Consider the following 144,179-nt stretch of genomic DNA (forward strand, 5'->3'; position numbering starts at 1 on the left):
AAACCAGTGATAAAAATATGCTAATTTTCATCATATATCTCCATCTTAATTAGTTTTTCAATATTATTTGGAATTCAAATTGGTTTAAATTTTGTTTGCACATATTTCATCAAATCTCATAGGTGAAAAAAGAGAAAAATCATTTTTAATACATCTTTTATGTTTCAGCTCTTATTTTATACGATAATCAATTCTTTAGTTAACATAGATATAATTAAATATATTTTTATGTCTGTGGCCACTTATAACACATTTATGAATCATATATGTATGTACTTTTTCACTTAGTCTTATCATGCTTACTTTTCCAATTGATTTAAATGAGTCTTTCACAAAATATGCTAAGTATATTTTGAATAAATAATTGATGAGAAACTAAGACTTAATTACAAGTTAATTTTAAGTTAATAATCCTAGAGTCTTTGTTTTTCTCTAGCTTTAAGCTTTAGAACCAGACAACATAAAAAAGAGGAAACTTGGAAAATAAAATATAATTATAATAAATATGGCACATTGGTTGCATATTAATTATAATGCTGCTAATGTAATAATACTAGTAATATTAATTCAGTAGTAATTTTGTTATAATTAAAGTCACTTTTCATGGGATACAGATAAAAATAATGTTTCTAAGAAACAAGATTTACATATAAATGTGATGAATAGAAAAATATAAAGGAAGATAATGTCCACTAAATTAGGAATTTAAAAGAGAAAATGTGGTAGGCCAACAAATAACTGGACCAACTTGAGCTATATCACTTATACAAGAAATAAATTCCTAACATTATTTATGATACTATGTTATGCTTATAGAGAGGAGCATAGCAAAATTTTACTCTCAGTCTCTCCCAGCAGCTGACAGAATCAAATGCAGAGACCTACAACCAAAGATTTAGGTGGAACTCCCAAAATCTTGTGGAAGATTTGGGAAAAAAACTGAGGAAGCCAGAGGGGATGAAGACTCCAGAAAATTGAACAACGGAGTTAATTAATCTGGAATATTCAGTGCTCTAAGAGACTGAAGGACCAACCAAAGAGTATACAATGGCTGAACTTAGCCCCCCCCACACACACACACACAAAGACACAGACACATGAAGCAGACATGCAGATTGGTCTTCATGTGGGTCACCCAACAACTAGATTGGGTGGGATTGCCCTGATTCTATTTCAACTTCATGTCCAGGGGGAGGGAGGAGTGAGAAGCAAAACCAGGTGGGGGACCTCCCCTTCTATGAGGACAAGGGGCAGGGTAATGTGCAAAGAGATTTGTAGCAGTGGGTTGTGGGGAGAAATACAAATTTGGGGTGAAAAGAAAAAAAAAAGAAAGAAAGAAAGACCGACAGGCAGAGAGGAAGGAAGGAAGGAAGGGAGAGAGGGAGGGAGGGAGGGAGGCAGGAAGAATCAAAACAAATCCCTACAAAACTAATTCCCTGTCAGAGGAGCCCATTTCACTAAAATCATAAAGGAGATAAAAAACTAGTTAATGGATTTTTATAGTTAAATAATAATTCATTTATGTTTACTAAAATCCTATACTGTTTCATCATGTAAAACTTTACTTCTACTATCTGCTAAGCCAACTACTCAAACACAGAAATTATTACATTTTACCTTTAGTATTTCACAAAAACCACATAAACATGGACTAAATTCTAAACATTCATGGTCATCCTATACTACTGAAATTCATCGCTCAAAGGATAAAAAGACAATCACATGAAGGAACAAGATATGAAAATCGTATCATGGCATTTTGCAATAACAAACTACCTATGAAAATCTAAAATTGGAGGAAAATGTTATGATGAACAATTATTCATATGTTCTCAGACTTTCAATCAATATTAACAAAGTTCTAAAAATAGCAAATAACTTTAAAATGATGTAGAAAATTTAAACATAATCTTATGTTTCAATAGTGAATTGAAAAGAGGAGTATTAGGATAAAAGAGAAATGATTGGTAGTCCATGCTTGCAAGCCCAGTATTTGGAAGCAAAGGCAGGCACATTTCTATGAGTTTGATGTCAACTTGGTCTGTAGAGAGACTCACATACTAGCTAAGTCTACACAGTGTGCCCTAGCTAACCTTACAGAAAAAAAATATTAAATATTACTAAACAGGGGTTGGGGATTTAGCTCAGTGGTAGAGCGCTTGCCTAGGAAGCGCAAGGCCCTGGGTTCGGTCCCCAGCTCCAAAAAAAAAAAAAAAAAAAAAAAATTATAACAAAAAAACTTAGAAGCAAGCATGCTGGCACACATTTGCAATCCCAGCACTTGAGATAGAAGACAACGATCTTTTTTTTTTTTTTTTTTTTTTAATTTATTTACTAACTTGAGTATTTCTTATATACATTTCGAGTGTTATTCCCTTTCCCGGTATCCGGGCAAACATCACCCTCCCCCCTCCCCTTCCTTATGGGTGTTCCCCTCCCGACCCTCCCCCCATTGCCGCCCTCCCCCCACCAGTCTAGTTCACTGGGGGTTCAGTCTTAGCAGGACCCAGGGCTTCTCCTTCCACTGGTGCCCTTACTAGGATATTCATTGCTACCTATGAGGTCAGAGTCCAGGGTCAGTCCATGTATAGTCTTTAGGTAGTGGCTTAGTCCCTGGAAGCTCTGGTTGCTTAGCATTGTTGTACATATGAGGTCTCGAGCCCCTTCAAGATCTTCCAGTAGAAGACAACGATCTTAATGTTGGCTACATAGTTACAATGCCAATGGGTATTACATAAGGGAAAGGTAGAGTGGGTATGAGAGAATAAGGATGAATTATATCACCTAAAATATGATAATACAAGATGCCGTTCAATAAATAATAAGTTATTTTAAAGTACATTTACAAACTGGGAAATATCAGAAACATTACATTTTTACTAAGATCTAAGTTCTAAAACTAGGCATTCAGATTTCTCACAATTGTTTTAAAAGTGTCAATGGAAACAACAAGAATACCCCTTTACTTTCGTTGTTTCACAAAATTCCCCGAAACATTTTGCTGACAACCTCAATGAATCTGAAGAAAAACCCAAAGTGTCTTCTGTGATAACTCTCAAAATTCTCTACTAAGGCTTAAAAGGGTTGGAAAAGATGGGAGTTGCAAACAAAAAAGAATTAGACACCAAATCACTGAACAACTATAGAGATAAGACTCCAGAGAAAAAAACACTATGATTTACATGTTCTTTGAAATCTTATCAAATATAAATACTACTAAATAACTATAATTACACTATTTTTTCATAATTGCATTTCTATCAAAATATAAGTCTGTCTTTTATAAATGTATTATAGTATAATTCACAAAGTTTTTTTCTCATCCCTCTGTTCATCAATTAATTTAGTAAACAATAACCAAAATCTTTCTTTTGGAAATTATAGTGTTTGATAATAGAAAGAAGATAATCCCTGTCAAGTAGGAGCTCATTATATTTCTATTGAGTAAGAGAGACAAAATGCTATAAATACAAATGTTTAAAAACTTGAAGAGGGCTGGAGAGAGAGATGGCTCAGCGGTTAAGAGCACCGACTGCTCTTCCAGAGGTCCTGAGTTCAATTCTCAGCAACCACATGGTTGCTCACAACCATCTGTAAAGAGATATGATGCCCTCTTCTGGTGTATCTGAAAACAGCTACAGTGTACTTATATAAAATAAATGAATAAATCTTAAAAAAAAAAAACTTGAAGAAGTAAAATACAAAAATGTTTAAATACCTATAATTATTTATGTTAAGGCACCTTGATCTTACCTATATTTTACATCTCACTGTTGTTCAACAAATCTCACCAAATTATACCAACCTAGCAAAATATCCCCCAACCAGAATTTTGACACTAGGTATATGAAGGACATTTATGGCCTCACTCACAATAATATCAAGGAGGAAACTTTTTTTTTAACTGTCCTGGGAATATTTTATTTCTTAAACTGGTAGCAAGATAACAAGCAAGCTATTTTATACAGTTTTGGTTTTAATTTCACATATTTTTAAAACACACAAGGTCCTGTTATATCTCCAACACTATAATCTCTAAAAAGCAAACATGTAAGAACTGACATAAGATATTTGGGCTCGGGGTTGGGGATTTAGCTCAGTGGTAGAGCGCTTGCCTAGCAAGCGCAAGGCACTGGGTTCGGTCCCCAGCTCCAAAAAAAAAAAAAAAAAAAAAAAAAAAAAAAAAAAATGAGAGAGAGAGAGAAAAAGAAAAAAAAAGATATTTGGGCTCAGAAATGATTGGGGTGTAGATGCGAACTCCGACACTAGCCCTTCTCCCAGGGATGCTAAAGGAGGAAACTTACAAATGAATGAGAAATGTTTTTTTTTTAATCTAGTACTATTCAAAAGTGAACTAAAGGAATCAAGTTTTACAAAGTTAGTATCAGAAAAATGTTAATTTTACTTAGAATAGTTCATGACATACTAATAGATTCAATGCAAGAAAATACATATAACAGTACCAAATTGGCTATATACTGCTTGTATGGCATCTTGTTATTTCTTGCCTCTTAAAATTTTTCAAATTCCTTCTCTTTTGAACAAACAACTCCTTTTCCTTTTTCATATAATTCCTAATTTAGTGGGCTTTATCTTATTTTATATTTTACTGTTCATCACATTTATATGTAAGTTTTGTTTCTTAGTAACATATTTTTACCTGAATCCCTTGAACAATGACTAACACACTTTGTTTATATCAAAGACTCATGTTTGAATGATTGGGCCATAGGGAGTCGCCAATGAGGTGTAGTCTTGTTTAAGTGGGTGTGGCATTGTTTGAAAGTGTGTCACTATGGGAACAGGCTGTAAGTTTCCTATGATCAATCTATACCCAGTGTAGTACACAATCTCCTTCTGCTGCCTTCAGATCAAATGGAGAATTCTTGACTCCTCCAGCATGATGTTTAGATGCATACTGCTATGCTTCAAACCATGACGAAAATGGACTAAACCTCTAAAATTGTAAACCAGTTCCAATGAAATGTTTTCTTTTTATGAGTTTCCTTGTTCATGGTGTCTCTTCATGTCAATTAAATACAAACTAAGATAAATGTTATCTAATTCATAACACACGATTTTCTGTTTTTTGTTTTGTTTTGTTTTTTTCATTTTTTGTTTGTTTTTTGTTTGGTTTGCTTTTGTTTTGTTTTGTTTTTGTTTTCCTTTTTTTGAGACAAGCTTTCTTCCAAACAGCCCCAGCTACTCCGGAACTCGTTATGTTGAATAGGCTGGCATCAAACTCACAGAGATCTGCCTGCCTCTGGAGTGCTTGCATTAAATGCATATGCCTTTCTTTCAGTCTCTGTTGGACACTCTGTCTCCATATTTCTTCCTGTGAGTGTTTTTGTCCCCTCTTCTAAGAAGGACTGAAGCATCCACAATTTGGTCTTCCAAAGCCAGCCACCAAAGCCAGACAATATTGTGAATGAAAAGAAGTATATGCTGACAGGATGCTGATATAGCTGTCTCCTGAGAGGCTCTACCAGAGTCTGACAAATACAGGGTGGATGCTGGCAGCCAACGATTTAATTGAGAACAGGGTTCCCAATGGAGGAGATAGAGAAAGGACTGAAAGAGCTGAAGGAGTTTGCAACCCCATAGGAAGAACAATATCAACCAACCAGACCCACCCACCCAACCCCAGAGCTTCCAGGGACTAAACCCACCATGCCAAGAATACACAAGGATAGATCTACGGTTCCAGCTGCATATGTAGCAAAGGATGACCTTGCTGGGCATCAGTGCCAGGAGAGGACCTTGGTCCTGTGAAGGCTCAATGCCCCAGTGTAGAGGAATATCAGAGCAGGGAGGTGGGAGGAAGTGGGTGGGTAGATGGGTAGGGGGTAAGCATCATTAAAGAAGCAGGGGGAAGATAGATGGGACAACATATTTCTGGAGGGGAAACCAGGAGACTGAATAACATTTGAAGTATAAATAAAAACATATCCAATAAAAGAAAAACATGTACACAATTTTTTTTAAAAAGGCCCAAACATAAAAAAAAAAAAATCATGTGCCAAAAGAACCTGCTAAGTATATTCTCATCTGTCATAAATCAGTAGATGTGTCTTTAGTACTACTTGAATTCCAATACTAAATACATGAACTGGCTCACAAAATCAAAAAAGTACTTTTAGGAAATGTCTATCATGGAATGTGAGATACCTAGACAAATAAGTTTAAAAACCTAGGTCAGGTTTGGAGATAAGGGCATTCCTCTTATAGAGGACATGACATCCATTCCTATCCCTCTTGCTTGTCTACTCATGGCTGGCTACCTGTACTATCTGACTCCAGATTCAAGGGTCTGGTACTCGCTTCTGGTCTCCACAGGCATCTTTACTTGCACACCCTTACCCACACATCGACGTAAATACATAATAATTAAATTCAAATAAATTTTAAAAATGCTTAGGTCAAAGATAGCAATAAACACAAACCATTAAGTGATGAATGATTTATCTGACATTAGCCATAGAACTACAGTGTTTTCTCTAAAGATTTAAAAAGCAGCATTCTTGATTACTTTCTGTCCTGCCTTGTCTTACCAAAGACACATTTCCAGCTTCTCTAAAATAATTAATTCTAGAAAGAAAATACTTAAAATAGAAGAGTATAAATAGGGATAGAATGACTCCTTTGGTAGGGACCAAACAGCAAATATAAAAAAGGATAATAAACAGAATATGTGATTTATTTTTCCAGAGTTAAATGACTTTTAAACCAGTAATTAGGAGCTCAATATCTTTGGTCTTCTAAAAGTAAAGTAAATGAATGAAAGATGAAATGAATAAAAAAGAAAATTCAGAGACACAAATCATATATGACATGGTATAAATTTTGATAAATTGAAAAATAGGTACTCATTTATAAGCCACTATGTAGAAAAAAAATTATAGTGCATCTCTGGAAATGTAGTATACAATTCTCCTTACTCATTTGACAAGAATATCTTCCAAACACATATTTTCTCCTAATTCTACTTATGGTATTGTCATTTACTGTCTTTCAGCAAAATTTATCTTGTCCTACAAGAATTTCTATCAAATTTTTCCTTATGTACATTCTATCTTGCTCTACTTCCTTGATTTCTAGCATCATATGTTCTTGACTCCTTTATTAACTTATCATTAAATTTGGTAATTTTCCTTTTGCTTGGTCTCTCCTTCACTCTATTACTCAATAAACATTCTTAAACTTTCCAAAAAAAAAACATTTTTAAAGAGTGCAAAAATCACACCTCAAAAATATTATTCAATGGATGCAAGAAGTAAAAGAAAGAATACAAATGGGAACCAAAATGATATTAGATTAGTTTTTGCAAAAGTAAAAGATTACAATGGAATTTTGTGATGTCAAATATACTGGGTGATATATTTATGTAACCAACATGGAATGCTGAAGGGAATGTCAAATAATACACTTGCAATAGTCTAATATGTTCATACTCACTCAGAGATGAGCATCATAATATTTGGTGGATAAGAGTACGAATTATCTGGGAGAAGTAATCAGAGGGAAAACATGATCAAGGTTGTTTTATTTTTGTTTCTTTGTTTTGTTGGTTCTTTTGTTTTTTTGAGACAGAGTTTCTCTATGTAATCTCAGATGGTCTATGTAATCATTCTGCAGATTAGATTGGCCTTGAACTAAAAAAATCTGACCACCCTTTGTCTACTGAGTGCTCAGATTAAAGACATATGCTGCCAGCACCCAGTTCCTAATGGTTCTATATGGAAAATATAAGTCTCTTTTATAAGAACCTCATAAGGTCTGTGCACATTTCTGGGCTAAGGTGACATAGATGACATCCTCAAAAGGATACTCTGATTTAAACTTGACAGCTTCCTCCCTTCTCTGCACAACACTTTTACCTAAATCAGTGATGTATACTATATTTGTAAACTATGTCTTTCATTGTCATATAAAACCCAATTACTATCTCATTACATTTTGAATTTAATTCTTAATATACCTCTCCATATATCAGATTTTCCTGTTTTCAGTGAGTAAATTTGAAGAATCAAGGAGTGAGCCTTCACATACTACAATGCAGACAAAAAAAAAAAGAAACAATAAAAAAAATAAAAGCAGGAATTGACGTATGGAAGATACATAAAGGAATGACTGATGAATCTCAACACCTTCATACTAATGAATCCATAGCGTTTTTGCAGCTTTCCACTTCTTAAATTAACTGTCTCTAGATCTCCTGTTTTACCCATGATCATAAGGAAATCATACACTGATTAATACCAACTATTATTTCTCCCTCTAAACTATCAGGAACTCTAATTTCTTATTTCAAATGGTTTTCAAGTGTTTCTTTGTTAAAGATTTATTTATTTCATGTTTATGTGCATACTGTCGCTCTCTGTGATGACTTGCATGTTTGGTTCAGGGAGTGGCATGATTAGAAGGTGTGGCCTTGGAGGAAGTGTGTCACTGTGGGGGTGGGCTCAGAGACCCTCTTCCTAGCTGCCTGAAGATGCAGTCTCTTCCTGGCTTCCTTCAGGTGAAGATGTAGAACTCAACTTCTTGTGCACCATGAATGCCTGGATGCTGCCATGCTTTCGCCTTGATGATAATGGACTGAACCTATGAACCTGTAAGCCAGCCCCAATTAAATGTTGTCCTTTATAAACTTGCATTGATCATAGTGTCTGTTCACAGCAATAAAACTCCAAGACAGAAGTTGGTACCAGGGAGTGGCGAATTGCTGCGCTAGCCTGATCATGCTTTTGTTTAGAAGAATGTGGATTTTAAGACTTTGGATTTGGACTTCCAGGAATGCTTTAAATGAGGCTTAATGGGCTATCTTTGTTGGAATGCAGAAGATTGTTACTTCAAGGTTAGTGTGATTTGAATAGAAATTAGTATAATTTGCATAGAATAATTTGAACTATTTGGACCTTGCCCGAGATGGTTCAGTGAAGGAGAATTTCAGTATGCGGCTGTTTTTGTGATATTTTGGGGAAAAATGTGGCTGCTTTCTGCCATTGTCCAAAGAGTGTGCCTGAGGTTAAGGGATTTAGATAAATTGCTTTGAAAAAGGAAGTCTCTGAGTTTAGGAAAGGTTCTTGCTTTAGCTAAATTTTCAGTGGCTCAGAATCCTCTGAAAAATTGAGACAATCAATGATTTCAAAGCTGAAGACTTTCAGATTGAAGGGTGCAATCCACATCATTGAAATGGTTGTTTAGTGCTTTCAGTGATGCTGTGAATATTACCAGTCTTTAGGGTTTGAGCCTGATGACCAGGGTAAAGTTGGGTTTTTTTTTTGTTGTTTTGGTTTTTTTTGTTTTTGTTTTTGTTTTTGTTTTTCTAAAGGAAAATGAACTTGGTCCAAAATTTACAGTGATCTATTTGTAATGATCATCAACGTCTAAAGTGTCACTGACATTGAGAAACTGCATTTCCTTTAGTATTTACTGAAGGTACATATAAAGCTGAGATTATACACTCAACAAAAACCCCGAGTAGCTGGTGAAATCCAGAGTATATTATTTCTCTAAACTTGAAGTATGTTAGTGTTCATTTCTAAACATTTTATGCTATACAGTAATAGTTGTTTTGCATTTGTCTGTTTCTTAAAGATTTTTAGTTTTTTCGTGGGCATATAGGACAGAGAGCTCAATTTGAGGTTAGTAACAGGATCACTTTCTGCCTAAAAAATTGACTGACCTAAAAACCCTAAGCCTTCATTAGCTCATTGGTGACATTCTTGTGTATCTGAGGCTGGCCTCAAACACTCTGAAGCTGAGTGTGAATTGGGCTTGTACAAACAAAGCCCCATTCACATTAGGTAACTTGCTATATAGTATGATCTTCTGTAGTCTGCTACCTCTGAGGTGATCAGTTTTAGGTGGTGTAGTACCTTTTGATTAATTAAAATATTTAATTTTTATCTTCCTTGGATACCTTTGGTTTGATCTTGTCTTATGTAGAAAAAACAGTAAGATGTTTGTCATGTGTCCAAAAAAAGGAAAAAAAAAAAAGCAAAAGGAAGTCTCAAAAAAGTCTGGTGTAAATTATGTTGTGTGGTTACTAAAATTCACTCTAAGAAGAGCATTTTAATGAAAAAAGGGAGATAGAGAAAGGAAAAGTACAAAATATATGGTTCCAGTTTTAAAGGGATACCTGTAAGTGAAATTGAGCTGAATCCTGTTCTCAAGAGTATTGAATTGAATTAAGAGAGTAATGGCCTTGGGGCAAGGTCCCACCCAGCTAAGTTAGCTCTAGGCAACTTGGTACAAATGTTTAAACTCAAGACATGCATATAGTTCTCTAAATTCAAGGTCAACCTACAGAGCAAGATTCAAAACAACTAAGCTTAAGCAGTGAGAGAGTTAAAAATATAATAAAACAAGGGGGGCATGTTCCAGCTCCTACAAGCCCAGAACTTAGCAGCTTTGTCTATATGTTTCTGGCTTTATATTTAAGAAGAGAAGGAGACAATTGATGATGGATAGCTGGAGCTAAGAGATGAAATCTTCAGGGAAATGTTTTCTGAGAGCACAAAGAAGCTGTGTTCCAGAGATAGCCAAGGTTGTACTCATGCTGCAGCTATACTTGGTAATGTGTTAAGAGTCACCCAGGTGGTACTGATTTTTAAGGCATGAAGGGGTCATGGACAACAGCTGAGCCTGGGCACTGTGAGAGGTCATGGAAGGACATTGGTGAAGGTGCACCATCAGTTGCATTTAATGGCCCAGGACTGAAGGGGTCATGCAAAAGAATTGAGGCTTGACATAATGAAAAGAGCCTGTAAGAGGATACTGTTGAAGCTTATTTGCAACAGAAGACTCCATTGTATTGGAGATGCCAGTACCAAGGGATGAACTCTAAGAACGGCTGAGGCAGTGGAGTAGATCAATCTGAATGCTACAGAGGGCAGAGCTGGATAAGTGAAACCAACACTTTGGAGGATCATGTGTGGATCCAAGACTTTAAAACAAGTTGCATGAAAATCCAAAGATGTTAAAGTTGACAGAGCCATGGGTTATCTGTTGAGGAAAGCTGCTAACAGGAAGTGGAACAAGCTCAGGAGAAAGAAGTTTGTTGTAATCAACAAAGATGAGAAAGGAGTTGAAGATCCAAAGGCTGTTTGACCTCAGACATGGACATGGCAGAGTTTGGAGTCTGCTCAGCTGGTTGCCTGTCTTAATTCAGGGATTACAGTTAAGTGATTGGATGGATTTCACAAGAGACCTTGAACTTTGGTCTTTTAACATTTTTGATACTGCTATACACTATGAGAACTTTGAAATTTGGAATAAATGTACCTTTTTATTATGATATATTTAGGTATGGATGGCCTCCATAGACTCATGTGTTTGAAGAAGCCTAGGGAGGCCAGGGAGTGGAATGTGATGTTTTGCATATGTTTAGCCCAGAGAGTGCAGTGTCATTGTGAGGGTGGGCTTGGAGACCATCCTCCTAGCTGCCTGAGGATGCAATCTCTTCCTGGCTTCCTTCTGGGGAAGATGTAGAACTCAGCTCTTTTTGCACCATGCCTGCCTGGATGCTGCCATGATCCCGCCTTCATGATAATGAACTGAATCCCTGAACCTGTAAACCAGCACTAATTAAATGTTGTCCTTTATAAAACTTGCATTAATCATGGTGACTGTTCATACCAATAAAACCCTAACTAAGACACTGTCTTCGCACACACTAGGAGTGGGTATCAGATGCCCATTACAGATGATTGTGAGCCACCTTGTGGTTGATGGAAATTGAACTCAGGACTTCTGTAAGAGCAGTCAGTTCTCTGAACCACTGAGAAATCTCACCAGCCCCTCAAGTGTTTTTGTTAAGGGATTAATATGATAGCAAATCTCAAAATCTCTCTCTCTCTCTTTCTCTCTCTCTTTCTCTCTCTCTCTGTCTCTCTCTGTCTCTCTGTCTCTCTGTCTCTGTCTGTCTCTCTCTGTCTCTCTGTCTCTCTCTTTCTCTCTCTCTCTCTCTCTCTCTCTCTCACACACACACACACACATACACACACACACACACACACACACACACACACACACACACACACACACCATATGCTGAATAAACTAACCTTACTCAATATAGTAATAAGAATAAATGGTGTCAAATTTTCCAGGTTTTGTTTTTTGTTATTTCATAACACATAGTATAGCTATATAACCCAGATATGTACGAAACTCATGATATTCTTATTTCTGCCTCCACACAGTAGGATGATACGTATGTGCTAAACTGTATGGCCATTTACTCAGTTTTTCAAACTTTGTAAGACCTAGCAACATAGTAAGGCCATACCTCAAAAAAATTACTAAAAGTAGCACAGTAGGCAAATGACTAAGTGATATAGTTCAAGAATCTGAAGAAACAAGAATAAGCCACAATGCATTGTAAGAGAAATAAGAGCAGAAATAATATTTTTAAATATAAATATTTAATTTCACAGTATAAAAAGAAAACAAATTAATGAAATGGAAAAAATATAACAGGTCTGCAAATCATTAAACTAAATCTTTGAAATGATGGACAAATTTAATGCCTCCGATTATGAAAAAGAATAAAGAAATGGCCCAAATAACTAGAATCAGAAAGGATCAAGGAAACATAACAAACATCAAAAAAGTCAAGAATAATATAAAGGAACACTTTAAAATTATATGCTCCATCATTTCAGAACCTGAAATCTAGATCTAAAAGAACTGGGTGAATCTAAATTTTTCCAAATCACCAAAGTTAAACCAAGAGATTATCTTCTTAATAAACTGGAAATAAACAAGGGGCAGAAACAGTAGAATAAAGCCTTCTGATTTAAGGGAAAAAAAAAAAAAAAAAAAAAAAAAACGAGCCTAGCCAGTTACATTGATATTTCCTCTAAATCCAGCACAGCAGATACAGAGGAAGTCCTATTGAGCTCTGTAAGTTCAAGGCCAGCATATCATAAATAGGGAGCAGTAAGACAACTAAAGTTACATAGTGATTCCTTGCCTCAAACAACTAAAAGGCAAAAAAAAAATGGTATTTGTTTCAATTTGTTTTGTTTAGTCATGACTTCATCTATCTAATTTTTTGTTATGATTTTTGGTTTGTGTTTGTGCTTTTTTTAAGAGAGAGAAACAACTTCAATTTGATATCTAAAAATCTGGGAGAGGGAAAACTATTGTAAAAATATATTACATAAAAATAGATAAACAAAAATTTAAAAAGGCCATGGCTCAGATTTATTCATAGAAGAGTCCTACCAGATTTCCATTGAAAATTTGACATCCAGTTTTTATAGCATCCAAAAATAGAAAAATTAGGAGCATTTAAATTAAGAGCATTAAAGTATGATTATAATGAGATTTATATAATTTCAAATGGTCATTGTATGAAATGTTTATTTAGAAAGAACATTAACATTGGAGAAATTTGTCACTTTGAATTAAATTAATGATATCCATTTTTGAAAAATAAATATTTAAAGTTGACATAATTTATTGAAGACAACACACATTTATTCTGAAGTTTTCCTATGATGAATATATGTCCTCAATTCTTTTACAAGGAAAATAATCAGAATATGAAGACACTTGAAACCTGAAACGTGATATTTTTCAAGAAAATCAACGCTATGAAGGAACAAAGTAGTCTAAAGAATTAATTCTGATTAAATAATGTGAAAGAGACATGGCTTTTGCAAATACTGTTTGAATCAAAGAATAAAACGAAACTAAACCAACTAATGAAATGTAAATATGAACAATGAATAGGGCATACATTTAAACTGGTGATAATGCATTTGATATTCTTAAATTTTATTTTGCTTTCCTTTATACATATTTTCTCCTATAATATATTATTGTTTTCCCTCCCTCTACACTTCCCAGTTGATCTCCATATGCCTTCCCAAATCGAACCACCCCTTTCTGTATCGCATTAGAAAAGAAAAAGGAATCTGTATGATATTGCTACAGAGACAGTCAGGTAGATCAATGGAATAGAATTGAAGACCCAGAAATGAACCCACAGGCCTATGGTCACATGACGAAAGAGCTAAAACCATCCAGTGGGAAAAAGGACATTTTCAACAAATGGTGCTGGTTCAACTGTAGGTCAGCATGTAGAATTCAAATCGATCCATTCTTATCTGCCTGTATAAAGCTCAAGTCCAAGTGAATCAAGGACCTCCAAATAAAACCAGACACACTCAAGCTAATAGAAGAGAAACTGGGGAAGAGCCTCAAACACATGGGCACAGGGGAAATTTTCCTGAACAGAACCCCAATGGCTTATGCCATTTGTTGATCAATAATCAGCAAATGGGACCTCACACAATTACAAAGCTTATGTAGGGACAAAAATACTGTCAATAGGACAAAATGGCAACCAACAGATTGGGAAATATCTTTGTCAGTCCTACATTCAATTGAGGGCTGCTATTCGAAATATACAAAGAACTCAAGAAGTCAGACTCCAGAGAGCCAAATAATCCTATTAAAAATGGGGTACAGAAAATAAACAAGGAATTCTCAACTGTGGAATATCCAATGGCTGAGAAGTACCTAAGGAAATGCTCAATGTCCTTAGTCATTAGGGAAAAGCAAATCAAAACAACCCTGAGATTCCACCTCACACCACTCAGAATGCCTAAGATCAAAAATTCAGGTGATAGCAGATGCTGACCAGGATGTGGAGAAAGAGGAACACTCCTCCACTATTGGTGGGATTGCAAGCTGGTACAACCATTTGCAATTCTACAAGGGGACACCCTCATAGAAGAAGGGGGAGGGAGGTCAGAATAGGGGGTTTATGTAGGGGAATCTGGGAAGGGGATAACTTTTGAAATGTAAATTTTAAAAATCCAATAAAAAAAGAGAAAAGCAAACATCTCCTTTCTGTTGACCTTGGAAATGGAAAGCTAATGAGATGGAGAGTGGTGAGGTGATCCGAATTACAGAAGAAATATTCTGATTTCTGGTACTGAAATATTTTGTAGAAGTTTTGGATTGAGTGAGAGAAAATTACAGATTATCAATTTAATGTTGAAAATTCTAAGATATCTATTGTAGACTAAAACTCAAGGATACAAATGTTTGTACCAAATCATTTACTGGAGAGACAGTAAAACATATCATTTAATAATTTTCTGGTTCTCTGTTCTGTAACAGTATAGGAAGTTTGGGGTATGGATATGACAGTTCCTGAAGCTCTGTTCTATAGATTTTTGTTGGTTACACGTAGTAACATGCAAAATATGAACCTGTTTTAGAAATGAACTGGTACTTATATTAAGGGGCACTGAATGTGTGGATATGTAGTTGCATGGAGATGCTACTGTGTCATAGTAGTACAAACAGACAGTTTTGCAGAAGGGGCATTAATGTGATTTTAATGTGTTTGTGCCATGGTGCCCAAAGCATCAAGGCTGCCTGAAAGAAGATCAGAGGGGAAGTATGAGACAGAAACTTAGAGAACAGTACCAAGGTGGCCATCAACCGCTGAAGAGGAAATCAAGTTTATTAATTAGAGGAATTAATTGTTAACCTTTGACTTTTGCCTTTTGTGGTCAAAATAGATGAAAAACCAGATGGTTTTTATGGTCTATATGGTTTATTAACTGAGCTTAACATATAATTTTATTCAAACTAAAAAAAAAATTAGTAGAATCAGAAAAAACAAAAAGAAAATTTCAACATCCTTAATCGTCAAGGAGATGCAAATCAAAATAACCCTGAAATTCCACTTCACACAAGTCAGAACAGCTAGGATCAAAAACTCAGGTGACAGTAGATGACAGCAAGGATGTGGAGAAAGAAGAACATTCCTACATTGTTGGTGTGTTTACACCCTGTAACACCACTCTGGAAATCAGTCTGTCAGTTCTTCAGAAAATTGGGTGGTTGGGGATTTAGCTCAGTGGTAGAGCCCTTGCCTAAGAAGCACAAGGCGCTGGGTTCGGTCCCCAGCTCTGGAAAAAAAAAGAACCAAAAAAAAAAAAAAAAAAAAAAAAAAAGGCAAGTGCCACCAAGCCTGGATGGTTGCTTTTTAAGGGGTTGGGGATTTAGCTCAGTGATAGAGTGCTTGCCTAGCAAGCGCAAGGCCCTGGGTTCAGTCCCCAGCTTCAAAAAAAAAAAAAAAAAAAAAAAAAGGTAAAGACCTAGAAAATTGGCCATTGTACTACCTGAGGACACAGCTATATCACTCTTTGCATATACCCAAAAGATGCTCCAACATATAACAAGGAGACATGTTCCATTATATTCATAGTAGCCTTATTTATTTAACCTGGAAAAAAACCAAATATCCTTCAATAGAGGAATGGGTACAGAAAATGGGGTACATTTAAACAAGGGAGTAGTGTTCAAATATTAAAAACAATGGTTTCATGAAATTCATAGGTAAATGGATAGAATTAGAAAATATCATCCTGAGTGATTTAACCCAATCACAAAGAGCACACATGGTATGTACTCACTGATAAGTTATTAGCCCAAAAGCTCCCAATACCCAAGATATAATTCACAGACTGCATGAAGCTCAAGAAGAAGGAAGACCAAAATGTGGATGTTTCAGTACTTCTTACAAAATGCTCAAGGAAGGAAATACTGAGAAAAAGTGTAGATCAGAGACTGAAGGAAGGCCATCTAGAGAATGCTCCACTTGGGGATCACTCCCATATACAGACACCAAACCCAGCCACTATTGAAGATGCCAGTAAGTGCTTGCTTACAGTAGCCTGATACAGATGTTTCCTCAGAGGCTCTGCCAGAGCCTGAAGTGTAGAGGATGCTCATAGCTAACCACTGGACTGAGAACAGGGTCCCCAATGGAAAAGTTAGAGAAAGGACTGAAGGGTCTGAAGTGGTTTGCAATCCACAGCAAGAACAACCAGAACCCAAGAACTCCTAGAAATTAAACCACCAACCAATGCGTACACATGTATGGACCCGTGGCTATGGTTGTATAAGAAGCAGAGTATAGTCTTGTCAGACATCTATGGTACAAGGGACCCTTAGTCCGGGGAAGACTCAATTTCATAGTGTAGGTAAGTGCTAGGATAGGTAGACAGGTATGCGTGAGTAGGGAAGCACTTTCTTAGAAGCAAGGGAATGGAGGATGGGATAGGGAATGTCCAGAGGGGAAACCAGGAAAGGGGATAACATTTGAAATGTCAATAAATAAATATCCAATTAAAAAAAGAAAAGAAACAGGAATCTAGAGGATAATTAAATAATATTGTATAGCATAATAAATATAATATAATACAATATAATATAATATACCATAATAGTTTAGCATATTATATTGTAATATATTATTGCATAATTAATACTAGATTCAAACAGGACAATCAACACTTCTTAACCTTTAGTCCAAGTTTAAAGGAATCTAAGCACACATTTAAAAAAAATACCTGCATTTTGAACATCATACCTTAAATTAATATATAGTTTAGAAAACCAATTGACATGCGCAAACAGAAATAAGATGATAATATGGAGGGAAAAGTATGGGAAATGATAAGTGAAAGGAATGCAGAGAGTAAATCAGACTATAAAGAGCATATGGCTCTACAATCACATCAAAATAAAAGAAAAAAGAAAAAAAAAACATGTTACCATAGTGTATACTCAATCAACTTATGAAGAAATGCAAACACTGAGACAAGGTATCACTATGTAACCTTATCTGTATCACTATGTAAACTAAGCAAAATTTGGAAATTTTAGTTTTTTCTACAACTAAAAGCAATTTAGTTTTTTTTTTTTTAAGTCAGGTCCATTAAGCATTTAAGTGAGGCTTAATTTAGGCTTTAAAAATATTGTTTCACCTATTAGATTGGCTATTATTTACTAAGTCATTGAAACTTAGTAAAGACAAGTCTATGAAAATTAGCACTATCCTTACACCACTCTACTGGCTTAACCCAGAAAATATTTGCAGGCAACTTCAAAATATTGACAGAAACCAAAGGCATATAAAGATGATGATCTAATATTATTATACCTAGAAAACTATAAGCAGAAACTCAAAAATATTATCATACTTACATAATAATACACATCATCAACATCATCACATTTAGAAGCAAAACACATTTTTGTAAACTCCATAAACCACTATGATATTTAAATAGAAAAAATCATTGCTACAAAGATCTTACATCTAAAATCTCCATGTACATAGATAAAAACCTAAGAAAGTTACTGACTACTATATATACCATGAAAATGTATGTCTTATTATATGCTGCTGTGGAACTCGGATAGCAGATTAGCAATGAGTGATCACAGAGTTCTTTAATCACAGTAGATATTGATAATATAATGAAATAAAACATCTCATTTTAAAATACTTCATACTACAATCCTTTAATACATCTGTTCGCATAATGGGGACCTCCAACTATCAAATTGTTTTCAATGCTACTTCATAACTATATTTATGCTACTGTTATGAGTTGTAATGTAAGATAGCTGTGCTTGCCAATGTTCTTGGGTGACCCCTGTGATAGGTTTGTTCAACCCACAAAGGGGTTGGGACCCATAGGTTGAGGACCATTTATGTAACTAGTACAAGAAAAGATATTCTTTTTGTGCCTTCTATATTTAAATTCACCAAAGGTTTTCTAGATGAATCTAGACCTGTACAGTAGGCTATGTGGTAGAAAACCATCTGCTAAAATCCAAATGACCCAAGATTTATGCAACTATTTATGGGGGCATAGTTTAATAATTAGCCTTAATTGTTCTTAAACATAAGAACAGATTACTTGTTTCAAAACTATGGTCTGTAAATCTACAGTTTTACAAATTTTTGTGGTCCTTAACACAAACTGACAAATTGTACTGGTGTCTGACTAGAGTCATGACCACTCTAACCTCAGAAAATGTTAACATTAGAGACTAATTAAAAAACACTAATTTAACTCTGCAGTTAAAACAAGAAGAACACAGCATGTAAAATAAATGAGCACTATAAAATAACCCAGACCACACCTCAGGATTAGCTAAAATGTAATAATAATGTAATGAGTAAGGAGATATGGGTTATACTACAAATTTATGAGTTTAAAAACAATCCATGTGATGTTCTGTAATAAGCTATATTCTGTCTTACATTATAACCTTGATTTCAGTGATCCAGCTGGAGTTACCAGTTGCATTTTTCCATTGAGAATTCTTACTAGCACCTATTAAATAATGTATTAGTAAACAGTGCAAACATTCAAAGAAATATTATATAACTCTGATCTCTACAGACACCTGACATGCACATATACACATGAAGACATACCCATACAGTTAAAAAAATCTTAACACTTATTTTCATTCTTACAACTATTAAAACAGGTTGAAAAATGCAGACAATTTTCAAATGAACTGGCAGCTTATTGTCTAGAAACACACAACTAATGTTTAAAATTAGCACTGCTTCACATTACTTTATTTAGTTTAAGGAGAAAAACAAAACAAAAAAAAACAAATTTAGAATAAACTAGAATCACTTTGAAACCATGAGATTTTACTCTATTCTGGAATGTGATATTAATAAAAACATGATGCCACATACTCTACAAGACAACATCACTATGGCTCTCCTTATCAATGCAAAGGCATTTCTTAATCCACTCCATTACAAAGGCACCAAAGTCTCCTGTAGGAGTATTGGAGAAAAAGTAAACCACAGAAACTCATATTTCTGCCCTAGACAGAGACCAGTAATATTAGCAAAATTAGCACTCAGAGTTTCTCTTCTAGAAAACACCACTGTGTCAAATAATCTTCCCCATTACCTGCCTAAATCTGAGTTTCTTATTCAAAGAAGGAGGAAGCCATCTAACAAATGATAAATCTGGTGTAAAGAGATTAAATCAGTCAACAATTTTTGGTATAATCCAAAGTATCATAAGCAAGTTTATATACATTAGCTATACAACCCACTTAGAAAAGTTTCTTCTATTTGCAAATTAAAATATGAATAAAAGATAATATGCAACAAACAATATGGGAGTCCAAGATATAATGTAAAGAGAAGAATTGAACGTTTCAGGCAATTACTTGCCAAGAGCAGGTCATTTCTATTCCTTGGAAGTCTTCTATGCAAGTTGTACGATAAGAAAGGTAAAATAATACTCCAGAGACAATAAATATATAATGGTATTTGGGAGATTCTGTAGATGAAACCTCTTCATAAAAGCATATTTGATGTGTATGTCAATATGTTTACCACCTAGAAGAGTACATAAAACAGGACTGTAAGTGAAAAAAGTAACAAGTTACAAGCTTTCCAATAAATAGAAATCATCCTCAAGATTTTACAAGAATTCCATTGAAGCATCTTCTAGTTCTGAAGGCAATGAAAAATAATATATAAAATGATTGTTATAATTTTCCTTACTTATTACTTACTATACATATACTTTAATTTTTGAACCTATTTCAAATACAGGATCATAGCTAGCAAATAATAGATTAAAATATGCACTATATTCAATAATATTTTATGGAAATATGTTATAAAAATCCAAAATCCCAACATCAGGTACGATGCATGGTATCATTTATTGCTTGCAACCTAATATGCATAGTGAACTCCCTCTATCTGAAAAAAAAGAAAAAGAAAATAGACATCTATTTTATCAGAAGTCCTAAAAGTTTCTTACACAACTTCTGCTGTGATCCTGCCTATTGTCATGCTTCTTAAGATGTTAATTTTAGACTTACCCTCTGAAAGAATAAGACACTAATGAATGGTTTCTTTTAAAGTGGCCTTACTCATGGTGTTTTGTCATAGGAATGAAAATGTAACTAAGAGAGAATTCGGTACCAAAAGTGAAGTATTGCTCTGAGAGGCTTACCGCACTGTGTTTTAAAATAATTTTGTAAAGATTTAAAAATTGGAACTTGGAAAATAGTTGGATGCTATAAGCAGGATTTAATAAGCCATCCAGGTAGAAATTTGGAAGATAATAGTTCAGAAGGCAATGGGAGCTATGGAACTCTATCAAAAGTTTTCACAGGAGAAACAATATAAGTAACTAGGCTAGAGACCTTATCATGTTATTTTAGCAAACAATCTGGTTATTTTCCCTTTCTCCTAAGAATCTGCCTGTGACAAAATTGACACAAAATTAGATTAATTTTCTTCGCTGAAGAGGTTTGAGGACAGCCTGACACAGGGTCTGTCACTTGGTTATTATTGATAACTCTAATATAGGCTTGTAATAAGAAATAACAAGCAAGACGAAAATTAAAATGAAAACATACAATTTGGAGAGAGAATGGACACCACAAAATTTAATATTGGAGCTAAGGCTTATACTTAAAAGATTAGAAGAGTTATGGAGGGAATGGAGTAAAGGGTATAATACCCTCAGTACAAGAATCTACCAAGTTAATCCTGCCACTTGTGAAAAAAAGGCCAAGGAATATTCTATTTTTAATAAGCAAAAACAAATCTAAATTTATGAAATATAATTCAAAGAAGGGGCCAAATTTTACATTAAGCCAGCAGCTGAACTAGGGAGTGTCAGACATATGGATGTGGCTTTAGAATCATGAGAATGCAAGAGTGAATTGGTCATAGAATTTTCCTCCTTTGTTATGGAAAGCAGCACTGGAGTCCCTACAGTTCTGGGAGGCCTTGGCATGAAGCTGTGAAAGTGAGACCCCTTGGTCTGTCTGCTAAGCAGAGCTACAGGCAGGGAGAGAAATTAGACCAAGAGAAAGAGGTATGCTTCATTCAACAAGAATGGCAAGAGAAAGGCATGTACACACTTTGATGTAAGACATGAAATTATAGAGTTTGGACTTTGCTGGGATTCACTCTTTGACACAGTATTTCCTTACTATGCCTTCATTCCTCTACTTCTGGAAAGGTCATATATATTTTTGTAGAACTGTGTATTAGAAATGTATAAGATATGTTTATGCATTTATAAGCCTTAAAAGAATGCCTTGAGTTTCATATGAAGCTTAGACTTTTAACCTGTGAACACTGTCAAAGTCTATGAGGCGATTTGAAGTAGAAGTAATTTTGAATTTTCTTATTCCCAGAAGCTTTTGCAGGCTACGGATGGGAATTCAAAGTTTGAGTAAGAATGGTCCCTGCAGGCTGATATATTTGAATTCTTTGTTTCTGTTAATCCCACCAGGCAACAATAAAACCATTACCACAATATTTCAGCTAAATCTTTATTAAATACTCACCAGGAAGAGGAGCCCTGGCCAGGGTATCACAGCAAATTACATTATTGAGGAATTTTAAAGGGAAAACCCACAAAAAAACTGTGTACTTCCTGCCTTTGTCCAATTAGGGGAGAGGATACATTTGATATATTTTCTGTCTCAGTACCTCCTGCCTACATGTGACCCAGCATATACTGTGCAGTTGTTTAGTTGGAAAAATCAATACTGTTTACAGGAGCAGAAAAAAAAAGAAAAAACTTCTGACTTGTTATCATGTATAAACAGCCCTCAGCATTTCAGGAACTTATCTGCCCTTGGACAAGTTTGGCTTACATGTTAGAAGCATTTTATAGATTTCTTAAACAGAGTAACTTAAATTGAAAATATAACTTTAGCCATTACATGCTCAGTTGGTAGAACTGTTTAGAAACTATTGGGATGTATGTTGTTTTGGGGAGTTGTATCACTGGCAGTAAGCTTCTATGATTCAAAACTCTAAGCCATTCTGAGATACCTCTGCATTTTCCAAGTACATCTAGATATGAGATCTCAGCTACTACCCCAGTACCATGCCTGCCTGCATTCTGCCAAGCTACATTCCACAATGATCCTGTACTAACCATCTGAACTGTAAATCCTCAGTAAACTATGGCCATTGTAAGTTCCCATGGTCATGATGGTTTATTCATGGCAATGGAAAAGTAACTAAATCCCTATGGACAAGAAAAAACATTTTCAAGTATAAAATTTATGACATGCTATCTTATAATATCAAAATTATTTTATTAAAATATAGTTGATAAATATATTGACCACTGTCCGTTTTTATAAAGAAAAAATTTAAATATTTTGTTTGTTTTATTTTATACATACAGGTTTGCTCTGGCTGTCCTGGAACTCTATAGCCCAGGTTGGACTTGAACTCAGTGATCCTATTGTCTATGCTGCATGAGTGCTGGGATTAAAACAAGTGCCAACACTCCCTGTTAAGTAATTACTAATAATTAATGTGGACAAATAAATATCATGTGCCTTCATGACCTATAGCACATGATTTTTGGTCTTTGTTTTTAAAAGAGATAAGTGAAAAGAAATTTAAGCATGTTTGAAAACACTTAAAGAATTATATTCTTTCACCATATAAAAGGCTATTAGCAATTTCTTTTCACCTCAAGAACTGTGTACTATGCAATATGACTAGCAATATATAGAAACATGCACATGAAATTATAACCAATTTCAACTGCCTTGTGTTACATGTAATAAATGTAATGCCTTATTACCTTTTTTTGACATATATCTATACCCTTTCAGTTCTTCACTTCAGTTCTGCCTCCTAAATTTCCTCTATTAATTTACAATAGGTTTATTCTTAAACATTAATTGATAATTAGAAAATTTAAATTTATTGAATATACAAATAAAAGATTGTGCGCTATGTAGATACTATCACCTTTTTATTGTTGAGATGGAGAGAAGCGGTTTCACTGTTGTCAAGGTGACCTCAAACATGCAGTCCTCCTGTGTTTTCTCTTAAGTAGAACAGACTACAGTTGGACAACGCTATTCCTGAATTAGAGAAAAATAACATTCTATAGAAGTAATAATAAATATAATAAATCAAATGTTATGAAATGCTTGGGTAGAAACTGAAACAAAATTGTGAAGCAATTCTTTCTTCTATAAAATTGACAATCATTTTGTAATCTAGTATACACTATGTTTAATGAAATTGAAATAGGATATATTTATCCTCAAGTATTATAATCATATTATAGTTAATATACTACTAGGTACATATTTACAAGTAGTACAACCAAAGTATTGATGCATGACAGCTTTTTTAAATAACAAGGTCTGCACATAGTAAATACTCTGATATGGAAGTGACAGGCTATAATCATCTAAAAATATGACTTATTTTTTGAGAGAAGCTTTCTAGATGCAGCCTAGACTATTCTTGAATTAAAAATCTAACTGCATTATCTTCTGTGAATCTAAATTTCCATGCAATCACAAACAGACTGAACTTACTTCTTATATTGAAAACCATTTGGGAAATTTAAAAAAGTGAAAGAAAATTGGTATATATTATGCCAGAATATATCCAGAAAGTTGTTGACTGACATGCACAACATCATAAGAAGTACTGAGATTGTTACATTTTTAAGTATTTATTATTTATCTGCTATTGCTACTTTTATACATAGTATTTCTCTGTATCCAAGCCTAATCTATAATGCAATATATACCCCCAGACTATCCTAAAATTGTAAGTGTTCCTTCAAGCTCAGCATTCTGAACACTGGGATTAAAGATGGAAGCCACTATGTCATGTGGTTACATAGTTTAAAATGGCCTTAAAATCTTGTGATCATTCCAAATCAACTTCCTGAGTACTGGGAATATGGGGATCAGCTCTGATCTCAAGCTCTAAAATATAAAATTTTACCTTGAGCTAGAAATACAATAGTTGAGTTGTTAGAGCAGTTTTCCAGCCTGAGGGAAACTGTGAATTTGAATGCCAGAACCACATAAATGTGTGGCTGTAATACATGACTGTAATCCCAGAATCCTCCTAAAATAGGATTGGGGGATCAAAAGTAAAATGGTGATTCCCTGCTACATAATTCATTAAAGGACAGCTTAGGACATATAAGAATATCCTCTAAAATAAGTAAGTATAATTTTGATCAGTAAAAAAAGACTTACTTGATGAACTAGCTAGTAAATTTTCAATTTTTAATTTTTTACAATAAAAATACTTCATTTAATTAACACTACTAGGATTTCAATATTTAATATTTATTTTATATATTTGAGCACACTATTGCTATCTTCAGACACGTGAGAAGAAGGCATCTACTAATGGTTGTGAGCTATCCTGTGGTTGCTGAGAACTGAAATCAAAACTTCTGGAAAAGTAGTCAGTACTTTTAACCTCTGAGCCTTCCTGCCATTCCATGATTTCACTGTAAAACTGGTTTATTTTTTCCTTCAGCTTTACATGGTTTGAATATCAATTTGTTCGTATATGGGTCAACTTTCTGTAGCATTGCTGTTTTTATATCAAACCATAAATATCATACATCTCTCAAGGCACACAAAACCTGAACATGTAGCAGATTTGTCTATACACACATCACAACATTTATTTAAAAGTTTTGCATTTGGTCACCAGTTTGTCTGCTCCTCTAAAGAGCCCAGAGTTTGAAGGCCTCCCTGGAGTTCTACTGCATTTGGGCAATAGGGAAGGGGACTTCCCAAAGAACTGCAGGAGCTGGTAACCCCCAAAACTCCAGCAGACTCAGGATCTATCCCTACCCCCACCAAACTCCATCTCTCCCTTACAGCCTTCACCTTCCTCTGGACCAAATCACCAGCCTCTGTGTTGCTATAAAGATGCCACAGTCTATGGTTTAGTCCCTGGAAGCTCTGGTTGTTTGACATTTTTAATAAAAATGGAATAAAAAATATCCCACACTCTGAAGGCCTCCCAGGATTTCTGCTGCATGCAGGACAATAGGTATAGAACCCTCCCCCCTCCCCCAAAAAAAAACAAAAACAAAAAACAAAAACAAAACAAAAAAAAAACAAAACAAAAAACAAAAAAAAAAAAAAAAAAAACCAAATGCAGCAGCTAGAATACCCAAGGAGCCCAGGAAGATTAGGGAAACATCACGCTTTCCAAACCTCCACACAAACCCCAAACCCTTTCCAGCTTTGGCTTTCAGATGGGACAAATCACCAGCTTGTCTGTTCCTCTGAAGATCCAACAGCCTAATGTCCTTCTTCATGTCTTGCTGCGTGCAGAAAAACTGACCCAACAGTCTGAAGTCCTCATAAGAGAATAGCTACACCCAGGAAAACATCTTGACTGCTCATCTAAAGACCCAACAGTCGGAAGGACTCCCAGGAGATCTACTGTACACAGAGTAATAGATTATCAGCTTATCTGTTTTGAAGAGCTCCCAGAAGATCAGCAGCATGCATGGCAGCTTGCCTGTCCCCCTGAAGCCCACACAGTCTGAAGACTTCACATGGTATTAGAGCCAGGGTCACAGGCCTCTCAGCAACTCAGCAATAGAGGAGGCAAGCTTCAGAAGAGACACCCAGGCCACCTAACATCACAGATAACTAAATGTCAAGAGGCAAATTCAAGACCATAATCACCAGAGGCCAAAATACTTTGGCACCATAATAACCTAATTATCCCATCACAGCAAGACCTGCATACACACCTGAAAACAAGGATTCTAGCCTAAAACCCTATTCATAAAGATAATAGATTCCTATAAGGAGGATATAAATAACTGACTGAAAGAACTACAGGAAAACACACGTAAAAATGTAGAAGCCCTTAAAGTGGAAACAAATAAATCCCTGAAAGTAATATAGAAAAAAAAAAAAACACAATCAAACAGGTGGAGGAATTCAACAAACATGTGTTAGAACTAAAAGTGGAAGTAGAAAAAATGAAGAAAGCACATATGGAGACAACTCTGGAATTGGAAAATCTAGAAAAAAGTCAGGATATATATCACCAATAGAATGCAAGAGATAGAAGAAAGAATCTCAGATGTAGAAGATACCCTAGAAGATATTGGCACCATGCTTAAAGACAATTCAAAACAGAAAAAATCTCCTAACTCAAAATATCCAGGAAATCAAGGACACAAAGTAAAGACCAACTCTAAAAATAATAGGAATAGAGGAGAAGAAAAAATTGCAGCTTAAAGGACTCAAGAACATCTTCAACAAAATCAGAGAAGAAAAGTTCCCCAACCTATAAAAAAAAAAAAAAAAGAAGAGAGAGATGGCCATAAATGTACAAGAGGCATATAGAACAACATGTAAATTGGAGCTGAAAAGGAAGTCCCTTTGTCACATAATAATCAAAACGTTAAATGAATAGAGCAAAGAAAGAATATTAAATTCGGTAAGGGGAAAAAGCCAAGTAATGTGCCAACCCAGGCTACTATACCCAGCAAAACTCCCAATCAGTCTAGATGGAGAAACCAAAATATTCCAAGACAAACAAAATTCAAATGTTATCTATTTAACATTCCAGCCCTACAAATTTCCCTCAGTTGCTGTCTCCAAGAAAGACATCTTGTCCTGGAAGACTGAAAATGTCTCAGTGTGTAATGATGAATATCTTTATCCAAAACAAATGGAACTAGTAAATTAGCTGGCACCATGATCATACAATGTGAAAAAACAGTGTTAAGTCACTTTTAATCAGAAGAGATAAAAATGGACCCTTCAAACTAATTAATAAACCATTCATCATTAATGTACTATAAGCCAAAACAAAAATTTAATCATCTCCCAGCAAAAGCAAAAGGAAAGATTCATATATGAATAATGTCACCTACTATAACAAACATAACAGAAACTAACAATCATTTGTCTTTAATATTTCTCAACATCAACAGACTCAATTCTCCAATAAAAAGAAATAACCTAACAGACTAGATACACAAACAGGACCCAGTATGTTGCTGCATACAATAAAGACACCTCAATAATAAAGACAGAAACTACTTCAGAGTAAAAGGCTGGACAAAAAGTCTCCAAAGAAAATGGTCCTAGAAAAAAGCGGGAGTTACCATCCTAATATTGGCTAAGCTAGACTCTCAACCAAATGTTATCAAACATGATGGGGAAGGGAACTTTATAATCATCAAAGGAAAAATATTCCAAAAGAAATTCTCGACTTTGAACATCTATTCCTCAAATATAAGGGCACATACATTCATAACAGAAACTTTACTGGAACCCAAAACAAACATTAAACTTCAAACCATAAAAGTGGGAGACTTTAACCCCCAATTGTGCAGGTCATTGAAACAGAAAATAACAAGCAAAAGAGTGAATTAATAGAGGTTATGAAACGAATAGGCTGAACAGATATTATAGAACATTTCACACTAAAATAAAAGGATATACCATCTTCTCTTCACCTCATGGTAACTTCTCCACAACTGACAATATAACTGGTCACAAAAAAGCCTAAAGTGCATTATATCAGATTACCACACACTAAGGCTAGATTTCAATAACAACAAAAACAACAGAAAACACACATACCTATGAAAACTGAACATCTCTCTACTCAATGATAACTAGGTCAGGGGAAAAATGGAGAAATAAAATATTGCATGAAACAATGAAAATGATGATACAGCATAAACAAAATTATGGTACACAATGAAAACAGTGGTAAGAGGAAAATTAATAGCACTAAGTGCTCTGGTAAAGAAATCAAAGATATCATAAACAAGCAACTTAACAGCACAACTGAAAGCCCTAGAACAAAAAGAGGCAAACACACCGAAGCGGAGTAGAGGGTAGGAAAAAGTCAAATTCAGGGCCAAAAAAAAAAAAAAATCAAAAGGATAGATAAACTCCCAAGTAAAGCTAACTAAAGAGCACTGAGATAGTACCCAAGTTAACAAGATGAGAAATGAAAAGGAAGACAAAACAAGAGAAAGTGTAGACATTAAAAAACACCCACCAGGTTCAACTGTAAAACCCTATACTCCACCAGACTGAAAAAAGCTAGATAAAATGGATGATTTTTCTAGGCAGGAAACATGTACCAAAGTTAAGTTGAGAGCATATAACTATCTAAATAGGAACATATCTCCTAAGGAAATAACAGAAGTCATTAAAACTTCTGAGCCTTAGTGCAGAATTCTACCATCCCTTCAGAGAAAAGCTAATACGAACACTCCTCAAACTATTCCATAAAAGAAAAACAAAAGAAACATTATGTAATTCATTCTATGATGACACAATTATTCTGCTACATAAACTTCAAACAAATGTTGTTTATCAACACTGATTTAAACAATATAAACCTCACAAACCTAAACCAAAACACATCAAAACCATCATTGAGGATGATCAAGTAGGCTTCATCCAGGAATTCAAGGTTTGTTCAATATACCAAAATCCATTAACATAACACACTATATAAATAAGCTGAAAGGAAAAAAATTGCATGATCATCCTATTAGATGCTAAAAAAGGGTTTGACAAAATATAACACCCGTTCAAGTTAAAAGTATTGGACAGATCAGTAATTCCAGGCCCATACCTAAACACACACATGCACCACTGTGTTCATAGCAGCCTTATTTATAATAGCCAGAAGCTGGAAAGAACCCAGATGCCCTTCAACAGAGGAATGGATACAGAAAATGTGATATATCTACAGAATGGAATACTACTTAGCTATCAAAAACAATGACTTTATTAAATTCACAGGCAAATGGATGGAACTGGAAAGTATCATCCTGAGTGAGGTAACCCAATCACAGAAAAACACACATGGTATGCAATCATTGATAAGTGGATATTAGCCCAAATGCTCAAATTACCCTAGATGCACAGAACACATGATCTCAAGAAGGAAGACCAAAATGTGAATGCTTCACTCCTTCTTTAAAAAGGGGAACAAGAATACCCTAGGTAGGGAACAGGGTGGCAAAGTTTAGAACAGAGGCTGAAGGAACACGCATTCAGAGCCTGCTCCACGTGTGGCCCATACATATACAGCCACAAAGCTAGATAAGATGGATAAAGCAAAGAAGTGCAGGCTGGCAGGAACTGGATGTAGATCTCGAGAGAGAGAGACACAGCCAGAATATGGCAAATACATAGGCGAATGCCAGCAGCAAACCACTGAACTGAGAACAGGACCCCTCTTGAAGGAATCAGAGAAAGGACTGAAGGAGCTTGAAGGGGCCTGAGACCCCATATGAACAACAATGCCAACCAACCAGAGCTTCCAGGGACTAAGCCACTCGCCAAAGATTATACATGGACTGACCCTGGGTTCCAAATGCATAGGTAGCAATGAATAGCCTAGCAAGAGCACCAGTGGAAGGGGAAGCCCTTGGTCCTGCCAAGACTGAACCCCCAGTGAACGTGATTGTTGGGGGGAGGGCGGTAATGGGTGGAGGATTGAGAGGGGAACACCCATAGAGATGGGAAGGGGGAGGGGTTAGGGGGATGTTGGCCTGGAAACTGTGAAAGAGAATAACAACAATTGAAATTCAAATAAGAAATACCAAAGTTAATAAAGGTGGAGGGGAAAAAAAAAGAAAAACAAAACAACAAAAAAGAGAAATATACAGCAAACCAACAATCAATATCAAATTACATGAAACAATCCTGGTAAATCAAAGACAAGACAAGGATACCCATTATTGCCATATCTATTCAGCATAATACTCGAAATTGTAACTACAGCAATAAGACAACAAAATAAGATCAAGGGAATAGAAACTGATAAAGAAGAAGTCAAGGTATCACTATTTACAGATGATATGATCGTATACATAATCAATTCCCAAAATTCTACCAGAGAACATATACAGCTGATACACAACTTCAGCAAAGTAACTGGATATAAAATTAACTCAAACAAGTCAGTAGCCTTCCTTTATACAAATGACAAATGGGTTGAAAAAGATACTAAAGAAACAACACCCTCATAATAGTCATAAATAATATAAAATGTTTCGTGTTAACTCTCTCCAAACAAGTTAAAGATCTGTATGACAGGAATTTTAAGTCTTTCAGGAAAAAAAAGCCTACCAAAAGAAATCTACAGATTCAATGGAATTCTCATCAAAATTCCAACAAAATTCTTCAAAGACATGGAAAGAGCAATTCTCAATTTCATATGAAAAAAAAAAAACAGGATAGGGAAAAAAATTCTTAACAAGTAAGGACCTTCAGGGGCAATAATCATTTTTTTACCTCAAGCTATTCTACAGAGAAATCATGATAAAAACTACAGGGTATTCGTACAAAGGCAGACAGATTGATCAATGGAATAGAATTAATTCCCAGAAATAAAACCACACATTTTAGGACACTTGATCTTTGACAAAGAATCCAAATTTATATAATGGGAAAAAAAGAAAGCATCTGCAGTAAATGGTGCTAGCCTAACTGGCAATCAGCATGAAGAAAAATGAAAATAGGTTCATATTTGTCACTTTGCATAAAGCTCAAGTTCAAGTGGATCAAGGACCTCAAGATAAAACAAGATACACTGAATCTAATAGGAGAGAAAGTGGGAAGAGCCGCAGTGTTTTTGGCATGGGGGAAAATTTCCTAAACAGAACTCCAATGACATAGGTTCTAAGATCAAGAAATGATAAATGGGACCATATAAAACAGAAAAGCTTTTATAAGACAAAGGACCCTGTCAATAGGACAAAATGACAACCTACTGATTGGGAAAAGATCTTTAAAAACACTAAATCTAGTATCCAATATAAATAAAGAACTCAAGAAGTTAGACTCCAAAGAAACAAATATTCCTTTGTAAAAATGAGTATAGAACAGAATTCAAACAGAGGAATCTGGAATAGCTGAGGAACACTTAAGAAAATGTTCAAAATTCTTAGTGATCACTAAGATTTCCACTTAGTGGAAACCTTACAGCAATCAGAATGGCTAAGTTCAAAAACTCAGGTGACAGCACAGGTTGGAGAGCATGTGGAGAAAAAGGAACAGTCCTGCATGGATGGTGGGATTGCAAACTGGTACAACCATTCTGGAAATTAATCTGGAAGTTCCTCTGAAAACTGGAAATATATCTACCTGAAGACCCAGATATATATATGCCCACTTGGGCATATACCCAGAAGAGGCCCCACCATATGTTCCACTATGTAAACAACCCAGATTTCTTACAACAGTAGAATGGATACAGAAAATGTGGTTCACTTACACAATGCAATACTATGCAGCTATTAAGAATGTAAACATCATGAATTTTGCAGAAAAATGAATGGAACTAAAAATTGTCATCATGAGAGAGGTAGCTCAGACACAAAAGTACTTGCATGGTATGTACTCAGTAATATATGGATATTAGCAAAAATTACAGACTACCCAGAATACAATCTACAAAACACAAGTTTCACAATGTGGAGTGCCAAGTGAGGATGGTTAAATCCCACTTGGGAGGAAGAATGCAATCATTGGGGGCAAAGTGAGGTACGTGGGTGGGAGCGGGAACAGACAGAGGTAAAGCAGAACGTGATCATATATTGTGGGTGGATCAGGAGTGAAGCAAGAGTGCCAGCAGAAAGAATGGAACCAGGAAAGTGCAGGAGGTCAAAAGTGGGGGGAACTTCTAGAATGTACCAGAGACTGGAGAGATGAGAGACTCGCTGGACTCAAAGGAAAGGACCTTAGATGCAATGCTCAGCAGTGGGGAGAGAGAATTTGTAGGTTTCTCCTCAAGTAGAAAGACTGGGCATCAATGGAGTGATGGAGTTACCATCAAAAACTCTTGACCCAAAATTGTCCATGTCTAAAAGAACTGCAGGGACAAAATTTCAGAAGAGACAGAGGAAAAGGATGTCCAGTGAGAGGCCCAAATTGGGAAACAGCTCACGGGGAGGCTTATAAGCCTGAGAATATAACTGATGCTATGGTGTGCTTACAGACAGGAGCCTACCATGGCTCCCCTCTGAATGACCCAACAAGCACCTGAGTCAGATGCAAATACTTACACCCAATTGATGGACAAAAGCTAGGTTCCCTTGTGTTTGAATAGGAAAAATGTTGGAAGACACTATGAAGGAGAGAAAACTCAGGAAGACCAGCTCTGTCAATTAACATAGATCCCCCATGATCTCTCAGACACTGAGCCACCAACCAGATAGCATACAGTAGCTGATACAATGCCCCCAACACATACACAGCACTGGACTGTCTGGGCTGACCTCAGTAAGAGAAGACACAGCTAACTTCAGGAGATTTGAGGCTGCAGGGATTTGGGAGTTCTGGTGGGATAATCATAGGGGGTACATCTTTTAACAGGGGTGAGGATAAATGTGATGAGGAACTGTCAGAGGTGGACCACTAGGTGAGGGATAACAACTGGATTGTAAAATGATTAAAGGATAACAATAAAAGTTAATTTATGTCCATATGTCCTATATACAAGTGTAGTGCCCATGGAAACTACAAAATAGCACAGACTCTTAACTACTACACCATCTCTCCAGCCCGCTTGATGTGTTATTTATAATTTGTTACTTCTATTTTATGTACACGAGTACTTTTCTTGCAAGGATGTGCATGCCTTTATCAGAAGACAAGAGAGCATAAAGTTATCATGGAATTGGTGTTACAAGTTATTGTGAACTTTCATATATGCTGGGAACCAAAGCCTATATTGTGTGCAAGAGCAACATATGCTCTTAACAGGTATTTCATACCTCTAGTCGCAGCTTATCAATTATCCTTAAAACATCAATAGAAACATAATTTTTGTTTGCTTCTTTGTGTCAGAGACATACTAAGTAGCCATGTTGTACTTATTCTCACCTTGCCGATTTAGCCTTAGTGTTGCGATTACAAATACAAAATATAATACTCTACTGATCTTCAATTCCTATAGCATTCAATTAGAATTCTATAAAGCATCCAATCTAGTCAGGTTGAAGTCAAAGAACATTTTGCCTTCATATGATAAAGTTTGATTATATTTCTAATATCCATACTAATTCATTATTCCACATCAATACCATTTCATCAGCTATCAATTATTCAATTAAAATGTTTTACCTTTGATACCACCTATGATAGTCACTAGAATGACATAATATTAACATAAAATAAGGAACACTCACAAGTCAGTGGTAACAAAGAGCTGTCCGGTTGAATTTAAGGCCCATTGAAGAGTGGAGAATTTACAGGTACTAACATGTGCACATACGTGTGTATCTTACTTACATATAGGTATATTACAATATACATCTATGTAAATATGCATGTGTATACATATGTATATATGCACATATATTATAATAAAACATATATTGATGAGAACAGATAGATCTGCAGAGTGAGTTTCAGGACAGTGTGAAGTACACAGAGATAAACTATCTTGAAAAATAAAAAAATAGAAAAAGAAATAATAATTGCCATATAATTCAGTTATATCACTCCTAGTCTTATAGTCATATATTCACGTACATACTCACACACCACACACATATATATTATGTGTATAATGTGGGGAGGGGCTATGCTTTGTGTGTATGTATAGTTAGAAAGATTATATTTAACAATGCATTAAAGGACACCAATCTTGTATCAATCCCATACACACTGTTCTTGTTAAATATGAACTATCCCAGACAATTTTGAAAGCAGTATGGGTAGTGGTGGTGAATACCTTAATCACAGCACTCAGGAGTCCAACTATCAGCAGATTAGTGGTGGTTAACACCTTAATCACTGCACTCAGGTCAGGGGCAAGTAGATACCTGAGTAAAAGTCCATCCATTTCTAAAGAGAGAGTTCCAGAATATCCAATGATACACCGAGTAAATGTACAACTGCTATATGACTCAGTTATATTAGTCCTGGACATATACCCAAAGGACTTTATGTACTACTATAAAGAATATATACACATCTCTGTTCATCGCTGCTCTATCCCTAATAACTAGGAAGTGGAACTTAGACATTCATAAACAGTTGAATGACAAGAGATAATTATTATACAAATACTATGGAAGATTAGTGCTAAATAAAATCTTAATCTTGTAACTGATAAATGGAAAGGATATGAAGAAGACCAAGTAAGGTAAACATAGTTTTCCCCTACATGAATCCTAGCTTCAGATCTCATTTCTTGCATTGAATATTTAGCATGGAACACAATTAAAAAGTCTCAGAAAGGAAAGGTCATTTAAAAAGTGATATGTTAAGAGCTAGGGCAAAGTGTGCAGTATTAATAATAAATTCTGAAGTGTAATTCTGGTGAGGGAATCGCTTAATCAGAGAAAAATGTTCGAGTATAAAAACATCAGGTTTAAGACGGTACATAAAGCCATGTAGAAGCCAATTTATCTTGTAGCACTTTATACAAACATATCAAGGGATAGTAGCGTACAAGATGGGGCCAGGATACTAAGACATAAACAGTTAAGTGGGACTTAAGGGTAAAAGAAGAGTTGGGGATAGTCAACAGACTAATGATTCATGAAAAAAATATATTTAAAAAACAGTAATCTGTAAGAGTTAAAATTTAACTACTTTGTGTGAAAGAACAATGCTCCCATTAGATGGGGATTGCTAAATGTTAAGATCAGGACAAGATATATGATATATCCTGAACAGTTAAGACTCAGGAAGATCTCAGAGGTATCTAATCCAACACAGACTATTACATTGTCCTTAGTAAACCACCATAATCACATGGAAGGACCTTACGTCAAAAAGTAACATGTACTTCGGTTGATGGACATAGATATCAGTATCAAAAGAACCATGAAATTTCTCTTTTCTTGCTAGTATTATTGAGCTAAAATGATAAAAGTCATGAAATAACTCAAAGTTTATTATTAGTCAGAATGTCTCCAGAACTCTAAAACAACAGAAAGTCATTGTCATTTCCCCCAGTTACACACAACTACTTTTTAACACTCTATCACATATAAGGCCTAATAGAAATCCATCTAAAAACAAGGAAACTTTCTACATGCTAGCTACCTTCCTTGGTGTTCTGCTCTAAGCTGCTAGGGGAAAAAAGACATCAACTATCCCAACTAATAGAAGACCCTGTATGTTACAGTACTGATCTTCAAAAGCAGCACGAAAAGAAGTCTGTTATACAAGAGGCAACTTGATGCCAGGCAATGGAATCCTCCTCAAAAGCCAACAAAAGTGGAAGTCCTAAGTCCTAGGATACAAATGTCACTGGGAAGAGAACTGTGTGATTATTGTTCAGAGGTAGGGGGAAAGTAAAGGAAAAACATTAACTTAATTCAAAGCAGCGGGGTTGGGGATTTAGCTCAGTGGTAGAGCGCTTGCCTAGCAAGCGCAAGGCCCTGGGTTTGGTCCCCAGCTCCGAAAAAAAAAAAAAAAAAAAGAAAAAAAACTTAATTCAAAGCAGCTTTGATTATCTAAAAAGATAAAGCCAGTCAAAATCTCACAATAGATTGACTATATAGATTATCTTCTAACCCCAATGCTTCCAAAGGTTACTGGCAGAGGATAATTGTTGGAAGAAGGGGAATAAAGACTTTTGGAGTAAACACTAGTAGATTTCCCATGCTCTCGTGGAAGATAGCACACCCATTCACTTTAAAGTCTTTGGACCCTATATATCCATCTATCTCTCGTGTCTATCCCACCTATATTTAATTACCACAGTAATTGATCCTGTCCTGAACTTAAACTGTACTGTTTTATTGTTTGCTTTTGTTCCTCCTTTATTCTCTTTCCCTTTCCACCTCTGTCCTGTTTTCCTCTAGCGCTGGTAATCAGAGTCCTTGTGCCTCACCCTCTCAAGACAGGAGAGTTTTTCATAATATGATTGCAAAGCTGTACCTCTAAACTTCAGCAACTCCCTGCAGTTATCACTGCTATTTTCATTGCTCCTCTACGTTCTTCATTTCCAAAACTGTTATTTTTGTTTTAATCTTATATTCATTGTGTTAATATACCTTTACACTTTGAAGTAGTAAATAAGAGATGACCTTTGTATATTCAATTATTATTCTGTTTTCCTATTTAGGAGAGGCCTATGGCAGTCTTCTAAGCGATTACTGTATAGGAGGTCTGAGGAGATGGTTTCCCTTTATAATTAAAAGTGATTAAATACCTTAATTCCAAAAAGGAAACAACAAAAATGCTATGATAGAATAAGTTAAGAATACATACTGCTATAGGGCCTCTGGGAACCGGAAGATAGGGTCACTCAAGCCGCAGGTCCCCTGGGGTCCAGACAGCGCCCAGATCTGAAGGGACCTGATCAAAACCTCCCTGCACCCAAATCCAGTGGGAGGGAGAGCTAAACCTTCAGAGGAGCAGACACGCCTGGGAAAACAGAAGAGACTACACTCTGCCCACATTTCTGACTCTAGAGGAAAACACCTACGCCATCTGGGACCCTGGTATACCAGAGCCCCTGGAAAAGGTAATGCAGGCCCTCCTGGTTGCCACCCTCATTGAGAGCTCAAAAGCAGCCCCCAAGGAGCAAATTCAGCTGTAGGACCAATTTTTCTTCTCCAAGCAACCTGCCTGGTGGACCCAGGACACAGGTCCCCAGGAACAGCTGAAGACCAGTAGACAGGTTAGACTACATGCCCAAAAGCAAAACTCTGTTCCAATAACTGGATGAAAGAAAACAGGGAAACAGGGCTACAGCACTCCTGACACACAGGCCTATAAGGACAGTCTAGCCACTGTGAGAAATGTTAGAACAAGGTAACACCAGAGACAACCTGATGGAGAGAGGCAAGCACAGGAACCCAAGCCACATAAACCAAGACCACATGGCAACATCAGAGCCAAATTCTCCCACCAAAGCAAACACTGAATATCCAAACACACCAGAAAAGCAAGATCTAGATTTATAATCACATTTGATCAAGATGTTGGAGGACTTCAAGAAAGACATAAAGAATTCCCTTAGAGAAACGCAGGAAAACATAAATAAACAAGTAGAGGCCTATAGAGAGGAATCACAAAAATCCCTGAAAGAATTATAGAAAAACACAATCAAACAGGTCAAGGAATTAAAAATGGAAATAGAAGCAATAAAGAAACACCAAAGGGAGACAACCCTGGATATAGAAAAACAAAGGAAGAGACAAGGAGCTGTAGATACAAGCATCACCAACAGAATGCAAGAGATAGAAGAGAGAATCACAGGAGCAGAAGATTCTAAAGAAATCGATACAACTGTCAATGATAATGTAAAGCAGAAAAAGCTGCTGGTCCAAAACATACAGGAGATCCAGGACTCAATGAGAAGATCAAACCTAAGGATAATAGGTATAGAAGAGAGTGAAGACTCCCAGCTCAAAGGACCAGTAAATATCTTCAACAAAATCATAGAAGAAAACTTCCCTAACCTAAAGAAAGTGATGCCTCGGGGTTGGGGATTTAGCTCAGCGGTAGAGCGCTTGCCTAGCACGCCCAAGGCCCTGGGTTCGGCCCCAGCTCTGAAAAAATAAAATAAAAAAGAGATGCCCATAAACATACAAGAAGCCTACAGAACTACAAATAGATTGGACCAGAAAAGAAACACCTCCCGACACATAATAGTCAAAACACCAAATGCACAAAACAAAGAATACTAAAAGCAGTAAGGGAAAAAGGTCAAGTAACATATAAAGGCAGACCTATCAGGATCACACTGGACTTCTCACCAGAGACTATGAAAGTCAGAAGATCCTAGACAAATGTCTTACAGACCCTAGGAGAACATAAATGCCAGCCCAGGTTACTGTATCCTGCAAAACTCTCAATTAACATAGATGGAGAAACCAAGATATTCCATGACAAAACCAAATTTACACAATATCTTTCTACAAATCCAGCACTACAAAGGATAATAAATGGTAAAGCCCAACATAAGGAGGCAAGCTACACCCTAGAAAACAGCAAGGTACTTATTATCTTGGCAACAAAACAAAGAGAAGAAAAGCACACAAACAACCTCACATCCAAATATGAATATAACAGGTAGCAATAATCACTATTCCTTAATATCTCTCAAAAATCAATGGTATCAACTCCCCAGTAAAAAGAAATAGATTAACAAACTGGATACGCAATGAGGACCCTGCATTCTGCTGCCTACAGGAAATGCACCTCAGGGACAAAGACAGACACTACCTCAGAGTGAAAGGCTGGAAAACAACTTTCTAAGCAAATGGTCGGAAGAAGCAAGCTGGAGTAGCCATTCTAATATCAAATAAAATCAATTTTATTTAAAAGTAATCAAAAAAGATAAGGAAGGACACTTCATATTCATCAATGGAAAAATCCACCAAGATGAACTCTCAATCCTAAATATCTATGCCCCAAATACAAGGGCACCTACATACGTAAAAGAAACCTTACTAAAGCTCAAAGCACACATTGCACCTCACACAATAATAGTGGGAGATTTCAACACCCCACTCTCATCAATGTACAGATCATGGAAACAGAAATTAAATAGAGACATGGACAGACTAAGAATAGTCATGAACGAAATGGACAGATATTTAAAGAACATCCTATCTTAAAACAAAAGAATATACCTTCTTCTCACCACCTCATGGTATTTTCTCCAAAATTGATCATACAATAGGTCATAAAACAGGCCTCAATAGATACAGAAAGATAGAAGTAATCCCATGCGTCCTATCAGACCACCATGAGCTAACGCTGGCATTCAACAACAACAAGGGAAGAATGCCCACATATACATGGAGGTTGAACAATGCTCTATAATGCTCTACTCAATGAAAACCTGGTCAAGGAAGAAATAAAGAAAGAAATTAAAGACTTTTTAGAATTTAATGAAAATGAAGGTACAACATACCCAAACTTATGGGACACAATGAAAGCTGTGCTAAGAAGAAAACTAATATCTCTGAGTGCCAGCAGGAAGAACAGGAGAGAGCATGTATCAGCCAACTTGAACCACACCTAAAAGCTCTAGAACAAAAAGAAGCAAATACACCCAGGAGCAGTAGAAGGCAGGAAATAATCAAACTCAGAGCTGAAATCAACCAAGTAGAGACAAAAAGGACCATGCAAAGAATCAACAGAACCAAAAGCTGGTTCTTTGAGAAAATCAACAAGATAGATAAACCTTTAGCCAGACTAGTGAGAGGACACAGAGAGTGTGTCCAAATGAACCAAATAAGAAATGATAAGGGAAACATAACAATGGAGTCAGAGGAAATTCAAAAAATCATTAGATCCTACTACAAAAGCCTATATTGAACAAAACTTGAAAATCTGCAGGAAATGGACAATTTCCTAGACAGATACAAGATACCAATATTAAATGAGCAGGCCAAAACGGTGGAAAGAGTTCATTGGACTAAGAAGAGATGAATATAAGTGAACATACTTTGTATTTATTCATGAAATATTAATTTACTGACTTCATCCAGTGGCAGTCTCCAAGAAACTTATCTTGTCCTAAAAGACTGGCACTATCTCAGTGTGTAATGTTAAATATCCTTACCCAAAACAAATGGACCTAGCAAATCAGCTGGCATCACAATGCTACAATGTGTAAAATGGCATTAAACTACTTTTATCAGGAGAGGTAAAAATGGTTTCTTCATCTTTCTTTTCAGGAAAGAAATAAAGAAACATTATATAAAATAAGCACTGTAGTAAAATTGAAATATCATTTTATAATGAATCTGAGCACAGTAAGAGCTAGAGAATTCAAGAGCAGAACACAACAGAGAAATAAATTCATGGAGATTAAAAAAAAATTACTAAATGCTACCTGCCATTAAAAAGACAAAGAAGAAAAAAAATAATTTCTACAACAAACGAAAATCAATCCTTAAAATACCAAAAAATACAGAGCACAAAAAAAACCCCAAAATACAAAAGAAAACAAAAAACAGTCATAAGAGGACTAAATTAAAAGTCTTTGAGGCCTAAATTATAAATAAGAAAAGAAAGAAGCACTAAACAATCAAAAAGGAACCAAAATCAAAGACCTTTACTTGCATGTATGGTAGGGCAGATCTTTAATTCTAAGACACAAAAAGAAGAGGCAAATGTATGAATCACTATGATTTTTGAGGGCAGCCTGATATAAATAGGAAGTATCAGAACAAGCAAGGCTAAGCAAATGTTCTTAAATGAAATCTTATAGAGGCCTGAAACAAATCGTCATATAACAACAACAACAACAACAACAAAAAAAAAAAAAAAACAGCAAAAAACAAAACCAAAAAAAAAAATGGAATAGCTCTTTGTATTCTAATTCACCAAACTGCACTAAAACTTAAACTTGACAACAAAAAAACCTTTAACAGATATTCAACTAATGAAGACCAAATAACTCTCTGAGGAAATGACTCCATTACTAAATAGTGAACAGTTAATAGAAATTAAGAAGGGAAGGAAAAAACCCTGGAATGAAAATAGAAATGAAAACAACGAAACCTCTAGGACACAACAGAAAACAGGCCCAAGTTGGAAATTTGTAGTTCTAATTGGCTACAAATCAGAATAATGGCCTTGTTCTGCACCAAAAGAAGCCCTTGGTCCTACCAAGGCTGGACCTGCCAGTGTAGGCGAATGTCTGGGCCAGGAGTTTAAAAAGGGGTTGATGGGTGGTTGGTGGAAAGGGGATAACATATGAAATGTAAATTAAAAAGTATCCAATAAAGAATGAATACCTAAAAGATCAAAATAATGATAAAGTGATTAAAGTTGCAATATATGAGGAAATAACTCAAAACACATTGTATACAAATAAAAATGAAGGCAGAAATCAAAACAAAATTAAAGATTATAATAATAAACGAATACATAAGCCAAAGATCTAGTTCTTTAAGAAGCTAAAAAAGATTGTGAACCCCTTAGTATGACTAACCAAAAGAAAAAGAGGACCCAAATTAGCAGAATCAGAAATGAAACGTACTTTATTATAATGTGCAGGCCTGTCTATAGTGGAATTTACTGTCAAAAAACACTTGAACAGAGAGATATACCCTGCTTCTCCTTCTAGGGACTGAAGGTGTGTATCTATTTTTTTTCAGTAAAAAATAAAAAGCTAGAAAGAGACACAAAGAGGGTAGAAAACAGTGAGAGAGGACAGATAAAATTCTCTCACCAGAATTTCAAAATCAAGTTAAGTGCAATATTCCTTAAATTGTTTCATAAAACAGATATAAAAGGAACACTTCCCATTCTTTTTATGATGGTTATTTGGAAACAGGAAAAATAATAATACATATAGTTATATGAACAAATTGCAAAAGGACTGAGAAAGAAAAACCAGTTCCTTACACAGAAATCTCTATAAACATTGAGATAACCATAACTAAGCAAGTGAAAAACTTGCAGAAGTTATCAAAAGATGAAAATATTTATATCCATGGATCATTAGGATTAAATTACTATTTTGGGAAAATGAATGTGAAGATTCAACATAATCCCCACCAAAATTTTAGCATAATCCCTCACAGAACATATATGAACAAAACCTTAAAAGAAATCACCAAATTACAATACAGAATACAGGCCAACTGACATCTCCCATGACCAAATAAAGATTTCAATATACAGATTGGAAAGAAAAATAGACAGTTATGAATATGTGGGGACCAAGCAAAGGGATATAATCTATCTGATATCACCAAAAAAGGAGGCAAACGGCCCAATTGGCAATCTAATGATCAAAGGAAGTTGGGATTATTGTACATGTAGTTGAATTGTTGTAAAAAGCAGTCCAATGGGAATCCCCAAGCAACTTGGACTACACAAAGACTACAGGTGGTTATTCCCAAACTTGACCTGAAGATACTAATTGCTGAAGACCATACAACATCCTGGAGTGTACATAGCTAAAGGGGATGTCTCTATCAAATCCTACCCCTCAGTTCTCAGAAGAGAGAAGGATATAATGGCCAGAGGGTGTGGATCAAACACCAAGGATCAAGGCCATCTAAGTACAATATAAGAAAGTCACATATGAAAATGTAGCATCATGCACACGGCACACATGTGTCTTTATCAGTTATGCCCCCACAGCTGAAAGTCAAATTAGAAACATGTATCACTCTTTAATGCCAAAGCTACCTCTAGGAGCTAAATTGCTTGCAAATGAAACATTAATTTTCACCAAAAAGTTTCACTGATGACAAAGCACTTTTAGTGGAAAAGTTGCATGTTCATTAGAAGCTATCCAACACAAAACAATCTCAATGGAAACTTTGGACTTCTTTGTCTCATGTTTTCTGTTTTTGTTTCTTTGACATTACACGTGCTTAGCATAAATATTATGGCTACCAGTTCACAACTCAAGAGATTGGTAGCTTATAGAATGGGAGGAATTTTTTAGCTTGAAGATTACTAAGTAGCATATAAATGACACTTGAAAGCAAACATTTAAAAAAGTCATAGAGTCATATGGATTTTTAAAGGAATAAACTATAGAATGAGGTGAATCCAAGGTGCAGGAATACAAATTTCTTGTTTTCTATTCCCTATTAATAATAGACCTTAAATTTTTAATTTGGGTTTAACTGAAAATACTGGAAGTTAGAATGGCTCTATAATTGAGAGAACATATATAGGTAGGATTATAGATTTTTTCAAAAGTATATATACATATATATAATATATATATTATATATATGTGTGTGTGTGTTTGTGTGTGTATGTATGTATGTATGTATGTATGTATATGTTTACTGACATGTAGAAAATGGTGATTCCAGAAGTCATGTTTTTAAACCTTAGTGCCTGATGTAAAATACTCATATGCATGGTGGTATCAGTGAGACTCTTAAGGTCAAAAGATTAAAATCAAACAGGCTCCTGACATTGCTCGTGTCACCCAAAATTAATATCATGCTGCATATTGTATCACATATTAGGTTTATAACATATTTTTATCATATATAAACTGAGATGAATTTTCATCCATACTGGCTAGCTTTCTTCAGGATGGAATGCGCTTCGTGGTAAAAATTCATTCATGATCACATTGCTATGAATACAGCAAGCAACAAACCGGACTTCCAGGTACAATGAGCCGAATGGTACAAATTAAGTTAAACAATTGCTTAATTTTATTTAATGTAAGAGAAAAACTTTATCACTAGTGAAGCAGGCAATACCAAGCCATAAGGAGGTGCTCAAAAGTGTTTGAGCAGCTTTTTGATGCACTGAAGGCTCAGAGACCTTAAAAGAGAGGGAGGTTTCAAAATTCAAGAGCACAAGTATGGCCAAGAGCTGAGAAATGCTGTCATTGGGATATGAAATGGGAATTGGACTTTTATGGGGTATGTTTCACATAACTATACACTTCTTTGGAATCTATAGACAATTCAAATAGTTGCTCGGAATAAAGTGATACAGTGATGTAGCCTTACTCATGTTAAAAAAATCCTGTAAGTGGGAGCACTAAATGAAATCAAAATACCACAGAAACAAAAACAGAAGTAATGAAGGCTTTCATGTTAGAGCCTGATAAAAGCACATATTTTTCAATTGAGGAATATGCATATATTCCCAAATTATAGGTGCCAGTTTCATACACATAAAAATTAAATTCTATGGGCACTTTTTGAAAAATGTTAAGAATGACAAAATTGTTTCACTAATTTGATGTGTGTCAAATATAATAAAACCATTATATATAAATAAAAACTCAATAAGGCTCACAAATATGAATAAGGCTTATATATTAGTTAATACTGATATATCCAAATTAGTTTCTGAACTTAGGTAAACATTTCAACGTATGATGAACTTCAAAACAAAAAATTCTTTACACAATTACTTTAATCTTTTATGTTTATGGCTTAATTTTGGGAAATCCTTCATGTAGTCTGGCATCAAAATACTAACAGCCCTACCTAATGAAAAAAATAGATTGTATGAATATACTACTAAACCCCAGAGTTTAAAAAAATATAATCTTGTTAAATAACCTATGCCACTTAAATGGTCTCAGGGGAAAAGAAACCACAGAATAATGTTAAATACAAATATATAAAAATGAATCTGTTTAGGAAATGTGACTTATTTTTTAAAAAGGGGTTACAAGTAATTATTGCTACTATGTGCCTATGTCAGTGTATATGAACATGAGTTTAGATTCCAGGAGAGGTGCTGCTGTAACTTGTAACTGCACCTGCAGTTTTAGGCATGTGGGGCCTACATAGTCGGGGCCAGGAATGGAACTCTGTCTGTAATCTAAATTGCTTACATATCTCTCTAGCCCAAAGAATAAAATTCAATATTACTCAATGCTCAGAAATCTTAACTTTTATTTGAGTGAGGCACTGAGGAAATGAATTCGTGAATGTTCAAAAGTCCAATCTGAACTAGATCGTAATGTGGTACAGGCTATATTTTAAGTAGGATAACTTAATTCCCAAAACATCTGAACCAACATGGACTTTGCAGAATTAGCATGGGATATTACCTACAGTGCTTTTTGCTCGTGCATTCCAAAAATAATTCCAAAGTTACTTATTTGTAATCAAATGACAGTAAAACATTAACATTATGTATATCTAATGTAGACTATTATATAAAATATGAAAGTGACTTTCATATATCCACATATTGACTTCATTTTACCAGACATTATAGTAGTTAAATATATGGAATGTATAGGTAAGAAAACATTTAGTTACAAACAGAATGACATACCTTGAGGTTGTATATGAAGAATAAATTTAAAGCAATCTATTCTCTAATCTATTAAGTGTGATGCAAATAAAACTAAAAGTGTATCTCCAAGTTGACAAGTATTTGTAAGCATCAATTCTGAGGAAAAAATTGACTACAGTGAATATTCTGAAAAATAAGAGAAACAAGTCTGAACTAAATAGAACAGGTAAGACAGTATAAATCATCAGTAATAACAATGGAAGAGACAGAATATAGACATAAAGCAAATTGTGTTTTCTAATATGCTCAAATTTGACAACATGTTTAAAAACATTATTAAATACTCCAGCACGTTAATAATGAAGATCAAAAAGAGACGGAAAAAGATCTGATAAAAACGAGGGTGATAAGACAGGTAAGTATGATATGAACAAAAAGATGCTTGCAAAAGAAAAACACAAAACTATGGCATAAGAGAACACATATTTAATGCATAATTTATGTACAACCTATTAATAAAACACATAATGTTTCATGTGACATACATGACATGCAGACTCGATTACAAATGCACAAATGTAGATACTCAGCATGGAAACTCAAACAAGACAATGAAATGAGTAATGTAATGATTTAATACTTTAATAGTGAATACATAAATACATACATAAATACATACATAAATATATAAATGATAGTCCTGGTAAATGCTAAGGCATTTAATCAAATGTCGACCTTGTATACATAGCCAATGCATTTCAAAGTAAAAGAAATTTGACATGTAACTTTGAAGCTATTATCTTGACCGATAAAAAGATGGAATTATTTAAAAATAAGCTAAAACTGTATGTACCAGAAAACCCCAAGTTTGGAATGCACTATAAAAGTAAAGCACCATACAGTTCTAACTGTAAATGGTATATTTCTATAATGTCACCACTCAAATCAGAATATGCTACGCATTACTTAAACCCTTTAATAAATAGAAAATCATTGAAAACAATCTCTATAATTAACTTTAAAAGTATCATGAAATATACTTCATACTTATGAAAACATTGAGACGATGCCAATGTCAATTCAATCATTATCCATGTAGTAGTGTCTCTACTTCTTGAGTTAATTCCAAATTAACAATCAGAAAATATTTATAAATTGTCTTCAAATCAAAATTCCAGTCTCTATTCAAATATCTGAGCTCTATTATGATGATTCACAAGAGTGTTTACTCTCTGCAACCTTTCAGATCATTATGTCAGCTGTAGAACCAAGATTTGATAACCACCTGAAAGGACAAAGGAAGAAAATGATAACTATTAGTTCATTTTCAAAGGATACCATTCATTTTTGTTATAAAAACCTATTTTTATGACATTAGATTATTATCTCGTTTACTCAAAAGAATTTTATTTATACAAGAAATTTGTATTGTTATTACTCTAGTGTTCTTTTGATTTGGGCTGTCAGTTTTCTATTTTGTTTAGCTATTTTAATTTTCTTTGTGTACAGTCATTATCCCTGTTATTTTGACAAAAACATTCTTATGATACAATTTTAAGTTGTATTTTGCCTGTTTTGCCAAACTCATTTTCCCTATATGATCATTCTGACTTCTCACAAAGGATATGATCATCAGCATCATGTTCCTGTTGCCATGTTGTCCCTTAAAATTATGGAATTCCTATTAAACTTTGAACCCTAATAAATACTTATATTGCTTCGGTCACATTTTTAAATATTTTTTATTGTTTTAATTATTTGCATTTGCCTGTGTATATGTATGATGCTCATGAGTTACCATGCGTAGTTGCTAGGTACTAAACTTTGGGAATTTGCATGAGCAGTACTCACTAACTACTATCTCTAAAACTTCAAATTTGTTTGTTTTGTTTTATTTCTTTGGCTTTTATAAAGATTTTCCTTTATATATGTGAGTACACTATTTGTCTATAGACATATTAACAGAAGGAGGGCATCAAATCCCATTGTAGATTGTTTTAAACCACCCTCTGGTTGCTGTGAATTGAACTCAGGGGTTTTGGATGAGCAGTTAACTATCTTACCTGCTGAGCCCTATCTCCAGCCCTGTTAATGCATTTTTTAATAAGGAACAAGTGAAGAAACTATTGTAATATGTAAGACAATTAACAAATTGATAATGTGTATACATATATTAAATCACTACTTTATTAAGATGTCTTCCTAAAAAGACTATATGAAAAGTCTGAAAATAGTGTTAACTGGTACTTTTTAGGCCTGAACAAGTGCTCTTAATTCGGACAACTGCAGAGTCCCAGTGTATGAGATTGGTAAACAATGTTATCAGAAGCTCATGTTTATCCTCAACTACATAGGTATTTGATGATAGCTTACCATGATTCTCAAACATTTATAAAACAAAGAGACTCAAACTACAGTTGTATTTCCTTTATAGAACATTTGTCCTGTAAGTATAAGGGAGACCTGAGTTCCATACTCATCATTGCAAACAATTTACCTCAGAAAATCAGAATGTGTGGAAACAATATTTCAAAAAATATGACCTTACTTGGCCTAATGAAAAAAAAAAGGCAAATCCTTTCTTACTTCGAGTTTTCAGGAATGTATATTTTCTTACACTTCCATCAGCTGTACTCAGGTTAGGGCTAGTACGTCATCATGAGCACCTGAAAAATAAAGGATGCAATACAAAGTAGGATATATATGAAACAAGTGAGGATCAGCCATGTCCTCACAACAATTTGCATTTAATACTAAATATTTCCATCAATTTTCCAATTGTTATGTGTATGTGAGACTTCACAAAGCAGAGGCTTCAGTTCCTACAAAGACAGATGTGGTAAAATGCCTAAATGGAGTCCTCTGAAAATGTAGTGAATGTATTTAATAAGCAAGTAAGAAGACCCTAGCATCTTACTTGAAATTCATGTATATGTACCTGTATATGGAGCAGGTGCCTAAGGCAAGTTATACCATTGAGCTGTAGTCTTAGGCAGCAACTGGTAGATGGGAACAGACCTCATGTCATTAATAAGTATAGTTGGTGTGCTAACAGCCAAATTATCTTCTTGATGTTACTAGTTAAATTGGACATAGGTAATTTTGAAGGATCTATGAATATCTGAATATCAACTAGAGATCCAGGACACAAGTCAAACACATACAATAAAGTAAATACTATCCTAGTATTCACTTAAATAATAAGTAATTGGCATGAGTGTAAAGGTGGCTCAGCCTGTTTCTGATCCCGGGTTATATTCTAAGAAGAAAAATGTAATAGAAAGCTTGCAATTTATCCTATGTGTAACATAACAAAAACAAACTTTATTCTTTAAGACTTTTTCTTAGTTACTATGTGTGGTAATTTGAATAGGAATTGTCCCATAGATTCATAAGTTCAGTCCATAGGGAGTGACATTATTAGGAAGCAGGACCTGTTTCAGGGGTGGGGGAGGAGGCAGGTTTTAAGGTTTCCTATACTGACGCTATGTCCAGTGTGGCACACAGTTTCTCCTTGCTGACTATTAATCATGATGTAGAAATCTCAGCTCCTCTAACACCATTATCTGCCAGGACACTGCCATGTTTCACATTATGACAAGAATTCACTGAAATTGTAAGATATCACCATTAATTATTTTTATTCATAAGAATTGCCATATTCCGTGTCTTTCAGCATTACACCCTAGCTAAAACAGTATATTTAACTCATCTAAGCTTCACTCACAATACAGTTTAATACTTACCAAAAACTTTATCTTCTCTTTTCTGTTAGATAATGTACTACACTTTGCTGATAAGACTCTGAAGTTTCTTACATTCTTCACAAATTGAAAAACCATAAAGGCATATAGACTTGGATAGGCAGTCCAGTACTCCCAGGAGGTTGACAAAAGTATTGGCACAAATTGCCTTTTCAATATTTTCTTCTTGTTTTGATGGTTATTTCAAAAGCACTCATGAAGCACAAAGGCAGTGAAATGTCATCTTCTATTTACAAGTATTAGAATTTTAACATTCTTCCTGAACATGTTTTCTGTTTGCTTAAAAATGCTCATTCTAGATGGTATCGTGACAATTTCCAAGCATGTACAGTTTACATTAATTCACTTGCAGAAATCTTCAATTATTACTGTAAAATAACACATATTATGATACAAAAGTATTAACTGCCTGAATGACACAACCTATTTTTAATCAGGAATTTCTTAACTACCTCATTTAGTATGAACTAAAATAAGATAACTTATTCCTTTTATCAATTTAAAATACAGCAACCCTACTTTATTGAATGTTTCCCTGTTAAACTACATCCACCTTAAGCTACAATCCATATTTTCTTTCTGTAGATCTATATTTGGCTATCCTTACTAGCCAACACCAAAAAAAGAAAAAATCCTCTGTATAACTTGAGGATCATGAATGATGAAATCTTAGGATGTAACACCAAAAAATGAAAAAAAAAATACAAATTCTTACAAGTTCTTTTGTGTTGTAGGGAGATGTTCATTTTTCTTCATTTTCATGCTTTCTTTTAACACAAAGCCTAATGAGCTCAGGCAGTCCTTGAACTGAGTATGGAGGGAGCTGCGTATAGTACTGTCATGTACTGGGATATTACTCATTAATCCCACCTCTGATTTTAATTTATAACATTAATTTCTTTAATGTTATATGGGCTGCTTTTTCTTAGGGTATACCAGATATTTACCTTAAATAATACTAGTTAAAAAATATACAAAATTTTAAAATTATATAAAGATGCATAAATACATAAAAATATTTGGAAAATGTTACATGATCTATATTTACCACAAATTGAATTCAGTCATAACATTGCAGAATTAACTGAATTAAAAATAAATATTACCTTTATAATTTATAAATCAGGAATACAAATAGAAATCTACAACATAAACATAAAACAATATATAATCTATATATAATATTATGACTTAAATATGTGAATATAATCACTGCAGGGAAATTGTATATATGTGGCAATGGAAAAAAATCGAGTAAAAATAATTTATAATTTTAAAATTAATTTATAATTCATAAATACTTTTTTCACAGTTAATCTATCTTGGTGATAAAAAACACCTTGTTTACGTCCTATAATTTTGTTTCATGTCTACAGTATACAAAAGACCTGGCTTATTCTTCTGTACATGAGAAATTATATATAAAAAGTTTGTATTTAACAGTTAATAGTAGTCATCTACTATTCCACTGTAATAGAATTTACTTGTATAATTTAATGTTAGGTTACAATGAAATATTTACAAGTTTATATTAAGAATGCATCTGTAAAAATTGGTTTCTCAACCTGACATAAATATCTGTATATATTTATTTACATTGTATATCTGTGTATATATATATTTACAACATGTTTTAACGCTGTCATGTAAGGTAAATACAATACTGCATTAACAAATTCACAAATGTAAAATAAACTATTCAAAGAAATATTTCCTATAATGCCTAAATATAAATATTTAGATAATGGCCTTTCATTACTACAACAGAAAAACAAATAACAAGCAACAAAATTACACTCAAAAAATTAAAAAGCATGAAAGTTTATAATGATGTTATTTACAAAATTGTACCCTGTGACACTCTATACATCTAGATAAACTAGATGTTCACATTTTATATTTGACTATTATTTACAAAGTTGTCTTGAATACTGTCATGCAGCATGGGAACACATACAACATTTTGTAGTGTTCCAAGAGGTAGCACAAAATCTTCATGAATGTCGATTTAAAGAACGTTTTTGAAAAAAAACTGTTTGAATCAGTAGTCTCATTAATTCTCAGAAAACAAACTAAATACCCATTGTGGTATTCTTGATATGTACAACTCAGATGACAAAATAGTCAACTATTATAAGAAGTGCATAAATTTACATTATTTATAAATTATTCCTGAGTTTCAAACAAATATGAAAAATTTTGAGCTCCATGATCCCCTTTATAAACTCTCAATGTGTTATCTTCATTGTAAAATTTGTGAGTCTTAATACATTTACAATTTTAGATGCTTGTTATAAAAATCTCTACTTAGAAAGTTCTGTTCTTACCATGTATCAGATGACTACAAAGCATGTAATTCTGATATATCTTGATATTTGGAAAAATAAATTATATCACACATTTTAGTAATTAGAAAAATAAAATGAAACTTCACGCCACTTATAGCATACATACTTTTAAGCAAATAGTGACAATATAATACTTGTACTTGAATTATACTCAGAAATAACTATCTTGAAACCATTATAGAATATAATCAGAATTACACACAATGAGAATTACATAGAAGTTAAGTCTTATTTACCAACAAAAGTAACCTTGTCTTTTTGTACAGAACACATTTGATCCAGAAATATTATCAGTCAAATGTTTTAACACACCTATCTATAAACACAATATGCTAACAAAGTCACTGCATACAGTTGAAACATTATATTGAGGCTTAGTAGAACATATTTTACCACTCAAAAGCATTCATCATAAATTTTAAATAAAATATATTTAGAACATATTATCAGAAATTCTGTCTATGGGCAAAAGTAGCTGTGGAATGGAACAAAGGCCAAGTAAATCTCATCATGTAAACTAAATACCATGTTTTGATACTTCTGTTATTAAAAGACTCATTAAACAAAAAGAGTAATGCCATGTGGATACAGTAGTTGAAGGTAGCTTTGTTTCTACAATGATAGAAATCTTTTTTTTCCAGTTGTCAATATTTTTTCAGTTGTCAAATGTTGCTGGGTCATATTTAAAAAAAAAAAAACTACAGGCAGAAAGGAGCTGAGTGTTAGACTGATAAATTGGGCATGACTAAATTAGCAAATCCAGAGTATGATTCAGCAATTCCAATTTAAAAAGTTTTCCCCTGCCTAGCAGTTCTTCCCCTATGCTCCCATCCCCACTAAGCTGTTCTCAATTAACCAATAACAGGAAAAATTGCTGTACCATAATACTTAAGAATTCATATACTATACTCTGTTGAAAACCAAAGTTCTAATCTATTCTCAGTATCCAATTCTAATTTAAATTAAGATTTTTTGTGATAAAAATATATTTGTATATAAAACAAGTGTGCAAATATAAGGTATGACCAGAAATTTGCATTTAAATGTTATTTCTTTTAGATACGCATTAGTATATTAAGGTTGTGATGTGTTAACATTAGGTTCATCAACAAAATATTTAAGAACCTTTCATTGGAATAAAATCAGTTAATAGTTGTCACATATATCATCTTTTTCAAATGGTATAATCATAAATTCTCTTAATTTGCCATGAAACAATAATCTAGAAATTCCTGAATAAGCATTTTAGTAATTTAATTTATTGATCTAAAAATTTTATTATCTTCAAATATCCTGCAAAACATAATCCATCACTTTTCTTCACATGATTAAATAAACATGGCTCACTATTGGATATGTAGATCTATGATTCTCTGTATAACTGCAGATATCATAACATGATGTTTGTAATTCTACCATGCCAAAAAGTCTTCTCATATATATATATATTAACATAATATTCTCTGACAAAAAATAACCATGAGTGTTATTATAAAGCACACTGTACAAAACTGCATAGTAGCAATGATAAAAGAAACCTGTTCCTTGAAAGGAAAGCCACATTAAGCAATAAGAGTATAATCTATACTACAGGGATTCTACTTTTATTTATTTTATTTCTTACTATCAAGAAAATGCCAAACCATAACACTGGAATTACTTCACCAATGTACTTAAAAATAATGACTCAATGACTCAAACATGAAAGTAACACTGACCTGTCTTCCATTAAAAAAAAATCACTTTAACAAGTGTATTATAGAAATTTCCCTTGTAATTAGTTATTTTATAAGAGCATTCAATGGAAAACACCTTAACAGAACACTGGTCAAAATCTTATTGATTTTACTAATTAACCAAAAAGTAAAATCAATAAAATTATCTTTCTAATTTGACTCTGAACTATATAAGATCTTATAATCATTTTACATATTATTCTAATAAGTTATTGTATATTTCAACTGAACTTATACCAATAAATTACCAGAACCTGTAGGTTTAGAGTTGTTTTAAAATCATATAGGAAACTAAATCTACCTGTTTTTTATTCATGTAGATATGCAAGTATTCAGAAGTAACTATGAAGGAATAGGATACTTAATAAATCACCACAGCAGTAGCTAATATACAATGCTCAGGGAACCTCACACTTCAGAAACAAAAATCAAACTGGTATGCAGATGATTATCCATCCTAATACTGCCCAAGCAAGAGTTCAAACTTAGGAATAGTAAGTTATCTCACTGAAAAAAAATTAAACAATATTTACCACATATTTCTCATATCAGTATTGGCAATTACACAGCCACCACTCCATCAATGCTTTATGATAGTAAAGAAAGATTATCCTCTCTAATTGTCCTCAGCATGTGGGAAAATCATAAAATTCCTACCTTCAACAAAAAAAGGTCAATGCATATATTAGTAACAATACAGTCAAAATGACTAGGAACATGCTCAGGGAACTATCACACAGGGTACTTATTGGATAACTGGGAAGTACACTAGCTTCTGAGTTCTAATATAGAAAAGAAGGTGAAACTTATTGTATTAGAAACACAAAGGCACTTTACACATAACATGAAACACATTTAAAACTTGCTATATGTAAAGATCTACAGCTCCAGTCTCCTTGAGAAAATCTTGTATCATATTTTAAGAACTTAAGTTTTGTTACATAAGTCCTTAAACTGACACTTTGGCTAGACTTCAGAGTAATTATTTTGAGCGTCATTTCATTATGCTCAGTAAACACAGCTCATCATTAATCCAGCCAAGGTCCTCCGCCTCAAGGTATGTTTAAAAGCTGAAAAGAATGAACATGGTGTATGGTCACCTGTTATTGGTACAGTAGTTTGAGGGGCCTGTGATAGAAAAAAAAAAACCCTCAAGATTTAGGGCAGTACTTCTATGTCAGAGCTATTGATTCACATAAAATTCTGGGCCCAAATACAGCCTAAAATAATATCTCCTGGACTGGTTACGTATGCAGTTAGTTGTCCTGTTAGGTATACAGGGAACACTAGTGAATAAGTGAATGAATGGAATAGGTATGTGGTGAGCCTATAAAATGATCACTTACAACACCAAGACAGAAATATTGTAAACTGGATGCCAGTATGGATGAGTTACATGATGAGAACCAGTATCAAAATGCATACAAACAAACCAAACCAAAAAAAAAAAAAAAATCAACACGTGCCTGGTCACTTTGACACTAAGGAGAAAACAATACTCAATGACCTAAGTTTCAATCTTCAGCATAAAAATATTGTCAATGAAGATTAAAACAGACACAGAGGGAACACCCATTCAGAGCCTGCCCCACATGTGGCCCATACATATACAGCCATCCAATTAGACAAGATGGATGAAGCAAAGAAGTGCAGGCCGACAGGAGCCGGATGTAGATCGCTCCTGAGAGACACAGCCAGAATACAGCAAACACAGAGGCAAATGCCAACAGCAAACCACTGAACTGAGAATAGGACCCCCGTTGAAGGAATCAGAGAAAGAACTGGAAGAGCTTGAAGGGGCTCGAGACCCCATATGTACAACAATGCCAAGCAACCAGAGCTTCCAGGGACTAAGCCACTACCTAAAGACTATACATGGACTGACCCTGGACTCTGACCTCATAGGTAGCAATGAATATCCTAGTAAGAGCACCAGTGGAAGGGGAAGCGCTGGGTCCTGCTAAGACTGAACCCCCAGTGAACTAGATTGTTGGGGAGAAGGCAACAATGGGGGGGAGGATGGGGAGGGGAACACCCATAAAGAAGGGGGGGGGGGTTGGGGATTTAGCTCAGTGGTAGAGCGCTTGCCTAGGAAGCGCAAGGCCCTGGGTTAGGTCCCCAGCTCCAAAAAAAAAAAAAAAAAAAAAAAAAAAAAAAAAAAAAAAAAAAAAAAAAAAAGAACCAAAAAAAAAAAAGAAGGGGAGGGGGAGGGATTAGGGGGATATTTGCCCGGAAACCGGGAAAGGAAATAACACTGGAAATGTATATAAAAATACTCAAGTTAATAAAAAAAAATATTGACAATGTAACAAAGCAAACACTCTACTCTGCAATTTTTCCCACCTTGAAAGTGATTCATTGTCCACCCTTATGTGTAACTGAATGTTTTGATGATCTTGTTCTAGGACAGACAGGCAAAGCTACAAACAGAAACCCTATCTGAGAAAAAAAAAAAAAACAAACAAACCTAAAAGAAAATCATCAAATATGACTGAGTTCACGAACTAGATGATTTTTCCACTGCTAGTACACTGAAACCATTGTCTGATGCAAGGTGACTGTAATTTAATGACTTGACCCTTTGTATTCTTCTCTAGGATAAGCTCTCTTTGGAATGACAACAGCATTTCTGTTTCTGACGTGGTGGTTTGGTAGTGAAGGTGACCAAACTCATTTGATTATCCCAAGGTTGGCATATATTCAAGAAACAAAAATCCTGGATCTGAGCCAAATAGCAACATGTGGCTTTTTCACTCCAATATCCTTCAGTGCATATTATTGAGTAGCTAAGCACTGATGAAGTATTTAAAGAAAAGAGTTTATTTATGTACAATTAAATGCTAAAAATGACTGAGCTTACTAATGCATATCAAGTCATGGTAAAATTCTAGACCTTTTGCAATTGTTTCCCAGGAAATGACAGAATATTAAGTTTCTAGAGGGAAGTTATCAATATTGTCCCTGTAATTAGAATACTCTACCAGTTTAGACAGAAAAATGATGAGTTCTCTTAATCCAAAAACCAATCTAAAGTAAGGTCTAATGTAAAGATTTCTTTTAGCAACGTTCCATGCCTTAGGAAAAGAATTCATTGTTATAAAACAGTGGAAAATGGATGCAGATGCTTAAGCAAGTTACACAGCAGACCATAAGCAAATAATGAAAATTGCTACACTAAACACTGATTTTCAATGTAGTATAATGCTATACAAAAATGTACTAATATCCACTCACAATTTCCAAAGTGATTAATCATTCCTTTTATTCTAATCAACTAAAGACTAATTGGCTGTTGTGTTAATGCTTCTGAAATTTGCGTTTAAATAATTGCTCATATACATTTCAAATAGATAGTACTTATATGAATTCTCTTGACACTTGTACTAAGTAATTAAGTGTATGACTAAAACAATGTATGCCTGAGCATAAGTTTCATATTACAATTGTCAAGTATAAGGGCATTCCTAAAATTCGCTGATAAAAAATCTTTACAAATGTTATTAAAAGGCAATGTATCTGATCACCTAACAGCTGTGATAGGATCATAACCTAATTAAGGTTTTTATGTCTAGTACTTGATTTATTCTGGAGTTCATAGATTCCTAAATTTTCTTTCTTTTGGTAGTTTGCTATAGTCTCATTATATGGCTTTGGCTGGCCTAGAGCTCATTATGTACATGTTTAACTAAAACTTTTAACAATCTTTTGTTGGCCTTTTGAGTGCAGTATCATAGGTTGTGTTCTAACATACCCAGATCAATGTAGAACTTCTAATTTCAACTATTATTTGAAATAATTATATGTAAAGCAATGTCACAAATATATCACATAAGTAGAAAAAGAGTATATTTCTTCTGAGTGGGTGAAGGTTGGCCTTCTCTGTCTTCAAAAGTGAGAGCTAGAAATTTGGAATAGTAGACAAGGTGAAAGCTAGGTGGGTATAGTAAGTTGTAGGCAATCCTAGCATTAGAGGGGATGTTGATATCAAGACATAAGGCTAACTAGGAAGCCAGACACAGACACCCAGCTCAATCTATTAAGTGGAGAATGATAAAACGTGATACCTTTGTGACCTTCAAAAGAATTCATGTACATTCATTTATACCACTACAATATGCACATGCATATATATAACACACACAAATGCATATATATGAAAAAAGAAAACCTTCTGGGGAATTATCAACACACCATCATTAACAGATATGGAGAGTGATGATTCCAATAAACTACAAAAATGACCTGAAACTTGAACATTTTCAAGATTTCAGAAGGGAAAGCCAAGTGCAGAAGTGATGTAAACAGCAAGCAAATCCACTCTTGAAACAAGGAGCTAAAGAAGAAATTTTAACTGTTATTTTTAAACCACAGATATCCCAAAAGCAAGAATCCATTACTCTACTGTTACTGTAACTGTTCTACAGATAAACATACATTTAATGCCAAGAACCGTTCTCCTTTTTGCTTCTTTACCTTAATTTCTTTACCTAAATTTCTTAAATTTACCTTAGCATGTGGCTCTATAACACTGTCTCATTGCTAATCTTATGGATTCTTGGGCAATAGAAGATGAATCCTAGTTCCCCCCTTTCTCTTTAAAGTAAAAAAGTACCACATTTCATCCTGCAGAAGACTCTTCATTCTAATAAAATTGATGGCATTTATGTTTTACATTTTTACAAAAGATAACTAAAATATTCCTACCAATACAATGTTAATGCCAATAATGTCAAGGTAAAAAAAAAATCACAGCATAGACAGGAAATTATTTAAGAACTGTAAGAATGGCCAGCTAAATAATCAATGAGAATATAGGCACAGCTAACAATTAGTCATGAGTTTTTAGTATTCTATACTAGAATGTAAATAATACCTAACTTATTTTTTAAATAAAAAATTCTCACATAGTTAAGAACTGCTACACTCTAAAAGAACAGGTTCTTGACATACTCACCACATTCCATAATATACATACTCCATAAATATTACCCTTTTCTTCTGATTGATATAACTTACAAATATAGAAAGGTGCTTTTGATTCTTTTCATGAGTTGGAAATTCCATTTTATAGTTATCCATGTCAGCTGGTGCCTATGCCTTTTGTGATCCAAGGACATTTCATTTTTGCTTTCAACAAATATAAAAGGCAAAAAGACAAAATATTTATATAAAAGATATTAGATAAAGTAGAAAACTGTGCACTACATCTTCCCATTCTGAGGATGGAATGTTGTCATTTCAAATATGACTATTTGCTTTCCTTTAGTAATTGGGCCTGGAAAATATCAATCTCCTCATCACAGCACCCCATGTGCTGTTATTAGAAGTATGTACCAATATGCCCACCTAAGAAAATATTCTATTGTGAACAGTAAGCAATATAATATAGTGAGGCACATTGACTAGATTTCAGAGTCACTCTAAGCTCAATTTTTGAAATCATTGTGTTCAGACAAGGTCCCATGTCATCATAAATCTAGTCAAGGTCTCTGTAAAATGTTCTTCTTTTAAACAAAAGATTACATTACCTTTAAATTGCAGCTATTTGGATTTACAGCTTTATTATAATAGTACAGGATGGTAGTCATGGTAGCTAAGGCCATAAAACTTCACGACATTCATTAAAAATTTCTTTCTTCAGTCATAATCTAAATTGACAGCAGGACATCATGTTAGTCTAAAATAATATGAACAGATATAATTTATTTCAGAATTGGATACTGTTCTACAAAAAGCATGCTTTAATAGATTTTATAAAATTCACATACTGAAATGACATGTACAAAGAAAAATGAACAGTTTCTCTGAAAGGTAATAAAAGAACTAAGAAGCAATTTCAAATCTTTAACTCTATGAACCTGTTTAAATCAGTAGATAAGAGAAGCAAGTCTGTAAAATTAGACAAGTATTTCATTGAATATTATATAACTTTTCTAATTCCCTTTCACCCCCAATACCTTATTGTATATTAATAGCATATAGGAAACCAGTTTCAAATACATTAATACACAATCTGTCCAAAATTAGATTATAATTAAGGACTAAAATTTATAAAATGTGTATTTTTCAAGTAATCCTCAAAATTCTGATGTTGGGACAGTGTTTCATTTATCACACCCCGTTCTATAGAACTCACTTGAAACTGTACCATTAATCTCTTTGCCTCCATTTCCAAGATGCACCAATGCAGCACCAGTGCAACTGGTTTATACTTAATCAAACACCTTCATACATGCTGGGCATAAATAGCTGACATATGTCTAGGATGAAGTAGAGCATAACAGAAATTTATGAAATACTAGAACATAGCATATTGAAGCAGAAGGATGAGATTGACGTAATCTTCATCCACAAGAGAAATTTGAGGTGTACCTAGATTATGAGACCTTGTATTAAATTTCCCTTAAATGGAGACCATAGGATGTCTAAGTGGTTAAGAGATTTTTATGTGTTTAAGTTCTTCCATGGACATTTATAGATTGTCATGTTGATGCATAATTATAACCTATAAAATTCTTAAGAAACTATGTTTGTAATAGTCTAGAATACATAGTCCAGAATGGTAAATACACTAGCAAAATAATGTTTATCTTAAAACTCACCTCTGGCTTGCAGAAAAGGAAGGGTCACCTTTAGTTCAGAAATAAGACCATAGATTTTCTTCAAATGTGAAGTCAACCATTCACACCTAAATCTCAGAGCTTCCTGTTTATGAATCTCCAGAACATGGGGAGGGTTAAATAGCAACTCCTCCTAGACATGACAGAAGCTATGCAATACCATCAACAGACATACTAACATGGATACTGGAAATTTCACAAGGCCTCGTATAGATGAATTGCCACTGACTTCTGAGAATGAGCCTTCTTCAGGGAAAACATTTATAATTTAATACTAAGAAATGAGCCTAAACAAATGTACATACAAAAAACATAATAGAACGTGTACATGGTAAACATCTGTATTTGTGTATTCGTGCGTGCATGTACAGATATGAAACAAATGTGTATGTGCCTGTATGGGTGTATGTATGTTTGTCAACTTAATTGTAGAGCATGGTTGGAGGATTGGAAAATACCTTGTATTTCATGTTTTAATTCATGAGCTATGACACACCCGTGTCATAATTGATGTGACTTTAAATATTTGATTAAATATCTCTACACAGCGTTAACTGTGACATCTTTAAGTGACCAGAATGCCTTGTACATCTTAGTAAATCATTCCTGATTTTACTTATCTGTAAGGTCAGAAATCACGAAAACATTTCAACCATCTTATCCTTAGAAACTACCTTGAGAAACTTTATGTCGGTTTTTACTTAATATAAACTTAGTTTAGTAACCTTTAACAATAATTTCACCACCAAATCACAATAAGTTTCACTCTAACTTTAACAAAATCAGCAGACAAAGAAAAACCTCAATTCAATTGCGCTATGTATTTATTATCTATAGTTAATGCAGTAAGAGGGGTCAAAAGCTTGCAGGCGACACAATTTCACAAGAAGCATTGTAGGGAAAGAGAAGGGCTGAGATTTATCAACTGTATCTTAGGGTCTTGGTGGACGCATTCCTGGGGGAGGTGGGCCTAGAAAGAAAAAATTTAAAAAAAATTCCATTAATGTTAAAGGTATATTAATACTGCAGGACCTGGATGTCATTCCCAAGTTATAATATAACCACTAACCTCTAATTCCTGGAGGAGGGGGTCTCATTCCTGGAGGGGGCATGCCTATAGGTGTCCCTCGAGCAGGGGGAAGTCCAATTGGTGGGCCCATGGGTGGTCTCATTCCAGGTGGAGGAGCCATAATGCCTTAAAATTTGACAGAAATAAGTAAACACTTCATGTCAGCTCAGTAAATCTGTTACAATTTAGCACAAAACCGGGGTTAAAGAAATGAGCCAACAATGGTAATGAGAAATGAAGTATCTCATACTATAAACCAGAGTTCCACATTACACACTTAAAAATATGTAGACCAAGCATCACCCCTATGATCTACAAGGTGACATGGCTGAAAGAAGCACTGGTGTGATAGTGTCAAGGCTTGTGGGAGTAAGGGTTATCTGACTGAGTTTACATTCCTCTCCTATAGATGGAACCAAGCACAAACAGCTCCTTAGATGGCCAGAAATCTGAGACTAGATTGGCCACAAACCTAGGGAACAACAAAATATTATTGGTCTGCTTAAGGAATGCAGCACTAATGACATTCTGCATTATCTAGATCAGTGAGTTGTGAAACCATCATCAGAGAAGCTTGCTCCAATAGATGGAAACAAATACAGAGACCCACATGCAGAAAATGTGCACAGAAAATGACCTCCTTCAGAACTCTGCCCTAAGTCCTCATGGAACCCTACTGAAGAGGAGGAAAGAGATTATAAGAGTTAAGGATAAATGATACCAAGGAAAGAGGGCTGTCTAGCAAGAAGACTGGTAACATTTAGTATTATACCAAGCTTGTACTTGTCTAAGTAACATGGGGTGCCTGTACTGAAAGCTCTCCTATCAAAACACTTAAAGAGAAGTCCATGCCTATCAGTAGATGACAAAACTATATCTAAAGTATATTTGGAGTTTATCTCATAATCGTTTGAACACCTATTTTATCTTCTGCATTTCCTGTTTTGCTTTTATTGGTTTACTATGTGTGAGAGGGAATATATCTTAGTATACGTTTGCTTTTTTTTGGGGGGGGTCTTTATCTCATGTTTTATGATTGTTTTGGCCTATTCTGCTTTGCATTCTCTTTGATAGTAAAGAACGTGAATGGGGAAAACAGAAGGAAAAACCATCAAAATATATTTAGAAAAAATATTTTCACCAGGCAGTGGTGGTACACCCCTTTAATATCAGCACTCAGGCAGCAGACACAGACAGATTTACAAGAGTTTAAAGCCAAGCCTGGATAGTCAGGGCTACACAGAAAACCTGCCTCCATTAAAAAAAAAAAAACCACCTGTTTTCAATTAATAATAATTTAATAAATAATTAAAATAGTCCCCAAATCACGAGTTAATAAATTCTCAGCAAGGCAATGCAATGATGCCTTATCTCATTTCAATCACAGTACTTAAGATTGTATTTCCTCAAGATTATAGAATCACTTAGAAACAAAATCATTGTTATTTATCATAAAGCCCTTACCTGGAGGTGGGGTTGCTCTGCCTACAGGTGGAGGTGGAGTTCCCCGTCCTGGCGGGTACTGGGTTGGGGCTCCTGCAATGCTAGCAGTAGCAGCAACAGCAGCAGCTGCAACAGTGCCTCTTCCCTGTGGGGTCATGACCTATGACGTTATGCCAAGAAGACAAATGGTGTTAGTCTTTTTCCAAAAAAGAAAATTAATACTAAATATGTTCTACTAAAAACATTATTGCTGAGTCTTGTACTTATCTTACTCTATTTCTTTTAAGCTAATGAACAATAAATCCAGAATCTTATGCATAATAAGCAAATATTCCTGCTGAGCTGCTGAGCCCACAGCCTGGAACTTTTGTTTTATGGGTTTATGTTTGCTGGTAGGTTGTTTCTTTTGTTGTTTGTTCTTTCCTCCAGACAACAGACACTGTGTCTAATATTCCTGACTATGCTAGATTTCCTTGAGATCTATCTCCCTCAGCCTTCAGAATGTTGACCACAAAGTCATGCACTACTACATCCAGTTTTATTCTCAGTTTTTGAATCTTAGCACGTTTAAATTTTCTAAGTGTGTGATTTTAATCTGGCATATATGACTGAATCTTTAATTGCATCAAGTCTTTTTTTTAATCTTAGCAACTATTAGTCTCTTCCATTTACACACTTGAGTATTAGATCTTTCTAGAACATGTACAACATAAACAGTATAATGATAGCTTTATGTTTCCACATTTCATCATTCCCATGCTCTATTTATATTTTCTCTTGGCTCCAGCTGTATATGTAGCAGAGGATGGCCTTGTTGGGCACCAGTGGGCGGAGAAGCCCTTGTTCCTGCCAAGGCTAGACACCCCACCCAGTGCAAAGGAATGTTGGGGAGTGGGGAAGGGGGTTGGTTGGGAAGAGGGAACATCTTCATAGAAAAAGGGGAGGGGAATGGTATAGGGGCATCTGGCCAGGAAATCGGGAAAGGGAATAGCATGTGAAATGTAAATAAAAAATATCCGGTAGAAAAATATTTCCTCATTAATAGAAAACCTTTCTTTTTTTGATTCATACCTGCTGGGATGGGCCTCCAACTCCTCGGACAGGGCCTGCTAATCCAGCAGGAGCTTGGGGAATAGGTACACCTGCTGGTACTCCTCTGCCAGCTGCTCTTCCAACACCAGGGCCACCTGCAGCACCAGCAAGTGGCACACGAGCAATGCCAGTCTAAAATGAAAATGTATAGCTTACCCAACAGAGTGAATTTGCTCAAAACTAATTTTATTGAAAGGTGAAATCTTAACAGTCCACATCTCCAATCACTTTATGATTAGAATAAGTGATGGTATAATACAACAAATTCTCTTCCTCAGCACCCTTCAGATTTTATATACCGACTGAGATCCTATAATCTTGCATAAACATAAATGAACCCCTTCTTCCCAATAAGAATTCATTTATACTTCTGTCCTTCACGGATCTTGTATTCACATTACCTTCTAATAGAAATAGCATGTTGTTACCAGAGTACAAACACTGCTTTGGTCAAATCAAAATACCTCCCCTTCCTTACTACACTAGAAAAAAGTAAAGTATACAAGTTTAAGGCTAAACATCAGTGTTCTTCCAAAAAGATATATGCAAATGTAAGTGGGTATCCAGTTTGTCCAATGATTGGTAAACTATATTATATGTTTGTTAATTATTGACAATTGCCCCTGAAACCTTGTGAGAACAGAATAGCATTAAGAAAAAAAATGAAGTCAATTCCTTACCACACCTTAGGTAGTATCCAGTATACAAGTAAAGAGGTGGAGTATCCAGTATACAAGTAAAGAGGTGGAATCATAAATAAATCCTTAATTCGTAAAGACACAGCTCAATCAATACTTTTATTAAGTACTAGGTATATTGTAGTATTCTTCTACTGTATACTGAGAAGATATTCAAATAACAAAGTATCCCACACATTATAGATCAACCATTTGAATATAAATTAAAAATGAAAGTCAAATACATGCAAGTCCTCTCCTATATCTTCCTTACATCTTTAGGAGGTGGACCCTCCACTGTCATGGAAACCAAGTTCTCTCCACGTAGCAAGACCAGACCCAAAACCCGTTTTTCTTCACGTTCTGGCTGTTTTGCATTCTTTGGCCTATAAATCAGAAGTAAATAAACATTAGTTAATTCATTAAGGTTTCATTTAAAACTCAATGCAACAATTCACATGTAAACAATGTTTTATTTGGCTATTTACTCTGAGGACTTAGTCATATAAAAATAGTAAAATTATTTTCCTTTGAATGCTTGCTAGATATTATAAAATATGCAAAATGATGTTCTTTTGCAAAATTTAGATACAGATTTCATGATGACTTATTCAAGTAGGCATAATTGAATCCTCAATTATAATAAAATTATAAGTGTACTAAAACCTATAACCAAATAATATTGACAAGAGATTTTTATTTTTGCCAGCATGATATGCATTTGATGCAATGTAATGATTTGACTGAATCCTGAAATAGGGCTAAGAGGTCAGATAGGAAAATTGACTCATTAAAGTGACTACATTCACTATAGTTACTCTATGTCATATTACTTCAGCTCAAATCTTCCCTCTAACTTCTCTCTCCCACATCCATGACCTAAAACAGCCTTACTTGATCTTCCTGAACTCATCACAATCACAGAGGATCAAATTCATATGCTTGTCAAAAGCCTTAAAGGTGCCAATGAAGATTCTTCCATCTTGCAGGATACATCTCATTCTATAGTCAATATGCTGGAGCATCTTGCTACTCTTACCCACAGTCTGCCAATTATAAAGGAATATCAATGGTAAGTGCATCTATATCCCATTTTTCCAACAGTAACTTATTCATTACCTACACTTGTATTAATGCTTCTCCAATAGTTTGTTTCATATGTTCTCTAATTACTAAAATATCAAATTGAATTAGGATCACTATAAATCTCTCTTCACTTCTCAGAACCTATTATCTCATCTAACACGGTTAAGAGAATTTAATACTAAATTGGGGACCTTCCAACCTAGTTACTCCTCAAGAGTTGCTATTTCAATGGTCAACCGGTCCTTCCACATTGTTACCTAAATTTCTAACAGAGCACCTCTTCCTCTGAATTATTTTTGTAAACAAAATATTTCCTCATTAAAAACTATGAATGCCAACTCAATGAACTAAAATTAGCACCCCAAAAGGCACACAGATCAATCAGGCCCACATCACTATTATTAAAATATTTTAAATTTGTAATCCATTACAAGACTGATGTGATGACCATGAGCCCCTATTCTTCTTGCCTCCACATCAAAATGCTGGTTTTAGGCATGGGTCATAATATTTAAATCTAAGAGTAGCTATCATCTTTTCTTTTTTAGTCTGAGGCCTTGACATTCAGAATCACATTAATCTATAGAACAATCTCTCTTTATCCAACAGTTCTTTCCCAGTAGACTGTGCTTGTGATCTGCAATTTGATGTAAGAGTCATCTATCTACAAGTTGGTCCCTTAAAAGATTTAGTCATTGAAAAAAAAAAAACCTGTAAGTCGTCCATTCCTTGGTACTCTTCCCGAAGATGTTTTTTGATCACCCTATACATGATCTTAATTGTTAAGCACTGAGCATTCATCGTTATGGATTGTTATTTCTAAAATTCTTTACTAAAAATCCTCCAAACATTGAGAAACTATGACGGCTATCAAAAAAGGTTTGGATATCAGCTCTCCAAACCTTTGCTTAAATGTACAACTTACCATGATTGCTGTTCCACAATAGCAGTTGTCAACACTAAAATTTCAAGATCCTTAATACTTGGAGAAGGGCAATAAATAAAGGTTTGATGCAGGCTATTAACACAGTGTAAGCTTGACCAAAGTTTCACAATCAGTGGATAGGTCCTGCAGAGGAAAACATAATACACTGTACTTCAATTCATGGCTTAAAATATTCAAACATTGTAACTTCGTAAATATACATGTTCTCTCTCGTGTCCAGTGATAATCTGTTTCAGTCCTCCATTTTAACAGTACTGTTACCACCACATCTATGAAACCCACTGGACATGAGTATTGGGAAGATTCCTGGGTATATTTCTGGATGCATTTATAGGACAGATAGCAATGCTACCTTCCTTTCTGGCTAACATGAGATCACAGTTTATATTTTAAGCTCTAGAAATCCACGTGTCTAGGGAGCTTACAGATTTAACCTACAATTTTAATTTAACATGTTTTGCCTGCACACATATCTTTATATTATGCATGTGCCTGGTGCTTACGGTAAGAAGAAGGTATCAAACCCCTTAGAACTTAGAAGCTACAGCTAGATATGAGCCTCCATGAGTGCTGGAAACCAAAAGAGAGTCTTCTGCAGAACCCACTGAGACATCTCAAAACATTGCCAGGATTTTATATAAGTGCTTATAAAATTTGATCCTCTTGCTTGAAATGAAAGCACTTATACTGACCACCTTCCCATTAAATATTTATTTTTATAATAGTAAAAAAATTTAAAATACTATATATTTCCAAAACACCCACTTTTTTCACTTCCCAAAATTTATTACTATCTCATTTACTTCTTAGTTCAAAATGAACTTTTGCCCCCTCTTAAAACTATGATAGGTAGGTAGCCTTCCTCCACTAACCAATGAGTTTCATTGAACAACACAAGCTATAGCTGAAAATTGACAGATGGTTACAATAAAATATACATACATAATGCTGAGGAAGAATTCATTGGCTGTCTGCCAACAGTTTTACAGAAAGTTTGAGAACTTTTAAGTACTAAAAAAGTAAATACAACAAAGGACTAGGAATATTGCCTTTTGTTAAAGACTGCATGTTAAAGCATAAAATTTTCTCAAATATTTGATTATATTTATTTCAGCCTAGCATAGAATTTTCAATGCTTTTCCTGTGTGTTAGGATTACAAAGGCACTCTGCCCACACATTTAATCAGAAGTTAATCAGAAGTTTAAATGAGAATCTGAAGATGTGATAGTACAAATTCTTGGTTTCTAGAGGAAAGGGTTTGCAAAGCCCAATCTGGCCTTAAATATACTCTCTATTTTACTTCCTTTCTCATACTGCTCTATTAAAATTCCAGCCTTGAAGAATATGTAATCTTTACATAATCCTTTGTAAATTGACTACAAGAAAAGTAAAGAAGTACTCATTTAAATTAAAGTCATGTCCTGCCTTGTCTTACCTTGTATCCCTATGACTCTGGATAGGTAAGACAAAGCCTTTCCACACACCACAAAAACCTTGTATAGTTTTATGCCTATGAGAACTTGGGAGAAGCAAGGCAGGATAGGATGATGCCTAGAAATTCAACGCTAGCCTGGAATACATAGGAAAACTTCAGGATATCGCCAAACAATACAAACAGAAAAGCTGCCACATAATATAGTTACATATATCAAGACCAGAATGCTTCATATTATGTTTTGGGGAATATGGAGAATATTTGTATGTACACAATCATCACATTTAAAATTTGTCACATTTTGCCTGGAGGTGAAGCATTGGGAGGATCTCTTAGGAGTTCTAGGCCACCTTGGTCTACAGAGCAAGTTTCAGGGCAGCCAAGGTTATACAGAAAAATCCTGTCTCAACAACAAATAAATAAGAAAAAGAAATCTGCCTGTCTGTCCTTGAATTGCTAGGATTAAAGGCATTTGCTACTATGCACAGCTATGTCAAACTAGCAAAAGTACCTTTCTTACTCTATGTTTATGTAGCCCTTATTCTATGATAAATACTCTTAATTCTTCCTATAACCTTCTCTTTCTATCTTCTCAAGTGTCACAAGTAATTCAACTAATAAATCTGTTTTCACAAACAAAGGCTAGCAAGCAGTCCTTCAATGTGACAATATCTCTTTGGCGTTTTGTTTTGTTTTGTTCTTAAGACAGGGTTTCTCTACATACTCCCGACTGTTTTAAAACACAAAGAAGTCAACCAGGCTGGCCTCAGAGATCTGAGTGCCTCTGACTTCCTTGTGCTGCCATTAATGGAAAGCATCACATCAAGCTCAATGTGACCTTGCTATTTCCTATCATGAACCAGCCATTGTTATTCAAATGAAGTCAAACTCATGCATGTGTGTGAAAGGAATATCTTTAATCTAAATTAAAGTTATTAAAAAATTATTAGCTGGACAGAGGTGGCACACACCATATTCTTAGCACTCAGGTGGCAGACATATTTGAATTTAAGACCATCCTCGTCTTCCAAAATGCATTCAAAGAGATGGTGAAGAAAAGAAATTTACTCAATGTGGTGACATTGGAGAATCAATAAAACAGACCCAGCACTCTGAAATCTGTCTGTTTTTGGGATAAAGACATGGCATTTTATGATAAGTGAATAATTAAGATAAGGCACACGATATGCAGACCAAAGAAGAGGTGGTCTATTTGATAATTTTCTTAGTTCTAATTCTACAAGTTGGTCCAAACAAATCCTTGCTTTAAGAGAATGGACTGGTTTTTAGACAATGACTGATCCTGTTTTAGGTTACAACTTTTTTTTCACGGCTAATTATCTTCATATGGGAGATGGTCGTGCTCATTTCTTCTGTTTTCAGAATCCAGGAACTGGGTGAGTGGCTTATTTTTGTCCTTTTAATGTTCCTTGAGTAATTCATATGATTGCCTAAATGGCACACAAGTATCTCAGAAAAGGACAGAGACAAAAATAAAGAGATGACAGAAACTTACATTAAATGTCTCATCACCCCAAATGAAAAGCAAATTCTCTTTAACAAAACCATTTTCTAGATATTTGTTATAATAATGTACACATTTTTAACAAATTGGTTAATTTGAATTTGTTGCTTTAAAAAAAAATCTTCAGATCTGTTAGCACATTTTACCTGTGTTTCAGATATGATTTTCTTTGTTTTCTTAAAATATAATTTTTTATTGAGGGAAAAAACAATTTTACAATGAAAGCTAATCTAAATAGAGAAAATCTCAAAGCAACCTCAATACATGAGAACCAATACAGGGCTGCCCAGTGTCTCCATTCTTAGTTCATAAATTAAGATAGTAAAACAGAAATAAGGAGGAAACAAAGGAGAAATAGACAAAGACAAAAAAAATAATGATAACTTTATAAATGTAATGCTGTAGACTATACTCCAATGTTCCCAGCAAAAACCATTTCTAGATAACTTTTAGGAGCCAAAGCCAATATATAAATGACTTTAGCCCTCTGTGCCATTAACAACCACACTAAGAAATCTGGAAAGCTGATTGAAAATTGCCTCAAAAGTAAAAGAGATAGCTACCTAACCATCAGCTGGAGAGATTCACAGCAACCAAATAGTGACTCACAACCATCTGGAGTGTGTTCTGATGCTCTGTTCCGATGTACCTGAAGACAGGTACAATGTAGTCAAATAATATAAATAAACCTCAAGAAAGAAAGAAAGAAAAAAAGGAAGAAAGAAAAAGACAGGGGGTGGGGAGGAGAGGACAGGACAGGAAGGAGAATGAAAGACCCTACAATAATCTGAACCATGTTGTAGTTGGTTCATAACATACAACATTATATATATGCTCAGAGGCTAGTGACAACATCTGATATACATTCCAGTTCCAGGATACCCAACCACCTTTTCTGGTATGTGAGCACTAAATACATATAGTATGAATTCAAACATGCAGGTAAAACACTCACATACATTTAAAAACAGAGAGCAACATAGTTATTAATAGGCTTTAGATATCAACCCAGTTCTCAAAAGAAACATAAATAGCTATAAAAACTTTTAAAGTGTTTAGCAGTGCTGAAAAGATGGCTCAGAAGTTAACAGCTTTGGATGCTCTTCCAGAGGTCCTGAGTTCAATTCCCAGCAATCCCATGATAGCTCACAACTATCAATGAGAGCTGGTGTCCTCTTTTGACCTGCATGTATATACATTTGCATATGCATATACACACATATATAAGTGCAGACAGAACACTTTATACATAGTAAATATTTAAAGGTGGGGGGTAGCAATCAGGGAAATGAAAATTAAAACCACCTGGAATACATTATGTTTCTGTCACAATTGCTAAAGGAACAGAACTGACAAACACTATGTAGGGAAGGTTTATTCAGTACTGTCAGACTACATGCTACAGAAGACATACAAAATAGGATTGAATTTCCTTTTAAAACTATATACAGAACTGAAACGATAGCTTAGTGGGTAAGAACACTGACTGATCTCCCAAAGGTCCTGAGTCCAATTCCCAGCAACTACTTGGTGACTCACAACCATCTGTAATGGGATCATATGCCCTCTTCTGGTCTGTCTGAAAACAGCTACAGTATACTCACATAAAATAAATAACTATCTCTAAAACTCTATACAAGTCTATAAATCTTACTGACCTAGTTACTCCACTCTAGGACATATATATGTATACTGTACCCTACTACACCCATTGTTTAACCATGTTCATTTCTCGTGATTTCTATTCAGCTGTAAAGAAAATAAAATCATGAAATGCACAGGGAAATAGAATTGCAAAGAATTGCAAAACATAAGTAGCACTCTGGTAATGCAGAAAATAAATCAAACAAATAATGCATTTCACAAATCTAAATAGTTTCTCTACAGAAAAGGACAGTTAATGGAATGCACAGATAGATCTCAGATTTGGAGAATACCTTTGCTTGTTATATCTGGCAGAAGAAAACTATCTAGAATATATAAAGAACTCCAGAGACGTTAAATCGGTAAAATAAATGGTTTGAAGAGATTTCTCAGTAGTCTTAAAGGACATTTTGGGGTCACAGCACCCAAATGATGGCTCACAACATTCTATCACTACAGTCTTAAAGAAATCTCATCACCAAACTTTCAAAACATATACATTATGTGAAAGAAAATTTATTTGTAGTTCCATGCTTTCCAAACCCATAATGTATAAAACAAAATAAACACTGTCAGGTATGAAATATCTCCCTTGAGGTGGGTGGTACAGTGTGGTGTAGACTACACCCTCCATTGTATAATATGTACTGATGTAAACTATTATATTAGTGTATATTATACATTTTACATTTCCAACCAGAACCTGATAACAAGAACCTATTCCTTAAAATAGCCACATAATTTATTTGCATAGAGCAAAAATATCTAACTGAATTTTTCCAGAAGCTTCCTAACTGATGGCTAGGTTTCAGTGTCAGAAGGTGCTTTACAGAATGCTGGAAGAACTCCATTCTATCTTGTTGAGAGCCCTGTGACCTACAATAACAATCACCCTGTTAGGATTTGACCATTGGTGTAAGGATGGCATGGATGTTATAGCAGTAGCCAACAGCTTTCTAATTTAACTATATATTTTAATAGTTTAGTTCTTTTATTAGCTTTTTGAGACAACAGTCTCTCTATATATCACTGACTGGTCTGAATATCATAATTTGGGCTGGCTGGCCTGTGATTTCCATAAATCTACATGCCTCTGCCTCCTGATTGGTGATATTAAAGGCCACCGTGCCCAGCTTAATTGATACAATTTTAAAAACTGAAAACAGGAAGAGATTTGGCTCTATTTTATGAGATGTTACTATGATTTTGCAAAGGACCCTAATTCAGTTCCCCCTAAAACAAAGGAGCTTATCCCTGTCTACACCTCCCCTTCCAGGGGATTGTGATACCCTCTCAGGCCACTGAAGATTCCTGTAAAAATACATAATGTTTATTTTTAATTACTGTTTTTCTTATGTATACTGTATACTATACCCTGTACTATCTTCAGACACACCAGAAGAGGGCATCAGATGTCATTATAGATGGTTGTGAGCCACCATGTGGTTACTGGGAATTGAACTCAGGACCTCTGGAAGAGTAGTCAGTGCTCTTAACCACTGCTCTCCAGTCCCATGTTTATTTTTTTTTAAGTAATAAAATAGATGAAGTTAAGGCATGCTATACCTGGTACTCAAACATGGCTAAGAACCAGTAGCTGAGAAAAATACAGGCACTACAGTGGAAGCTACTACTATTACTGTTAAACTGACATAAAACGACTGCCCTCGAAAACCATTACACCCATATATTAGTTCATTTCTCACCTTGTATCAGAAGCTTCCCTCTGCAATGGATGGTGCTTTATAGAGACTTGCAATTGACCAAAGTGCAGAAAGTGAAGTGGAAGGCTCAATCATAAATTATATCACTCCACTACCACCCATGTCAAAAAGTCATCACAGAATGGATAGAAAAGTCATGAACTGGCATTAGAGAACTTCTGGGAAATAATGTCTTCTTGAATGGTAAAATTAGTATACTTATGAGCTATCATAATTATAAGTAAACATGCATTTGATACCTGCCCAAAACTTAGCCAATCAACAGTCCAACATGGATGGATGGCTTATGAGACTTTCTCCTTACATTAAATTACAGCCAGGCAAGGTCATATAATGAGATCCTGCCTGAATAAATACATTAAGCCTGTAAAAAAAATAAGCCTAGTATGGTAGTATACACATATAATTTAAATTTTTAAGTCATTGAAGCAGAAAAACAGGCCTTCTTGGTCAAAGTGAAAAACAGAGTCTCATTTTGCAGTACTTTGTACCTCACTAAATGAACTCAAACTGCTGCTGCTGATGCTGAGAACACGTTGGGAACGAGTGACACCTATATCCAGAGCCCAGTATTTTTAAATGACAAGTAAACACGTTAACTTTATTTCACACTATGTCCAAGAAATCCTTGGACTGTGTGAGTACTGTATGCCCATCGTAGATAGACATACAGTTGAAACATAATATTTCTAAATTAAATAAATTGGCTTAAAAGAAAATGATCTGCAAAAGAAAATGCATTTCATTGTAAGAGAGAATCTAAATAAAGGAAATTTAAATCAATTAAGATTGCAACATCATTAGACGATATTTTATTACATGATATACTGATTCAAGAGAAATAATCACGGTGAAATTCTTTCTCTAGAATTTTATGACTACTGCATCATAGTTAAAATGACCATTTCAGTATATTCATAAATTGAACACTTTCTTGAGAGTAATAAAAGCTAATAAAATACTGTGTAAAATATTAAGAGGAATAAAGAATCTCACAAGAATTATATAAATTCTCTAATAAATGAATGTTTTATAGGATAGAAAAAACCAAGCAATGAAAAAGAATATTAAATTTTCTTAATGAATTCTAAAATAAGATATAGAAACATGACATGAGGGCAGATACATTAAGATCTTAATTATATTAATTTCAGTGTTATTTAATATGCAGATTTTACAAAATTTCTGTATGTCTCATGTTGGGTTATATATTTTTTAATACCTAATTGTATCACTTAAGTTCCAGATACCTTATTCTTTTTTTTTACTTTTGTTTATTTTGGAATTAATTCTAACCTGTTTTTGTTGACTTCCACCACCTTGAAGTTCCAATACTGCTTTAACCACCTCTTGGTGTCTCAGCTAAGAACGCCTGTCTCAGTTCTGCCTGGAAATCCACCACAGGAATTTGCTGTTGCTGAGAACGCCTTGGGTACAAGTGACACCTACAGCAAGAGCACAATATTTTTAAATAGTGAAAGGCATCTGTCTACGTAGATAGCAATAAGCAGGAAAATATAGGCATCTTTACTCTAAAAGAGACTCCTTTAAAAAGTCTAACATAGTTTAAAATATTGTCATTTAGGTATGAACATATCATTCAACAATTAACTTGGTATAGGGATTTCTGCCAACAAGAATGAATAAATAACTACTAGATATTTGTTCAGTATGGTGATATATCCTACTACTTAAAAAGCCAAGAGTCCTCATATAGAAGGTACCAAAAGTACTCATTTCTCAATTAAATTATGTAAAACAATAATTTCAAACATGTGATGGGCAAGGGATTTGTTTAAATGGTTTACAAATTATTAATGAGGATATTTCTCCCAGAAATTACCTAAACCATTTACACCCAAGAGGAAGAAAAGCAAATGGAAAATTTGACCATTTCCCCTACTCATTTTTCTTTCTCCATCCTACCATGTAGTACGAATATATAATGTAGATATTTGAGAACAATTTTTGTCTTCCTTGATATTAAAGTGCTAAGCTCAGTCATATATATCTGTAATTCCAATATGAAGAAAGGATAGACAAATAGCCTGGCACAAGTTCATGGCAATTTAAGTTTACTATATAGAGTTACAAACTATATTAAACTAGACAATAAGACCCTATCTACTGGGGGCTCGTAGCTATTAATACCAGCATGTAGGAGGCAGATTCAGGCAGATCTCTATGAGTTCAAGGATAGAGATTATTTTTATCTTATATATAGTGCTAGTTTCAAGACAGAGCTTTATGGAGAAACCCTGTCAGGAACACCCCACCCGCAAGGAAAAGAGGAGAAAAAAAATAAAAAGATCAAAAAAGAAAAAAAAGCTGTATCAAAAAAGCATTATCAAAATGAGCAGGCATTAAATGGCATAAATTACTAATCCCAGCACCTAGAATGTAGAAACAATAAAATTAGTAAAAGGCTAGCTACTACTGCCACAAGAACCTTTTTTTCTTTTATAAAATTTACTTATTTTATATATGTTAGTACAATGTCGCTCTCTTTAGATACACCAGAAGAGGGTATCAGATCCCATTATAGATGGGAGCCTCATATGTTTGCTTCACATTGAGCTCTGGACCTTTGGTAGAGCTGTCAATGCTCTTAACCACTGAACCATCTCTCCAGTTCATGAACCTTTTTACAAGGTGTCTGTGTATACATAAGTGCACACACACACACACACACACACACACACACACACACACACACACCGAGAGAGAGAGAGAGAGAGAGAGAGAGAGAGAGAGAGAGAGAGAATTATAATAAAATAATGATGTATAGACAGCTGGTTTGCAGTTAACAAGTGTTGCTCTTAGGAAGAATGTTCAATTCCTAATATCCACCAAGTAGCTTAAAACCTTCTGGGAAATGTTAACTCAAGTCCCAAGAGACCCAAATGCCCTCTTCTGGTCTTGAATAGTAGGTAAGTATGTGGTGCAGACATATATGCAGGAAAACCATAAATATATATAAAATAAAATAAACCTTTCAAAAAATATGTCCATATATCTGATACCTTAAAACAGCTAAGCTCAGTGCAACAAGAGATTTTGAGTCATGTATGTCATTGCTCTATACAATAAAATTTTAGCAAAACACAAGAGCCATTTCCTATCACATAACTAAGTATTCAGAAGGCAGAGGTAATTGGATTGCCATAAATTTGAAGTCAATCTGGGTCTACAGAGTGAACTGTAAGAGCCAGCGCCACCTGGTGAAACCTCCAAGAGACAGTAAATAAAATCAGAGGGGAGAAATGAACAAAAATGCAAAAAGATTTGTATTCTAGTAGCACATAACCTATAGTTGTGAAAAAGCCAAAGCAAAATTGCTGTGATTTCAAGTTCAAGTCCCATCCATCTAATACCCAGCTCTTCAAAACAAACAACAACAAAGAAAAAAAAACAACAAAGAAAACCTGAGGGATCCTTCCCCATTAGCAAGATGGTTATTGAAAGTTTACATACTATATAAAGCTTCTGGGAGTCAAGATTTTATTTTCTCCTATTTTTAGAAATCATTCTTAGCCAGTTATAGTGGTACTTGCCTTTAATAGCAGAAGCAGAAGGCTATCAGTGAGTCTGAGTCCAGCCTGGTCTATATAGTAAGTTCTAGGATAGACAGAGCTATATAGTAAAACCCTGTACCAAAAAATCATTTTAATCATGTCCTTTAATTAATTTTATTTTGCAGATTGATTTGAAAAGGAACACACACACACACCCCTATCTATAATATTTTGCCATCTTTAGTCTATTCAACTATTTTAATCCTGTGTGGCACAAACTGTTCCCTATTGTCTACAATTTTGGGGTGAAAAGTCCTTTAGTATAAAGGATGTGAAATGAATAGCAATATATGGCTGTACTGTCTGCCCCCAAATGCAAAAACAAATGCCACGTTGTTGAATAAGAAATAACTATTCTTATAGCACTCAAATACTACATTCTATAAAATAAAATCAATATAGAGATACACCAACGTGAGAAGGTAATAAAGGTATACTGAGAAACAAAACCTCATTTCTCCCCTTATATACCCTCAAAAACACAAATGTGAATGCCATTAATAAGTCCTGAAAGGAGAACAATTTGAGATTATCTCTATGGAAAAAAGAAGAATGAGCTGATAATAGTTGAGACTCAATAAATTCAGAGTTTATACATCAATGATCAGTATATTTTAGAGTTATTTAAGATAAAGATCAGGATTCATTTGTGTGTGCATATGTATATTGAAAGAATTGATGAAAATACTTATAAAATTTTAGCTAAGATATATGATACAATGAATCTAAATATAGTTTGTCATGGTAGTGCACACATGTAATACCAGCACTTCGGATGTGGAGAAGGTTCAAGAGTCAAGAGCATACTTTGGTTTGTGACACAATCAGGTCAGTATAGATTTCCATCTCAAAATAATAAGCTTCCTTACAAAGAACAAATGTGTGCATTAATGTCTCACCAGTGCAGAAAAAGCATTTATTATGAATGGGAAATGAATAGCATAACTTAGATATTCATACTATAAATATGTAATTCTAATGGTACAAATCCCTTACACATTAAAAAAACAAAAATAGAACACTTCCATTAAGTGTATGTATGAAGCTCTAAGTTTAATTCAAACATCACAAAAAATGGGAAAGGTGAAGGAAGCAACATTCGTGTGATTGAAATGTCAGGAAAAAGTCACCATGTTATACTGAATGCAAATGTAAGGAACCAGGTGTGTTGGTGCATGGTTTTAATTCCTGCACTCCTAAGGTGGAGGCAGGTAAATATCACTTCAACCAGGCATGGCTAAAATGGTAAAAGCTAACTGATGTTAAAACAATACAACTAAGGATTTAGTTATTTTGTTACATCTTCCCTATTAGGTCAATTAATTCAATTAATGTCATTCTAATCTCTTTTCTGTTATTTGCTTCTTAACTCAGAAGTCACATACTCTTGGTTGCTCAGTGAGGCTGTCCTTCTACGTTTGACCTGGACCTCAATCTCTGGCACGTGCTGTTCAGTAGTTCTTCTCAAGTGTAAACGATCCCTGAATGAGAAAAAAAATAACAAATGCATTAGCTTATAAAAATTATTTAAATGAATTATGAGAATTAGGAATGGTACTCAGAGCTCTTGCCTAGGAAGCAGGAAGTCCTGGGCTCCATTCTCAGATCTGTATAAATTAGAGGTTGTAGTACATACCATTAATCTCAGCCCTGATGAGATATAGGCAGGGTACCCTAAATTAAAATTTTAAGGATACTCTGCTACCTACCAAATTGGGAATCATACAAGGCTAAAAGAGTCCTTATATTGAAACATAAGTATAGAATTGAAAAATGGTTCAGTAGGTGATGCATTACCAGCTGTAAATACTAACCAGACAACTGTAGAGTGATCCCTGGACCCTTGAACATGTAGGTGGAGGGAACCTACTCCACAGAATTATGTTTACTTCTATGTCTGTCATACATGCATGTTTCCTCTTACTACCACAAACACACAGTAAAGACAAAATAAAAGCTTGAAGGAAGAAATAAGGGCTTCACTTAGAATCTTTTTTCTTTAGTATAGTGGATATTAAAAGGCATTTGTAATCTAATTAAAAATGAAAAATTATGACAAATTGTGCCTTAATTTCTAGTATTTTAAGGTAAAAGCAGGAACAAAGGCAAAAAATAGGCAGATCCTGCTATGTTCAAATCCAGTCTGTTCTACAAATACAAGTTCTAAATCAGTCAGTGATCAAAATAAGATACAATTAAAATATTAGAGTATTTTATGCTTAAAACATATTAGGATCTGGAGCTAGAGAGGTGGCTCAGCAGTTAAGGGCAATTGTCTGTCCTGAGTTCAATTCCCAGGAATCAGAAGGTGACTCATAGGCTCCTGTGTATACTGCAGTCTGATGCAGTCTTCTGGTATGCAGGTATACATGTAAATAGAGCATGTTAATAGAGCATACATATTAAACATTTAAAAATATTAGAATCTGTGATTTAAGAATAATTTAGTTAGGGAAGAGCATTACATTAGAAAAATCTGGATCAAGATCAGAAAATGAAGTAAAATTATTTCCAACTATATTCTCAAAAATATTTATGTAGATGTAACATACACATACCTGAATATACATATAAAATATACACCAATTCTCTACCAAAAAAAGGCAAGATCACTCCAAACTATTTTGGAAAATATTTTTAGATTGTAATTCATATATGTAGAAGACTAATGAAAGCATAAAATCAAATTGGAAAATTATTAACTAAACATATCCATATGCACATGTAGCTACCTTGAAGATTAACAAAGAAATAAGAGGGCTGCTTAAACAAAAATGCTATAAACAGGCTGGGAAAATGTACCACCATGTTAAGATCTGGGAACACCTCACAAAATGGCCGTTCTTTCAAACTGAAGATAGAGTAAGAAGGGCCTCTGGGTAGCCATGTTAGGAACTGCAGAAACCATTCATAATACTGAAATTACAAAAACCAATGCAGAAAAGACATATGAAAGGTCTTTGGCAAGTCAGATTATCAAAAGCAGAATCTAAATGCCAATTTTCTACCTATCTGTAAAACTAGATTTATTAGCAGTTAACAGTTGTTTATAGAATCTTACCTGTTCTAAAAATACCTGACCTGTGTGTGTGTGTGTGTTTGTGTGTGTGTGTGTGTGTGTGTGTGTGTATACACACGTAGGCACTTACTTATAAATCCCTTTCAGCAAAAATGCTCTCTAAAACCTGAAGGATGTATATCAGCTCATACCACACAGCAAGTTCAAGGTCAAAATTGGCTCTGTGCCAAGGCCTGCTTCAAAATCCCAAATTCCAGGTTTGCTAACCCAAGGACTAGCAATCATAGATTTGCTAAGTTGAAATGGGGAGACTTATTTCAAGACTAGTTTGAGCTACACAGTTTTATTAACAAAATCTTGCCTGAAAACAGCAAGGAATCACTCATAAATTCTCTTACAAGTCATTAGACAAGTAACATTGAGTATAGTAATAAATATAGCAGAATAACTTCAAAAACTGCATTTTAAGTGCAAGTTTTAAAAATGAAGATACATTCATGAAGAGGAAGGAATAAAGGCTATCTAAATGGTAATATTTAGTAGAATGGAATAGTGACCAAATTCAGTCACTTTAATGTAAAGGTCTGTAAACAGACCAAGTAAAATAACACATTTAATAACAATAAAGTTCCCTTAATTAAAATTTGTTCCTCTAAAGTGAAGAATACTCACCATGTTCCCACTCAGAATGTGCTATAGCAATAATCACAAGAGCAAGACGTCAGATGAGACAGCATTTTGAAACTAGCCTGAGTTACACTGAGATCCTTCCTTAAAACACTAACAAAATATTATTTGAAACATCATGTTACTAGAGTCTAAAGACTAAATTATATTATACACAGTAGTTTAAAGGTATGTTTTTGAAATCCGGCAACTGCAATGTGAAGATTACAAGTTTAAGGTTAACCTAGTCTAGATCAGACTGTCATGTCAGAAAGACACAATCTTCCGAAGCAAAATTTTCTAGAATTTGCCATTTTTTTACGATGACAACCATAAACACTACCTACCCGTAGTGAAGAAAAACAAGATTTCTTTTTAAAAGTCAAGCACAAAAAAAAAAAAATTCATGAAAAAATTTCAAAGTATAAAATCCACCCAGATGTGTCACACCTGTGGTTTCAAGGACTGGAAAAGGGAAGAAGTGAAAGTGAAGTGGATCATCAACTCTAGTGACAGCGGGATACATACCATGTCTAACATTAAGATGAATTACGTCAGAATCCAGTTTTACATTTTTAAGTGTGTTTGATAAAGAAATATAACATGCTGTCATTTTGTTCATTATGCTTTCAAATTTAGTTTCTATTTCAAAACTGTAAAAAAAATAAACACTATTCATTCTTAGAGCATGCACTACCCTGTTTTTAATTTGCCTTCCCTTTAAGAAATTACAATCTATATTTTTAGCTGCTACAGGGAGTTTAATTTTTTTAAGATAAGCATTAAAATATAAATATAAATTTCCTACCTGATAGGTAATGCTATGTTAAGCATCACCAATAATATTAGGTCCAGACCTGGCTATATTGTTCTAAATTCTCGCCCATCTATTCTACTACTAAAAACCACAGGTTCAGGTTGTACATACCTCTAAGCTCTATATCCCTTATCTCGCCACCCCATCTTCCAATAAATTCCCCCCTCCCACACATACCTTCCATTATAAAAGGTCATGGAAGATAGGACTAAATCTGTGAAAAGGAGCCTGCGCCAACAAGTCTCCATTTTCTGCCCACTCCCTACTGCGACACTGCAGGAAAGGAGATAGGCAGCTATAGCACCAGGTTAAGGAAATGGTTCTCATCCCCTTGATGCTGATACTGCACAATCCCTCTGCTAATTCCCTTCTTTTAGAGGTAGGTGTCACCTCTAATGCATCTGTTTCCTGTAGGGAACAAACCAGTCTTCCATAGTCTTAATTCTGAAGGTCCTTAAGAGAGGGTGTGGCTGAATTTCCAACACTGCAGAACTGACAAGTGCTGGTCCCTCCTTCGATTTGTTGCATAATGGGGAGGGGTCTACTGCCCCCCCCATACACCATGCAGCGCCTGCGCACTTCAGTACCTCTGCAGCAGCGGCCATCTTTACAGATCCTCACAAAGGCGTTTGACATAGGACATGACCCCTTGATAATACCAAGAAGACATTAAATGGTAAAATTCAGGAAGCCATGAAAAATAAAATAAAAAAGACACATTGTCTTATTACCTCTACTCCGTGCGTGGGTAAAAGCAAGGACTGCATAGATTTCATATACTACCCCACCGCTGGAGAGGTGGGTTGACAGTGACAAAATAAACAAGAAAATGGAACACTGAGGCTTTCAGCCCTATCTTGCAAGCAGTAGACAATTCTACAAAAGGAAACAACACGACACAATACAAGAAAGGATAGCAAGGAAGAAAATCCTTAAACTGAGGACAGGCCATACCACGGGTTCTGTTCTCATCAACTTGCCACCTCCCACAATACTGGTACATTCCACATATCTACCTCTCCAGACCCCACCCTGGAACAGCCCTGAAGCTGACTGCCACTGCACTGCAGAGCTAAAAGACACACCCTACTGCGTCGGTTCTACCAGACTTTTTACAGTAATTAAACCTATCCACTCTCAGAGCTCCAAGAACCCAAACCACTGTGATTCAGAAACACTCTGGCCACCTGCAACCTGGACATAATACCATCATTTCTCTGAGTTGCAAGTATCCTCTTGCCGCACAGCCGCATGACCTTGAAGTGGTTACCGAGGTATCAGAGTAAATCACCCACTAGCCTCAGGCGGAGATCTCCTTCCGCCAAAACAGCCGTGCCACCACTACAAGGCTCTGACAACAGCTTTGAAGCCAAATGAAGCGACTGAGCTCCCACAACACCACCCACTCAGCCAAAAGGCCGCAACCGCAGAGCTCCCTAACCATGAGCACAGAGGCCGCGGCAATACAGACCAGGGAAACAGCTTCCATCCCCCTCACCCCTTGCACATAGGCCATCGCAACAGAGTTCCCACCCATCCCACCTCCCGCGGAAGCCTACAGGTTGCGGCAACAGAGTCCACAAGCCCTATAGCCAGGCTGCGCCAGTGGAGTTCCCATCCCCCACGTAGCCCACAGGCTGCGACAACGGAGTTCCCATCCCCCAGAGCACACAGGTGGCGGCAACAGAGTTCACATGCCCCATATCCAGGCCGGCCGCGGCATCTGATTTCTCATGCCTGGCAGCCCATAGGCTGCAGCAACAGTGCTCCCACCCCACTCCCCCAGAGCACACAGGCTGCGGCAGCAGTGTTCCCACGCCCCATCCCAACAGGCTGCAGCAACAGAGCTCCCACCCCCCCACACTCGTGCGGCCCACAAGCTGCGGCAACAGAGCTCCGGCATCCTGAAGCCCAAAGGCCATTCAGTAACCGTTCCAAAATACCTGAATCTACAGGTCGCGGCAATACAGCTCGAACATCCAAAGATTCCACCGGCCGATACAAAAGAGCTCTCGGATCCCGGAGCCCAGAGGCTGCGGCAACATAGCTCCTACATCCTGGATTTCACAATCAACAACCTCAGACCACCATAATAAAGGCAACGTGTTACACGCAGATGCCGCACTAATATACCCAAGGAGTCGGTCAGACGGCTCCAAAGGATTTCTCTCTGATTCTAAAGAATAAAAGTATCTGGATCATCGAAAACCCCAAAACCCCAAATCTAGAATATTTTGATCAAATAGGGAGCACTTCCAATACTAGAAGAAGCCAAGTGCCCAGCTGACCTTCCTCGCTCCATTGCGTTGCAAAATCTCTCCTCAGAACCAACCGTCTGGCATCTCCAGCACCCTCTACTCTCTGCGCTAGACTTGCCGCAATGGCTCAGGTTTTTCGTGCTGCTCCCTACGCATGCGTCCAAGGCAAGGGCTGCACATGCGCACATTTTTGCCGCAATGCAGGGGTCCATGTCACTCTCTGACTGCAATGTCCTGTCAAAAGTCAGCTATCTGATCTTCAGAGTTCCTACTAAGGAAATTTGAGCAAGTATTTTCAAAAAAAAAAATAGCTGTCAATCTGGGCTAATGGATACAATTACCTATTTCTGAATATATTTTTACAAAATTAAAAATAGTTCCCAAGAAGTTGTAAGCATCACTGATCTAAACATGATTTTCAAATACAAAGATTTTTCTATATGGAAGGGGGAGATTTTAAAATACACAGATTTTTCTATATGGGAAGGGAAAAAAAAGGTTTGATCTCCAATATTAAAAAAAATGTGGTTTCTAAGCTAAACCAAAAATAATGATTTTCGAAAGAAAAAAGCATATTAAACATGAGACCCAGCCAAATTGTCAGATGCTTAAATTTCTGTACAGAAGTTTATCCTGACTCCTAATTCTACATTTATTTGATGTAGTGATATTTGTATTTTCTTTCTCTGCATTAGAACATATTATTAGGAAGACAAATATTTCTCCCAAATCATGGTGCAATTAAATTTTAATAGAAATTACATTCCATTAGGAAGCTTCAGCTTCTTTTGTTGTTGGTTTTGGAGAGAGTTTATCTGTGTAGTTCTGGCTCTCCAAGAATTTTCATTTTTAACAAACTGGTGATGAACTCAAGATGAACCTACCTCTGCCCAGTTCTGTAATTAAAGGGGTAAACCAACAACAACTGAGCTCTATATAATATATATAAATATATTTATGATATATATTATATATACTTATAAAATATATGTCTCATATATATGAGAAATTCCCTGCCTACTAACTTTTCTTACATTTAAACTGTTATCAATAATGAATAACTGGTGGGGGTGGAAAATAGACACAATTTACTAACAAATATATGACCTCATAGTAATGCAACCTAGTAATTCCAGGTCTAAGGAAGCTTCTGTAGCAGGATTTTTGCATACTCAAGGCCAACTTGGGTTCAATGTGTGACACTGTCTCAAAAAAACATTATTTAGATTGTGAATACATATACATGCATTTGTTTCTGTAACTTTTGACTTATTAATTTCCTGTTTGCCCACATAAATGCACTGTTGAGATCTTAACCTCAATATGCAGGAATTTGTAGATCAGGAAAACAAAATGACAAGTACAGAAAACTAAGGAAGCTAAATTTGCATACGGTTTAGCATACCTTTACAGCTTCTTATTGACTGAGTCCAAGAACTGTTAATTAGGTATTCTAACGGGTGTTGAGGTTCTCGACTTCCATCCTCCCCCCTACAGAGCTGGCACCAGTTCCCAAACATCCTATATTCAAATTCAATGAAGATACCATCTGTACATTAACCTGGAATTTTGAAAACAGGTGAAGAAATGTATTACCTATAAATAAGAAATAGATGTTGTTGTCAGTCCTCAAGGAAATGCAAATGCAAATCACGGTGGGAGACTACTTAGGGACAAAATAAAAAGACAATAGAGTAGGGCTAGGAATGTAGGAATGTAGATCAGATCTCTTGGGGGTGAATTTTGTTGTTGCTTTTCTGAGGCTTGCTCTTAATCTGCCCCAGGTGTGTATGGAAATTCCTCTGCAGCACTAGCTGGCTTAAAACTCTGAATAAGTTTTCTACCCTGACATTACAACTGTGAATCACCATGCCAGGTTTTGTCCTTTTGTTTTTTGGTTTTTTTTTCTTTTGTTTTTTGGCAGGATGGAGCAGTTGCAGTGGGGGTGGAGGAGGGCACTGTGTTGTTTTCCCAAGTTGGGGACATTTTGAAACAGGATCTTTCCTGGTTGGGTAGGAAACTACCTTGTAGGAATTATGTGGTGCTAGAAATCAGACCAAGGCTACACTTTGCAAGTCTGGGTTTCATAATAAAATATTCCTGTTGTTTTTGACACTGGTTTTTTTTTTTTGTTGTAGTTGTTGGTTTGTTTTGTTTGGTTTTTTATTTATTTATTTATTTTTTTGTATCTTAGTCTCACTATGTCCTTCTCACTGACCTGGAACTTGATAATGTAGACTAGGCTGCCTCAAAACCACTACTGTGCTTCCTAATACATCCAGTTTATAAAACCAGTTGATAGTATGTAGACTTCGTAGGAACTGAAAATACAACAGCTGTCTTGACAACTAGTGAATATGTTACATTGAATTTATTAAAATTAGTGAATTGGTATTGCTTAATATATGGCATATTAGATTAGAAGCAGCATAGTTCAAAAAATAAGTGGCAATCAGCATCATTATAGTTAAAATTTTATTAAAACCATTAATAGTAATATACTGAAATAAATGAAATGTATAAATCACTGAAATGCTTGAATTGGATTGAATTTATATGGCTTAAAATATGTACATTTGTCCCATACAAATTAGGGATTTGTTTTCCTGAAATTAAAAGCAAACAAGCAGTCCCTACTTTTCGAAATTGTTATCTAACATGCATCAAATTCATGCAATCAATTCATGAAAGACTCAAGAAGAAAAAAGCATAAGTAAACAAGAATGGACTCTGCTTCCCAAGTGCTATTATTTAAGGTCTGTGCCACCATGCCTGTTTCTTCCGTTTCCTTACTGAAATCCATAAACTGATCTTCCCTGCCTCCATAAATTTTATTTGTTTTAGCTTTAAAATAATTTTTTAAAAATTCTGCTGTATTATTTCTTCATGGTCTCCTCACCTTTTCAAAACATTTTTTAAACTTATTTTTGACATCAATACTCTCATGTAATTTCATGTAATTTCAGCCACAATTTTTTTGGATGATAGGTGTCGCTGTTGTTACAGTGTCAAAAGATTTCCCAAATGACAAAGAGGTTTTTCTTTCTTTCTTTTTCTTTTTTTTTTCTTTTTGTTTTTCGTTTTTTTTTTTTTTTTGTTTTTACTGTTTTGAGATTATAATAGAAAATTACCATTTAGCTTTCCATTTCCTCCTTCTAAGACCTCCTGTGTACTCCCTGCTCTCTTTCAAATTCAAGACCTGTTTTTCTTTAAATGTTGTTTTGAAATTCAAGGATCCTAATTGTGGAGCTCTTTTGTCTCCTTCCTAGAGTGAAGTTTGATGACCTGATACAGCATTTTCCTGTTAGTTAAAAAGGGATTTTTACCCAGATAACATTTTCTGTGGTGGGTCTGTCTCTCTGTCTCTGTCTGTCTCTGTCTCTCTGTCTCTGTCTCTGTCTCTCTCTCTCTAACACACACAAACACACACACACACACACACACACACACACGCACACGCACGCACATTTACTTTATTACTTTATAAGTGTGTGCATTAGGGGATGAGGGGCATGCCTGGTGTTCTCAGAGGCTAGATGAGAGTGTCAAATGCTCTGAAACTGGAGTTATAGACAATTGACCTTCCATGCATGTGGGTGCTGTAAATTGAACCTACATTATCTGAAAAAAAAATTGTCACTATTTTTAAGCACTCAACCACTACCCCAGGCTTTCCACCCCCTTTTTTTTAGTTGAACAAATTGGTTTCTAACAATATACTCTGATCATATATTGTTCCCTTCCCCCAATTCCTTTCAGATTCTCCCTTACTTCATGCCATTCTACTCTCTCTCTCTCTCTCTCTCTCTCCCCCCCCCAGTCAAAAGTAAAATCATAAAAATATCAAGATCATAATCAAAGTATCCAAGCAAAGACCAGTCAGACAAACAAATGTCCAAATAAAACAATATGAGAAAAATCATCCATAAAACTACCAACAATTATGTTTTCTGTTACCCACCTATTCCTAGCCATGGGGCCTAGCCTGAACTGTTAAGATATACACAGACTACCCAGGTTCAAGCCTGATGGGCTTTCAGTGCTTAGACAGTGTAATGCACAGTGGCTCCCACCTATAACCCGGAAGCTATTTGCAAGTGGCATCCACTTGCAAAGGGAAATAGGTTTCTCCTTTGCCAATAATGCCTATGTTCACTTTTTTGTACTGTAGACTTTCTGCTTTTTCACATCCTATTTTTCTTTCCTTGTACATAATCAGTGAAAATGAAGAAAGTAAGTTAGTCGTGATAAAATGTTCTACAGTTTAAAATGTTAATATGAATAAAGAAAATAATTATGATTCATTATACAGCCAGGGGCCTTAAAGTTAGCCAGGATAGGAAACTAAGATAATTAGTGAAAGTTCTGCCTCAGAATTGCTTTTGTCTGAGATTTATTGTTTGTGTTGTGGCTCCTGCAGTTGCTGAACTGCTGTTTTGTTGTTGCTATTATGAGACTGGCAGTTACTATGTAGCTCAGGCTTGTCTGGAGTTTAGTATATAGACCAAGATGACCTTTAGAGATTCACCCATCCTTACAAATGATGGGATTAAAGGTGTGTACTACCAGGCTCAAGGTGAGGACTTTGAGATATCCACCCATGGAATGAGAGAATGAATTAAAGTTTGGCAGGTGATTATATGTGGATATGTTTATTCTGAGTGCTGTGGAAATGAAGAAAATATATGTTATAGAATGTATTTCTCTTTGATACATGTGAGAACATGGTCAAAAGATGATGTATGGGGGACAATGTCTTGGGAAAATCTGAGAGAAGCTCTAGATAAAAAGACTGGCCCAAGTGGACAAATTGCCCCAGGAAAATGTTACCATAAAGCCAAATGCTGTACTAGTGAACGTCTGAAAGATTTTAAAGGCCAGACAGCAACTTACAGAAAATATGAGTGCTAAATAATTCACATGCTAAAGATTAACTTTAAGGCTGGGTGTGGCAATATGTGCCTTTAATCCCAGGTACTAAGACCAGAGGCTGATACTTATGATTTTTAGCATAGCCTGGTCTATGTAGTGTGTTCCAGGTCAGCAAGGACTTCATAATGAGATCCTTTAAAGGTGTTGCTGTTGTTGCTGTTGTTGTTGTTGTTGTTGTTGTTGTTGTTTTTGTTGTTGTTGTTAATTTTTAAAAGTCATGCATGGTGGATCTCTTCATGTTTGAGGCCAGCCTGATCTACTGAGTTCCAAGAAAGCCATGGCTATTAAACAGAGAAAGTCTATGTCAAAAACAAAAACAGAATCATCAAACTTCTTTTTAGCCAGGCCCTGGTGTCTCATGCCTTTAATCCCAGCACTTAGGACGCAGATACCATTGCACTCTGAGTTTCAGGCCAGCATGGTCTACAGAGAAAGTCTGTCTCTGGAAAAAAAATAGAAAAACAAAAAGAAAAACAAAAGCAAAATACGCCCTACCAACATTTTAAAATGATTAAGTTTATCTTATGGGTAAACAATTATCTCCCACAGAGTGTTGTGTACCTTTCTCTCCTGAACCAAGATAAACTGGGGGAGATATTATTTTCCCAGCCCTATGATTTTCAGCCATCTGTGTGTAGTTTGTTCTATGGAACAGCAGGGTCATGCTACTACTTTGGAGCATATGAACATGAGAAATCTGGAACTTGCTTCATTAGCTATGCCTACTATATGAAGTCCAGGGACAGTAAGATGGTAGATGATGTGATTGGAGCCCAGCCCTATGCTTCTACTGCCAAGTGCCTGAACATTAGCTCCCTGATCTTCAGCATCCTCATGCTCATTATCTGCATCATAATTTTCTCAACCACCTCTGTGGTAGTCTTTCTGTCGTTTTCACAAAGAATGCCACATTCTGGATTCTAGCTGCCCTGTGTTCCACAGTCCACATCTGGCCTTTCCCCGAGGCTAAGGCCTTGACCCTTTATGCTATGTGTATGCAAATGTTACCTTCGCATATCTGTCCACAGTGGATTCAATAAAGTGCACTTGGTGGCAAAAAAGAAAAAGAAAAAGAAAAGCACTAGAATGTTTTAAGTGCAGCTTAATAGGGCATAGTAGTAGGAGCAGGGAAGACAGTGGTACTAAGTGTGACTTGAACATTGGAGACCTGGATCAAGGGGTTTCAGAGAATAATACATGCTATAGAGGTTGTTCATGTGATAATTTGGGCTGGTGGCTGATTTCTTCCTTTCTACTCTCCCTCACATGGACACACACACACACACACACACACACACACACACACACACTCCCTGGCCCTACCCTATGTTGAAGTATAATGGATAAACAACTTAGAACATGCAAAATGGAACGTCCTTTGGTATAGGACAATTTCAGAACAACCTAATATTTTGCTTGTGTTGCTTGGTGGTTGGTGGCCAGTATTACATAGATTTCTTTTGAAAAAGAGTAAGCTGAACAAGGAAAAGAAATATAAAATATTTGGTTTGAGGAGAAAAGGAGCATCAGAAAATAGTTTAAAGAAGAGGCTAAAGCAAAATGGAACAAAAAGAGATTGATGACCTCCGGGCAAGGCCCTGCCCAGCTAAACTTCCAACTTGTGAAATGGAATTTAAAAACAGCTTTGGTTCAGATGTGGCAGTACATAACTTTTACCCCAGAACTCAGAAGACAGAGATTGGTGGACTTCTAAGTTCAAGGTCAGAATGTCCTGGAGATCAAGATGTAGGATAGCCAAACTTAGACAATAAGGAAAGTATAAAAAATGGAAAGTTGGTGAAGATGTAATTAAAGTAGGGAGCCACATTCTGGACCAGAAATCAGCAGTACTTCAATGCTTTGGTTAAATACAGGGTTCCAGAAATTAGTAAGACTCCAGACCTTAGCATAGCTTGTTGAAAATATCATCCATGCTATAAAACTCAGCAAGTAGACAGCACCTGCCAACACTAAAGCAAGTCATAATCTATCAAAACCTGTATAGTTCTGGTAAAGTCTCATAATGTACTAACCTTGCTTTTAGATTCTGTAGTTCTACTCCTGGCTAGATTTCCTTGTTAACTGAAGTCTGACAACTCTGAACACAGTTTCTATGCTTAAAAGCTTACACTGAGGAAGGCTCAGAGCTACATTGGGATCTTGAATTCCCCATGTAGTTGCTTGCTAGCTAATAAAGATTTTCTACCAGTTTAAACCCATGTACAAGCAGTCTTCTCTGGTGAAAACCCCACAACATTTCTGGAGGTCCCACCAAACTCTCAGAGATCAGTCCTCAAGACACTGGGGGTCTCAGAATCACTTGGAGCAAGGAAAAGTCTTTTGGTCAAGGGAATTCTAGGAGGTGCAGAGACTGAGATGTTCCAGCTCCATGGGGCTCTGCTTGATCAAATACTGCCTAATTCCTTAGAGGTGTCTAATACTTCTAAATTAGTACGTCATAGGGTCTGTTACCTCTAGATGTAAGTCTGGTCAGGGCACCTTCTGGTTGGACAGACAGGAAAGTTCAGACAGGAATGAGGATCTGGTGCGCAGGATCCATATAAACATTACTAGATCATTCTATCTGCTCAGGTGTATGAATGTGTGGTAGCCACTCCCGGTTGTCCTTTTATGTCTGTGTGTTTTTGACAGTTCTTTTTCACCCTATTAACCAGTGGCTCCCTTTGGTGTAAAAAACCTCTGGCATAAAATCTTTGTCTTATATTGAATCCTTTTGCAACACCCCCACCCCCACATGTCGCCCAGAGAAACCTAAAAAAAAAAAAAAAAAAAAAAAAGCTCTATTTGTCTACTCCTCGAGCAGGAGCACTCAATTATTTAGTTGCTTGAATCCTGCTCACAGGGTTGGCCCCTGTGTGGAGGAGGGGAAAAGCCAGGTATTTCATCCAGGGCCCCTTGTCCTCTAAACAGAATGCACACAGGATAGGGAAAATAGTTTCCCCAGATGAGCATTCCCTCTACACCAGTCATCATGCTCTAATCAGCCACAGAGAAGGGAAAAATTACTGGGGGCTAAGTTTGAAGGAAAACAGAAAGTTCCACCCCTTTTCTCTTTTATGATTGTTGTCACTCTTAATCAGTGATCCATAAAACGCAGCACTTTCTAAAGAAAAGGAACCAAGCTGCCCCTGGGATGGGCAGCCAGACAACACAGCCTAGACAAAAGGGACTTTCCCTTATATACAAGCCTGGCTAAGGAGACTTTATCTAAATCTCAGTGGTACTTTTTAGAAAGACAGCTGAAAAACAGGACACCCAATTGTCCTAGATTCTATAAAAATGTTATAAAATATAAAAAAATGAATTAGCAGACCCCAGTTGTTGGAAGTAGCTCAAAGGGTGTATAACAACAGACACAATAAAATTGGGACAAAACCTTTGGCAAGAACTGAAATGTACTGTCGCTTTTTCTGAGGAGACTCAGTTAGACTTATAGATAACAAGAAAAGTTTTGGTGTCTCATTCTCTGTTTGATAAAAACATCCCCTCCCAAGGACTTGACCAACACCAAGCTCTTAGAATGGTCCAACTAATCAGGTTTTTCTCCCTCCATTCAGAGAGAACAATACATACTGTCTCTGGAATCAAAAGGGAAAATTGCAGTTCATATTGCTTGGATCAAAGAATCAGGCATCCTGATACCTTGCTAGTCACCGAGAAATATACTTTTCCTGCCTGTGAAGAAATGTAAGACCCCTGATTGTCATGAAATGGATTATTTCAAACACACACACATACACACACACACATGAGCACACACAATGATGCATGCTGTCTTGGACCTGAAAGATGTGTTTTTCAACTCTCATTGACAGAGGTAAGTCAAATCATCTTTGATTATAAAAGGAACTTACCTAGACCAGGTTGCTCGAGGATTTAAAGTCATTAAATACAGACTTTCTGGCCTTCCATCAGAGGTTTCCTGGAAAATAGATCACTGAGGGGATTGCTGCAAGAGTTACAGATCTCATAGTACATAAAGTAGGCTAAGAAAGCCCAGCGTTTTTATAGAACACAATTTATTTTTGGCTACCAGCTTAAGAGAGTAAAAAGGAGCTTGTCTCAATGTAGCATTGATGCCATTCTTCAGATCCCAACTCCAAACACTAAGAGACTAGTTTGAGAGTTTGAGATTTGAGAGCCAGGTACAGCCTCTGAATTGCTGCCTCCAAGTACCAGAGTTTAAGGAAATAGCAAGGCATTATACATTATATATTATACATTAGCACAGTGGAACAGAGCACTAAGCCTCGAATTTGAACTGAGAATAAAGAAAAGACAAAAGGATTTTAATTCAAACTTTGGGGCTTGGAAATACCTTGTATATAACCTTGAAAGGATTGGACCCTGTAGCCACAGGAGGGCCCCACCTGTCTAAGAGCTGTGAAAACTCCAGCAATTTTAATAAAAGAAAACAACGAAGTTCTGAGTAAAGCTCTTACACTCACAGCACCCTCCTGTGAAAAATATCAGAATGTTGGCTGTCAAATGACTGTGAGACTCAGTACTAGGCTCATCCTTGAGTCTGGTTTGAGAAACACCCCATTATCAATCCCAATATCGTCTTTCCTTATGACTAACCCATATGTCCTCATTCATGACTCTCACAAGATAAAAGGCAAAACTGTTATAGTTACTTCAACTGAAATGATTTGGGCTCAAGTTAAGCAACTCATGTGGAGTTCACAAAACTTTCTGAGTTGCTCACACCAAGGTATCTTAAATAGAGAGTGAACCGCTAACATAGGATGTCTCAGTCAGATTCTAGTTCATACTCAAGTGGATTCAAAACAAAAAGCTCTTATGCAGGAAGGGGTCCAAATGATAGACCAACATTCCCATAAACTCTGGAAAATACTGACTTCATCAAGATCCAACTTACTGAGGAAAGACAAAAGTGTTTGCTACATTTTATAGATACCTTTTCTTAATGGGTAGAACTATTCCTTATCTGGACTGAAACTGCTCAAATAGTAGCTAAGAAGCTCCTCCAGGAACTAATCTCATTATTTAGCGTCCGTCTAGTAATGGGCTTTTATAGTCTAAACTTCTTGATTAATAGCTAGGTCTTAGACATAGAATGAAAATTCTATTTTCCATATAGGCCTCAGAGTTCTGGCCAGATTTAAGAAAAAGAAAAAAGATGTTAAAAGAAACATTAATAAACCACTCATTGGAGACCACCAAAGGATGGATAGGCCTCCTTTTGTTTTGCTTCTGCCCACTGTACCCATATACAGAGAAATTTACCCTTCTATGAAATTACGTTGGGAGATCTTCACTACTGCTTCCTATGCTCAGAGACCAGCAATTGGCAGAACTCTCTAACCATTAATTTCTTAAGTCACTACAGGCAGACTGGAGAGATGGCTCAGTAGTTAAGAGCACTGACTGTTCTTTCAGAGGTTCTGAGTTCAATTCCCAGCAACCACATGGTGGCTCACAACCATCTGTAAGCCAACACCTTCTTCTGATATGTGTGAAGACAGCAACAGTATACTTATATAAACAAAGTAAATGTAAAAACCAAACAAACAAACAAACAACAACAACAAAAAAAAAATAGTCACTACAGGTACTACAGCCATTAATAAAGACTTTGTCTATCAGAGAGAGCCAGCTTACCTCTGAGAATCTGCCATCAGTTTCCCCCTGTCCAGTCTAGTAATATTGACTGTGTCATTTAGGTAGCCAAAGATGCAAAGAAATCAACTTTAAAAGATTCCTTACAGTGTTTCTCTCCATTCCTATTATTGTGAAAATAGCTGTCATTAAACGTTGATCCACCTTACCCAAGTCAAGGAAACAGAAGCCACAGATGCTACTGCCAAATAAACTGTTTCTAGACTACAGACTCATTGAAAATAAGGTCTCACTGGTCTTCAGGTGTTTTCATTCTCTGCTCCTCTACCTCCTCTTGAAACATATGTTTTGTATGAATAGAGATTTGGAACATGGGAATTTCCATTACAAAAATTGGATTTATAAAATTGACCCTTCCTAAAGAAACTTCTTTAAATGATTCTGTTTTTGGAAAACAGAAAACAAACAACATGGAATCAGACAATATGCCACAGAAAGGGTCACTGGGAATGGAGTTAAACATTCCTACCCAATAAATAAGTGAGGAGTGCTGGTTATGCTGAGATACCCTGCCTCTGTACTACATGAATGTGAGAACTAACCAGATTTGAGTCTATTGACCAATGAAAGTCAGTGTGACTAGAGACAGCCTAAAGTAATGTTAAAGGACTTATAAGTAACAAGAAACTTGTGTAATATATAAAACCTTTTAGTCTAGGCACTTCCCTTCTTCTGATTACTGCTATTCTGCTTTTGGGTTAATTCATATGGACAACCACAGTATTACTGAGCTTCTGATACTAACTACTCTGTGTATACGTACTAATGGTTTGACTAAATAAATTCATTAGCCAGCATCTAGGAGTATTAAAATTTTAGTTTTTGAATTAAAACAATAGTTAAAAATCCCCTGTCAGAGGTAATTCTACAAAATTGGACAAACTTAGAAATCTCAAGAGATAAAAGAAAGATTAGATGAACAGTGGAACTCTGCATTTTACACTAAAAGAAAATGAGTCTTGACTTGTTCACTAAGACCAGTGAGTAATATAACAGAGATTCAGACCTTAATTGGCCCCCAGAACATAGCACAACTGATTTCATGAAGAAAGTAACAATCAGTGTGTAAACTCAGCATGTAGACAGCACCTGCCAGAATGAAAGCAAAGACATAATTCATTAAATTTGTATAGTTTTGGCAAAGTCTCAAAATGCATTAACTTTGCTTTCTAGCTTTTGTAGTTCATGCCTCTGGCTAAATGTTTTTGTTAATTGAAATATGTCAACCCAGATCATGCTTTTTTTCTGCTTAAAATTCACCACAGGAAATATTCAGGTTAACACTGGGTTCTCCAAATCTCAGTATAGTCCATAGCTGACTAACAAAGACTTTTACTGGGTTCAACCCATCCCTAAGTAGCTTCTCCTGGTGAATACTGCTCAACAGGCCATGTGGTTCTGGCTTTAGAGTCAAGGATATTGGAAAGATCTTAGAAAAACATTCTTCACACCTATGCAAAGCCACTGAGGTCATGAATGTGTCTGGAGAGTATGTGCATATAGGCCTAAAGTGGATATTTTTTGAAGCTGTGAAGCCTTGATTGCCTTAGAGACCTTAAAAATTTTAACATGCCAGAGCCAAGAGATACCTGCCAAGAAAAGGTGCTCACAGGCTGTGAAAACAGCCAAACAGAGAAGAGCATGTATCTGTCAACAAAGCTAAAAGAGTTGCAGATATGAAAAGCACATTGGCATTGAACATGGAGATGCAGAGTTTGGAGTTTGCCTACCTTCTTTTCAGCCTTGTTTTGGTCCAATATTTCTTCATAATGCTTACTTTCCTCCCTTTTGGAATAGTAATGTATATCATGTGGCATTGTATATGGGAAGTGTTTAATCTGCTTTTTTATGCTAATGAGATGGTGTGCTTGTTTATTTTTACATATAAAATTAAATTAAATCTTAATGGAATATTTGAAACTATGGGATTCTGACATCCTTAATACTTTTCAGTGTTGATCTCACACTTCAATCGAAAGTATTAAATGTAAAAGTATTGGTTCCATTTCAAAAATTTTTGAAAATTCTATTCTGACTTGATGTCAATTTTTTTTTAATTTTTAAAGTGATTCCCCCTTTATTTATTTATTTATTTATTTATTTATTTATTTATTTATTTACATTTCAAATGTTGCTCCCCTTCCCATTCCCCCTTCCACAAGGGGGGATGATAGAGGGGTGAGGCAGGAATGGGTAATCTGCTTTTCTTTCTTTCTTTTTTTTTTTTTTTTGGAGACAGGAGGTTTTATTGATGCTGATGGGGGTAGGAAAGGCCCCCAGGAGCATGGGGCCTGAGTCATTCAGCAGGTGCATCAATCCTGGGCACATGGGGCAGGTTAGGGCACATTTTTCTTCTGAGGATTCTGTGGCTCCTCCCTTGGGAGAAGGAGAGAACATTTTTGAGAGCCTACTTCAAGAACTAAGACAGAGAGAGGTTAGAGCCCCTATCTTGAGGAGGCATCACATCAGGCAGCAACAACTTTGTGGAAAGCTGGATGAACTGCTCAGTAGCAGGAAATGGAGGGGAGCACTGGGTTAGCCTCTTAGAAATATCAACCTGGTTAAGGTGAACTCATGGAATACTTGGTATTCCCAAGCAGAGTGGGGTGGGGCCCAAAGCCCCTTTCCCTGTGTACCTCCTTAAGGAATAAAAGGCATTCAGGGAGTTCCCAGCAGAGGGTGCCAGAATTAGTCCTTAAGGCACAGCTGGGGGCAGACAAGGTGCCAAGGCACAAATGGTGGAGGGACAAGGGATAGCCCCCAAGCTGAGGCCCAGGGTGACAAGAGGATGCAGGACTGCCCATGCTTTATTGGTGTTGGGTTGAGCACTGCCCGGACATCCTCAGCAAACACCTCCTGCTGCAATGCTGAGCACTGGAGGTAGCGCACAGCATGAATCTGCTTGGCCAGTGCCTGTCCCTGCTGTGGTGTGATGGGTGCTTGGCCCTGCTCCTTGAGGCGCCGTAGGGTATCAGACTGGGCTGTCAGGTCCTTCTTGGTGCCAACCAGGAGGGTGGGCACATCAGGCAATTGGTGACACACCTCTGGGTGCCATTTGGGCCTCACGTTCTCATAGGAGGGTGGACTGGCGATGGAGAAACAGATGAAGAAGATGTTGGACTGAGGATAGGAAAGGGTGTGGTCAAACTCCTCCTGGCCGGCAGTGTCTCACAGGTTTAGGTTTATGGTGTGCCCATCAACCGCACTGTGGGCGCTGTAATTGTTGAACACAGTGGGGATGTATTCCTTGGGGAAGGTATTAGTTGTATAGCAGATGAGAAGGCACATCTTTCCTATGGCCCCATCGCCCACCACCACACACTTGATGCTCTGCATTGTGTGGTAAAGTCACTACCTTGGAGGCAGTGTCTCCTCCCTCTTCTGGACTCCACTGGAATTAGTGACCTGGTGCCCTCCTTGTGGAGGAGAGCCGGGGGCAGCTATGGGCTCCATAATCTGCTTTTCTAACTCTGATTTTACAGGGCCTTTCGGTTAAGAGATTGCTATGAGTCTCAAAGGAAATTTTGAACTTTTAAATATTGTTTGATAAACAATGTGAAATCTTGAAGTTGTATAGAATGCAGTTTTGTATTATGACATGGTTCTGATCCTGCGGGGACTAAGGAGTTTAATGTGTTGGTTTGAATGAAATGACCTCCTAGGGTCACAGGGAGTGGCACTATTAGAAGGTGTGACCCTGTTAGAGTATGTCTGGCTCTCTTAGAGGACTTGTGTCCCTGGCAGTGGGCTTTGATGTTTCATAAGCTCAGGCCATGCCTAGTGTCACTTTTTTCCTGTCGCCTGCCAATCTGGATATAAAACTCTCAGCTACCTTTCCAGCACTATGTTTCTCTAGGTGTCGCCATGCTTCCTGCCATGTGGATAACAGACTAAATCTATGAAGCTAACCCTCATTAACTGCTTTCCTTTATAAGAGTTGCCATGGTCTTGGTGTCCATCCCCTGTAATAGAAAACCAATTAACATACATATACATGAACAACCAAATACTATTCAGCTGCAAAAAAAATGACATTTATAGGTTAATATATGAAAAGGGAAATTAAAATATGGGGTGAGTAATAATCCCCCAAAAGACAAATGTTTTATATAATGTATAAAACATATATATACATATATTATCATACATTTAAATAGTGTGTTTATATGTGTATGCATGTGGTATGTGGTATGTGGTATGTGGTATGTGGTGTGTGTGTGTGTGTGTGTGTGTGTGTGTGTGTGTGTGTAGGCTTCAGTGAAAATTTAAAAACTAGAAAGGCAAACTTATGAAACCAGAGAATGATATGACTTCCGTGGTAATGGACTGGCAGGGTTATTAATATGAAAATGGCCAACATACCCAAAGCAACTAACAAATTCTATATACTCGTTAGTAATATCCTTCACAAAAATTGGAAAATAGTAATCAGAATCTCAAGCAGAAACACAAAGGACTTACTATAGCAAAAAAAAATCCTGAATAATATATGAGCAGGAAGTATCTACCATCCTATATTTCAAGTTATACTACAGAGCTTAGGTTAAAAAAATGATATGGTACTGACATAAGACACCTATCAATGGAATAAAATTGAGGATTCACATATAAGCTCACACTAACACAACCATGTTATTGTTTAAAAATATGAAAAAAATCAATAAATGATGCTCAGGGTCATATACAAGGATGAGTCTGGATTCTTACCTCTAACCCTACACAGACTTAACTGCAAATGAAATGAGGACTGCAACTTAAGACCCAGTGTCCTGAATCTGATACAGTAGAACGTATGTGATGTACTTGAACTCACTGACACAGGAATTGACATTCTTAACAGATGCTGGGGACAACATACAATGACAGGTACTGCCAGCAGTAGGCTGGAATGGAAACATCTCAGAAGCCCATGGCAGCTCCCTGTAAAGTAGGGTGGTGTCTGGGACCATGAGAAGCAGGAGACACATCCCTCCAGGGGACCTGCCATCTGAAATAAGAGGCTGCCTGCAGTAGGCCAGGATGGAGACATCTCAGTAGCCCGCAGCAGCTCTTTGTATAAACTGGTTGTTCCCATTTCTCCTAACCTTAGCCCTGGACAACGGTTATATAGATTTCATTTGTGTGTGACTGCCTTTCAGTTGGCCTTGGTGTGCATAATTATTCTATTATATCTGACTTTCCTACTTCTTTCTCCTTTTGCTCTGGTGAATTCTGTGAAACTAGATGTTCCTTGCTGTTATGATTCTTAAACAATTGGAAATTGAGGTTTAGAGGCACAGCATTACACAGCCCTAATGGCCCAGGTACATGCTGTGTGTTCTTATCTTGGAAACAATGTAATAACTGCACAATAGTAGTTCCAGATTAATGCTTGACTTTCAAAGAAAATTTAAAGAAATTATTATAAAATGAATTAGAGCCAACATTGGGACCTTAAGAAAGGAAAAATTTAATGAAGTTAGGAAATAAGTTTTATATAACACTTGAGAGTGGTTCCTGAATAAGAATGTGTAGAATATATAAAATTATATACTAGTAAAACTAAGTCAAAATGCTGGGACTCTTATGAGAGTCATTGTGTGCAAGGAACAGAAAGCTAGCAGAATCACTGAGTTAAGGGTTAACTTGATTCTTTCTGGCCACTGTCTGGCAGCTTTGCTCGTGTCATTTATCATTAGAGCTTCACAGAAAAAATGCAAGTAGCTGACTTCGTAGCTTTGAGTTCTGAAGTATAATAAGTTAAAAGTTAAAGTTTAAATGATTATAAGTTTGTAATTATTATTATTTTGGCCTCAGGCCTGGGAATAGGGGAAGCTTGGAACTTTGGGGAACAATTGTAATCCTTAGTTCTTTGTGGGATGTGGTTATTCTTCTGAATTTGATTTGGCAATGATTATACAGTGTCTTTTTTCTACCTGCTTTTGGATTATAAATAAAAGACTGGGGCAAGAGAAAGGCTAGCAAGCTTGAGAAGAATATGTGAAGAATGAATGAGAGAGAACATGTGAAGAGTGAATGAGAGCGAGCATGTGGGAGCGAACATGAGAGAATGAGAAGAGAATGTGAAGAGTAAGTAAAGATAGAATGTGAGGTGTGTATGAAGATTGTGCATGTGAGTGAAAGTAGAGTGCATGTGGTGTGTGTGAGATATGTGTGAGGTGTGTATCAACAGTGTGTATGAGAATGAAAGGGTAATGAACAGAGGTGTGCATAAGTGTTGCAGTTTGAGAAAAGAAAAATGCAATAAAAAATTCAGAGTGCTCAAGAGAATGCAGAATGTGTGTAGCCTCAAGCTGTGAGAGACAGAGAGAGAGAGAGAGAGAGAGAGAGAGAGAGAGAGAGAGAGAGAGTGAGTTTAAGCCTTGAAATTTCCTGTCAGTTTGTACCCAAATGTAGTCTGTGTATATTTATTATACACCTTCCAGATATCCCTGCTTCCAGTTGAGAACTCTGATCCTGTTTTGAGGCTGGACCCTGGCAAACAGAAAGCTCTACAAGTAATAAATGTAACTTCATAAAGCTGAAAAGTTTTTGTACAGCAAAGGACACCATCATTAAATTGAAGGAATAGCATTTAGTTTGGAAAAAAAAATCTCTTTCACGTATATGTTTAATAGAGAAATTTTGGAATATACAAATTATTTCTAAAATGTAATATTATGAAAAGCAATCTACTTCAAGAGGGTCTTGAGTATATAAGTATATACATATATTCACTCAGTAACAACTAATCGTGAAAGAGGCCATTGATTTGAATGAGTTCATGCAGGTAGGAAAATTAGAGGGATTGGAAGGAGGGAAGAAAATAGAGAAATATAAGTTATAATCTCAAAAATATAGAATTTTCAAAATGGGCCATCAAACAAAATATAAAATTCTGAAAAGAGGAAATACAAATGGCTGAGAAGTATTATAAATACATTCAACATGTTTACTTCTCATGAATGAAAATTAAAAACATTTAGAGATATAATCTTATACCAATGAGAATAGCTAAGATAAATATACAAATTAAACCAATGCTGTCACAGAAACATGGAAAGAGGAACTCTGGTAGGAGTGCAAACTGATATAAGTACTATGGAAATCAGTGTTTAGGTTATGAAATAAACTAAGAATATGTTTACCACATTATCTAACTATAGCATTCTTGGTCACATACCAAAAAGAACCCATATCAAACTACTAGCATACCTGCACATCCATATTCACTGGTTTTATATTTACAGTACCTGTGAAATGAAAATAGCTTAGATGTCTATCATTCAAGTAATAGATAATAAACATTTATTATAAATTTACATAATATAAACTCATTATTAAACTCATGAGAAATTGAAAATATGAAATTCATGGGTAAACAACAGAGCTAAAAACAATTATTCTGAAGTAGGTAACAGAGACCCAGAAAAATAAAGAAAAGCTTTGTATATTTTATCTTATTTGTAGGTGTATGTTTTTAATTTTCTGAGATGTATGTTTCATTTTGAAAATCCATCAGTACTGTAATTAGTAAAGGGAAATGGAATTAAATAGAGGAATGATATTGCAATGTAGTTGGGCCATCTTTGGTAATGCTCGGCACCAAATTCTCTATACCCTTAACTCTAACGTTTTAATGGCAGAATTTTTATAATAGTGGTGCCTGGCCAGGATCTTACTCCATAGAATAGGCTGGCTTCACAGATTTCCCTCTGTTTCTCTTTTCTACCACTGAGAATAAGTTTACACACTGAGAAAGAAATGAGGGAAATGACATTCTTCAAAACAGTCCCAAATAACATAAAATACCTCGGTGTGAATCTAACATAGCAAGTGAAAGATCTGTATGAAAAGAATTTCAAGTCTCTGAAGAAAGAAATTGAAGATCTCAGAAGATAGAAAGACCTTCCATAATCATGGATTGGCAGGATTGATATAGTAAAAATGGCCATCTTTCCAAAAGCAATCTACAGATTCAATGCAATCCCCATCAAAATCCCATCTCAATTCTTTATAGAGTTAGAAAGATCAATTTACAAATTCATTTGGAATAACAAAAAACCCAGGACAGCAAAAACTATCCTCAAAAATAAAAGAACTTGTGGAGGAATCACCATCCCTGACATCAAGTAGTATTACAGAGCAATAGTGATTAAAAAAAAAAACTGTATGATATTGGTACAGAGACAAGCAGGTAGATCAATGGAATAGAATTGAAAATCCAGAAATAAACCCACACACCTGTGGTCACTTCATCTTTGATAAAGGGGCTAAAGCCATCAGTGGAAAAGAGGTAGAATTTTAGATAAATGGTGCTGATTCACCTGAAAGTCAGCATGTAGAAGAATGCAAATCAATCCATTCTTATCTCCCTGTACAAAGCTTAAGTCCAAGTGGATCAAGGACCACCACATAAAACCAGATACATTGAAACTAATAGAAGAAAAAGTGCGGAAGAATCCTGAACACTTGAGCACTGGGGAAAATTTCCTGAACAAAACACCAATGGCTTATGCTCAAGGATCTCAAATGGGACTTAATAAAACAGCAAACCTTCTGTAAGGCAAAGGACACTGTCATTAGGACAAAATGGCAACCAACAGATTGAGAAAAGAACTTTGCCAGTCCTACATCTGATAGACGGTTAATATCATATGTGTGTGTGTGTGTGTGTGTGTGTGTGTGTGAGTGTGTGTGTGTGTGTATATATATATACATATATATATATATATATATATATATATATATATCAAGAAGTTAGACTCCAGAGAGTCAAATAACCCTATTAAAAATGGACCTCAGCACTACACAAAGAATTCTGAGCTAAGGAATATTGAATGGCTGAGAAGTACCTAAAGAAATGTTCAACATCCTTAGTCATCAGGGAAATGCAAATCAAAGCAACCTTGAGATTCCACATCACACCAGTCAGAATGGATAAGATCAAAAACTCAAGTCACAACAGATGCTTTCTAAGATGTGGAGAAAGAGTAACACTACTCCATTGTTGGTGGGATTTCAAGCTGGTACGACCACTCTGGAAATTAGTCTGGAGGTTCCTCAGAAAATTGGACATTGGACTACTTGAGGACCCAGCTATACCACTCCTGGTCATATACCCAAATGATGCTCTAACATATAACAGAGACACATGCTCCACTGTGTTCATACCAGCCTTATTTATAATAGCCAGAAGCTAGAAAGAACCCAGATGCCATTTAACAGAGGAGCGGATACAGAAAATGTGGTACATCTACATAATGGAATATTACTCAGCTATCAAAAACAATGACTTCATGAAATTCATAGGCAATGAATGGAACTAGAAAATATCATCCTGCGTGAGGTAACCCAATAACAAAAATACACACATGTCATTTACTCACTGATTAGTAATATTAGCCCAAATCTCAAATTACCCAAAATACAATTCACAGACCACATGAAGCTCAAGGAAGACCAAAGTGAAGATGCTTCAGTCTTTATTAAAATGGGGAACAAAAATATTCATAGAAGGAGATAGGGAGACAAAATATGGAGCAGAGTCTGAAGGAATGGCAATTCAGAGCCTGTCTCACCTGGGAAACCAGCCTATGTACACACACACACACACACACACACACACACACACACACAGAGGGGGGGGGAGAGAGAGAGAGAGAGAGAGAGAGAGAGAGAGAGAGAGAAAGAGAGAGAGAGAGAGCGCCAACAATCCTATACAATGTTGCTGAGGCCAAGAAGTGCATGCTGACAGGAGCCTGATATAGTTGTCTCTTGAGAGACTCAGCCAGGGCATGACAAATACAGAAGTGAATGCTAGCAGCAAACCATTGAACTGAGAACAGGGTCCCATTTGGAGGAGTTAGAGAAAGGACTGAAAAAGCTGAAGGTGTTTACAACCCCATAAGAAAAACAATACCAACCAACCAGAGCTCCCAGGGACTAAACCACTACACAAAGAGTACAAATGAACAGACCCATTTCTCCAGCTGCATATGTCACAGAGGATGGCCTTGTTGGTCATCCATAGGAGGAGAAGCCCTTGTTCCTGAGGCTAGATCACCCTATGGAGGGGAATGTCAGGGCTGGGTGGCAGGAATGTGGGTGTTTAGGGATGAGGAAAACCCTTATAGAAGGAGGGGGATGAAAAATGGGATACAAGACTTATGGACAGGAAACAGCAAGGGGGAATAACAGTTGAAATTTAAATAATAAATATCCAATTAAAAAACTGCAAAGGATCATGTTATTTTCTATTTACCTGCAATTACACACAAACCATATAAATATATATATATATGTGTACATGCATATATATTATATATACAAATACACACATAATACACATATACATTCATGTGTATCCATACATATAAAGAAAAATAATTTGTACTGACTTTACAGGAAGAAATAAGAGTGATGGTTGGTGGCACAGAGAAGCTAGGACAATACACAGCACAACTGATACCCATTTTGATCTGATTCTCTAGATTCAGGAATTTAGATGCATCATTCCTTTGCTTCACAAGTGTGAGATTTCTATTAAGATCCTCATGTTTTATCAGAGCACAGGGTTCCACTATTGTCTCCAAACCCAATGATTCAAAGGAAGAAGCCACTAGTCCTTAAGCATGAGAAGATCTGATGCCTTAAGAGAGTGACTTAGCAAATGAGTGGATCATGATTATAAATAGTAAATCTTAGATTACATACTACACTGCAGAGAGTGTGTGTGTAAAAGAGAGAAATGGAAGTGAGGGAGGGGATGAAAGGAAGAGCAAGAGAAAGAATGGGGAGAGAGGAAGAGAGATTACAAATTGGAATGAAAGTGTTAAAGAGATTACAGGGTTCAAAAGGGCTTCACTGAAGGCAGAGAACCTGCCATAGATGATGTAAGCAGAAGCCCAACATGGGGATCAGAAAGAAGCTGTATAAACTTCAATGAAGACATAAAGCTTCTCCAAGGTGTAAAGGTACCCAATTTAAATTTGGACAGTCAGTTTTAAGCGAGTTATATGTAACAGTCAGTAGAAACTATTAAGTTTGGAGTTCAGGGAACAGAAGTAGGCTAGTTAGTTGTTTGATTTAACTCAAACTATGGTCATCTGTGCAGAGGGAACCTCAATTGAGAAAATGACTCATCAGATTTACCTGTAGGCAAGTCTGTGGTAGTATTTTCTTGATGGATGATTTATGTGGGAGGATTCAGGCCACTTTTTTTTTTTTTGCCTTCCCTAGGCATTTCTACCTACATTCTCTTAGAAAGCAGGTTGAGAAGCTATGATGAGGAAGTCAATAACCAGAGTTTCTCTGCACTAGGTCCTGCTTTCAACTTCCTATCTTGAGTGTATCAAAGATGAACCATAATGAGAAAGTACAAACCCAATAAACTCTTTCCTCCCCAAGTTGTTTTTTGTCAGTGTGTTATCAAAACAACAGTAAGCTAACTAATAATATGGCATAAATCCTTCGTTGTGGCAAATTTCCTGGTGATTGTTTGTGGTGAGTCACTTTGTGATCGATGAGTGTGCTTGCCATACCACAATCCTGGGTTACTCCTGCTAGAGTCGTAGATGCTCAGGTATGAGGGTAGTTTTGGTGTTTTCAGACCTGAATTTTCAGATCTTTGTAGTATGCCTTTCATGTGCTCTTGATTTACCTTTATAAATCTGATGCTGGTGTGTGTGTGTGTGTGTGTGTGTGTGTGTGTGTGTGTGTGTGTGTGTGTTTGTGTGTGTGTGTGTGAATAAGAAGACACGAATGAGAAAGAAAATAAAGGAGGGTCATGTGGGAGGTTTCAGAGGGAGAATTGGTGAGAGAAATAATTATAATCGCCAAAATATAAGAGAAAAATAAATTTTATAAGGAGAGTTTCTAAGACAGAGGTCAACAAGATGCCTTAACAGGGAAGACTGGCTCCATAGACCTGACACACTGAATTCACTCCCCAAAACACGTATGAACATAGACTGGAAGAATGAAATTCACAAAGTTACTCTATGGCCTCTACATATGTACAGAAGCATACAAACATCCATTCACACACAAACTGCAAACGTACATATACAATAATAAGAACAATAATATTAAAATTCAGAGAGTGTTTCTAGTAAATCTAATCACCAAAACATACATGAAATTGAAAGAGAAGAATATGTTTTTGCAAAGTTACTCCCTGGCATCTACATGTTTGCAAAAGTATGTACACCATTCGTCTACACACAAACTCCACATATACATATGCAATAATAATAATAGTGAAATTCAAACAGTGTTTCAAAAGGAATAAATATTGATTAATTTTCTGAATGAATATTGGATTTTATGAATTTGGTTGTTTTATATCACTTGTTTTAAAAGCATTAATGATTATTTCTATTAATAAAGAGTACAGGATCAGGGGAGATAGATCATTCAATGAAGTTCTTTCCTGACAAGCATGCAGACCTTGAGTTTGATTCCACAGAACCCATGAGAAATAGGTGGAGACAACATGTACCTGTAATTCCAGAAATGAAAAGGAGAGACACCAGGATCTTGGAATTTACTGGCTAGTCTAGCCAAATTAGCAAGTTCTGAGTTCAGTGAAAGAATCTGGCTCAAAACTAGATGGTATAAGTAGGAATGGGCAGAAAGTCAGGGAGAGGGAGAAACAAGGAGAGGAAGAGGGAAATGAAGAAGGAGAGAGATTAGAAATTAAGAGCACTTGCTGCTTCACCAAACAATTAGAATTCAGACCCCAGCTTATACATCTCATACCAAGTGGTTCACGTACATTTATACCTTCTGTTCTGGGTCCAAAGACTTCCTTATGGTCACTCTGAGCATGATAGACATGTCTACATGGACACAAACATGAATAAAATAAAGTAAAATGTATAGATTAAATGCTTAACTTTGGGCCAAGCCTATGTAACTTGAACAGTTCATTTTGAACTGAATGATATTGAAACCACAAACACTTGACCTTCAGTTCATAAATATATGTATACACATAGCAGTTCTATGTTGTTGAATAATCCCATTACATAACAGAGATCATGCTGGGATAGGCCTGGAAGACACAAAAATGTAAAAGAAAAGTTGCAAAAGGGATCATTATTCTATGTGTCCTTTGAATTAACAATACCTAGGTCTTCCTAAATTACTCTTAATCAGAGGTCTGTGGAAGACTCATGATTCTATCATAGCTGGTTATACTCTGTATGCAGGATCATGCAGAAGTGAACAACTGAAGCACTGGTTACTCCTTCTAGGGATTCTGGAAGGAGAGTTGGATAGAAATTGTAAATTTCCACTGCTTTGTTGTTTCAGTGTATGCATGGTATTTACAAGTGACAAAGTGTGTATGTGGCGGCGGGGAAGCCTAGGAGAACTTGTGGAAATAAACTATTCTTCTCTTTGAGGGAATTATTTCAATTTCTCAAAATTGACAAAAACTAGGATAACAACTGAGCCAACACAGAGTCCCAGAATTAGATTATAAATGAAGCACAAATAACTGAGCACTGACAATGTATCTGATTAAGAAAAAATAATTAATAGCTCCAAAAAAAAAAAAACAGGTTAGTGGAGGTGGTAGACTAAATAGGGGTCCTGCAAATAGAGGCTAATGAAGAAAACTGTGTATCTTAGTCAGAGTTTCTATTTCTGTAGTAAACATGACCAAAAGCAAGTCAGGGAGAAAAGGGTTGGTTTTGCTTACAATTCCACATCAGGGCTTCATCAAAGGAAGTCATGGCAGGAACTACAGCAGGGCAGAAGTCTGGAGGCAGGAGCTGATGAGTAGAGTGTATCAGAGTTCTCATAACATGTTTACTCCTCATTGCTTTCTCAGTCCACTTTCATATGAAATCCAGGACCACATTCCAGTGAAATCAACATTCGAGATAGGCCGGACCTTCTCACATCAATCACTAATTAAGAAAATTGCTTTGCAGCCTTGCCCACAGCCAGATCTTATGAGGAATTTGCCCAATTTGTATTTCTTTCTCTCAGATGATTTTAATCTGTGTTAAGTTTACATCAAGTTAGCCAGCATAATGCTGAAATGTGTGTTGTATCTCTCCACAGAAGAGAAACTTATGTCAATTTCAAGAACGGGAAGCAAAACCTATGGAGAAAATTATTGTGAGAGAACACATTCATAATGTTTCCCTTAATTAGTAAAATATTCTGTGGTTAAGAAGCTCCAAGGGGAATAGCTATCTGTTTAAAACAGCAGTTTGTAATCTTAAAACTCATGAAAGGTAGTTCCTTGTGTTCCTTGAAAGTCATATATACTGTGAAAAGGAAATATGACCTAAGTCTTTGTAATTGGAAACCAGTGAGATTGCTCAGAGGTTAACATGCTCCAAAATCTAACTACGTAAATCTGCATGGTAAAAATAAAGAACTGAGTTTTCCCAAGACCAGGTATGTCCTCTCTCCTCTCCTCTCCTCTCCTCTCCTCTCCTCTCCTCTCCTCTCCTCTCCTCTCCTCTCCTCTCCTCTCCTCTCCTCTCCTCTCCTCTCCCCCTCCCCTCCCCTCCCCTCCCCTCCCCTCTCCTCTCCTCTCCTCTTCTTTTTTCCTCTTAAGCTCTCTCTATTATTTATTAGTTGCATTTCCATTGCTGTGAACCAAAAAAGCAACTTATTAGAAAAGTATTTATTATGGGCTTGTGATTCCAGATAAGATCTGTGAAGGAGAAGAGGTAGCAGGAAGCAGGTGCCTTATGCTGCTGCTTAAAAAATTCACTTCAAACGATAGGCAGGAAGCAGAGAGTGCTAACTTAAAATGACATGAGTTTTGTGAAAGGTCAGAAACTATCCAATGGAATATACTTTGTTCAACAGTGCGCACATTCCCTAATCTTCCCCAAATAACCATCAAATCAGGGTCAAATATTTCAATACTTGAGATTAATAGGGGACATCTTATTCAAACTACCAGTTTCCACTTTTTGGCTCTCATAGTCACAAAATCTCATCATAATGGAAAATATGGTCGATTCAACGTCAAAATTCTTTGTAAGTTCGGTGGTGTTGGTGCACAAATTTAATCACAGTACTTAAGATTCAGAAACAGGCAGATATCTGTGTTTGATGCCTGCCTGATCTGTAGCACATGTTCTAGGGCAGCCAGAACTACATAAGAAAAGTCTGTTTTGAAAAACATACTAGCTTACAGACTCCATCTATGTCCTGGAGCTAAAGCTGAGCCACAGCTCTCCGTACACAAATTCTGAAAGAGAGAGCTGGTCTCCCAATTAATCCATAATAATTCTATGCATCTGTGTATAATAGCTGATCGCATAAAAGAATTGTACTGACCAGAAATATAAACATTCAATGAAGATTGATAATGTTGCACAATAATTAAGAAATATGAATAAAAATACTTTTTCAGTTTGGTATTTTCATCTTTCCTTTTTAGTACTGCTAATAAAATTGAGTGGTGTAACAATCAACTTGATATACAAAACAGGCATGTAGCAAACACCCTCCTTTTTAGAATAGGGATTGAAGAGTAAGTAGATATATGTTTTATCCTTATAGGTATACTGGATCTCTGTATCATAGTCTCTATCTTAGCATGTATATAACAGACTGTATAGTATGGTAATAGAATTTTCCAGTTTTCAGAACACATTTTTTTGAAAGAGGAAGATACAAATAACTCTTATTTTTAGGACACACTCCAGTGCTGAGATTAAAGACATGTAGTACTACATCTGCCTGGATGCTCAATATTTTCTTTTCTTCTGTTTTTTAAAGGATATTTTTGTAACTATGGCTGTCTTGGAAGTCGCTCTGTAGACATTAATGTCCTTAAGCTCAGAGGTCTGTCTGACTCTCATATGCTGAGATTAAAAGCTTGTGCCACCACTGCCTGGCAGGGTAGATGATCAACTCTTAATTTCTGTCTAAATTAAGGAGAGAGGAAGTCACACTTTGTTACTTATGTAAGAATGCACACAAAGATTTGCTGTCATCAAAGCTTACATCCTAGATGCTAGGGCTCTAGCTGTGACTAACATGTGGAAAATTAATTATGTGTGACAATTTAGAAGCCTCTGACATTTCTTCATTAGAAAATGTGATCCTGAGGATAATTTTGGGGCTTTTGGATTATCAGACATGTAATGAGAAAAAATTAACCACTCAATCCATGCTATTTTTTCTTCTTTAAACAGTGTTTCTGGGATCGAAGGTTTTGGTTGCTTACTATAGGTTAAGTAGAAATGCAGTGACTTTGTGAATGTCTAAATTAGTGAGATGAGCATTGTGAACATGGATTTAACTCTATTCCTAAAGGAATGAAAACTAAAAAGACACATGCATCCAACTGCCAATGTATATGGGACAGGAAGAAAGTTAAAGATAAGGAACAAATGTGGAGTGGCTCTTTGAGATATGAATCTTCAGTAATTGATGGAACAATGTTTATAGAATCTATTTCAACAACGATCTACATATCTATCTATGTATCTGTCTTTCTGTCGGTCTATCTATTATTTTCATTGTACATACACAGAAGTAGGGGCAAGTTTCTGATACTTGTGAATTGTGCAAGCAATCATTTTAAGTCTACCTGGTTGTTACACGTGTACTAAGGACTGAATCCTGTGCTTATCTCTACTCATTTAAAGCAGGTACACTTTTGAGAAGCTTCACCACCAAACTGTCATAGATATATTCAATATTTCTCCTTGTCTTTTGCCTACCCTTCTCTCCATATAATAATAAAACTTGGGTCAAAGGAGAGTAAAGGGAAGAAAATTGAAATTGATGATAAGGGAACATGGGGAAAGATTTTCCTAAATTTATTTTCAAAGTGACCCTTGGAAATTGTAACGATTTACATACAATTGGCCCAGGGAGTGGCACTATTAGGAGGTGTGGCCTTGTTGGAGGAAGTGTGTTCTCCTAGCTGCCTGAGGATTCTCAGACTGTTTCTGGCTTCTTTCTGATGAAGATGTACAACTCAGCTCCCACTGCAGCAAGCCTGCCTGAATGCTGCCATGTTCCCGCCTTGACTGAATTACTGAAGCTGTAAGCCAGCCCAAACTAAATGCTGTCCTTTATAACACTTGCCCTGGTCATGGTGTCTGTTCACAGCAATAAGACCCTAATTAAGACCAAAGTATTCATACACTCAAAGGTAAACCTGAGAATGATAGAATATAGCCATTTTGCTTTAGCAAAAGAGAAATAGTAAGTGATTTTTTTTTAATCTCGTCATAAAGTGAAGAACACGTGGTCTTCTGAGACAAGAGAAAGGCTTTGTGTTTACATTCCAGCACTAACAGGGGATTTAAAATTCTAAAGAAACTCTTTCATTTCTTTCCTCATCTAAAAGACAACTACATTTGTAAAAACCAAAGCAGACATTTTCTCTTTCCAAATTCATTTTCACATAAATGTTTTCTTTTTCTGATTATTTCATATAAATCTAATATTTTGACATCATTCCATGCTTCTCTCTTCACTCTCCTACTCCTCCAATACTGTCTACTCACCTCTAATCACTTCTATAATTATTGTTACGCATACACACACAAACACACAGAGAGAGAGAGAGAGAGACAGAGAGAGAGACAGAGACAGAGACAGACACAGAGACAGAGAGAGACAGACAGAGATAGATAGAGAGAGAGAGAGAGAGAGAGAGAGAGAGAGAGAGAGAGAGAGAGAGAGGAAATGATATAAAGTCTCAAATAGTAGTAGAAAGATGGCATAGGAAGTGCAGGTGCTTGCCTCTAAAATCTGCTTCTAAAATCTTGCTTCTGTGATCTGAGTTTAATACCCAGATGCCACATAGTAGGAGGAGATGATCAGGTGTTTCAACGTATTTCTAAACTCCATTCATTCTTTATTTCAAGCATGCTACACATCAACACAGAGATATGAAAAATGAATAAACAAATGTGAGAAAAATTTAAAACATAGCTCAAATGAGGAAAAACAGTAATAATCATTGGTACTCAAAGAAGAAATGATTCCATCTTGTTACTTATTCAGGCAGTATTTAAATCCTTTAGACAAGTGAGTAATATATAAAAATTGCTTAGTAAAACAACATACAATACAATAATACATGCAGAATATTTAACTTTTAAGGTAGCAATAACTGTTGATGGTAATATAACTGACTGCTTTTTCAGTGTCAATACAGGATTTTTCCCATTTATCAACTTATTTATTCACTTTACACCCAGATTACTATCACCCTTCACAGTGTCCCCTCACATAGCCCTTCCCCTTATCTCCCTCTTGCATCTTTCTTTCCCCTCTGAGAAGGGGCAGGCTCCCCTGGATACCAACACTCCCTGGTATATCAAGCCTCTGCAAGACTAGGCACAAATAAGGTACTGAGGCCAAATAAGGCATCCCAGATAGAGGAACAGGATTCACAGTCAGGCAACAAAGTCAGGAACAGCTCATGCTTCAGTTGTTGGGTGGCTCGCAATACATGATTTTTAAAAATAATACAAAAGTCCTCTGTGAGTATGTCATGTGTATCTGTTCTAATGGCTGGCTGGAAGTTACATCCTTCAAGCATCCATTACACAAAAGTGTAAGCCTGCATATCACAGAAGACTGCATAGATATGGACATGATCACACAAAATTTAAAGATTTTTTTCCTTTTCTTTTTCTTTTTCTTTTTTTTTTCTTTTTGGTTTTTCAGGACAATGTGTTTTATTGCTGTGAAGTGAGACCACTACCACCACAACTCTTATAAGGGAAAACATTTAATTAAGGCAGGAATACAGCTTCACAGGTTTAGTTCATTATGGTCATGGTGGGAAACTTGGCAGCATGCAGGCAGATATGTTGATAGAAATTGAGCTGACATTTCTACATCTTGATCTGCAGGCAGCAGAAGGAGACTCTGTGGAACTTGATCATAGGAGACTTCAATGCCTGTTCCCACAGTGACACACTTCTTCAAAGAAAACCACACCTTCTAATAATGCCACTCTCTGTGGGCCAATCATGTATTCAATCCATTACACAGGATTTTTTCCTGTAGCCTTGACTGTCCTGCATCTACTTCTGTAGACCAAACTGGCCTTGAACTCATAGAGATCCTCCTGTTTTGTCTCCTGAGAGATGACATTAAAGGCATGCACTACTACTGGCAGACATTTTGTAGTATATTAAATCATGGAAAAGATTATCACTTTAAAATGATAATAATGAAAATTAATACCATTTAAGGGTGATCAGTTTCACGACTGCACAAAAGAACATATTGTTGAGGCAGAGTATGGTGGATAGGAATGGCTCTCATAGACTCATGTATTTGAATGCTTGTTCCATAGTGAATTGCATTATTAGTAGGTATGACCTTGTTGAACTGGGTATGACCTCGTTGAAGTTTATGTGTTACCATGAGGGCAGGCTTTCAGGACTCAGCCACTTTACTTCCTCCTGCTTGTGTATCACAGTATTGAATTCACAGCTCCTTCTCACTTCCATATCTGCCTGCATGCCACCATACTTTTTGCCATGACAATAATGGTGTAAATGTATGAACAGTAAACAAGCTCCAATTAAATATTTCTTTTTTAAGTGTTGTCATAGTCATCGTGTCCCTTTACTACCAAGAACAGCAGAAACAGTAGACTGGATCCAGCTGGAGGCTAGACACCCCATCTAAGAGAAAAGTTGTAACTAGGGTTGTGGGGTATTCTGTGACAGATCTGAGCATGTTTTGTGGAGGATTGTGGAAGGACTTCGGAGATTTGGGATACAAAAACCTTTGAGCATTAAGAATTCAAAGGGAAGTTCTTGAGGAGCTTGAAAGACAAGAATGTTAAAGGCAGTGTGGAAGAGTGTAACACAACAGTTTGCCATTTTGAACTGAGACTCTGTCATTCTGGTCAACTGAGGATAAAAGAATCAACCATGACTAAGGAGAGACCGGCAACTCTGAAGTGAAACACTTGTCTTACTGGGGCAATTGATATTGGTTAGCTGCAACTAAGAAATTATATGTGATCGATGAAGAAGAGAACAGCATCATTTCCTGAAATCACAGAGAACCTGTATTTCAGAGATCGTCAAGTTGCACCACGTCTCGTCAGCTGGACTTGGTAACCTGTAGAAACACCCTGGGAGTACTGGTTCTGAAGACATGAAACAAGACTTGGAGACACGGAGAGAACCTGTGACTTGGCACTCTCAGACACCAGGAGATTGGTAAAGGTGAATATTCAGTCACGCTTGAAGTGTAGGACCGAAGGGATCATGCATAGAAGTTTGACATGAGGAAGAAAGCCTAGAAAGACATTGGTGAAAGTGCAGCTCAGTGCCAGCAAAGGATGCCTGCAGTTTTGGAACTACCTGTATGTACCATGGGAAAACCACTAAGAACAGTAGCAACTGCGGAATGGATTCAGCTCAAGCCTAGGAGATAAAGTATGTGCTACAGAGGGCAGAGTTGTAGAATTGACACAGGCTTATTGGATGAGTTCAGAAGATCCTCAGTAGATACCAAACACAGGGTGGTTGCGAGTTGATTTTGCTTTGATTTGATTGTGACTATGCCTTGATTTCCATTTTTTAAAGTGAGAAAGTATCTTACTGGAGCCCACAACTGAGATTTTAAATTTTAAAAGACTTTGGATTTTAAAAGGGATTTTTAAAAGTCACTGAAATTTTAATGTGGTCAAATTGATAAAGCACGTTAAAGCTTGAATTTGTGGGACTTCTAAAATTATTTATTTTTTTTTTAATATGAGATCTTAGGGATGAAAAAAATGAATAATAATGGCTTGATAGCAATGTGCTTGTGAGTCAAGTGAACAAGGGGTTAGTTGTACCTCCTGGTTTTGTGTATCAATTTGACACAAAATCATTATAAGAGAATCATTCTCAGTGGAGTAAGTGACTCCATGGGACTTAGCTAAAAGATATTTCCTTAATTAGTAATTAGTGAGGAAGGGCCAAGAATATTCTGATTAGTACCTTCCCAGAGGGTTTTATAGGCAAGCAGGCTGAGCTAGTTGGAAACAGTCCTCCTCCACGGCCCTGTATCAGCTCTGCTTCCAACTTCTCGCTTTGTAGCAACTTCCTTCAGTGATGAAGAGCAATGTGGAAGTGTAAGTTAAATTTAACCCCTTTCTCTCCAGTTTGCATGTTGGCCATGGCGTTTTTGTTGTAGCAATAGAAAGCCTAAGATACAGAGATAAAAATTTATGAAGGAGGTCCAATTAGAATAACACTGGCATATAGGGAAATCTCTACGTTCAAGTTTCCTTATGGGCTTTGTTTTTATATTACCTTCCATTTTCAGATTGGACTCTTGTTCAAAGACCATGCATATAAGTAGAGAATACATAGTAGCTATGAAAACACAGAATAAGTTGTAAGCAGTTTAATACACTTAAGTACGTTTATAAATAATGTTTTCCTTCAAAAGATAGGAAGATTCACAACAATATGTAAACTAGGTGATAATAATAATGATGACGATAAAGGTAATTATGATTTTACTGAGAAAAATCTTTAAATCAGGATAGTGCAAGCCATCAACACTGATTGATAATTAAATGATCCTTCAAAACACAGAAAAAACTCTCAAAACGAAGAACCTAGGTCTGTTCACATTAAAGTAAAAATGCAATTATGTATATACAAAATGTTTTTTTTTTCATCCAGTCTATGTCATGTCCACAATTATGTGATGATTTGTTTATGGATGACTGACCATGAGTGTGATAGTTTGCATATATTTGGCCCAGGAAGTGGCACCATTTGTAGATGTGGCCTTGTTGGAGTCAGTGAGTCACTGTGGGCATGGACTTTAAGCCTAGCTGCCTGGAAGTGAGTATTCTGCTAGCAGCCTTCAGATGAAGATGTAGAACTCTCTTTTCCTCCGTTCCTCCTGGACTATGCCTGCCTGGACACTGCCATGTTCCTGCCTTGTTGATAATGACCTGAACTTCTAAACCTGTAAGCCAGTCCCAATTAAATGCTGTCCTTATAAGATTTGCCTTGGTCATGGTGTCTGTTTACAGCAGTAAAACCATAACTAAGACAAATACCCTATAAAATATCCAAGTTTCTGTGTTTAACAGTATCTGTTCTTGTTTCAAAGAGTATGGATATGGGTCCCAATACCAAGACTATGGTTTACAACAATTGGTAACTCTCATTACAGGGATTAAACAACCTCTCCTGAATTCAATGGGCACTAGTCCTGCATGTAGTATATGAACATATGTGTAGTCAAGAAAATTATATATATAAAACAAAAAATATAAATCTAAAAATAATTTAGAAAAAAGTATTTGGGTTAAATATTCTGTGTGCTAATTTTTGAACAGTAGATATCTTTTGTCCTTTGTCTAATACACAATGGGAGTATTTCCTACCCATGTTTGATAAATGCTCTTCAGGATCCATTGCCATGAATGTGCAGTTTAATATTCTTGTTCAACTTTTAATGGTGGAGTTCTACTTAATTTTACAGTTGTATGGTTATTATAATAATTGTGTTCAGATAGAAATATGAGTACAAACATATATATTTGAAATAAACTCAACATTTCAAAAAAGCAAAATCATAGCACTCAGAAATATACATAATTATATCTGGCATATATAATTATAATAGATATAAAGACAATATCTATGAAAAGACAGCAGCAGAAATCTAATGTAAGTAATGCATTGTCTTTCCAATAGCAGCAATCATAGTCACAAGGGAGAATTTCCTTGAAAATTTCATTCCCCTTCTTCCTTTCTGTCAGCATTATATTAGGCTTGTTTTAAAGAGATAGGATAGTTAATATGAATAAAAGTATACAAGTTTCTTGAACATGATAGATCAAATAATTGGAGTAGCACTATTTAATGATTTGTCTATGAGTTTCTTTTCTTTCTCCAAGATTGTCACTGTTCTAGCACTTTCATCCCAAACTGTAATTTGAGGTAAAATAAAAATACTTAACATATACATGGCTATAGGAATTAGTTTGAACTACATAATCTACCATGAGTTGACATTGAGGATAGATTTGCAAGATTTAGGATTAACTTGTTTTTTCAAAGCTTACATTGGCAAAGAAGACTTTAATAAGATGCCTTCAGACCATCTCAGACTACGGCATCCATATTTAAATTGGCAATGTGTTTCCTCTCCAGCTAGTGAAGACTAGTGCCTCAGAATGCTTGAACTACTTACTAAATGGCCCTTTGCAACTTAAAAAAATGGTGAACTGCTAATTAAAAATTTGTATTGCACTTTTCTATGAAAAGGAGAAATGAGTCCAAAACACTGAGTGCAACGGAGGGCAAAGTTTATCGAATAATTGTGACAGGGTATATTAAGTCAGGATATATAACTGCCACCTCAATACTTGTTTGAAAATGAAGTGTGGAAAATTCTTTGTTGTACAAAATATTTAACCCCAAGCCTAGGGTTTCTACCTAGCCTTTGGTAATTGAGTTACCCCCTATCCTGAAACACACACACACACACACACACACACACACACACACACACACCACTCACAGCCTTTATATTTACAATAAGACATAATCAGCACAAGAGCTGGGCAGATACCTAGCCCCCATGATATTAGAATCTACTTTCCTATGATAATCCTGAATTTATATTGTTTTATCTGGGTGGTTCTTAGCTCTTACTAGGCAGACCTCTTGACCATGATCTGTTGACTACTAATCCATGGCCACTTCTCCTTCTTTCTCTACTGCACCTTCATTCCTGTTTTGAATGCTAGAGCTGGATCAATTACCTCAGGCAAAATTGGTCACTATCTAGAAAAAAAACCTGGTTACAATTGCTAATGTTTCTGAGCTTGAGAAAATTGTATGCCCAGAGGAACATGGGGCCATGTTATTTTCTGATGACTCCTCTGCAGCCAAGTCCAGTCTGTGAACCAGGATTGTGATGTACTTTTTGTTGACAGTATTTCCAAGAGGAGTACAACACTGCAATGGGACTTTAGTGAAGGTGTGTGTGTGTGGGGGGGTACTGAAAAGAAGAGGAAGTACTTAGTTATTCATCTTTAAAGTTGGTTGTCAACATTCTGTGGAAACAAACACCTTCCCAACTTTTCTGTGTTCTAAACCCAATCGGGAGAAACATCTAGGAGTAAGATAATTTTAATATAATAATAATAATAATTTAATAATTCTAAAATAATTTTAACAGCTAAATGTAATATCTACCATAAAGAACCCTGTCAAGATGTAGTCATGGGGGGCTGGAGAGATGGCTCAGCAGTTAAGAGCACTGACTGCTCTTCCAGAGGTCCTGAGTTCAATTCCCAGCAATCACATGGTGGCTCACAACCATCTGGGATCTGATGTACTCTTCTCGTGTGTCTGACAGCTACGGTGTACTCATATAAAAATAAATAAATCTTTAAAAAAATAAATAGTCATGGGTGGAAGAATAATGTGATATATAAAATACAACACCTTAATTTTCAATGAAACTTACTTGTTTTGATATTTTGATATAAGTTTAGGACTTTAATAATTTCTGAACGAACTCTGCAATATTAGCATCACTTCAAGGCTGTTCCTTGCAAATTGCTGAAACACTGTGTCAAAAAAGAAAAAGATTCAAAAGTAAAGTGACATTCCTCCATCATTAGTAGCAGTGCAAACTTTTATATCACTTTGGAAATCAACTTTGCAGTTTCTCAGAAAACTGGGGATAGTTATACCTCAAGAATCAGCTGTATACATAGGCATATACCTAGAAAATGCTCCAACATCCCACAAAGACCCTTACTCAACTCTGCTCATAGCAGCTTTATTCATACTAGCCAGAACGAGAAACAACCTCGATGTCCCTCAGTGGGATGGTGGGCTGTGAAAAGTAGCCTTATTCCTATTGAAGATAGGTCAAATCCCAAGGCACCCTAAGGACAGTGGGAGCATTTCCAGTCGCCCAGGAGATCAGGCCCCACTCATGGAGCTACAACCTCCAAAGACCCCTGTGAAAAAGTTTGAGACAGATAAGTCACATAGGGCAATACCGCAAGGCCTTCTTCCACAGGTGAGGATGTGACCACAGTCATGTAGGCTCAAGACAGATCAGTCACATAGATGCAGGATCATGCCCCCAAATAGGTAGATGAAGTATTCCCAAGCTCTCAGGCCAAAACAATAGACATTACCTGCTGCCAGACCCTGACCCATCCTGAAACTGAACTTAAGAATCCTATCCACAAGGATTAAAAGCTTGCATACTCCATAGTCTGAGAGCTTCGGTCATAAGAGCTGGAACATCAATGCTTGGGGAAGGTATGTTCTTCCAAAACTGCACCAGAAACTCCCGTGCACCACTTGCCTGCTAGTCACTCCCCAGCTGCCTTAACTGGCCTGAGCAACTGAAGCTGCAGAGGCAAAAATGGAGGCAGAGCAGAACCAGCAGCAGGGCAGCAGAAACAGTCTCCCCACCAAACTTGTCTCAGTTCTCTCCCCTTCCTCTGAACCTATGCACCTAGCTGGACTAGAAATCTTCATGGAAAGCCCCCAGCATTAAGGCCAATATCCCTCAACTGAAGATTGGATAAAGAAAATGTGTAACATATACAAAATGGAATACTAGCCACCTACTAAAAACAAAGATATCATGAATTTTGCAGGCAAATGAATGGAATTTGACATTATCATCCTGAGTGTGGTAACCCAGTCCCAAAAGGGCATGAATGATAAGTACTCACTTAATGTGGATATTAGCCATTAAATACAGAGCCCATGTTACACTGCATAGACCCAAAGAAGCTAAACAAGAAGGAAGTCCCAAACAAGGAAGCTTGAGTCTCACTTAGAAGGGGGGATAAAGTAATCAGAAAAGGCAAATTCAGAAAGGGAATTTAGAATCAGCAAGAATCGGGAGGGTAATGGGGTTTTACAATCAGGTGTTGGGAAGGTCAGGAGAGATGCCTAGATGGCCATGAAAATTAATGGAAATCTGCAACTGACCGATATGAAGAGGTAGACGTGGGATGAGTGAGGTGCCCAAGAATCAATGGGGATGACCTTCGCTGTGACTCACAACACTGAAGAGACCAGGCAATGACCCCAGTGGAGCAACAGAGACACCATCCCACCCATAAAACATTCAACCCAAAAATTTTCTGATCTACAAGAAATGTAGGCATGGGGGATGAAGCAAAGACTGAGGGAATGGCCAATCAAAAATAGGGGCCAACTTGTGACCAATCCCATGGGCAAGCACCAATCCCTGACACTATTAATAATACTCTGTAATGCTTGCAGACAGGAGAATGTCCAGTGAGAGGCTCCACCAAGCACCTGTCTCAAACAAGTACAGAAACCCACAGCCAAAGAATGTGTGCACCTTGGGGACCCTTATGGAAGAATTGGAGGAAGGATTGCGATCCCTGAAAGGGATAAGAACTCAGAAGGAAGATTAAGAGGTCAACTAACCTGAATCCTTGCGGCTCTTTGAGTCTGAACAATCAACCATTACATATACCAGGTGGACCTAGGCCTCATCACACATATTCAGCAGATGTGCAGCTTGGTTGTCATGTGGTTCCCACACAACTGGATCCTTGGCTGGATCCAAAGCTGTTTCCTGTATGTAGGATATATTCTTCTAGTTGGACTGACTTTTCTGCCCTCAGTGGGAAAGAAAGCAGCTAGCCTTTCAGAGACTTGAAATGCGAGGGTGGTGGAATATCTTGGCAGCCCCACCTGCACAGAGGAGGAGAGGAAGAATTGGGGAAGTGTTGTTGGAGGGGTACTGACTTGGGAGGGGGACAGTGAGCAGAATGTAAAGGGAAGAAGTAAAATATAAAATTAATTTCAAAAGTTAAAAATGATTTTCTCATATATATGTTCTAGTTAGAATAAATATATGAGTCAAGAAACTAATAACATCATGGGTCTGTATTTCAGGGGAGGGGAGTGTTTAAAAAACAGTGGTATAAATATTAAGGGAAACTAGTGACAGACTTAATGTCTTAGTTAGGGTTTTACTTCAGTGAACAGAAAACATGACCAAGGCAACTCTTATAAGGATGACTGTTAAGACAGAGATGCAGCTCCCAGACAGGGTCAAGTAAGTACTGGTGACAGGTGCAAGTCGGGGCTGGAATGCCACCCTTGAGAAGAAAATGTTTTTCTTTCTTGGCCTGAAACTATTTTCTGCTGTATCCTGTTTCTGTGGAAGTGGTTCTCATGGTCTTTTGGTAATGGCGAGTATATTTTGACAATAAGAAGAGGCGTGATTTGTTATGAGAATATTTTGAGAAGAAACCTTTGTACATTCATATTTCTTTGTTTAGCCTTGCCTCAGTTGTTCCTGGTATCATGGGAATAATGATCTTATGGTATCTTACCAAAATGGAAATTGTGGTAATGCATATTCATATCTATATAAGGATTAATAAAGCTTGCAACTGCATGCCATCGGTTCTGCCCTTGCTCTGTGTCGGTGCTTTGCGACCACACCTAGGGCCCCGAACAGAATAGACCTTGACAGATGACATTCAATTGGGGCTGCCTTCCAGCTTCAGAGGTTCAGCCAATTATCTTCAAGGTGGAAGCATGGCAGTGTCTAGGCAGACATGGGGCTGCAAGAGTTGAGAGTTCACTCTATTCTGAATGGAGCTAGTAGAAGATTAGATTCCATATAGCTAAGATGTGGTTATTAAAGCACACACACACAGTGACACACTTACTCCAACAAAGCTATATCTCCTTATGGTGCAAACCCTGGGCCAAACATATATAAACGGTCACACTGAATTAAATAGTGATGGTAGTGGAAGCTGAGATTTGAGGAGTGAATATGAGGAGGATAAATATCCCGAAAGTCATCTTGAAAAAGGCATATGGAAGCAAACTTGCGTAAGAGAGGCTTCCCTGCACAAATATACATATAAACATTTTTCAAATAGGATGAACTTATAATAAGAATGATTTCTCCACTGGACACTATAGTCTAACAAGTCCATAGTCCAGTGCCTGTATTGCATTGTCTTCTTTGAATTTACTATTCAGAGACTTCCCATACAGTTCAGTCCATTACAACCCTTCTTGGTTACCATACAGAATTTGAAAGTAAGACCCTATTGCTGAAGTCAACACATGGTTAAGTCAAAGAGCAGAGATAAATTTATGTAGCTATAAGCTTGATTCTGCTGTGGATCTTAGTGGATAGCTTTCTTAGTACCAGAAAGCTACAGGTATGGAGTAGGCTACTGCTGGAGAAATATAATCACTGCTTTTGTCAAGCTTGGAAATACTTCCTGCCAATGAATTCTAACTGATAAAATGATGAACTGCCTATCATGAGAATAGCCAACATTTTTAATTGGATTGTGTCCCAAAATGAAACCTATATTTGGCACTGCACCTAAACAGGGCCTTCATACTACTTTTAGATCTACCCCTATTACTGTGCTAAGTCATCTTTATTTAAATCAACCCATAATAACTAATAATTATACCTATAAATCAGTATACCCATGAAAAATATTCAGAGACTAGAAAATCACACATACACATGTATAAATGAGTAGGCATAGTTTATTGTTTAAATGAGAAGGCAGTGATTGTTGTTTTTATTATATAAGTTAATATATGCAATTGTCATATTCCTCACATATAGTATTTTCTGTGTAAAACTATGTGGCATAATAATAATGATATACAGAAAATAGTTGATAGATTCCATAAACCTATGTGGATGGTTCTTTCAATGGATTCATGATCATTAAATAATTAAAACAATGCATAGAGAAAAAGTACCATCATGATATACAGCAATGTCTCTTGTGAGCTTACCTGGGGGAAGGATAAGAGCAAAGGCAATGCAAATAATGTATCATGATTGCAAATTGCTAGCACCAATATACTATGTAAATGCTATGATGTTTCCCTTGACCCTTTGTGGGAATTCCTAATAGAGCTCACATTGTTGAAATGCATAAAATCATATGGAATACAAGTAATATTGGAATTAACAAATTTGTTGTACTGCAGTATCTTTATGTGGCATTAAACATTGTCTTAATCCTCTGACAGTGCTCTGCAATAGTAAATATAAGTGGTATAAAAGTTTTTAACAACTCTAAAATAGAACAATTATGATCTTAGGTGTTATATAAATTTCAGTTTAATCTATGAGTTATATTCTTACTAGAGATCAGTCTTAGAAAGTAAATGTTCCAAATTTGAATTTTATAAACAATGCTTTATTAACCACTTGTGATATATGGGTGATTTTGGAAGCAGGCTTATAGTATGAAAAATAATTTCTCTAAGGAAAATAAAACTGTGAGAGATCTAAGGTTGAAAAAGTAAGAGGACTACTTCGAAAAGCAGTCCTGTTTCTAAATAAAAATTAAATTTCCAAGAATATCTATGAGCTTGTGAGATTCAGGAAATCTTATGAGAATATTTGCAATACTTATTTCATCCTCATGTGTTTTCTAAAAAAATTAAAAAGTATTATTTTATATTTGGCCATTGACACCCCTATGAATCTTTGACCTTGACTGTTTTATAAGTCTTGTCAAAAATATGATCAAGAATTCCTAGTGAAACTTTATGACTGAAAAGGATGATTGTTTAGAATTCCAGGGATGGGCAGAAGTTGGAAGACTTCTGATCACACACCTGTTTGCAATTATTCGTGGACAATGTTTATTTCCCTAAATACCCTCTCTGATTTTGCAACCAAAATATTTTAGAGCTGTTTTGAAACAAGAATTTCTTATTTCAGTTCATATATGAAGTCAATGAAAGAAGTTCCACACTGAAACCTGATGATTTCCCAGGCAATGGGAAACCTATGTTTTACCTTTTTTTTTTTTTTAACATACGTATGATACCTAATTCCATTTCTTTGTGGTGAACTTGATGCTTTTCTCTAAAAAAAATAACATTCAGTAAGAATGAATAGAGAATCATTACAAAAATCCAAGGGCAGAAAGTGACCAAAACTTTAGTCAAATTAAACAAAAAATATATTGCAAAACCTGAAGGTATCATAAAGAAGTGAAAAGCATTAACCCTAAACTGCAAGAATTAAGAATTGTGGCTTAAGGCATATATATATCTATATATCTATGTCTATCTATCTATCTATCTATCTATCTATCTATCTATCTATCTATCTATCTATTATCTATCTATCTATATATCTATCTATCTCTATCTATCTATCTATTTATATATCTATCTATCTATCTATATATCATATGTATAAAGTTGTAAGAGAGGAACACTTTAGAATAAACACTTTAGAATCAGGATTGTTTTTATTCTAAAAAAAACCCCATTAGCTACCAATGTTTAATAAATAATTGAGAGCAAAAATCTTTAACATGGAAAGGAAGCTAGATAGATGTTATTTAATTGTGAGAGGTTGAAGGCTTTTTAATGTAACCATCTTATAAGGAGGCTTCAGTGCTTGCTTAACAAGGAACTGATTTGTCCAGTATGAGGTGAGAAAAAAAACCTTGGGAGAAATAAACTATTCTCATGGGGAATTCTCAGGCATACATACATTCAGAGGCAAACAGGATCCACCTTTTGGGCTGAATGTTTTTATATCATACAAGCATCTCCACATAGTACACAGCAGGTTTTCTGTCCTTACTGGAAAGAAGTATATTTCTTAGCGGTGATCTGAGAGTACTAATGGACATAACTGTGGGAAGAATCTGCATCTAGGGCCGTGAAGATTACTGCGACCTCCTTGGATTCTGAGGAAAATAACATGGTCATTCTCACATGGAAAGAATTTTTTTAAGTGATATGTCACTAATCTTTTAATTAATGATTTTATTCGTTTACATTTCAAATGATATCACCTTTACCTGTTATCCCTCCACAATGCCTCGTCCCATTCCTCCCTCTCTCCATCCCATTTGACTCTGTGAGTGTGCTTCTCCACCCATTTATCCACTCCTGCCTCACCACTCTAGCATTATCCTGTGGTGGGGCATCAAGCCTTTACAGTAACATGGGCCTCCCCTCCTGTTGATGTCAGATAAGGCCACCCTCTGCTATAAGTTAAGACATAGAGATACAGCTCCAAGGCAGGGTCAAGTAAGGACTGGTGACAGGTGCAAGTAGGGGCTGGAATGCCGCCCTTGAGAAGAAAATATTTTTCTCACTTGGCCTTAAACTATGTTCTGCTGTGTCCGGTTTCTGAGAAAGCGGCTCTCACGCTCTCTTGGTAATGGCGTGATACATTGATAACACTTTGATAATAAGAAGAGGCGTGATTTGTTATGAGAATATTTTGAGGAGAAACCTTTGTTTATTTGTATTTCTTTGTTTAGTCTTGCCTCAGTTGTTCCTGATATCATGAGAATAATGATCTTATGTTATCTTGCCAAAATGGAAATTGTGGTAATGCATATTCATATCTATGTAAGGATTAATAAAGCTTGCAACTGCCTGCAGTTGCTTCTGCCTTTGCTCTGCAACACCTGTGTCCTGGTGGTTTGCAACCATACCCAGAGCACCCAATGCACTAGATGTTGACAAATAGCAACCGAATAGGGACCCTGATGGTGATTTAGGATGGTTGGATAAGGTAAGTATAATTTATTACAGGGAAATGGGACAAGGTAAATCTCCTTATCTTGCTATGCTTAAGCATCTTTTAAAAGTGCAGGAAATTAATATCTCTCAGTATGATTTAGAAATGTGTTTAGAGACAGCAAGAGAATATAATCCTTGGTTCCCTGACGAGATTTCCATAGATTCTGATATCTGGGTTAAAGTTAAAGTTAACATGGAAAAGGCTGTCAGGCAGGGAAAAGGGTTCCAATTCATTTCTGGTCTATTTGGGCTGCTATTTTTACTGTGTTCAAGGCCATGAATAGAGAAAGGGTGATAAGCAATATAGAACAAGAAGCTACAGCTTCATTAGGACAAAAGCGAAGTTAAAAGTTTCACCATCTACACCACTACCTAAACCAGTGTTTTTTCTACATTGTTTCGTGAGGATGACATGTTAACGATAAGATTCAAATGTTGGTGATGGTGAATTACCTGCTTTTTCTTTTCCTATAATTAGGCCAGCACTGGTTCAAGGTGCGGGCCAACCAGCTTATTATGAAGGAATTTCTGTTAATGATATTGGTCGGTTGAAAAAAGCAGTAACTTTATATGAACCACATATTAAGTTTTTATCTGTACTAAAATTAACATTGGAAAGAACAGTGGTAGAAGAGGAAGCTAGAGGATAACTGCTGAAAATGCTTGCTTTTGAAAATGCTAATGAGGACTATAAGATAGCATTATTACCTATAAAGGAGATTGGAAATTAATGCTTATATAAAGACATGCAAGTATATCTTTTCTGAAAACGGAAAAATACATTTTTGACACGTATTGATTCAGATAGAGTTATTAAATTATATATTTTAAATACTTTTAAATATTATACAGGCATTTTAGCTCAAGATGAGTTGCCTTTAGAATGGATATATACTAAACATAAATTTACTAAAACATTAACAACTTATGAGGAACAAATTACTTTAATTATTCAACAAGGCAGACAAAGACTTGTTACACTGTCGGGATATGATTGTGCTGATATTGTTTTTCCACTAAGTAAAGATAAAGTTGAATATTTAAGGTGGATGTCTGAAGTTTTTCAATTAGCCATGATTTCTTACATTGGAAATACTGAATTTCATTTTCCCCATAGTACATTGTGGGATTGCTTTAGAAAACAAAAATTTGTGATAAATACACTAATTTCTGTTGGTCCATTGCATCTGCCCTTACTGTGTTTACTGATGACTCTAAAACCAAGAGTGCTTATTGGACCAAAGATAAATTTTGGGTACAAGAATTTTCTTTTGGGTCAGTACAACAATATGAATTATTAGCGGTAATTAATGTACTGCAGGATTTTACTCATGGTGTAAATATTATAGCTGATTCAGCTTATGTTGTAGGAGTAGTACAGAATATTGTGACTGCTGTCGTTTCTACATCTAAGCCTATATTAAATATGTTATTTTCACATATTAAAGGACTAATGTTATTATGAAACTCTAGAATATTTATTATAAATATTAGATCACATTCAAAACTGCAAAAATTTAACATTTGGCTATCATATGGTAGATCAATTAGTGGCATTTGCTACCCTAGAAGAACATAGTCATAATTATGCAGGATATTTACATATTAAATATAATATTCCCTATTCTCAAGTCAAATAAATTATTGCTAATTGTCCTATTTTAAGCCTTTACATTCAAGATGTATTCCGTCTGGCACTAATCCCAGGGGAATGCAATATAATAAATTGTGGCAAATGGATGTAACCCATTTTTCTGAGTTTGATTGCCATTCATAAACACATGTAAGCATAGATTTTCAAAATTTGTATGGGGAACGCCATTGCCTGGAGAATGCACTGCTCATGTTTTATAGCATCTATTGGAAACTTTGGCTGTTATGGGACTACCCTCTAATATTAAAACTGATAATGGACCAACATATATTTCTTATAAATTAGAGCAGTTTTGTCAACAATATCCTATTGTACATATTACTGGTATAGAATACAATTCACAAGGACAAGTTTTTGTTGAAAGAGTTTACCAAACCCTGAAACAACAATTTATAAAATTAAAAAGGAGGAAAAGAGATGACGTTACACAGCCAGAATGGAGTTTACAGACTAATCCCAGTGCAGTATTGGCACGAGCATAATTTGTTATTAATTTTCTTAATTTACCACAAGGTGAAGTTTTATCAAGTGCAGATAGACATTTGACATTTTATTGAACTTCCCCCTGAAGGCATTGAACAGCCAGTATGGATAAAACTGTCCAAGATGCTGAATGGCAGGAAGAGACATTACTGTATTTAGGTAGGGGATAGAGTTTTGTCTATTTATTGTCTATTTATTTGTCTATATATTGTCTCCCATATATTTATTTGGGAGACAATTCTGGTTACCCGGGAGATGTATCCAAGCACAGACTGATAAAAACTGTGCCCTACTCCACAGGAATACAATTAAACCAGCTTTATTTTCTCCTGATGGAAGTCTTTCAGAGATAAGGAGGTGTCCTTCATTACTGAAGCCATGACGACAGAGAAGGATACGTGCAGTGACAACCTCATTACCTACGTGGGGTCAGGTGAAGCGTTTAACCACTGAAGGACAAAACATGTCTTGTATGGGAAAGTCCTTTACTGCTAAGCATTTACTTTTAGCAATGTGTGCTTTACTCACAGTATCTTCTGCTGAGGCCAATGTAAGTTATTGGGCTTGTATTCCTAATCCACCTTTATTTGAACCTGTTACTTTTGGTGGGGGGACAGATGTGGTATTATACACCACTCCAAACATTTTATCATCTCCTTGGAATAATTTTACTTATTTGAATAAGCATGATAGATCTTTGTATAATTTTTACTTATGCTGGCTGAATGATGCCTGTATGTTTAGGACAGAGACCATGACTTCAAATGGGCTATCACAGTTGGCTATTACAAGGAATAAATGTTACAGTCTCCAGGACTCCCTTGCAGTGATTGACTTGCTTGGTCTATAAACAAAAATTGGAATAGCATAACATTTGTTCGTGAGTCAGTATATCTTATTTGTGATCAATTTACTTATATAGGCTTAAAATATCGCCCATTCATTTGTAAAAATTGCCTTGGCACGTTTGGAAAAATTATTCAAGATAAATGGATAAATTTGGGTCCTCATGGTCAATTTATTAATACATGTTCAGAATGGACTGTTACCACTTGTGATTTGTCTAATGTTACCAGGACGAGCAGAGAGGAGAATAATACCTTAATGGATATTTGCTGATGGAATGAGGAGATGGCGGCCTTGCTGATAATGGACTGGCCTCTATGGAAGATCCTACTGCGTTTCAAACTCATTTGTGGAAAACTGCTGCTGCATTAAAAGAAGATGTGCTTGATAATGGAAGCTTTTCTGGGACTGCTCAAATGGCCTTTCAATATAATTTTACCACACTGAAGAAAGAAAAAGTTACTACTTGTATTCCTATGCCATATTTGTTTTCAATAGGTAGATTTAATTTTACTAATGGATTTGCTTTTATTAAGCAAGCATTTGTATTCATGTATTAATTCCTCTATTCAGTTTAATATGAATCAAGATTCTATTAGAATTATTCAAGAAAAATTATATGTATGGATGCCTGTTTATTTGGGACGTCATTGGTCTCAAGATCCTCATAATCATGTGATTATTGAATTTTTTAATAATCTACTGAAGAGAAGTAAAAGAATAATTGGAGTCATTGTAGCTACTATTCTAAGCGTTTCCAGCATAGCATTAAAAACATCTATTCAGACAAAGCATTTTTTTGAAGATTGACATAAAGATTCACATGAGTTATGAATAGAACAATCTAAAATTGATACTAGATTTTAACATCAAGTAGAAGTTTTAAAGCAAACAGTAGAATGGTTGGGTCAAAAGATGTTATCTATTGAAAAATATGTGGATTTAAGATGTGATTGGAATTGTACTAATTTTTGCGTTATATATGTATAATGATGCAGAACATGATTGGAAGTTAGTTCAAGTCTATTTAGAAGGTAATGATAGTACTACAAAAGTAATTAATGCCTTGAAATATGATGTTCAAACGTTTTTTAGTAAACAGCTAGAAGATACTACCCCTGAAGTAATAGCTAAATATTCGGCTGATCAATTGACAGGATCAGATCCCAAGGCTTGGTTTCAAAGTATTTTCCATAGCTTGGGAGGGGCTAGTTTCATCATAATATTATGTACATTATGTATTGTTGCTTTATTTTTACATGATTAAACCCCTACAAGGACATTTAGTAATGCTATGGAAAGTGTTACTTTTAAAACAAAAGAAGAAAGAAGGAAATGTTAAGACATAGAGATACAGCTCCCAGGCAGGGTCAAGTAAGGAATGGTGACAGGTGCAAGTAGGGGCTGGAATGCCGCCCTTGAGAAAAAAATATTTTCCTCACTTGGCCTTAAACTATGTTATGCTTTGGTCTGTTTCTGTGGAAGTGGTTCTCATTCTCTCTTGGTAATGGTGAATATATTTTGATAATCAGAAGAGGGGTGATTTGTTATGTGAATAATTTGAGAAGAAACCTTTGTTTAGTAGTATTTGTTTAGTCTTGCCTCGGTTGTTGCTGATATCTTGGGAATAACAATCTTGCCAAAATGGAAATTGTAGTAATGCATATTCATATCTATATAAGGATTAATAAAGTTTGCAACTGCGTGCAGTTGCTTCTGCTTTTGCTTTGCAGCCTCTGTGCCCTGGTGGTTTGCAACTGTACTCAGGGCCCCCAACACACATGTATCTAAACCCCTGGATAACTCCAGGTATACTCCTTCGTTGGTGGTTTCGTCTCTGGTAGCTCTGGGTGCTCTGTTTCGTTGATATTGTTCTTCCTACGGTGTTTCAATCCCCTTCAGCTCGTTAAGTTCTTCTCATAGCTCTTCCATTGGGGATCTAAGGCTCAATCTGATGATTGGCTGTATCTGCATCTATTTTGGTTATGTGCTGGTAGAACTACTAAGGGAACAGCCATACCATGCTCCTGTCTATAAGTGCTTCTTGGCATCAGCAGTAGTGTTAGGATTTGGTATTTGCAGACTGAATGGATCCCTACATAAGGCAGTCTCTGGATGACCTTTCCTTAAGTTTCTGTTCCATTTTTTTGCCCCTGTCCTTCCTTTAGGCAGGAACATTATTGGATTAAAAATTTTGAGATGGATGTGTGGTACCATCCCTTAACTAGGGGTTTTGCCTATTTACTGGAGGTGGTATCTATATGTTCTATCTCCCCTTTGTTGGGTATTTCTGCTACAGTTATCCCTGTTGGATCCCGGGACCCTCTTGCTTCCCTGGGTTCTGGTAAATTTTACTGGCTACACCCAGTCCAGCATTACCCACTGCTAGTTATTTCTATTTAGTGTCCTGCCCTTTTGTACTTCTCTTCTATCCCTTTCAATACCTAATCCTGTCCCATTGTTTTCCCTCTCCCTCTCCCCTTCCTTCCAGGTCCCTCCCTTCCTCTGTCTCCTGTGATTATTTTGTTACCTTTTCTATGTATTATTGAAACATCCACATTTTTGTCTTCCTTCTTCTTAACCCAGGTGCTGCTCAAATTTGTGACCATAAACAAGTGATTAAATAATGTAAATATGGTACGTTTACACAATGAAATATAACCCACTTGTAGAAATAATGAAATCATACAACCCCTGCTTAAATGGATCAAACTAAAAAAAAGTCATCCTGAGTGAGAAAAGTCATGGTGAGTGAGGTACTCAGAACGCCAAAGAGAAATATAGTATGTGACAACTTAAAACTGCTTATTAGGCTTTAAACCTTACAAATGCACATAAGAATCCTTAAATCCTCAGAGGTAAGATATAGAGTGAGAAACCAGAAAGGACTGAAGTTTTTCCTAAGTAAGTAAAAATATAATTAAATCTGGATGCTTTTGGGGTTATGTTGTTGTGCAATGGGATTATTAAATGGAGAAATGGAAGAAGGTAGGCTAAGGGTCAGCAGAATCTATGGACCTTCTGAAGAATGCTATAGAAAAATACCTCAGTAGAAGCTCCTTAATATATAATATGTAAATGAATATTCTTAAAATGCATCACCAAATAATGGGGAGAGTACAACCTAATTGAATTCTCTCACAACCAACCCCCGCCTCCCCCAGGGCCATGTATGAGTTATATCTAACTGAGTTTTGATGACTGAGACTTCACAGAAACTCTCAAACCACTTACATTCCTGTCCCCATTATTGGTTGCTTTATATAAACTGATGGCCAATTCATAATCATGAGACAACACTTACCTACCTCGTGAACACGAAGATGTTAAGTTGGTGACTGACTGGAGTATTCACCATTCTAGATAGTGTTCATAGATTGGAAAATTTATTCATACTTCCCGAGGAGAATAGTAAAGATGAACTTAGCTGAAATTTTTCAATTTACAATTGTGGTCTCTCTATAGTGCACATGGGTGCAATATTGGTATAAATGTGATGAGAGTCAGTAAAAATTATTTGATTGGATTCAATGCCCAGTACATGAGGCACATTTATGACATTGCTCATGTGCCCAAGAAAAGGGAAGTAAGTAGACTGTGGACCGAAGGACATACCAATCACCAGATATCCTGCAAAAGCAATGTAGCAATTTAAAGAATCCTAATGGCATTCTGTTATTCTCTTTTATACATATATTTCTCAGCCATGATCAGAGAAATTACTATCTGTTATAGAAGGGTACAAAGACAGAGACACATACATGAACAATGTATAGAGAACTAGAGATATTTAACAACTCAGTCATAAATGATAATTCTTTATCAATACTCTCCCTTCACTTCTCATGAATCTTTGTGTTGGGAGAAATCTCAGAGCCAGTGGGGATGAAAAGAATGTAGCCAAGGAAACAATGTCCTCCAAATGTAACAGACCTGACAGATGAATTTATATAGATCATGAAAACGTGCATATGGTTTGTATAGAGTAAAGTGAATTGGCTTCCACTACTGAGACAAAGAATTAAACATGATCACCCATCTCTAACCAAGAAGCTATGTCCAATAAACAAATGTTTGTAGTGGAGAAATTAGTTTAATACAGTAGAGACTCACTGGTTATAGAAACCACATTCATGGATGGTTTTATTCAAAGTAGTAGACAGCCAAATCATATGAACTCAATGGTATTGTGGCAATAATTTTTGATTCATAATACTTTGTCTCTCAACATAAAAACAAATATCGTTGAACAGAAGAGAGTGTGGGAAAGAGCCTCAGTTTGCCCTGGTGGATTTCATGGTAAGATCATGTTGGATACACACCCTACACATTGTTTGCTAGACATAGAGAACTCAACCATGAGCAATCCAGGAAAGCTGGTGGTTACCTTTCATAATGCTAGGAAACACTAGTCAGGATACATAGAGGAAAAAAAAAACAACGGTTTTCTCACCATTAATAAGCCTTATATGCTCTAATAATGACCTGCCTGGTAAAGTGCACTAACATTGCACTTGTGCAAAGAATATTTTGTGCTAAACTAACCACATTATTAATTAGAATGCATGTCACTTTCACAGGAGAGAATTCAGGTATGGTACTACAAACTTCATCAACAAACTTGACTAGGGAATGTAAGGACCCTAGCAGAGAACACACTGACATTGTTTTTTCCAATGTCCATTTTGTCAAGTCCCCTTTTAAATATTTCTGTTATGTCCATAGGTATGTGTTGCTGATTAGTTCAGTAGATAATTATCTTATTAGTAATAGTATTGCTTGCAGAAAGATAAATAACTCTGTGTTGGTTTGCATATGTTTCGCCCAGGGAGTGGCAGTTAGAGGGTGTGGCCTTGTTGGAGGAAGTGTGTCACTGTAGAGTTGAGCTTGGAGACCAGCCCCTAGCTACCTCAGGATGCCCAGTTTGTTCCTGGCTTGATTCCTTCCTTCTGGTGAAGATGTAGAATTTAGCAATTCCTATACCATGCCTGCCTGGATGCTGATATTCTGCTATGCTCCCGCCTGAACCTCTGAACCTGTAAGCCAACCCCAGCTAAATGTTGTTCTGTATAAAACTTACATTGGTCATGATGCTTGTTCACAGCAATAAGACCCTAAGACAAACTACAAAAGCACCATGAATAAGCAATCATCAGTACTCAGACACTGTTGGGAATTCTGAAGTTCCCCATACTAGGTTAAAGCTCAAGGGCTGGAAGAAATGCTATGGAATATCTCTATAAATGGCCTGGCTCTTGTAAACATGGCCTCCTACAGTTAGAGTTACATGTGTGCCCCTCATGAGATTAAACACACATTCAAATAAGGAAGAAGGAGGGCTTCTCAATATTCCAACCCTACCTGCACACATTCTTATTGACATAGAAGGGTACTAGGGTAGCAAGTGTCCTGTTTCCTTATATATGTGGTCACTGGTAAGGATAAACAGAATGTGTTTCAGAATAAGAAAAGAAGATGCAACAATCTCAGAGCCAGCATCATGCTAAATGGAGAGAAACTCAAAATATTTTCATTAAAATCAGAAACAAGGTGAGGAAGTTTATTCTTCCTGTATTATTCAGTTCAGTATCAGGAGACTACTTTGAATATGATATGATTTTATATATAAGAGATCCTAATTATGGCAGCAAAAATCTGATAATGCTGATAATTATTTTCAGCAAAGTAGCAGTATAAACAAATTAATAAAAATTCATGTCCTGAAATAAATATTTTGAGGAACAAATCATAGAAACAGTATCTTTTATAAAATTTATATTATATAACATTACATAAAACGTTGTTATACATAATGCACAAGTGGCTGTTATATAAAAAATTACACATGTACATATGTAATCACCAATAATATCCTTCACACAAATTAAAAAACAGCATTGTAAAATTATGTGGAATCAAAAAATACAACCTGTAGAATAAACCTGAATAATAATGTTCCACAGTTATAGGCATGGCAGATTTCAAATTATAATATAACCCAGGTGAATTAATAAAACTGTAATGAATGGTGCCACTCTGTTATTTCTGTATTAATTAACATTTCTTTAGGAGTAACAATCTTAACAAACCCTCAGACTGCTGTTGGCTTCGATCAACATAGGCTTGCACTTTAGAAATACTTTAAAAATCTTAAACCCAAACAATACTTTGAAATAAAAAAAAACAAAATATAATGAGTAAAAGAATAGGACATGACTCTGAGGAAGTCTGTGTCTCAAAGCCTGTTATTAGTCTGTAATGTTACCTCTGTACATATCTTAGAGCAATCAGCTTAGTGTTTTTATGGCATGCTTGAGTGTGTTAACAAGTGGGTCTCTTATTCTTGTGTTCATTCCTTTTCCTTCTGTTGGGTAACCTTATCCACCCTCAGTATAATGTTATTATATTTAATTTTGTTAATGTTTGGTTGTTATCTCTTGAGTGTTCTTTTCCTAGTGAGAGGCAGAAAGGGAACATATCTGGAGTAAAAGAGAGATGAGGTGAATCTGGGAAGATTGAAAATAAGGAAAACTGTGATAATGATATAAATAAAAAAATTAAGAATGGATATGGAAAAACTGGGACAAAATCAATTTTCACTAAAAAATAAAGCATTTTATGGTGAAAAACAAAATACAATTCTACTCCCAGCATCTTTAAAAGCTGGGAAAATGTGCAGGCCTGTGGGATCTCTTACCCTTCCTTCTCACTTGTACGTGAGAGAATGACCTCAGATGAAAGACCATACTGGATTATCCTGCTAAATTGTGCTCCTTTGTATTGAATAAGTGACATGGCAGGTCCTCACCAGGCATTTTCTAACCCTAGGTCTGAAGCACTCCAGCAGAAGCTTGCACAGGGCACAGACCAGGACTACAGCTCTCAGAGACAAACTGTCCACCAGGAGCACTGAGTGTGCAAAGATTGACAACACCTCCTGCATCTCAGTCCTCATAACCATAGCAATCTTGGGCTGCATTTGAAAGACCTTTAGATGTCACATGGAACATGTCTCATGTTTAACCTTTTAAGAACTTGTCCATCATCAACCAACCACCCCGAATGAGGCACGTCTACATTCATCTTGAAGAGATTTTTACCATCTTGCCTGCCATTCTGCTATGTTTGCAAGGCCAGCAGCAGGCTGGAGGTATATGTTGCAAAATCTGCAGCAATTGAATGCTGACCTATTTGCCTGCTGTATCTGGTTTTTAGTTAGAAGTTTTGATTGTGTTATGCATTTGGTTTTCTTCATTTATGTTTGAAGTTTTGTTATATATTTGTTAACTTGTTTTTTTTTTAATCTGCTACATTTCTAAGGCTATGTACATTGAAATCATTGACTCTCCACTTTAGGTTGTTGTTGAATAAATTAATTTTTGCCTATAAATAAAAATGTGACCTCTAACCCTTCACTCACAAAAAAAAAAAGACCAGAAAATATACAAACAAACACATACCCTTCTGGACTTAACTGATGGCGGATAGATAAACTCTCCCCCAAAGTCCCCAAAACAAAAACAAACCTGCATTCTATTTTCTATATAAGATTCATCCATATCAGGGTGTCAAACCAAAGTATAGATTACATATCTAAAGAAATTTGTTTCCAATCGAACATTTTATTATTGAATCTGGGCAAGATTTAAAAATAAAACATATTAAAATATAGCTCATACATAAAGGCATGGAAGTATTGTCACAACATTCAAACTAGATCACAGATGAAAACGGTTTATTTTTCTGTACCAGTCTATACACTGTTGTGAGTAGGTCTGTAAGTGTTTGTGTGGGTGTGGGTGTGTATGTATATATGTGGAAGATACACCATGTTTCCACATGTTTGCAGTTCACACACCTGAATTCTGCTCACTTCTCTTTCTTTAAGCAATTTTGGAAACCCCTTTCTTTTATTTTAACTATCATTAACATCAAAACCCAGTCTTACCTAATGCTCTTACCATTCAGAAACTATGTGCTTTCCCTCTGATGATAATCTGTATGTTAACTCGCAAGTGTTTTTATCCCTTCATATCTTTCAGTCTATGGAAGATACCAAGATACCACTTTAACTTCATTATAGATGTGATTTTTATGCAAAATCCATATAACTACTTAAATGTTCTTTCTTTCCTGATGGCCACTACTCCCACACACCAATAATCCACATTACTGTCAGCTCTTTGAAATGCTAATATTAACCCTGTAAGAGAACTGAGCTAAAGTGACAAGGCAGTTTGACTACTCAAGGGGAGGGGCACTGCAGCAAACACAACACAAGACAGGACAAAGGAAGCCAGGTCCTGATCTGATAGCTTTTCTGATCTGACTGTTCAAAGAATTGAGATCTATAGAATAATATTCTATCACAACAAATTTGCAATATTTAGTGTGAAAAAAATCATGTCTATGAAACAAATTATGGGGATATGAGGGAGCTGACCTTGTTTGCTGCATTGCCTTGCTGACCATTCCTAGGGTGGATGCGACAGGCTTCTTTGGCTGCCTCTTCTCTGAGCAGGACCTGCTGCACTGACTTGACTAATCACACTCCCAACCCCCAGTCTGTGCTAGTGAGCTGGCATAACCCTGCATCACGCATGCGTGCATGGTTGCCAGGCTGCAGAGATTCAAAATCTTCTCTAAAGCTAATGTACAAGGCAGTCAGCCATGAGATTTAAGCTGTCCTATTGCTAATATGACAGAGGAGGGTCTTCATAAACCCCCATATAAATTGGTCAGGGATAAATTCAAGATGCTTTCTGGGCAATGGTGACTACAGGTTACTGAATTATATTCACCATTAGATCTGTATAGAAAGGAAAGAGTGACTAGGAAAAATGTAATAAAATTAGGAAATTCACAAAAGCACTAGATACTTGTAATATCAGAAGAAATCACTAAGGAATAAAATGGGCTACTTCAACAACATTCTGCATTAGTCAGGTTTTCCTTAATCAGGTGAATTTTTTAAATTTCCTAGGTGTTCATGTAAATAAAGCACTTACAATTAACATAATATTTGCTGTATAATAAAATCAATGGTTTGTCATTCAATGATAATTTTTTCTTCTGTTTTAAAAATTGTTGCTATGAGATACTTCCTCGTTTTTTTTTCAGATAAGGTCTTGTTAGATTTAGCTGGACTGGAAACAAAGTTGTATACCAAGCTGGTGTTTAACTCACAAATTTATGAGCTTCTAACTTGTAAGTGCTACAAGTAGGCTCATATGCCACCACAGTTAACTAGATTTTATTCATGTTATTTATTTGTGTGGTGTTTGTATATATATATATACATATATATATATATATATATATATATATATATATATATATATGTATTTCTCTATCACTGAGACTCTGGCACTCTGTTCTCAAAGCCTGACCCTGTGTGTCTGTGTGTATCTGTGTGTGTGTGTGTGTGTGTGTGTGTGTGTGTGTGTGTGTTTGTGCATATATGTAGGGGCTTGTAGGTATATATTGCCAGATATGCAGATATATGTAGATTTGAGACTCCGGAGATGAGTTCTGGGATATAATTTTTCAGAACAGTATTAGTTTGTACAATCAGAAGCATCAGTCAGGCTCTTCTGTGAAACTTTAAGTCTTGGTGATTTTGATCCATAATGAATATGCAAAAGGAGTACAAAAATGTATAAAGGCTCCTAATTTTAAACATTCAATTATTTTCCAATAAATATAAATATGGTATTGACTTAGTAATATTGTTTTCTGCAAGACAATGTCTACACAGGAAAGGGAAATGCATAAGGAATTACTAAATGTGGTTTAATTTGGACAGTCTGCATTGTGTTCTATAAAGTCATGGAAGGAAAACATTTGCAAAAATAAAAAGCTGACTTTGAATGCATATGGAAATACTCAGCTTCCTATCCCATAGCAGTAGTTCCATAACGTATCTCTGCATGGCTAAATTTGCTTCAATAAAGTACTGAGCAGCTAAGCATGGCAATATATCAATTCATGCCTTACTGAAAGAAAGGGTTGACCACCTTTAAACAGTCTGTGCTACTGCAGTTCAGTCCCTCTGAACCTTCTGCCAATGCTGAAGGAGTTTAATGCTGAAAAGAATGTTTTGCAAGATCCTTGAATTTTAAAGATAACTTGCAATACTGATTCCTATAAGGAAAAAAGCCTGTGAAATTACAATCCTGTAGTGGATTTATTTTAAAATTGTCAGAGGATACCTGATATCAAGTACTCAATAAGTTATATTGATTTATTACTTATAAAGACAATACTTGCATTAATAGCTTGCGTTTTCTGGCTAGTAAGATGCTGCATAGAATAAACTGGATTTAAACATACAGTCTTCCATCTTTATCTGCCACCTAGCAGGTCAAATATAATGGTTTTGATGTAAAGGATATCCTGTTTTCTGTATTTTATACAATAAACATAAATTTCAATCTCTCCTGAGAGACACATACAGAGCATGTCAAATGCAGAGGTGAATGCTAGCAGCAGACCACTGAACATAGAACAGGATTCCCATTGGGTGAATGAGAGGAAGGATTGAAAGAGCTGTAGGGGCTTGCAACCCCATAAGAACATCAGTGCCAATCAACCAGAGCTTCCAAGGACTAAACCACTACTCAAAGACTATATATAGACTGACCCAGGGCACCAACTGCATATGTAGCAGAGAATAGTCTTGTTGGGGCACCAGTGGAAGGGTAAATCCTTGGTCCTGCCAAGGTTGGACCCCTAGTACAGAGCAATGTCTGAAGGGGGTGTTTAGGGGGATAGATGTGGGAGAGACACCCTAATGGGGAGGGGCAGGGGAGAGGGGACTTATGGACAGGAAAATGGGAAAGGGAATAACATTTGAAATGTAAATAAAGAAATATATCTAATGAAAAAAAGAATAATATAGGGTTTTCTAAACAAGAATATAAATTCAAAATTTTTTGCATCTATACATATACTGCCTGTCAAATTGTTATTAGGTCACTAAAAATATATAAAAATTCCTGTGTTATAAAATAAATAATGTTTTTATCATACAAGTACATAGTAATTGAGGATATATGTGTAAAAAGATCAACCTATGGACATTGGGTTTTAGAGTTCTTGGAACGTAGAGTTCTTCACTAACCAATGTGTTAGTCAAAAGGCCCAAGCTAAGGATCCTCAACCTGATCCTGTACAGGAGGACAGATGTGTCTACCTCAATTAAAGTAATTAAACTAAGCCTGCTGAAGGATAAGAGAGGATTGCCTCTCATGTGATTCTACATATCACCAAGTTGACATAAATAAAGAATAACCATCTCAATAGTATCTAAGAATAAAAACTTGTTTGAGCTCTATGCTGTTCTACAGATAATTACCATGTTTTCATAATATGTGATTGGATCCTAATTCTAGCATTGAGACTGTTATTTGGGAAATTTATGAAATGTCCTTTTACTGTTTATAGTATCTATGAAATGAAGATGATTTGTACAGGCCCAATTCGATGGTACATAACATGCAGTTTTTTTCTTAACATGTAGTTAGAAGAATAGTAAAAGTGAGGGATTAGTCGACCTTAAAATTAATCCACAGTATATAGGATACACTATCTGGGAATATAACTAATACTGTACTTGCTTTTTTTGTCATTTATCTTGACAGATGTATATTTTGTATCTGTTCAGTTTTCAAAACCCCTCCTTCCACAGTATAGAATTCTAATTTACATGTGTTAATCATTTTACTCATGTGTCTTTAGCTTTTCATTGTCTCTGATTAGTGGAGTCCTCATTTTCTCCTCCTCCTCCTTTTCTTTCTTTGTCTCCTCCTCCTTTTCTTCCTCTGTCTCCTCCTCCTTTACTCTTTTATTTACATATTGCTTTTGTTCATACCCTTGTTAATTTTTGGAACTTGTGAGACAGTGTCACATTCTACAGAGAAGGTTGGTCTCAAATTTGAAGTAAACATTTTGGTCCTACCTCTTGAATGATATGATTAAAATTTTACATCATTATATCTTTAATGCTTTTAATTTCATATGTAACTGTGAATTTGACTTTGATCATTAATTACTTTTAGAATTTTTTTTTGTGAAAAAGACGGTCATGTTGGCACATGCTCTTATATCTAACGACTTAGAGGTATAGTCAGAGTCTGCCCTGAGTTTACTTACAGCCAGTATTACATTTTAGAATTTGTTTGTAACAACAACAAACATGTATTAATAAAAAAATTGTAGTAGCAAAAGATTATTTCTTCCCTTTCTGTTTCTTGAGTTGTAAGCAGCAGGTTGCTGAATAAGTAGCTTATATCTCAAACCAAAGAGCTGAAGCAGAGAGAGCTAATTAAAATATCTTGAGTTTTTTAAAAGATAGAAAACCATTCCTAGGGATATCTTTGTTCAGTAATAATTGGGAGTCAAATATGTGAAAATTAGAAACCAACAGTGGACATATCACTCAAACTACTGCATTCTACTCCTTGTTACCACAGTCTCAAAAACAATTGATAATGAAAATGTATACTACACAAATTTAAAAGATTCCATTAATTTTCACAGCATGAACATTGTTTAAAAGCTTAAAGTGTCTTCTTAGCCTCAAGTCAATACTTTCAATGTTCCCCCAGTAAAATCAAAAGCAAGTTACATATTTCTAGCATACAATGACATAAAATACATATTACTTTTCCTCTGAAATGAACTCAGGCTGTCCTGAGAAATGCTTAGGATGAGCTCGAGCATCATATTTTTCTGATCCACATCCAGGGTCCTGTTGTTCCTCATGTGTAAAATATAACTGCATTTGTGATGAAGCCAAATTCAAATCTGTTTATGTTAGGCAACTATGATACCAAACGTTCAATATCAAGCATATAAGTTCTGGGTAATTGCAAGCTGCACAGCATTTCCATTTCCAAGTCTTGCACAATCCAAAGAAAAGTGGGGTTCTTTAAAAGTATACTTTCTTATCTCAAGGGAGAAGAAGCATGCAACAATGCAAACAGAGCACAATGGTGTTAATAAGTTAACATCCTAATAATGGTGATCGATTTAATATTTTCTGGTATTTTCAAATGGTCTCGGTAACTTCTCCAACTGGGTCCTTTGCTGCATATGTACAGCTGCTCTTCTAGGTTCTGGCTCTCTCCACACCATGGATACTACTGAAATTGCTGGGAATCCTATGCTACTTGCATCCTCCAAAAAGTGGGTTACCTTTCAGCCACTGGGCTGCACTTTAACCTGTAGACTCATCTGGCATGTTTCAGGAGACCCATCCCTCCTACACAGTGACAAGCCTTAACTGCTGACAATGATGTCTCGATGCCTTCATAACAGTACCACTAGGTTGAATCTAGTTTCTAGTGAGTAACAGAGATATGAGTTCATCATTTTTGGAACACACTTTCTGCATGTTGAACTTGAGGCATGACTTTCCAGAATATTCACGTCTAAGATGCTGGTCTCTTATTTATCACAACTGATTGATTGTTTAGACTCAGGTGGCCAGGATTGATTACTCATCCAAACTATGGTTCCCTCACTTTTTTGGCTCTGGTATTGAAATTTCCTCCAGTACATTCAAGAAGCAGGGAAATTGGGGAGGTTTCTGGCTAAAAGACTGAATGTAAAATACAATGTATTCCTCTTAATTTCTTTTTTATATTCAGTGTGATGAAAGAGAAATAAGGAGAGAAAGAGAGGGGTGAGGAGAGATATTAAACAAGATAAATCTCAAGGATAAGTAGATTTTGAAAATGTTAGTCATAGAGGAAATAAATCATTTGAGAAGACATTTCTCACAAGGCATCCAAAACATGATGAAGAGAAAGTAAAATCAAGAACGAAAAACATATGAAATCTGATGGCAATAGAGTTTTTGCTTTTATTAACTGATGGTTTCCTCGCCCAGTCTTGATAACGTGTAACTTTTTATGCTAACCTATAGTGTTCGGTTGACACATCCTTATGTAATCTCTCTCTCTCTCTCTCTCTCTCTCTCTCTCTCTCTCTGCCTCTGTATAACAGAATGGAAGGAGTGTGGATCATGGTGAGAGGAGAGATATTGTGGAGAGTTGTGTGGAATTGATGGAGGTAAATGAGTTGCAACGAATGAGAGAAGAATAAACAAAGGAATAATGATAGAAAATCTTAAATGTAAGACAAAAAATTGAATATAACTAATACTGAAGAACAAGAATTAAAAGTTTGTCTTAAGGCCACACTTTATGTAAGTATACGTGAAAGGAAAAAGACACTTTAGGAATATAATTATGATGGCTTGAGAGATGCTCAGTCATTAAGAGCACTTACTGCGCTTCGAGAAGTCCTGAGTTTAAATCCCAGCAACAAGCTGATGGCTCACAAACATCTGTAATGGGATCTGATAGACTCTCTGGTATGTCTGAAGACAACTACAGTGAACTGATATATAAATAAATGTTTTTTTAAAAAGAAATAGTGTTCTGTTTATCCTAGGAAAGGCCAATCTCCTCAGCTCTTTCAAAGAAGAGTTTAACATCAACCAACAAGGTAAGGGTTCTACTTAAGTGGTGGTTTACTCTGCTACACCCATCTTGTAGGACCTCAAAAACTGTTTGTAAATACATAAGGGTCTTAATTATGAATTCTAGATCAATATCACCAATGCTCCCTGTCACAGAATGTCATATTAAAAGCACCCAAACACATGTTCAGGGTTTTTATTGTGCTTATAGCACATTTTGGCAATTTCCATAAGGGTCAGGAGGTTAATATTTTAATAACAGCATTTCTGGGATACTCTGAAGGAAATACACACGGGGAGAGAACTACTTGATGAAAAGTATGGCTAAGTTATCTATTTTGTGCAGGATGTCTTAAGATTATCTATATCTATCTTGACTCTGCTATTTTACCTTGACTGGCTGGCTGTTGCTAATGAGGGTGGATTTCTGTAGGATGTTTGTTCAGGTGGACTTTGTGATCTTCTTCCTAGAGTTGGAGTTTAGCCCCTAATCTCTCAGAAAATGGGGTTTCTTCAAAAACAGATTTGATTGGGCTTTCAACAGGTTGATGATTTTGATTAGAAATCATTTTAAGAGTGGTTAAAGTGTGGCTAATTGAAGGAGGAAATACTTTATTCCACGTGCAAAACAAATCTATGGTAAAATACTCCAGTCCTCATGCAGACTTCTGAGCAATACCCACATGCAGATGCAAACAGGAACTACCTGTTAACTCAACTGGTTCTGATCATTCAGAACAAACTTCCTTGCCATCCTCCAACCCAGAGATTTTTTCTCTGCCCTAATTAAAAATAGCACATTTCCCTGGTCAGTTCAGAAGTGGTAATTACCATCACTGAAGGAGGTACCTGCAATTACTGGTGCTAAAAGTACAGCACCATCCTTGGTGGTTGAAGAAGTTAAATGTGGCAATTCTCATAGTGAAGGGTTTTTTTTAAATGAGCAGCTTCAACATTTCAACTAATAAAGTCACTGTTTTAATATAAATTTTAATGTATGAGGAAGAAAATGCACCTATGCAGAATGAAGTATACATATCATATACACAATGGTCTAATAAATCAATTTAACTTTTTTTATAATTTCACTTTTAAATCTGTGTTTTGAATGTGCTCATGGCAAATAGTTCTCTCCATCCATTTTTAAAGTCAGTCACCCTCAGAGGATTCTCATTAATTTTGAATTCTCATTTATCTATTATGTTAAGTTGTATATAATGTGATATGCTACCGAACAGTGTCCTCCATTATTCTTCCTGTATCTCTGAAGGATAACATACCTCCTATGGCCCCTGTACCAATCAGGTATAGGATATGACTTTGAGATGACTGTTAAATCCTTTAAGAACAGCACAGTCATTTCATATTCTTGGGTCCCTCTGCTTTGTCCTAAGAACTTTTGTAAATGTTTCCATCAATCTTTCTGTTCTGTCAAAATCTTTATGACACTGTGAGTACAGAGGTAATCACTACTTCAAGTATCACTTGGCTTGTGGCTTAAAGGGTAAGAATGAAATTGGTGTCTGAGATCTAGAAAGGCCAAATAGAGTTTTTCCCCTGAGAATATATGTTTAATGGCAATTTAATTTGCTGTAGGCTCATTGATTTACTTGTAACATATAATTTACCCTATCAAAAATCTGCACATCCTGCCAAGGCTGGACCCTCCACTGTAAGGTGATGTCAGTGCCTGGAGATTGGAAAGGTGTAGTTGGAGTATGAAACAATCTTATATAAGAATTTGGAAGGGCACGGGATATGGGGCTCATCGATGTGAAAAAAGAAAAGTGAATAACATT

General features: G+C 35.9%; 2 protein-coding genes, 2 long non-coding RNA genes, 2 other non-coding genes and 1 pseudogene across 15 annotated transcripts; all 7 read right to left on the reverse strand.

Moving 5' to 3' along the window:
* Window positions 1-16,231: 16,231 nt before the first annotated feature.
* On the reverse strand, window positions 16,232-58,646 carry LOC148007676 (uncharacterized). 9 transcript variants are annotated; one of them, XR_015646431.1, is made up of 7 exons: window positions 49,068-50,040; window positions 48,756-48,929; window positions 47,908-47,987; window positions 46,369-46,606; window positions 45,361-45,477; window positions 23,618-23,733; window positions 16,232-20,206 (listed from the first exon to the last, which is right to left on the reverse strand). It is a non-coding gene; the product is annotated as an uncharacterized LOC148007676 (long non-coding RNA). The 9 variants fall into 9 exon arrangements; XR_015646429.1 differs by having other exon boundaries at window positions 17,193-20,206; window positions 45,361-45,507; window positions 49,068-50,094; XR_015646434.1 differs by lacking the exon at window positions 48,756-48,929 and adding an exon at window positions 53,703-54,203 and having other exon boundaries at window positions 17,354-20,206; window positions 45,361-45,507; window positions 49,068-49,453.
* Window positions 54,138-54,204, reverse strand: Snord64 (small nucleolar RNA, C/D box 64). The gene has a single exon (XR_015655907.1). It is a non-coding gene; the product is annotated as a small nucleolar RNA SNORD64 (small nucleolar RNA).
* On the reverse strand, window positions 58,575-58,646 carry Snord107 (small nucleolar RNA, C/D box 107). The gene has a single exon (XR_015655902.1). It is a non-coding gene; the product is annotated as a small nucleolar RNA SNORD107 (small nucleolar RNA).
* A 1,949-nt stretch (window positions 58,647-60,595) lies between these two features.
* On the reverse strand, window positions 60,596-82,661 carry Snrpn (small nuclear ribonucleoprotein polypeptide N). Its single transcript, NM_031117.2, has 10 exons — window positions 82,452-82,661; window positions 77,392-77,487; window positions 73,728-73,876; window positions 66,082-66,225; window positions 64,965-65,116; window positions 64,345-64,456; window positions 63,373-63,525; window positions 62,323-62,461; window positions 60,859-60,984; window positions 60,596-60,759 (listed from the first exon to the last, which is right to left on the reverse strand). The coding sequence occupies exons 4-10, from the start codon at window positions 66,082-66,084 to the stop codon at window positions 60,722-60,724; spliced, it is 723 nt and encodes a 240-aa protein (NP_112379.1). The 5' UTR covers window positions 66,085-66,225; window positions 73,728-73,876; window positions 77,392-77,487; window positions 82,452-82,661; the 3' UTR covers window positions 60,596-60,721.
* Window positions 60,596-82,895, reverse strand: Snurf (SNRPN upstream open reading frame). 2 transcript variants are annotated; one of them, NM_001270712.1, is given in 11 exon segments: window positions 60,596-60,759; window positions 60,859-60,984; window positions 62,323-62,461; window positions 63,373-63,525; window positions 64,345-64,456; window positions 64,965-65,116; window positions 66,082-66,225; window positions 67,539-67,673; window positions 73,728-73,876; window positions 77,392-77,487; window positions 82,797-82,895. In NM_001270712.1, coding segments are annotated over 3 exon segments (216 nt in total). In that variant the 5' UTR covers window positions 82,811-82,895; the 3' UTR covers window positions 60,596-60,759; window positions 60,859-60,984; window positions 62,323-62,461; window positions 63,373-63,525; window positions 64,345-64,456; window positions 64,965-65,116; window positions 66,082-66,225; window positions 67,539-67,673; window positions 73,728-73,770.
* A 13,076-nt stretch (window positions 82,896-95,971) lies between these two features.
* Window positions 95,972-96,796, reverse strand: LOC148007677 (rho-related GTP-binding protein RhoG-like; annotated as a pseudogene).
* A 17,505-nt stretch (window positions 96,797-114,301) lies between these two features.
* On the reverse strand, window positions 114,302-120,040 carry Rhog-ps3 (ras homolog family member G, pseudogene 3). The gene is made up of 3 exons (XR_015646448.1): window positions 119,771-120,040; window positions 117,807-117,909; window positions 114,302-114,508 (listed from the first exon to the last, which is right to left on the reverse strand). It is a non-coding gene; the product is annotated as a ras homolog family member G, pseudogene 3 (long non-coding RNA).
* Window positions 120,041-144,179: the final 24,139 nt, after the last annotated feature.

The sequence above is a fragment of the Rattus norvegicus genome, chromosome 1, assembly GCF_021556685.1.
Source record: "Rattus norvegicus strain SHRSP/BbbUtx chromosome 1, alternate assembly SHRSP_T2T, whole genome shotgun sequence".
Taxonomy (NCBI): Eukaryota; Metazoa; Chordata; class Mammalia; order Rodentia; family Muridae; genus Rattus; species Rattus norvegicus.

What these genes read in the sequence shown, in the direction of transcription:
- Snrpn (NM_031117.2), bottom strand. An exon ending in CAGAGCAACCCCACCTCCAG is followed by an intron (nt 60,985 to 62,322) that starts GTAAGGGCTTTA and finishes TCAAATTTTAAG; the next exon opens with GCATTATGGCTCCTCCACCT. An exon ending in CCCTCCTCCAGGAATTAGAG is followed by an intron (nt 60,760 to 60,858) that starts GTTAGTGGTTAT and finishes TTTTCTTTCTAG; the next exon opens with GCCCACCTCCCCCAGGAATG.
- Snurf (NM_130738.2), bottom strand. An exon ending in GCCTCACTGAGCAACCAAGA is followed by an intron (nt 73,877 to 77,391) that starts GTATGTGACTTC and finishes CTCTTGCTGTAG; the next exon opens with GTGTCACTTGTACCCAAGGC.